Source organism: Schistosoma haematobium, chromosome 7, assembly GCF_000699445.3.
Source record: "Schistosoma haematobium chromosome 7, whole genome shotgun sequence".
Lineage (NCBI taxonomy): Eukaryota > Metazoa > Platyhelminthes > Trematoda > Strigeidida > Schistosomatidae > Schistosoma > Schistosoma haematobium.
This window is the reverse complement of record NC_067202.1, coordinates 17612973-17757151: the sequence shown is the minus strand read 5'-3', so window position 1 is coordinate 17757151 and position 144179 is coordinate 17612973. Positions and strand designations below refer to the sequence as shown.

The following is a 144179-nucleotide window of genomic DNA, read 5'->3' as shown; positions in this document are numbered from 1 at the left end:
AGAGAGTGGATGCACCTGCGCCATTGCAAACGATTTTGAGCCATGTCATTCAGGGTCTCTAACCATCGGTTGCTATCATCTCGCGGTCCCCAATCAGGTAGTCTACACCTACCAACATGACTCAGGCCACTTGTTAGTGACTTCATGGACTTGTGCCATGTTTTGGTCTGGCCGACCCTACCTTTCTTCCAACCTACTCCTATACCACTGAACATAGCACGTCGAGGAAGTCGGTCGTTGGGCATACGTAACACGTGTCCCAGCCATCTCAACTGATGAAGTTTCACTATTTCATCAATTGATTTGCCATCCTTACCTAGTACCTGTTTCAAAAGATATTGCTAAACGGCATCATACTGGACATATCTATAACAGACAATGGTGAATAGTTTCAGCAATGAACATGATTAACAGAGTAGAATAAATCAGATCAAATATTTTATATAATACAAACAATTCTAATCATTTCATTAAGGTTAAATATAATTAAATTTAAAACAGGTTTAAGTGTATTTGTATGAGTGTGAATCAATGTAGTTAATTTAATTTATACGTATTTTTGATTTAATGTTGAAAAGGTCAAATGCATTTTGTTTTCGGATATCCATATATCCATATCCAAATAATTGAATTTATGCATCAATTGAAGTTAGATCATCATGGAAAACTTAGAAGCATTAGACGGCCCTTTGTACACACCATCCGTCGGTACTACTGATTGAATGGTTTAGTGAAGTCGTTGGATTGGTGTAGTTGTAGTGACTTTGCCGCTCGACTAATGTTGAGAAGATGACCTAATTTGACTATTTAGAAGAAGTAAAAGTCGTAACAACGTTTTCGTAGGTGAACCTGAGGGAAGGATCATTATCATGACCCAAAAATACATAATGAAGCATGCACCTGGCTTCGTGCTGGACTGCATGTACTCTAATTTAGTGGTATTTACCCTAGGCTTCAGTAGTTAGTGGTCTAGTGGTTAAGCGCTCGCGCGTGGAACTGATAGATCCTGGGTTCGTATCTCGCGAAACGAGATCGTGAATGCGCACTACTGAGGAGTCCTATAGTAGAATGAAACGGCCGTCCAGTGCTTCCATGTTTTTCATAGTGGTCTAGCTCCTAACGACTCATGAATTCAACTATTAAATTATTATAATATCCAAAAAAACCTTCTCTGATTATATCCAAATAATTCAAAAACGACTCTTCAACTTTAAACGAAACGATTGATTCAAACAATCTTTATATTTTTAATTTTATTTGTAATGGTTTAGACTCTCAAGTTGTTGATACTTTTAACTGAAATGTGATCGGTCTTGTTTTGCATATGCATATCATGTATAGATTGTCTTGATATATGATTAATATGACATAAGTTTACATAAAATAGATTAAATGTGTCCAGCAGCGGAATCCACAACGCGTATTTCTCCCTATTTCGGACTCTGTGAATGGACTTAACTGCGGGATGTAAGTACACCCAGTTAAAGACGAGCCCCAAATAAAACGAAACTCCTATTCTGGATTATACTGCTACCCACATTTCATCTATTCCATAACCTTGAAAAGAAGTTTTGACTATCCAATCAACTAATTTGGATAATCTATTCAAATGAGTCAAATTGATGCTACAAAATATTCGAATAAACCGGGAAAAAAAAAGCTTGGTCAACTTCAATGTCTACAAAGCATAGTTGGAATGATAAGTTCAATGCTAATCTCCATTACATTTAAGTGTTTTATAAGTCCTGATCTTAATTTTAAGAGGGAAAGTAATTTTAAACATCATAAATTCCCTTCCACTGTATTACACCAATAATAAAAGTAGTTTTGTTTAAAAATGGATAAAAATACTGTGAAGTTGATTAAAAAAAATAAAACAAAATCCAAATGATTTTCGCGTTGTTGATATATTCAACTAAAAGATGATTAGACTTAGTTGATATATGTGCATCTAGTGCAGATTGCCTCAATATATAGTCAGTATGACAAGTTCACATAAAATAGATGAACTGTATAAAGCAATGGAATCCAGTATGTGTATTTCGAACTACATGGGACTCATCAGTTGCGTTCACCTACATCTCATAGTTGATGTTCACACTTATTTGAGCAACAGATGTTAGATTCAATTCAATTGGGAATTGTTCGAATCCTCTCGTTGTTGCAGTTACATCCAACTGATGAGTCCCAAATGAAGTAAAACGTGCGTCTTGGATCCAAATACTATTCACATTTCACCCCCTCCATACAAATTTGAGGAATACTAAACATCAGATGCAGATGAGAGCAATTGAAACCACGATTTGAAATAGAAAAGATGAACCATTGTACTCATGTTAAATTTCATCGATAACCTAACGCAAAATAACTAATATATGTGTCAGTTCAATAATTTCCAACGTCTCTAACCACTGATCATCGTTAGCTGATGCACCACAACCAAGTAGTCTGCACCTAACTGCATGGCTCACACTTACAGTCAATGGATTCATGGATTGATACGCTGTCTTGGTTTGGAAGTCCCTAAATTTCTTTCAACCTACTTCTACACAATCCAACATTGCACATAAAGGTAAGTGGCAATTGAACATAGATGTTACATGTCCTAATCAATGTAGCCAATGGCGACTCACAACCTCACCAACCAAATTTGCCACCATTGGTCAGTACTATATATCTAATGTGAATACTGCACATTCAGTAGTTCCATGAAACACAGGAAAGGCTTCAGAGAAATCTATGACTAGAAATCTGCAGCCTATTTATGTCTTCTGCTTTAAAAGACTAGTTTTCACAGCCACTAAGTAATACAGAGTGGACTGTTACGCAGTATACAAAAGCCCTTTATTTGGGAAATAGGCAACTCGAAAACCACAACAGATAGCCTGATTTGACAATCACTAATCAGACTTTCTTAAACCAACCCATGATTTCGTCAGACATCAACCCATCAGAGCTGAAGGGACTGCAAATATAAAATCGAGAAACAATAATAAGGATTTTTGCTTGACAACAGTGAAAAGTGTGACATAAATAAGATAAAAACGAAGAAATAAGCTATTGAGTGAGAAGAAAAAGCAGAGAGTAAATTCATAATTTTGATAATGCCTGGCAGTGTTATGTAACAATTAGTAGTGAAGTAATAAACGGTTAGATTCTAACTGAACTATTGAAATCTTGTTTATTCGACTCAGTACCTTCTCTTAGTCAATATTCGTCGGACAATTTACTTCGCTCGACTGGTCTCCAAATTAAAGCACAGCTTGAAAAGGAAAGTAATTCTATTCTAAGGAAAAAAACACTATGTTGGCTACATTGCCGTTACAGTAAAAAAAAAATGTTAGTGTATCCACAACTTTTAGATGGGTAGATTAAAAAGTCTATTTCATTAAACAGCTGGCACTGATTGGCCAAAAATGGGCGAATCAGCGTCCCCCAACGTAATTCTGTCTGGAACATGCTTTAATCTAATCTTGACAGTATGAACCATACATGCTTATTGTTGAATGATCCTTATTCATCTACGATTAAATTCGCATAATTTTAGCGTGTGAATACTGTATTTGTTTGCCAATCCCATTTTCTATTTCAGTGCACTGCTTCCTCATTCGTCTAACTTAAATAAAAAAAATAGAAACAAGTCTAGGCTTCATGTTTATTCTTATGGGATTTTGATAACTTGTCTTATGATGATGATGTTTTTAACCTCGACAAATAATTTGTATCATGGACTGGTATTACTTAAACAATTATTCAAAAACAAGGAAGCACTTGATAGCTGTTCCATTCTAGTATGGAACTCTTTAGGAGTGCACATCCGTGACTACACCGAGAAACCGAAAGCATAACATTCAGATTTCGATGCGTGACACTAACCTTCATACCATTAAGATGACATCTAATGGTTTAAATTTCTAATTTCAATCAATTCACAATATTGGGCAACTATCCTCCAATGTTATTAATCGATAATTGCCTTATACCAGACATCATTAAGTTATGTAAACTGTTGGGATGATCCAGAAAACTTCTCGTAAAAGACAAGAAAGGCTAAGGAAATACTAAGAGGTATTCTATCCAACCAGCGTTCACTTGAAGTATAGCCAGAAACATCAAGAAAGTGAGAAGTCACATGTAGAGTTTCTGATAGGCTGATTACTATACCGCTGCTATGTTTAGTAGCATTCCAGAATTTTCGGGAAACCGAAGGACATCTAAAACACTATAAAAACCCTATATTTTCTGTACTAAAACGAACCTTTGGAGTAGAGTGCTTCTTGGATATTTTTCGTCTTTTTTCTCGTGTTCGGGTCGTTGTGTAGTTCTAGCTTGGGGGTTACGAGAATAGTTTAGGAACCGAGTGTAGCGTTCGATTAGCAAGACTTATCATAAACCATGCAAATCAACAATCTCCGCAAAACTTCCTATCGTACAAATAGCCTAAAAAAGATTTCATGAAATTTTAATCATAATCGCTAGGACATTTTGTAATTTGTTACAGCAAAAGGATCTTTCTACACACTCGTTTTATCGCTTTTGTTTAATATCATTTCATAATTAACCTCGTTTACATCAACCAATTTTCCGTATTATGCGGAATTCCTTTTGTTTTTGGTAAATTTCCTAAAATGATGAAGAGATGTCATGATTGATTACTGATCGAATATTACGTTAATTGGTTTTATGATAAAAATGTCAAGTCCCCGAGACTATAATTTATGGACGAACCAATCAGGTATAAGATAACAGGTCTCGGATTTTGGCACTAAATTAATTCATCCAATTGGCTAAATAGAGTTTTGATATTATAGCTAATGTCAGTTCGTGATGAAAACCTAACCTTAACCATCAACTGTAAATCAGAATCGTAATTCCTAACATAGGTTTATAATCCTCATTTGATCCTAGTTATTAGGTGGGTACTCTCAAGATCAGTTTAGCGTCGCTGAAAGGTCGTCCACAAATTATAGTCTCACCATCAAGTCTTTTGTAATCTTTGTGATATGAACAGAGAAATAAAGAAGCTATGACAAACACAATAGAAGCTATTTTTGTAAACGTTATTTTACTTAATTAAAAGCTTGTAAAACACTAGTTTATTCTAAAATCCATAAGCTTTCATTTGATGTATGATTCACTGTCATACCCTTTTCCGTTCCAAATCTATTGTAGTTTAAACGTAGTCTTTGCTACTCTATTTTCCTAACCTAATCCCCAGTTTTTGACATAATTGTATTTTCTTAATTCTTTATGTGTTGTGATCATGTTAGTCATCTACATTATTCATGTATCTTTTCGTACTAATCTGAATCGGAACTGAAATGGAGTGTGAACGGGGATTGAGAATAAATCGAGTAATGTTTCAAATGAGTCGTCTTCTCTCTCAATCGCGTACTTATCAACCAATCAGGTGATAAGATAGTTTTCATCTCTTTACTAAAGGCAGTTAGTTCCTTTCGGACTAACACGTTTTTAGCTTCAAGGTTAATCAGTCAACCGATCACGTCAAGGTCTTAATCTGGATCAAGATAAGTTCTCTTCTGTATATCATTGGGTAGATAAATCAAGGATGTAACACTTTGAAATGCACTCGTTTTTTTTTGTCAAATTCACGTGAATTAAATAACAATTTATATTCTGAAGTTACATGTATGGAGTGTTTTGATCCTGAATATCACAGGATGTACTCTTACAATAAGTCAATTGGTCATCAGCATGTAGAGCCTGAGCATAAAAAATATATATCAGCTCAAATTCCAATACTAAATTACTATAAAGAGATGAAATTAACAAGATGAACAGTAGAGGAATAGAAGTAATATAGTAGAACTAAAAGTAAGGACTAAATCAGTTAGTCAATCGTGAAAGAATATTATAATTCAAGATCTAGCAGGAAAGCAAGAAGTGAATATATCTATCCCAGTACAACTGATTCTGTTCTATAACATCCAAAATCACAGGCCACTACTGATCGCAGTTATCGAGTGAACTTCATTCAAGTAGTCTGTATCTACCTACATGACTCAATCTAATAGACAATAACTTCACATATTGATTCTGTCTTTGTTTGAATGCTCCTAGTTTTCTATCAAATAACTCATATAAAAGCGAACATCACCTGTCGATGTCATAATATGAAACTATGAATAAATGATTTACAAAGGAAATAAAATAGGTAAACGTTAAGCAATACCAATTTGCAGTTAAAAAACCAGCAGTATCAAGAAAGCTCATATTTATTTAAAAGTTGCATTTTACTAGAGTACTAGAGAAAAGTACAATATCAACGCCACTGGATCCTATTGTCAGCCACGTCTTTTAATGATTCAAGTTAATAAGTTATATATCTTTTAAGATCAAATCTGAGACGTGATGATCTGCCATAGAATGTTAATCCATCATGCTTATCTTTCGTTTCACAATGCCAAACTATATTCAATCCCAGAGTTTCTATATATTGTATGCAATGGAAATCACTAGGATATCCATGTATGAAGCATGAACTAAGTCATCGAAATAGATAAATCATCATCTCTAACACTATATATTAACCTGCATAGACGTATATGGGAACCTCACGATAACTGAAACAATATTATTGACGAATGTGAGTATAATTTTTTGGATATAACGATGATCAAATACAGAGAATTGACAGATATACTCAATCTATAGAGTTCATATTTCATTAGCATGAAACAAATTTATTCGTAATGATTCGATGTACACAGCCGACGTTTTACAGCTAGTATGATATTGTAAAGACAACAAAACATAATCACATTATCCATTTATGGATGAGTAAAATGACTGAACTTGCAGATAAAGGCGGAATTCTCTTGTAGTGTAAACAATTATGGACAAATTTGACCCAGAATAAAGAAAATAAAATCAATAAGCGAACAGAGAAGTTAACATTGAAATCAATAATTATGCAGAGCAATACAAGTAAGGCTAGAAGGTTGGTCGGAAAAACGATAATTTAAACATCAGTTAGCGCGGAAATAATTTTGTACTTTATCCTTTTAGTATAATATCGTCCTAGAGGATTTTATTTTGGTGGGCAACCATGGAGATTAATGTAGTTAGGTTTTGATTAATGGGTATTAGTGACTGAAAAAAGCATGCATCTTACAGTTCATAAAATGTCAAACGAATGACAGGTTTGTTTTTACTATTTTGTAAATAACCATACTATTTTACAAGAAGGAAAAACAATTTCTTATAGGTTGTATTCATTACACAATGATATCAGTTGGTGTAACATTGGAAACCAGGAATTATCGAATAGCTGTTTCGTCCTGGTATGGGACTTCAAAACGATACAAATTCATGACCCAGCCGGGAATGGAATTTAGAACCTTCAAGTCTTACTAGAAACGCTTAATCTTGGTATTGGGTTCGACCATCGATGGGGTCGTATGTGCATATGGCTGAGGAGTCCCATATCAGGAAGAGATATCCGTCCAGTGCTCCTTGATTTTCAGTGATATCAGAGACGAATACGACCTAAAAATTGAAACAATCTACACGAAAGCCCTTTAACTAAATCCTTTTTTTCTGGTCAATTATTATCAGTCAGTCAATCTCAAGGAACGTTCAATATGGAATATATGTGCATCATTTCAATTGCCGTATAACATCAGTCCAATGAGACTAAATTAACAAGATGAATGCCAAAGTAGAAGCGTGTGTTGTAGTAGGAGACTCAGTGATAATATCAGAAGAAAATTGAAACAGCGAATATGGTTCGAGTGGAAAAAAATGAAGTTATCGAACAAAAAGTATGAAATAACTTTAAAACTCCAGGATCTAAGGGTTCTACAAAGAATGAATTGCATCTACGCTACAGCTACTAATTTTGAGCCATATATCATCCAAAGTACTTAGTTATTCAATATGATTATTATACACCTGTTTCTGTCACTTGATACTCGTTCATTTTGTGGAAGGTGAGGACTTACAATAATAATTCGGTTTCAGCAAACTGTTACTGCATATTATCTCTATGTCTCATATCGTAAAAATTCACAAAATTATCCTAGTCCATAACATATTTCAAGGAGTAAACATGTGTAGGGTTAACCCCCGTTTTTTTTTCAATTTTCAGTAAACGTAAAATATCTAGCATTTGATATTCACTTAGAGGATAAGAGCACTGTTATCACTAAGGTTTTTATTTCAGTTATCTAAGCCATCTATATAGATCTTCTATGAATAAGCCGATATAGCGCATACTAACGTGTCGGATGAAAAAAAATGAAAATGAAATGAAATCCTCAGTAAAAATGTTCTTACATGAAGTAATCATCAAGAAAAAAGGACGAAAAAAACTACCCGAAAACACTTGGTACCGCATATACATATATTGAACACTAAAAAGCGAATACACTACAAATTCACAAACGCCCCCGAATGCCCTGGTACGGTCAACACTGGGAGAGTTCGCTTTCCCTCTCGAAATGCTCTCACATAGCCACGTGTATATAGCCTCTGCCAGGGAAGTCCTACTCATTGCCTTTTCTCACACTACGGGTGTTGTTTACGAAATTGAGAGGACAAAAAGCGAATGTCCGGTGCTTTAACTGGATTCCAAACCAATGGTGCACATGGACTCCAGTATCTTGAAGGAACAAATGGTGTATGAACCAATTGTTGGTCACCGGCTTCCATGGGACTGCATCTCCTTACCATGCTCCACTGCCTTGTGGATTAGACCTTCAGGTCAAAGGCTCTAGGTGTGCCCCCCTAAGAAAACCACCTGCTTCAGTTTGGGCACCCAAGCAGTATCACAGCTCACACACATATCGAATGAGATCTCTGTGGCGCATATGTATTTGGTGCCGCCTTGTACCAATATCTATGTGTCCGAATAAATAAATCAAATAAAAATTCACAAACATCTATCCTACTTCGTGAATATATAGAACAAAGATAGTTTGTTTGTAATGATCGTATATCTTTAATCTTTATCATTCTTATTATTATCAAGGGTATGGATACGGATATGGATACAGCATATTATTATAAGTACTATATAAAAGGGTGATGAGTCATTTTTTTTTGTTTAAAAATTGAAGTATACTACTAACTTTTGTCTATTTATATCAACAACAAAAATATTAATCAATCACATATTGTATGTCTAGAGTGAAATAGAAAATCAAAGGAGAGAGAGAGAGAGAGAGAGAGACAATACAATGTAGTATCTACCTACTCCTTACCTACCTACTTACATACATATCCATTGATTTCCTTCATCAATTGGACAGATATGATTAACCGGATACCTGGATATACAACCAATCACAATAGTAAATGTATATATCTATATATATATGCAAAATTTAAAGGACAAAAATAATCACGATTATATTAAGAAGTTTAGCCATTGATAATTGTTCAATCGAATTAATCAATAATCGGTTATGAAATGATTGAGATATGATCATGTTTATGCTGTTGAAATCGATAGAATAAGAGTACTGAGTTTGATTTTGAGCTCAAGTTAACCTGAATCATACAGCGAACTGTTCTCAAACTTCTAGGTTGTTATTTATTTTTTCAAACAAACATTTATTATTGTGAATCCTCATGTTATCAGGAGGGGTTTGTGGAGATTTTTTAGAAATTTTCACAGATTGAAATCATGAGTCAGTTGAAGCTAGACCACCACGGAAAACCTGGAAGCACTGGACGGCCGTTTCGTCCTAGTATGGGACTCCAGTGCTTCCAGGTTTTCAATGGTGGTCTAGCCTCAAATGACTCATGATTTCAATCTGTGAAAATTCTCATGTTATGAACTTATTTTAATGAACAAATCTTGCGAGGTGAGGTCGTGGACGCGCACTGCTGAGGAGTCCCATACTGGGAAGAAATGGCCGTTCAGTGCTTCCAGGTTTTCTATGGTGGTCTAGCTTCAATTGACTCATGATCTCAACTATTGAAATTACTACAATCTCTACAAAACCCCTTCTGTTATGTTTAGGTACTGAATTTAATCAAACCATTTCATAACGTTCTAACAGCTTTTCATGAGTTTAATTACTGATAAACTCAAGAGTTACCATCATCATGGTTCGTATATTCTCCTTTTCATCTATCGTTTACGGAAACAACAGGGGGAAAGACTGATGATCGGAAACAAATACGGATGAATATGAATAGTAACTAATCAACGTTTAATCAATTTCTACACATATTTTCTTTTAATATTCACAAGTAAAGACGGAAAATTTTTTGTTAAAGCTCATAACATGTGCTGAGAAATGTTCACTGTAATCAAACATATGGTAGTGAATGAAGCGATCATAATTATCATTATTATTATCCCGGGTCTGATGTTCACCATTAAGGCTAAAAACTAAGCACATCATCCACTAGACTACTGAGTTATGGGTCATGACATCTACACAATTTGTTCGAGTATGATATTCTCTATTGTTCGCAAAGGTTTATATCTTCTCGTAGTTGACAGTCATGACTTATTTTCTTTATTTATTTAAACACACTGGTACAAGGAGGCACCAAATACATATACTCCACACAAAAATAATGAGTTTCTGAAGAGATAGACAATGTAAGTTGCGTATAATAAAAAGAACAACAATGTACAGAAATAATAATAATGTGAGAAACAGTTCAGTTAGCAAAAGTACAACCAGAAAGAATTCTTCCAGTTAAGGAATGTACATTCACTTTTATGAAGAAAGTAAAAGAAAGTTACAACAGGATAGCCACTGGCTTCTATTCTGAGCCATATCTGATAACGTCTCTAACCACTTTTCGATGGGATGGTAGCTAGCCGTGAACCTAGCCCGGTTCGACATTTAGTTGCAACAGAAGCTGTAACCAATTCGTTGACATCGATCCGTTCGGAATGATGAATTTGTTGACTACTGAGACGTAAGGTAAGATTAGCGCAAACAAGGGCATTGTCAGAGTCCAGATAGGTACTCCAAGAGGGGCGGCAGTCTTGTACACAACCATGACAGCGGTAGCTGATCACTACGTGATCAATCTGAGTCCATATTTGAGATGCAGAGAGAGGATACGAGGTGGCGCATCCTCGATGACTGTATCAGTGGTAAGTACTAGCCAGAAACAGGTTGTAGTCTGCGCACAGTTGCAGTAAACGGTCTCCGTTATCTGACCTGCGACCAGTCATATGTTTCTTCTGAGTATCGTAACTATTATATTTATTTATTTAAACACATAAACAATGGTACAAAGAGGCACAAAATAGATATGCGCCACATAAATCATTCGATTTATGTGAGGGCTGGGACAATGCCCGGGCGCTCGGACTGAAGCAGGATCGTAACTATTAGTTACATAAGTTGTGAAGTATAATTTTTAGGTGTACGAGAATCCATTTCGTCACTTTCCTCATCCAGTTTTGCCATATCACTTAGTCTGTGGTAATATAAATACTGGAATTGATTTTACTGTGTCACGTCATGACTAGGGGTTTCATTGGTTTTCATGAGTTCACTTCACACGGTGTGTTTGGTCATTGATTAATGTCTTCTTTCATTTATTTATTTACTTACTTATTTATTTATTTATCCAAGCATAAATACTGGTACAGAGGGATACCAAAATATATATGCGTCACACAAAGTAGTCATTATCCAATTTGTTTGTGGGTTGCGATACTACCCAGGTGCCCGAACTGAAGTAGGTAGTTTCCTTGAGGAGCCACACCCGGAGTCTTTGACTCAAAGGTCTAATCTACAAGGCAGTGGAGCGACGTTAGGAGATGCAGTCCTATTGTATTCGGTGACCAACAATAAGTTCATACCTCATTTATTGCCTCAGGATCATAGAGCCCATGTGTACCATTGATCTTGAGTCAGGGTTTTCCAGCTCCCCTTATTGGGTGCTCCGTACCCATCGGTCCGGTTTAAGTGCCCACCGGACATTGAATTTTTGTCCTGTCAATTTCGTAAACAACACCCCTCTTGAGAGAAAGCAGTGAGTAGGACTTCCCTTGGAGTGGCCGTATGCGCGTGGCCATGTGAGAGCCTTTCGACAGGGAAAGCGGACTCTCCTCACACTCATCCCCACCAGGGCATTTGGGGGTAAAGTGTCCACAGGAAGAGGCCTCGCCGAGACTATGCTAGATCAGTCACTACTTTTATATACATCAGAACTATGATCAAAGATATTTCATGGAAAAAGCATATTTCTAACACTAGTCAACTTTCTGAATTACTGGAGCTTGGTAAACCCCTTTTCATATCGACCAGTTTCCTTGATGTATTGGCTATGGAACTTTAAAATATGGTTCAGAGATTGCTACTGAGAATGATGCTGTCACAATTGTGTTAACACATACAAACAACCGGATCGCTGGATACTCTATTGTTAACAATATCAGAATATGAAAATAGGGATGGGAGTATCTGAACGAATCTATCATTTGACTAATGAACGGAGTATCATCAGTTTTACCGAGCTTGGGCAGTTCACAAAATTTCAGTATACGTACCAAAATATTAATGAACGTTTACTAAGTTACACCACCTGTGGAGCAGGTGAATGATCTATCCGTCTATCAAATGACGAGTATACTGTATGGCACCTAAGAATATAATGTATAATTCATAAGTACTGGATTATAGATATCTCTTCAAGGCCCTACTAATGTACACATAGAAGAATCATCAAATGAATAATGCTGATATTAGGTGTAGAGAACTAAAGGAAAGTGGTTAACACACTTATTAGAGTGTAAACGTCTCATGAGATAGTTGGGATGTGTTACACATGCCTAGTTACTCGTCATCTCTTGACAAACTTAATTAATTCGTTGATATCATTTAAAAACATTCGTTTTTTTTTCAAAAACAAATAACACAATTTAAATAGTTAAAGTACATGTTCTGTGCCAATTGTTTGTATAGTCATGAGGTTAGTATCCAACTACCATATAAACATTACAATGTCATTATATTAAAAATAACTTCGGTGTAATTTATAATAAAACAGTGATATATTTGTGATAACCCAATGAGTAAGAATAGGAAGTTCTGACGTTTCAGAACTTAATGTACGTCATTTCTTCAGAGTAAATGAATGAAAAACTGACCCTAACCAGGGGGGGCGGATCATGAAGCACCGACAAGTGCCATTGATCTGTCAACGACCTAATGTTTTATTATTTATCAAAAGAGCTTAAAGTTAACTAAAATGGACAAAATATACAGAAAATATTATGTAAATTTGTCCACTGACTATTGGAATCTTGACAGTGTAACACAGAAACCCTATGAGTTTATTTAGTGGCCACAAAATCCTTTCCAATTTGAAAAACAACAAAAGAAACCCATTGAGTCATTAAACAAAATGAAGATATTTCATTGATGGAGAACTTTCTTCCTGAAGGTGTTATTTACTAGAACTGTATATCTGTATCTGCAAAAGAAATAATTGTACAGTTCTAGTAAGTGACATAGTAAAGAAAAGGAAATTTCCATCGCTAAAACATCTTCATTTTATTCAATACCTTGAAATATCTCTTTAATCTGAAACTTCTCAAAAAATAATTCAAGCAACTTGATGAAATTTCACCAACAAATCCCAATACATAGTAAATACTATCTGTTAGAATAGAGAGAATATCAGTCAGTCAGGCAGTAACAACGTAGAACATCGTACGTACGTACATCAGTTCGAGTTGCCATACCACATTAGCACAGAGATGCAGTGGTCGATTCAAATCCCGTATTGGTAGAGGTAATAAGAGTATAAGCAGTAATCAGGAAAATTAGTGTTTGGAGATGTTATAATACAGTGAAATAAATTTGGGAAGAAAAAAGAAGAGACAAGGAGGAATAAGGAGATCAAAATTTGGGAGAACACAAAGAGTGTATGCACCTGCGCCATTGCAAACGATTTTGAGCCATGTGATTCAACATCTCTAACCATCGGTTGCTATCATCTCGCGGTCCCCAACCAGGTAGTCTACACCTACCAACATGACTCAGTTCACTTGTCAGTGACTTCATGGACTTGTGCCATGTTTTGGTCTGGCCGTCCCTAGCTTTCTTCCAACCTACTCCTATACCACTGAACATAGCACGTCGAGGCAGTCGGTCGTTGGGCATACGTAACACGTGTCCCAGCCATCTCAACTGATGAAGTTTCACCACTTCATCAATCGATTTGCCATCCTTACCTAGTACCCGTTTCCTAACAACTGCGTTACCTACTCGATGGTTTCGGGATATACGAGCAATTTTTCGAAGACACCTATGATTGAATACTAGTAACCTACGAACATCCTCTACTCTTACCGGCCATGTTTCACTGCCATAAAGTAGGACGGAACGAACTGCTGCTCAGTAAACACGTCCTTCGGTTGATAGACGGATATCTCGCCTATTCCATAAATATCAGAATGAGTTTTGTGGAGATTTTAGTAAATTTCACAGGTTGAAATCATGAGTCAGTTGAAGCTAGACCACCATTGAAAACCTGGAAGCACTGGACGGCCGTTTCGTCCTAGTACGGGACTCCTCAGCAGTGCGCATACATGATACCGCACCACGCGGGGCTCGAATCCAGGATCTACTGGCTTCACGCGCGAGCACTTAACCATTAGACCACTGAGCCGGCATCCAACGGTATTAATGTCTAACTTCAACCAATCCACGAAGTTGCGCCACCATATATCATTGTCTTCAGTGAGCTGATATCTCACAACAGACCTGGTTGAACTCCACTGGTGACGGCTTCTCACTAGAACTCCAGGAGATTCTCCTAAAGTCAGTCACTAGTGAGCAGTCCAGTGCTTCCAGGTTTTCAATGGTGGTCTAGCTTCAACTGACTCATGATTTCAACCTGTGAAATATTCCATAAATGACGCAAGTTGGCAGAAGCTAGTCGAGCCTTCTGTATCAGTATAGGGGTTGTGGAGATTACTAAGTTTTTGATTGAGATCATGAACCAATTGATGTTAGCCCATCATTGAAAACCTGGAAGCACTGGACTAGAGAGAACAGTTGAAAATGAGAATATTTGGAAACCATTCTTCAGTCAATTAAGACACATATTTCTCATGTGAATTTATTTCTTCTATATCCGAATGTCTTAAAATTGACCAATTACACGTTTGACCAGTATCGTTATCCTTGAATCAATCCAAGAAGATCTCCTACTAATAGTACGCTATCGGTAAACTCTTCTCTATCTCCTACCTTGAGTCCAAACACAAGTCAGAAACCAGACTTCATTATCCTTATACTTCAAACATACATGGGTTCATTAAAAAACAAACATATTGAACCAAATCGCAACATATAATGAAAAACTACGGTTATGCATAAACAATCCAAGAGTGATTGTGAATAATCGATTGGTGACTGTCTTAAGGTAAACGCAATAAATAGACATAATAATTCAGTTACCCATTAGCTATACAATAAGAATATTTATAATAATAATAATAATCCACATATGTCAAAAAGAGACTAACCAACTGTAGTCCTAAATAACAATGGGAAGATACAAGTAAAAAAAACAACATCAAGTGAATACAATCCATTGTTGTTGTCAAATTTTATCCTGTTCATCAATTATTGCTAATTAGTTATAAATCTATTCTCAGATATTGTACCAACAACAACAACAAAAAAGATGATCATTATGTGGATAGTGGGATTTACATGTACAAAACAGTCATTTGAGTTTCAAGTTTAATAATAATAATAATAAGAAGAAGAATATAGAATAGTACAAGGAATTTGCCTGATCATCCCAAAGTTTAGAATGGCGGTGTATCTATTATACAACGACGAATCAACAGTGATGTCAAAATCATATTTTGATGTTGAAACTGATTTCTTAACTAATTCATAGTCTATACAAATCAAAAATATTTCACTGTATAAGTATTAGCAGAATCTAGAGATTGGATTAAAGAGTATTCCACACAGAATTACATGGATACACTCTGATTCGCCCATTTTTAGCCAATCAGAATCAGTGGATTAATGAAGCAGATTCAGAAATCTTCCTGAGTAAAAATTACGGACATATTAATACCAGTGTAGTTAACATGCTGTGTTTTTTTTTCTTGGAATAGAATCACTTTCCTTTTCAAACTGTGCTTTGATTTGAAGACCAGTTGATTAGAGGAAATTGTACGACGAATATTGAGTAAGAGAAGGCACTGAGTCGAATAGAAAAAACCAGCAACAGTATGATGCTTTTAAGAAACATTAGTTTTTTCAAGGTTTCTTATTGTTACATAACTTCATCTTTCAAAGTGTCGACATATTTATGCTAAAACGTTCTATACAAAATCTATAATCGCTTATAAAATGCTAAAAGTTAATGAGATTAAGTTATACGACAACGACTTGGAGACGTATTACTTCTCCATCTGATCTATCATTCGATAAACCACTGATAAAATCATTTCTTTTCCAGAATTTACAATGAACGATATAGGATAAAAGGGTAAAAGTATAAGAAACAAATGATCTTGGCCGACTTATCAGCCAATCAGGAAACGATGACTAGTTATAAATCAATTAACAATACAAAGTAATAACAGTGGAATGACAGCTTTGATCGTTGTAATTAACCTTTACAAGTCAGATCATACCTTGTAGTAAAGGAAAAAGGGCAAGTTTACATACATATTAGGAGTACGGCTTGTGTTTTGTGTTAGGGTTCTCACTCTATAGAGTTGTCACCACAAACTTATAGTGTAAAAAGGTTAGGGTTAGGTAGAAAGGGTTAAACTAGAGTTTTGAGTTTGGTTTACAAATTAGGATCAGTGTTTCCAATACTAACTAACATCAATTATAATACAATGCCTTTTCACCTTCCTGTTTACAAACTTTAGAAATTTAGGGTTAAGATTTAGAAAGTAAAGGGAGAACATTATCTAGCTTTACTAAATACTTTTGATTACACAATAAAAGACATCAATTACTTCAATAGACAATCCGTTTTAGGGGCAGATGAGGTCCGTAAATTGGCTTGAATATCATCTAAAATTCACTTTTTGTTTAGATAATTGATATTTTCATTGATTTCAAAAATTTAAAGAACCAAATACTGACAATTTTCACCTGGTTAATCATAATATACACGCTATATATAGATGAACTCTAAACTCCACACGAATACCTGAGGTGCTACCTTAATTCTAACTGGCTAACTCAAGGTCGTCAGTATATTATACTATTTCCCGATAAGTCATTCATTTTTGGATTTCGTAGAAAAACGGAAGCCATTTTCTCGAGTTTGTTTGGGTCGGCTCCATAATATAGATACATAGTTTGGTGTTATAGCCTAAAGCCGCCAATCAGAAGCAGCGAATTATCAATCGGACTAAGGACGTGTAAAACACATGCGAGCAGCCTAGAGTCCTGATTGGTCCAGCTTTCCACCTAGCCCAGCCAGTTAAGTCCAGAACACCAGTCTCAGCCTCTGCGATATGAATCATTTATTCCAAACATACTGAGTTTATATGCCAATCAAACAGACCACAACGTAGCATAAAATAGAAAATAACATTTGTACAAAATTTGGCCAAATGTGACTGGGAATGTGGGAGGCAGTGACTAATAGACAGGGCATAATTCAAGAATGGTAAAACGTATAATAATAGTTCATAGGTCAAAATAAAGTTTATAATAAGAGGGACATGAATATGTATAGTTTAGTTATTTAACAATTATACGATAAAAATATACACATAGTATTGGTCCATAAATAGATCCCAAAAGTTACTATTGATTATTCTTGTCGGGATATAACATTAGGAGAGTTGGTGAGGATAGTGTGAGGATTATCGAACGCTTAATTTATAAATTACCTGCGTTTTCGAGTTCACAGTTGATGGGTATAATAAGTGGTAGAGTATAATTTCATAATATTTTCTATTTTATCCTAATGAATCTAAAATAGTAACGTAACTCACCATGTACAAATGATTCAACACAATTTTTAGCTATACTTTAGGTTAAGAATGTTATCCAGTTGACTAAATTGAAATGTTACGAGGTTCGAACCTGAATTCCAGTGATTAACAGTTGGATACTTTAACCGTAACCACAAACTCAGAGCTTTACATAATAACAATCAAAAACACTAAAAATCCACATATTAGAATTCAGAATTTTAAATGACTATCATGAATCTATATTTCAATTAGCCACTAAACTAACCATCCAAGTCAGCAAACAAAACACCTGAGTGAAAAATCTTCCCTACCATCTGAAAATAATTTGACTGCTAGTTTCAATCCGAAAGATTATTAAATACAGTTAGCTTTCATACATATTTCACAGATTGAAATCATGAGTCAGTTGAAGCTAGACCACCATTGAAAACTTGGAAGCACTGGACGGCCGTTTCGTCCTAGTATGGGACTCCTCAGCAGTGCGCATCCACGATCCCGCACCACGCGGGGCTCGAACCCAGGACCTCCACAAAACCCATTCTGATAATAATAATCAACTGCTCACTAGTGACTGACTTCAGGAGAATCTCCTGGAGTTCTAGTGAGAAGCCGTCACCAGTGGAGTTCAACCAGGTCTGTTGTGAGATATCAGCTCACTGAAGACAATGGTGTACGGTGGCGCAACTTCGTGGATTGGTTGAAGTTAGACATTAACACCGTTGGATGCCGGCTCAGTGGTCTAATGGTTAAGTGCTTGCGCGCGAAGCCAGTAGGTCCTGGGTTCGAGCCCCGCGTGGTGCGAGATCGTGGATGCGCACTGCTGAGGAGTCCCATACTAGGACGAAACGGCCGTCCAGTGCTTCCAGGTTTTCAATGGTGGTCTAGCTTCAACTGACTCATGATTTCAATCTGTGAAATTTCTAAAATCTCCACAAAACCCATTCTGATTTCATACATATGTTTATCTTTTTACCAACCAAACTCTGGAAGATGTAGAATCCTTCACATACTTGGAAAGCATCATCGATGAACAAGGAGGCTCAGATGCAGACGTAAAGGCAAGGATTGGCAAAGCAAGGGTCGCATTCCTACAATTGAAGAACATATGCAACTCAAAACAACTATCAACGAATATCGAAGTCAGAATCTTCAATACCAACGTCAAGGCAGTTCTGCTGTATGGAGCTGAAACTTGGAGAACTACAACAACAACCATCAAGAAGGTACAATTATTTATAAATAGCTGTCTTCGCAAGTTACTCAATATCCATTGGCCAGATACCATCAGCAACAGTATACTGTGGGAGAGAACAAATCAGTTTCCAGCTGAAGAAGAAATTAGGAAAAGACGATGGAAATGGATAGGACATACATTGAGGAAATCATCAAACTGCATCACGAGGCAAACCCCAACTTGGAATCGTGAAGGGAAGCGGAAAAAAGGAAGGCCAAAGAACACATTACGTCGGGAAATAGAAGCAGATATGAAAAGGATCAATAGGAACTGGAAAGAGCTGGAAAGGATTGTTGAGGACAGGGTTGGATGGAGAATGCTGGTGAGCGACCTATGCTCCTTCACGAGGAGTAACAGGCGTAAATAAGTATCCTCATTAAAACAGTATAAAGTTGTGTACAATTAGGTTGAACAGAGGAAAACAATATGAAGGTGGTGAGTCGACTGGTTTCAAACCAGTTAACTGATATTTAGGTGTCTATTGGTAAAACATGCACTATATTACATCATAATTCAGAATACTTCAATAAGACATACAATAGTCGAGGTACACTTTCATTCACTGTGGGCTCTCCAAGGTGAAGACATTGAGCAACTTCGTGTTCAGGAAAATTTGTTTCTGAAGGATTGTTACTATTAGATACCAAAACTACCTAATAAATCCACTTATTTTGACGAATTTAAATCACTAAGTTTTGATTATTTGACCATATTTCATGTATGTGGGTTCCAGAAGATTGCAGAAATTAATAGAACACCATCATTGCAGAACAGGATGGTAACATAAATGAAAGCAGTCTGACAAAAGATTAAAAATAAACGAACCAGTCATCCTGCAATTGTCATTCAATAGTCTACATTTTAACAGTTGGAAGGTTAAATGCTCGTGACTATCTATGCCTAAAAGTTGAAATCTTCAAGGAAAGTTATTATGAATGCCCAGTGACATGAAATCCCACACGAGGATGAAGCAACTATCTAGTGTTTCTCAGTTTTTAACAATAATCTAACTACATTCACTTTGTGATGTAAAATTAGAAAATTTAACAATCCCCTCACCAAACTATGCTTTAAAACAAAAACAAAAAAAGTAAGATCCCAGTACTAAACCATTATTACTAGATTAACAAATTGAATATTATTACACGTGCTTTGAGTTGTAACTTCATATGACCTCGTCCATTACCATAAAACATATATCATTTACATAAAATACACATGTATTGATGATAGAATCAGTCAGATTATACATTCTAGACACACAAACAAACGTACCAGTACACATACATGCTATCCACAGTGTAACAACAACAAATGATCACTATCATTCAAACATGTACTTACAACTCCGGTGGTTAATTAATGTTTGGATGAAACCATAATCTGAGTTCACATAAATTACATCATTCACAATCAATTGTCTATATGAACATGTATTTGATATATATATAAATGGTTATTCACTAACCAACTATAAATAGACTGTCATATTTCATGTAATTAACTAATATTAATAGGGTGTAAAACAAATCGACCCAGGTTTATACAGTAAACATGTATTCTACACTTTAATTGATTTTTAACAATGACGACAACAACAACAAAAAACAGACACCTATATCATTTACTGGAACTGTCTATTGTGTAACAATAAATATAGGTGAATGTAAGTCAATCAAATATATTTTGTATAATTCAAAGGTAATTTTTACATTACTAAATGGATATCACAATTGAGAAACTATTCATAATGAATAGAATGATACAATGGACAATTGGTTACATATTCTAGTATAGTCAATACTAATCACTCTTAATTGGTCTAGTATAAATGGGCATCAGTCTAAATTGTTATATTATGCATTATCAAGATAAGTAACAGAAAATTTGAAATACCTATAGTATCTGTAATAGTGAGGAGGATTACGATAAGTCTTGCAAATTGAACGCTATATTCATTTCCTAAGTTATTTTCTGTAACCCCCAAGCTAGAACTATACAGTGACTTGAACAACGAGAGAGTACTTTACTCCAAGGTTCATTTCAATACAGAAAATATAGGGTTTTTATAATATTTTAAATGTCCTCGGGTTGCTAGAAGATTCTGGAATGCTATTAAACATAGTAGCAGTGTAGCCATCAGCCAATCAGAACCTCTGCAAGTGAAGTTTCGCCCCCTTGATATTTCTGGCTAAAACTTTAAGTGAATGCTGATTGGAGGAAACGCATCTTAGTGTTTCCTGATCCTTGCTTGACCTTTGCGAGAAATTTTCTGGGTCACCCCAACAGATTAAATATGAAATAATATAATTCGAAAACGGAGGAATTGAAGGAATAGAAAAGAACAAAGTATTATTGAAGATAAGTAGTGAATGGGTCTGTATTGTGATCGATTCTAAACCATATCATACAACATCTTCAACGACCATTAGAGACTATTGCACAAAACTCAATCGGTTAACCTCAGTCTACAAATATCCTTCAGACCTACGACAGATGTCACGTCTTGTTTCAGTCATAATTAACTTTCCTTTAGCCTATCTCTGTACCAACTAGCATGATGCACTGTAGCCGGTGACGGTTGGTCATACATGTCCAACCAGTTCAGTCGATAAACATTCGAAACCTCATCAACAGATTTGTCATTTTTACTGAGTACCCTATGCCTAAACATATGGTTCAGTGGGCTGTATTATATACATCTAAACCACTAACTCGGTGGTATCCAAAACATTACATTTCCAAATCCAGTCAGTTTGTAGTGTAACGCGATTACCATTTAATACTGTCAGAAGTTACTGATGTACTTCCGACTTGGTAAATTATACAGGTTCACAGTTGCTTTCTATCAGAATGTTGAGAAAACATGGTCTTTGAAACAAAAGGACATCTATAGATGTTACCAGTATTTAATTTTAGACATCACAGAAACGGTGGTACCAGGATTCAGACCTGTGAACTGATGGGTGATAACTAAATGCTTAAAATACCAAGTCTTTCTATTTGTTATGAATTTCCTCTGATTATGCTTCACTAAATAAGGGTCCACTAACTGAGCAACATTATGCAATGAGTGATCGCTTGCATACACAGAATTTCTTATTCGAATACTTCCTATCATATTATTAGACCTAAAATAGATTATTGTAATATACACTCAAGACAAATTTACAATGCACCATAAATAATAAATCCCAATGTCCACATAAATAGCACAATTTAAGTACAATATCTGAATAATAACTTTATAACTAACTAACGATAATTTATGAACGGAAAAAGGCATAACAATTATTAGTAGGTTAAATGAAAGCTTGGGATAAGATAAAAAAAACCTCCATAAATCAAATATCTAATAAACATACACTTAAAGTATGCAATGAGATCACAAATCGACCTAATTTAAACAGCCATTTAAAACCAATTTAAGAGGTTGTCACGGGATCTGAGAGTCTTGTATTTTATTCCCAACGTGGTCATGGGTGTGAACTGTTGAGAAGTCTCATGCTAAGACAAAATGATTATCTATTGCTTCCTGATTTTCAGTGGTTGTTAAAATTCAGTTGACTCATGTTTATGATAACATTCAACAGTCTTCACAAACCTCTTATACTAACAAAATATATACGCTAATTTACAGGTGAATAACTTTCAAAGTCGTTTATTTTCATTTACTTACCTCAGTCAGTCAGTCAGTAACAACGTACAACTTCGTACGTACGTACATCAGTTCGAGTTGCCATACCACATTAGCACAAAGATGCAGTGGTCGATTCAAATCCCGTAGTGGTAGAGGTAATAAGAGTATAAGCAGTTATCGGGAAGATTAGTGTTTGGAGATGTTACTTAAAGAGTATAATACAGTGAAATAAATTTGAGAGGAGAAAAAAAGAGACAAGGAGGAATAAGGAGATCAAAATTTGGGAGAACACAAAGAATGTATGCACCTGCGCCATTGCAAACGATTTTGAGCCATGTCACTCAGGGTCTCTAACCATCGGTTGCTATCATCTCGCGGTCATTTACTTACCTACTCAAACTAGTATTTAATATGTAAGAATGTTAGTTAAATAGAGCAAAAACTACATTCCAATGAACAGTCATTGTCTTTTACTGTCCGTTCATTGGGGGGATTTGTTTTAATAATTCGATTTCTGGAGGACATATCAGTCAGGTACATCGTGTCATTGTGTATTATCCATTAGAAAGTATTCCTATTCATCATTTTAGCACCCAAAAATGTATTCATCATCACGAATCCTCCATAATATGAAAACATCTATTTTACCTACAAAACTCATATTAATCGTTTATTGAAAAATTAGCTTAAGAAAAGAATATATACTTCTTACATAATCCGATGGACATCATATGTACACTGTCATAAACAGAACTATTCGAACTGCAGCTTATGTCATGATAGAATCAATCAAAGGATGGTAATGAACTTTTCTTGGAATTTCATGATAAAATGAATATCTTAAATACACTAACGACTTTAATAATATCCTAGACGAATGAAAGTGGAAGAAATTTATCTACAGAGTCAGTCAGCTACAATGAAGGACCAGGCACATACATTCGTCGGTCCAAGTTGCCACACTTGATTAGCACAACAAGATGAACACCAGATTCATAGAACTAGTTAATTCAATGGTGATAGTAATATATAAAAGAAAGATTGCAATAAGGATATAGTACAGGAAGAAAGAATTAGTTCATAGAAAGAAAGATATGAAGCGATTTTAATCTCTTAGTTTAAAGGAAGACAGAGAGTGTATACACCGACGCCATTGTGATCGATTCTGAACCATGTCACCCACAGTCTCAAACCATTGGTTACGAAAGTCACGCGGAACCCAACCAAGTAGTCTGCATCTACCAACATGGTTAGGGCTAGAAGTTAGTGACTTTTTGGACTGATGCCACGTTTTGGTTTGGCCACCCCTAACTTTCTTCCAACCATCTCCAACACCCATTAGCATTGAACGTCGTGGTAATCGGTGTTCAAGCATACGTAACACGTGACCCAAGCATCTCAGTCGATGAAGATTCACAACCTCATCAACTGATCTACCACCATTATTCCCTAATACCCTGCATCTAACCTCACTATTACTTACCCGGTGATCCCAGCAGATGCCAGCAATATTTCTAAGGCATCTGTGGTCAAATACTAGCAGCTTATGAGTATCTTCTACTCTTAATGGCCACGTTTCGCTGCCGTAAATTAAAACACAACGGACTGTCGTGCAGTATACCTCTAACAGCACTCACGACCGCTGTATTATCTACAGAGAGATTAACTTTGACGATTTCAATGACTAAATTTGCAACTAAACAATTTTTAATCATTGAGTTATAGAGTTTGATGGGACTGAATCGAGAACACAATATTCCGGGGTATAAACATATCAATGACATACCGTACCCTTATTTTCAAAACACTTTAGAGATACAAACCACTAATAATAAAGCAGAATAAATCTGACTACAAATTCGCAAATGCAATAAATGGAAGCATACATGATAACTTTGAACTAATACAAGATTTTTTTCTCGATTATCGTCATGAAGTTGGTAATCACTATGAAATCTTATCATTCGATTAACAATAACAATAATTGGTAGCTGTATTGGTTATTTGAATTTTCTCATCGATGTTATGGAGTGTAATTGGTTAGTCCCTTTTGACATATGTAGATTGCATCGATATTGACAAGTCACAACCACTGAAATCCATAACATCAACGGGAATATTTAAACAACCAAAATGAATGAATTAAAATTCACCACGTTACAACAGTCAGTGTCTATTCAATATCAGATTCAAATTACAGTGGAAATACCCAACTGACGAGTTCTAGATAAGATAAAATGCGTGTTTTCGATTCCATTGATAGTCACTATCCAGATATACTTGAAATAAAACTGAAATTAAATAGTTCCAACATTCTACCCGGTAAATTAGCGTAGCCTTATTCTTACTATTATGAAACGATCTCAAAGTCTTGATGAAAATTTACATTGAATAATAATGAAATTATTTAATAGTTGAATTCATAAGTCAATTGAAGCTAGATCACCATGGAAAACCTGGAAGTAATAGACAACCGTTTCATCCTAGTACAGGACTCCTCAACAGTGTGCATCCACGATCCCGCCCCGCAAGATTCGAACACAGGACCTATCAGTAGCGTTCAATGTTTCCAGGTTTTCCATAATGGTCTAGCTTCAATGGACTCATGAATTCAATTATTACATTACTACAATTTTCATTAAAACCCCCTACAAGATGTACAGAAATTCAATTCGATCCAATTTGTTGTTGTTGTTGTTGTTCTTCTTCTTCTTATAGATTTCATTACTGTCAATAGACATGTTAATTCAGTTTGTACATTTACAAGAATTCTTTTTTTTGTTCTTCTTCTTCTTCTTCTTCTTCTTCTTATAATCGACTTCAATTCAATTTCTAATTAAGCCTCGTCAATAAACTATCCACAAGGTCAAAATTCCTGTACCCAAATATATATACAGATAGATAAGAGAGAGAGACAAGTAGTAAGGGAATGAAAGAAATTGGAAGTTATCGATCGATTCATTTATTGATTGATAATCCATATGAACAAAAATAAATGACTTGACCAGACCAAAAACAAATAGATACAAGTTTAAAGAGAAATAATTTTAATCAGCCCTGACTGCTGACTGACTATTCCTTCATCCACTAACTAGATATCTATCTATCTATCTATCTCACTATCTCACATAACAACAACAATAATAATAATACACAGTTGATATACCTATATATAGAACGAGAGAGAGGGAGAGGGAAGGAGGGAGGGAGGGAGAGAGGGAGAGAAAGAGAAATGTATGTAGACAGACAAAAGAAATGAACCTTATATTCTAATACACTAGTTAAATAAAAACAACAAGAATAAAGGAAAATTAAAAGAAGAATACTCACCTGTGAAGAAGAAGAAGAGGAGGAAAAAGTTCTTATTGCAAGAGGGTTTGAAAAAAAATTAACTGAAATTAAACAAATATCTATGGTTAACAAAACTAAATGGGAAATGATTCATCATTCACCCATCTATCTAACAGGTAAACATATTCATAGTTCCAATGTTGTGTCATATATTAACAATGGATCAATTTAGTTTAAAGGAATTTTCTTTTTAATCACATGTACATCATTTATAGGGAAACAATGGGGGTTGAATATGTGTAAAGTTTACATTTAAAGTTACATTTAAAAATCAAATCAGATTTGAACTATAAATCTTTATTGGGTTCAAATGATAAATACTTTAATTTTAATAGTTGAGATCATGAATCAATCACTATGGAAAATTTGGAAATATTGAACGGTTGTTTCAGCCTATTGTAGGACTCCTCCTCAGTAGTGTGTATTCACGATTCAACCTCGTGAGATTTGAACATAAGACCTAACAGTCTTGCACTCGACCACTTAACCATTAGACCACTGAGATGGTATCTAACGGTGTTAATGTCTAGATTCAACTAATCTATGAAATTGAGTGACACATCCACTATTGTCTCAACTATTAAAATTACTATAATATCCACAAAACACCTGATAAAAATACTTTAATTACTTATTAAGCCATCGTTTTATTGACTGATAATATGTTAAATATTAATATGTACATTTACATCGATATATAAGGATTCAAAGATACATACATTAAAATGTCCACATACTTTAGAACTTTATTCATAACATCAGAAATCTTGATAACGTGCTAATTTTAGTATCAGAAATAGATTTGTGGAGATTGTAGTAATTTCAAGTTTTATTCCCCCGCCCTCAAATGCCCTGGTAGGAACGAGAGTGGAAAGAGTCACATTTCCCTCTCCAAATGCTCTCACAAAGACACTGTTAGGATGTTCGGAAAAATATACCAATAATTATCGTGTTAAGTCTAATGGTGTCCTTGGACGTTAAATGGACATTCCCTATTGGTCGATATTTATCCCACTTGTTAAATATTGTACAAATGTTGTTTTCTATTTTATGGTACGATGTGGTCTGGTTGATTGGTATATGAATAGAGTATGTCTGAAATATAATGATTCATATCTCAGAGGCTAAGACTTGCGTTCTGGACTCAACTGACTGGGCTAGACAGGGAAGCGGGACCAATCGAGACTCTAGGTCGTTCGTATGTGTTTACGTGTCACCGAATCGATCGATAAATACGCTGCTCTCTAATCTTTCAGTCAAGGACACAACAGTTGGCACGGGGTAAAAATCGATCCAAGTTTAAAGTCACAACAGACACGCGTATACAGCCACTAACAGGGAAGTTCAACTCACTGCCTTTTCTCACACTACGGGTGTTGTTTACGAAACTAAGAGGACGAAAAGCGAATGTCCTGCGCTCTAACCGGGTTGGTGGATATGGAGGGTCCACTTAGGAGAGTTGGAAAACCCTTACTCAGGGCCAATGGTGCAAATGGGCTCCATAATCCCATGTGAATAAATGGCGTATGAACCGGCTACCATGGGATTGCATGTCCTTACGATGCTACACTGCCGTGTAGATTAGACTTCTGAGTCAAGGGCTCGGGGTGTGACTACCTGAGAACATCATCTGCTTCAGTTTGGGCAACCGGGTAGTATCATAACCCACACATAAATCAAGTGACTTGTATGACGCATATGTATTTGGTGCTCCTTTTTACCAATATTTATGTGTTCAAATAAATAAATAGGAGCTGTTCAATCTTTAGAACTCTGTCCAGAGAGTTGTGACGAGTCAAGGAATCTCAATTCAATAAATCATCCCTCGTTCCAAGATACTATGTTCCAAATTGAATGATTGTACTTTTTCCACTGTTACAGTTTTAGGAAATAATGTCCCATACAAAAACAGCTAAACGACAGTTGTAAAACGTATCCAACTCACCGAACTCGCTATTTTAAGGTAATAACATCTATTAAATTACCAGCAATACACTGAAAAATACGTTCGTAGGCCTCATTAATGCTGCCATCAAGCGTCAATTCATTTGGGGACAACAACAATCGATTACTGTCTTCAGGCATATCTACCTTAGAGAAGTCACATTAAATGAGTGTATAGTGAAATCCTAATTAAAGAAAAATGATATACTTGGCTTTGCGCAAAAAGACCACCACTGAGACCGTGCGGAAGATGAACAAGGTAGACAGGAAATTCTTCGACCTTCTTTAGGCACATGTCTAACGGTTTACTGATTGAGAAAAACTATCGTTTGGACTGAGTACTTCAACTGGCACCCTCATAACTGTCAATCTCCTACATTATCATTTAGTCTGACCACAGATATACTACTAGAGGTAACTTCTCTATTCACCTAAACTTTCGGCGATCGCGAACTGTAAATGGTATCTCAACGTGGTGATGACATTTGCACGTTATTAAGACTTAACTAAGCTCTACTGGTTGTGGCAATTGTCTTTTAAACGATGACAAAAAGGTGTTTTCAAGGGATGGTCAGCACCTTAATTTATACTACTTTTACACAGAAATTAGCAAAATCCATTCTGAAAAATTGTACATCTGCCATTGCTTCACACATTTCTGGACCCAATGAATGAAATTGAAGTATGGAGCTAGTGATATAAACATAACTCCCTCTGTAAAAAGTTCTAGATGAACTGTCTTACCTTTGAATCTACAGTTATGATTCCAAGTCATTGAAACCCCCAATACCAATCCAGTCTTTCCTCAAGTTTACCAAGAATATGAATGCAGGATACGGCTAACTAGGAAGTGTTAGTATGTTTTAGCATTAGATTTCTGTCCTATCGTTGTTATAAACCCTTTATTTTTGGCCTCATCTCCTCCATTCGTAACCAGTGCAAACGAAGCTTAAGAAATACTATCACCTAAAACTACATTGAGAGTGTTAGACTGGACAGAGACATATATAGCCCAAACATGATTATTGATTTTACCTAACCGATATGAGGGCGGTCAGAATAGACATTTCTTTACGAGTTTGTGACCTTTAGTGATATATGTATAGCATTTATTTTGAAAATAAAACTGGTATTTCTGAGACAAATTCAAAGCGAAGGGTACCCCTGCTGTATGATTATGTTGAACAATAAAAACTCGGAAGAAAAGAGATACAAGTTGGTGGCTTATCGTATAACCCTTTAAAGCTTCCATCGACTACAACCTGAATGTAGTAAATAACTCCGAAAAAAAGGTTTCTTGATTTCCTTTAGAGAGCTGTCACTGATTGTAGTAGGTACTTTAAACGCCTAGGTAGACAGGGTACGTCAAATTGGAAAAAAATGGAAGGTCATAAATCTGTAGCCAAGAGGAGAGATAACGGTGACAATTAAATGTAGCTGCATCTAGGCAACTATTACCTTTTTTAACAAGCACAAACTAATAATTAAGGTTCAAGTATACTGTGTAACAGTTTGATCTGTATTGCTGTAAGGCTGTGAAAAACAGCTTCAAAAATTATACATGCATAGGCTGTAAAAACTTTATCATCTTCGAAGCATTCTTTGCATATGATGGAACTATGGAATAAGGAATATTAAGGTTAAGCATTGGGTAAAAGTAACAACTTGGTCGATGAGGCTATGCAACCTTAATCGATTAACACGGATGAGAAATGTCATGAACCTCTAGGTGATGTGGTCTTAGAACTCCACCCCCCAAAAAATCTAATACACTATCTTGAATAAGAATTTTTGACAAGTGATACAATGAAATCCTGATCCAATAAATAGGAATAAATAAAAGAACTTAATGATGTAGCTATGAACCCTCCGTACACTAAGTATTTCACAAGAATTAGAATTTACTCATTATAACCAATGAATAAGGAATTCGGCTCAGTTTCAGACATTCTAGCTGTGTATGAATAAGTATGAAGTGTTATATCCAGATGAAGAGTAGATGAATGGTAACTGATAGGATTATACTCGTTGAATAGCATCTCCAAACCCTAATGTTTCCGACTACTGCTTATACTTTTACTACCTCTACCACTACGGGATTCGAATCGGCAACTACATTTCTGTGCTAGTGTAGTATGGCAACTCGAACTGATGTACGTACGTACGAAGTTCTACGTTGTTACTGGCTGACCTGCTTATGGACTATTATTACATATATTCCTATTGGATAATTATCAAGTAACTAAGTTATATGTATATTCATATTCCTTTTATTATAAGCTTCCGTTTGACCTATTGACCACTATTATACGATTTACTATTCCTGACTTATTCCCAATTTATTAGCTACAATCCCCCACACCCACAACCACTTTTTGGACTAATTTTGTGTAATTATTATTTTATATTTTATGGTATGATGAGGTCTGGTTTGTTTGTATATAAACACAGTATGTCCGAAATATATGATTCATATAACGGAGGCTGATATGTACGTTCTGGACTGAACCGACTGACTTCTGCAAAAAGCTGCTATGTCAAAGGACCAATAAGAACTCTAGGCTGCTCGTACAGATTTATGCGTCATTAGTCTGGTCGTATAAGTCGGTGCCTCCAAATGGCAATATTATCTTGTAATATATTAACAGATCACAAGCCATAACATGAGGAAAATCATTATTCTGTGAAATAAATGGTGACACCATAATTTATGGACGACCTTTGAGACTGACCTTGAGTGTCTACTTAACAACCAGAACCAAATGAGCTTTATAAACTTGTGTGAGGAATTAGAAGTATGATTTACAGTTGATAGTTAGGGTTAGGAATTACATTTGGGGTTTTCATCACGAACTGACTTCAGCTATGATGTCATAAATCTATTTAGTCAAATAGATGAGTGAATTTCGCGCCAAAATCCAAGACCTGTTATCTTACACCGGATTGATTCGTTCATAAATTATAGTTTCGCCAATAAGGGTAATACAGTTCATCTATACCATGAACATCTAACCATCAACTTGGCACAATATGATACGACATGTCGGTGACAATGTTAATCATTCAAATGTTCTTTAAAAGGTTAACCTTAGTTATTGTTGGAAATACTTGACGATAATTGGGCTAACTTTGACACATGGATGGAATACATGATAAACAATCAATTAAGAAAACATTAACACTATATAAGTAGTGTGAATTAATAAGATAATACAATAAACCTACCAGCATTTACTTTGATGGATTCATTTAAACAAGAAATAAAATCAGTACTAATCCATTCATTTGATGATGAACTAGTTAATAGAGATACACTAGTCAGAAGTATGAAACCAAATGTTATAATAAATAGATAATATATCCTAGAATTCAATACATTATATGATTTACTACTCCATTCCCATAAAAATGATTTGGTGAAAGTAAAATTTAATAGGAACATTAAATCCGATTCACTACCAGATTGTTGAATATAAATATGTAATGAAGTGATTGTGCCATTTACATATACATTACTCAAGTTGAATTTTTATACTTTAATATATCATTTATAGTTCTGATTACAAAGAATAATATGAATAATCCACTTTAAATAATAATTATATCCCACAGTTTTATTAAAGATACTCCATGATAGATCATTTGTGAATGTATGATATAAAACATGGTGAATTTTATCGAACCATGAGCATTGTGCCCTATCACAATTCCTGAAGGTAAATTACTATTGTGAGTCTTAACCTTTATCCATAGAATGAGATGATTGGTTGATTAAAAATAACCAATCATCATTTTCGTTTAATAAATGGATCATCCAATCAGATAACAGTTATTGTCTTATTTTCTAATTGATGATTTGCATATTTGGTATGACCTTGATAGACAGAAACAACTGGTTATGGTGTAATTCAGACATTAAAGTGATATCTAAACTGATTTTATTCACATGGCTTTGATAGTGGACTGTTTCATGCATTTGTCTACTTATGAGTCTTTTATCTAGAGGACTATATAGTTGTGAGATGGTGGAGAAGATTTGTAGTTCAAGTGGATGATTTTGATGGAGTTTTGTTCTCTGAGCTGGATGTTTTGGTTGTGGAGCTTTCATCGTTCTTTTGAAACTTCAGATAGAAGTTTGTGCTGATGATGTCGTTCAGATGAACAATGAAAGCTCCACGACCAAACAATTAAGCTCAGAGAACTAAACTCCATCAACATCTATATAATTGTGCTTGCTTTTAAGCTGTCATAATGAACAAATAGACGACTTTGTTTATTAAACGACTAATATATGAACGAAGAATATTCTCTTCAGATTCTGTAATTCATATATCCAAATTAATAATCGAAAAATGACCAGGTTAAGGGCAAAGTATATCGTTTAAAGTTAAAGCATGAGAATTTAGGTATGTCATAAATGGACCAATGTTTGACCGCCATTGAAAACCTAGAAGCACTAGACGGCCATTTCGTCCTAGTATGGGACTCCTCAGAAGTGCACATCCACAATCCTACATGAAGGATTCGAACCAAGGACTTCAGTTCTCGCGCTCGAACGCTTCACCTGTAGACCAATGGACCGGCATCCAACGGTGTTAATGTCTAAGTTTAATCAATCCACGATATTATGCGACCGTCCGTCTTTATCTTCACTAAGTAACTGCTACATCATAGACATGTTGATATGACTTATATGGAATGTTAACTTGAATCAGCTTATATGTTAAGTTGAATTTTAAGATACATGATTCTGATAAATATGGGTGAGATTAGGGTGAGAGATATAATAGTGCAATTACAATTCGATCATATGTTTAATGGAAGACTATATTGTGTAAGAAATTATTGGTAAGACATAATAAGGTGGGATGAATCGGGTATTGGAGAGATTCATAACGATGTTTAAACAATAGTGATAATATAAAGTATTAGTTAGTAAAGACAACAGAGACAATTAAATTTGACTACAGAAGGTCGGAAGTACAATGGTCAAATTAGGTCATTCAAAAGCTAAGATTACTATGGTTTAGTTGGCCTTGAAGTTGGCCAGAGGAAAAGAAGCGGTTGAAGATATCTCTTTTGTACATATGGCTCAGGTTCCTTCATCCGGATGGCTACTGTTTCAGCCGTTTGAAGGACTTTAAGCCTAACAAGTTTTGGTAAAAATTTACTGACCCGATGAATAACTGAAAAAGGATTGGTTTATACTGGCACTATGACCAGTTTGCACTAAATAGGCCAATATCAAACTGTTCATTTTCCTTACCAAACCTTTGCTTAGCCACTCTGGGAGGTGTTTGCGAGCACGAAAATATAAATTCCTAGAACTCCTACCGATATAACTTGCTCCACAGGAGCAGTCGAACTGATAAATACAATATGACACGGTCATTTTAGGTAAGTCATTTTCTAACCTTGGTGTCACCATTGGGCACGTAGAAAATACAAATCATAGTTCTCCGGCGTTTAAAAATTTATGGGTTGTTCGCTAGCCACATCCCTTCTGAATTGTAGGCTCAGGAGTAGGGATTTCTTATTCACCCTTTGTATTTCTCCAGTTCTCACCTTCGTGATCATATATTTAATTATAAACTTCCTAGGGTAACCGTTCTCCCTAAGAATATTATGCAAGGTGTTTAGCTTATCTTCAAATATATCCGTAGAACATATAGTGCGTATCCGGTAACTAAGAGTTTTGATCAGGTTTCGTTTGTATTAAGTTTATGTTAATTTGACAAGCCTTCCCTATTCAGGAATGCTGATTGTTTAACCAAACATTTACGTCAGAGTTTGAAAATGACTTCAATTCATTTCGTTACCTCCGTGATTTTAGTTAACTTCAACTTGGCAAATCAGTTAACATTTCGTCTAACTAGGATTTAAACTCTTCTTTCTTAATTCAATTGAGCAGCATAACAAAATTGAGGTTTAACCTAAAACTTCTTCAGGTTATAGTTAGTCATGCGTACACACTAGTGATTTTGTCTCACTTTTACATTAGGAAGGACAGAAGGCTAAGAGGTCTGAGTGACTCCTGGCAGTTATGTGTTCTGATTTGAGTGAACCTTCTTTTAAATATATTCACTGAAGGAAAAGTAAGTATGTGTTGAAGCATAAATTTACTTTCCTTAATGATTACTCAATGTTAATGTCAGTGGTTAGTAGATTTCCTGTTGCTGAAGGAAAGAAAGAAAAGAGGATATATCAAATACAAGCTTATCATTACGCAATTATATGCTGATCAAATCATATTAGGTCTATTCCCTATTTATTCGGAAGATAGAGATTCAGATAATTCACGTACTCGTTTCAGACAGCGACTAGATATTGGTTTATAATAATAGCGGTGTAACCGAATAAAAACCGTATACCAATTCATAAGTACATTTGTATCTAAGTTACTGAACGCTCAACATATTTTTCAGACGATTCTAAAACATATAGTAGATATTGTACAGCGATGTTCAATGGTTTTCAGGTCATTGTGAAGTAAGGTACCAATGGTTAAAACGTTTGAATTTGAGTCACTTAGTTGGAGTTTCAAATTCATCTGCAACTGGGGAAACTGGACAGTATCACCACACTTGAAGTGTAGTTCAAAGTTAACTAAGCCAATCAAAAACTTATGCATAAAGATGTAGATTTTGAGAAGTAGGTTCCTTCCAAGGTGACAAAATGGAATTTTTGTCATGGAATGATAATGTACTGAAAATCAAAACAAACATAATCTTTAAATTCACATGGTATTGTTTACTTGAATTTTTCCATTAATGTTTAGGACTGCAATTGATCAGTCTCTTATTGGTATATGTACATGTTGAGGCCCACTAATGCAGAGGCTACTGCTACACTGTTTGTTTTTTACCTGCATTTGTGCGGTGTGTATGGGATAGAAGGGCCAGGTCATCTGCGAAGTCCAAATCATCTAGTTGCATCCAACTTGTCCATTGTATTCCGTTGTTTATTGTGAATTGATTAAATTTATAACTATTCACAGTATTGTACATTGGATTGAATTGCTTTGTGAAGAATTAAAAAATTCCGAATATAATTGTATTTGGGATGAAGAAAGTGTACACTGTTTTAGATGTATAATACTACTAGGACAAAACAGTTGATATCAGTATATGGTTGTGAAGATTGTTAAATTTTGTTGATATAACGATTTGAGCAAAGTTTCACAGACATTGTAAACCTATCATTTGACGAACTTAGTTCGGTTCGCAATCTTAATAAGACTATTATTGTTTGATTGTTGTAATCAATCGGCAGGAAACCATACTTGACTTATGATTCTTATCACTTAGTACTCATCATCAAGTCGTAACTGACAACTTGAAGTATCCGATGGAGTCTGGGATATTACTTTATCGGTATAATTCAGTTAGTACCAAATACTAAACAAAATTGACAATCAATGATTAGTCAGTGTAAATTAAATAATAAGTCATTGGTGTATTGTATCCATTAGTTTTCTAAATAATATCAGTTCATGATCTAAATTGAGTTCAAGAGATTAAGTTGATTTCTTTTTATAACAAAAATAATTCCAATTTCAACTTTTCATTAAGCGGTCCAAAGATTCAATCAATAACAGATAGAAACATATCAAATTAGAACCTGATATAAATCTATATTGATCCATGCTATCACACTAAACTAAAAGTGCTACTCAGTGTTTAAGTACAATTTAGCGCATTTAACTTTAGGCTAAATTTCCTTTTTGTTTGAAAGCGTGGATCGGCAAAGCAAGAGCAGTATATTTACAATCGGATAAAATCTAAAACTCAAAACAACTGTCTGTCAACCAACACCAAAGTCAGAATTTTCAATACAAATGTCAAGACAGTTCTGCTGTATGGGGTGGAAACCTGGAGAACTGCGAAAGCCATCATCCAGAAGACACAAGTGTTTATTAACAGTTGTCTACAAAAAATACTTCGGATCCGTTGGCCAGATACTGTCAGCAACAACCTACTGTGGGACAAAACAAACCATATTTTAGCGGAGGAAGAAATCAGGAAGAAGCACTGGAAGTGGGTAGGACACACACTGAGGAAAGCACCCAACTGCATTACAGGGAAAGCCCTCACATAGAATCTTCAAAGCCAAATAAGAAGAGGAAGACCAAAGAACAGATTAGGCCGAGAAATGGAGACAGACATGAGAAAAATGAACAAAAATTGGACGGAACTGGAAAGGAAGGCCGAGGACAGAGTGGATTGTGGAATGCTGGCCTGCGGCCTATGCTCCATTAGGAGTAACAGGCGTAAGTAAGTAAGTAAGTAAGTACACTTTCTCTTTGTTTTGAAACCACTAATGCTGTCTAGATCAAGTGGGTAATGTGTGTGGGGTTTCGAACCTATGATCCACTCATTAAAAATTGACTATGTTGATTACTGAGCTGCCATCGTAAATAATATTGTATAATTTACTCATTATAGTACAGATGATTTCCAATTAGTTTACGTGTACACTCATCAAAATTGAAGTAAATATTTTGAAAAAAAGATTGAACTATAAGTATATAGAAGAGACTATCAATGAAAATTATATGTGATCAGTCTCATAGGTTGAAATGTACACAATTCTAATGTCTCGTCAGTCTATCTAGTTAGAGTTTCTTCAGGGAAATAATTAAAAACAAATGATCACCGACAAATCTAATCTTTGTGTTCTTATCTGTATCGTCCAAAACAAAGAATTAAACAATGACAAATTTAACGTCAATAAGAACCAATCAACATCGAGGTGCACAGAACAAACTGTGAAACATGTATGGAGAAATCCGAACACTTCACTTCTATCTGAAGTTTGTGCTGATGATGTCGTTCAGAAGAACGATGAAAGCTCCCCGACCAAACCATCTAGTTCAGAGAACATAACTCCACCGAAATCATCCACCTGAGCTACAAATCTTCTCCACGATCCAGTTAAGTATTTCCCGGGCATTAAAATGGTCATTTAGTTAGATGTGGTGTTAAACATTAAGAATAAGTAGAGATAAAGCCAGACTTCAATTTTTGACTGAATAATTAAGCGTCAATATTTTTGTCGGGATTCGGTTACTGATGATATATAGGGATAGGATAGATAATAAGGTTCAGTCATTTGTCAGTTCCCAGTTTCCATAAAGTGGCTAATTGTATCGCATCTTTTCTGCCTAAACTATTCTGATTAGCTCATATATACAGTCCATGAGCTGGTAATTAACTCATTCAAGTCCCGAGACCTTTTCGAAATATTTTGGTTTTCTTCAAAGTTTTTATTATGTTTCATTCTTAATGAGTGTAGTGCTATTATACATCTATTCTAAAACATCTTGAAGTTTACCGAGGATTGAGGATGCAACTCTGCTTAGAAAGTGCTAATTTTTAATGATATTATTCAGTCTTCTTACAATTAAATAATCGAGAAACACTAGTTTTTCAACTGTGAGATAGTAACTCACTGAAGACAATGATGGATGTGTCGTTCAATTTCGTGGATTAGTTGGAGTTAGACATTAACACCGTTGGATGCCGGTCCAGTAGTCAAATGGTTAAGCGTTCAAGCACACGACCAATAGGTCCTCGGTTCGACTCTCTCTTCTGAGAAGTCCCACAATAGGACGAAACGGCAATCCAGTGTTTCCAGATTTGCCATGATGGTCTAGCTTCAATTGACTCATAATCTCAACTATTAAAATTTAATATTATCCTATAGTTTATTTACCTGTTCAAATGTTTCTTCTAATCCATCTCATCTGATAACAACATCAACCAGTTATTGATTTTTTTTTGGAAAAAGGTTAACTTAACACTTTGTAGACCTGCATTAAATAAAGTTTAATGACCTATAATTGTTTTTAAAGCACAATCATATGTATCTACTAAGCTTCATACAATACGTGATATTGTTATGTAATAAATGTATTAAAATTAGTAGATGATAAGATTTGTGTTAATTTAGTGTTATTTTAATGATCAAACTTACGGCAAATGGATTGTTTCTGTATCTTCCAGATATTCAAGACTGAAAAGACTAATCACTATGAACATATAAGCTAATATTAGGCAACCTGGTTAAATGTTTAGATCCGTAACATTTGAAATCTTACTTTATTGACTTTCAACCTAGATTATCAGATTGTATTTGTATTATACTAGACCCATAAATATTTGGTGTCGACTGTTTTCATAACTAAATATGAGTGTACCAATTGATATCCTCATTGAATTAATGGTTTATTTAATTTCTAGTTCTTCTATCTTTTAGATATTCACAAATATACTACTGTACATAACTACACCCCATATGTACATACCTTTAAGGTAGATACAAACATACAAAAGACTGAATGTTACGCGTCCATCTATTTAAAAACAGAGTGATTATTGAGATGGATTTATCTACATCAGATTACTTCTAACCACGTAACTATACACGTAGACTGCAAAATTTTATCATCTTTTTGCAAAAGTGGCCATTTATTATCATTGTGCCGAAGAATGTTGCATCAGGTTCTCCTATCCATGTTGTCAAACGCCTTCTCATAGTCAAGGCAGTTGATGCATAGTGACGAGTTTCATTCGATTTATTGTTCAACGATGATCCGTAGTGTCACAATTTGGTCTGTTCACGACCGATCCGTACGGAAGTTGTGCGTTTGCTGAGTTTTTCATCCAGTTCAGCAGCACGATGTCGTAAACTTTTCCTGGTACCGATAGTAATGTGATGCCTCTGTAGTTCTCACATTTGCTCAGATCTCCTTTCTTTGGTATCTTGATGAGATATCCTTCTTTCCAGTTTGATGATACTTATTCTTCTCAAATCTTTCCGATGAGAATGTGAGGCACCTCTGTAGTTGCTTATATGTCTGAATGCAGTACTTCAGCCAGTATGTTATTTGGTTCTGCTGTTTACCACTCTTGATTGGTCTGGTGGCCATGGTGATTTCTTCGATTATTGATGAGATAACATCTGTGGGTAGGTATGAGTGTGCTGCTTCGATGTCCGATAGGTTTAGTGGATATGAACCTTTCGAGAGTTCTACAAAGTGTTCTACATACCTACTCCGCAGTTCTTGAATTTCAGTTGTTGTCTTGCCCTCTTTGTCCTTGATTGGTCGCTGTGATTTACTATATTTTCCCGGTAGATTTTTTGTTGCTTTACATTGTTGTCTCCTATTTTCTTCTCTCGAAGTCCTCTCTGTCGTCATCGATAGATCTTTTAGATATTTTTGCTTGTCAGCTCTCATGCTTTTTACCACTAGTTTGTTTAGGTTTGTGTACGTACCCAGTAATGACTTTTTTCACTCATTTTCAGCTGTTGTTAACTGGTGTTTTCTTGCTATTTTTTCTTGAATCATGGATATGGTATCGATACAGATCTATTCTTTTTGATGGTTCATCATGAGACCCAGCACCTCCTGGCACATTGAAGTCAATGCTTCTTTAATTGCTTTTCATTTGTGCCCCGTGACAGTTTCCTCTTGAGTAGATGTTATAAGGCTTGTAACGCGTTGCTGAGAGCTATCTTGAATTCGTTGAGTTTTTCAGTATCTCGAAGATTGGGTGTATCAAACTCATATATTACTGTTTTTCCGACTGTTCAGTGCTTTTCTGCTATGAAGCCATACCAGCTCTCCTATCTGTTCTTACGTCTTCCACTGACCTTCTGAATCGTTAATTGATGCAAATATGATCGATCTAGTTCTCTTTAGCGTGATCCGGTGGAACTCAAAAAGATAAGATAATCCAGGCGATGTTAAAACTACCAAACTTGGGGTTCGACCAAATACTGTCAACTGGAAACTTCAACATACCGTTTCTAAATTTCAGGAAGCAGAATACAACCGCTACACGGTCGTTCCACAAGTAAACTATCAAAGCCATTAGAAGTTCAGGACTGACTGGTTGGTGCAACTACTTGGGATCAGAACAGAAAACACTCAAACGTGGATTAGTTGATGACAGATGATCAGCTTCTAGTTGAGGATGTCCTTACCCACGTACGGCTAAGAAATAGAGACGGTGGCACAGTCATGTCTAATGTAGCCACGAACGAGGCACTTCTGAGAGATGAGAATGTTCCCCATCTCAGATACACTAAACCAGGTTACACAACGATGAGGCAGCATCTTCAATACGCTCCATAGCCACAAAAGCGGTAGAGACTAACAATGGTTGACCACTGGGAGATAATAAGAGACATTATTCAGGATGACATCTCACATAATATACCTCAATAAGAGCACACATCTGGAAGAAGGTCCTAAGTTGAACCAGGCAAAGAACGCTTGCCACAGGGAAAATGAAGAGCCTGGGACAAGTGGAGAATCCCCCTCAATAATTTTGATGGTAGCGATCGTTTTGCATTGGGAAGAAGATGCAACATCGGATTCCGCAGTGATTGGAGATATTTTCAAGCCAAGTTAGCAGCCAAAATACAATCTAACTAAAGCGACATCCAAATGTTTGTGAACAAACGTAGACCTCCAAACCAGGAGATATGTTCTCTGAAAGAGTCTAAAGATAAGGATCTTACTAACACAGTGATGGCGAAAATCCTTAGTGCCAACTTCAATGATCAAATAAACCAGGAACATGTAAATGCCAGCTGAGGGTCTAAGAAATTTCCAACTATTATTAAGGAAACTAAAATCCTATCACCTGGATTTGATAACATACGACCCATGATCCTGGAACAGTGTACAGAAACCACCAGTGAACTGGTATGTGACATGTTTAAGCACTCGGTAGAGTCATACCGATTAATAAGGGTATGGAGATAGACTACCTTCTCCCCAACCTTCGAAGGAGATAGGGAAGGTGCAACCTATTACAGACCAATCGCATCACTCCTGATACTGTCGAAGTTAGTGGAAGGAATGATCAATGAACTAATGAGTGAATACATAGATAAAAATAACTTCCTCCATGAAGCTCAACATAGGTTTAGGAAAGACAGATCCTATGAGCCCGATCTCCTAATAACGTGAGACAGCCGGACAACCTACTTGAACCCAAATATGCCGAGCCATGAATTATTCTTCGACTTCTTAAAAGCTTTTAACATAACACTTCATGTACTTCCATAGCAAAGGTTAGAAACATGGATTTCACCGACCCACATCTATATTGGCTTGAAAACTACCTAGGGCCCTAGGTTCATTTAATCTGCGAACGACAAACAAGACTCGGTGATCAAAAACCAAGAAGCTAAATATTGATGCGCCTCAGCCCCGCTAACTAGAGAGAGAACTTCAAGCTTGGAATGAGAAGTATATTCTACAAAACAGCCAGAATCGAGCGATAACAACAAACACAATTCAAAAAGTATATATACAGTAAAAAAAAAGTTCTTGGGGAGAGTTACCAAATAACATACTAAAAGACGCAACGGACCACTAGCATTTAAGATATTTCCCAGTGGGAAATACGACATGAAGGTGAGAAGAGTGCCTTTGGCGCGAAAACAAAGAAGTTCAAATTTTCTAAACAAAATTATAAATTAAGTCCTTTCTCAAGTGAGTTCTGGAGATCTAACGTCCCCAACAGTAGAAAACCAGGAGCTGAAACTCAACCAGTTGAAATATCGTGTCATGAACATTCTGCCTCATTCGACGCAAAGAAATGACGTTGTCCACAGAAACGTGCCACCGATTGTCTCCTCGTAGCGTTGTCGCTATCTAGTGACTGCAGATAATCTAGATACCAGCTTCAATTACGTAAAGGATGCAACCAAGGCAAATTTAGTCCTCCAAATTTTGCGAAAACAACCTGTTGCAATAAACCTAAAGGTGTTCCTCATTCTCTTTGAAAGTACACACGGCCTCACCTTGAGGTCAACAATGTTGCCACACCACCTCTCATCAAAAGAGACATAAATCTCCTACACCAAGTACAGAGACAGGTGTAGCGATAAGTAAATCCTCAAAATAAAGAGCTCTGGAATCCCTCCACATTAATGCTGACTTCATAAGTCTTGCTGAACAAATCAACCACACATCCTCACCATATCACGAGTGGGTACTCCGTGCTACGCATCTCTTACAACCGTCGACCAACTTATATTAAATGCTTCTTGATATATCGATAGCTTTTCAGATATATCTTCGAACCTCCCTACTTCTGACTTCCGATTTGACTGGGTTGGCATACTTCGATTATAAAGGCGCTACGTGCAAAGACACTGTCAAACTTCAAATACCTGAAGCAACTTCACGAGCAGCTGATTGTGTGATAGGGCTGAAGAGTAAATCTTACGAAGACAGACTTCAACTACTGGATTTATTCTCACTGAGTTTTCGGGGAATAAGAGTTGAAGTTGTAGTGACTCACATTTATCACGAGAACACGACTGGTTTAATAGAAACAATTATTATTATAACCAACTGTACCAGTGCTTGTTTTAATGTGCTTTTGTTTGACTGTGCTAATGACGGCTTTATTTTGCTTCCATTCTTTTACTTACACTTTGATTCTAACTTCGCGCGAATTCGGTTACGTTCTGTAACCAAGCTTGTATCCTGGCACGATCTCGGTATCCTTTCGATACCACGAGATCGCCAGCAAATATATATCTCGATTTGGTCCATTAATTGCCTTCTGGTATTTGGCTTCTCGGTGATTTTAAGGATTTATTTGGTTACGTCCAACCTTCGCCTTCTGATTAACTTGGCACGTGTTTCTTTGTAGCGGTGTTCATAGTCAACCGCGACTCGACGCCACGCTACAAAGTATACAAAACAATTAGTTCTTTTAGAAGCACTAACACCAAGATATTACCAGAACATCACGATTACTCTCCTCAATGTAATTAACGAAACATTGCAAACCAAAGTGCGAAAATTCAGATACGCTTGCACTTTTCCTCATTAACAGTTTACGGAACTTTAAATTCTATCCTAGCGAAAGTAACCAAAGCCCATTCAGTGGATAGTTTCAAGGGTAGACTTGACGAACACGTAATCACTCGAGGATTACCATCTTCCGCCTTGACCGGTTGTGCCTGACCCATGTCTCGTAATTTACCACTGCTATCTTTACCGCATATCAGTAACTACTTTCTATGTCACTTGTTATCATTCTCGCTTCCTTTTTCATCCCTACACTTCTCTCTTTTACACTGTCTACATTATCGATTGACTGACTAACTTGTTTATTATTTCTCAAAACAATTATCTTCTGTTAGCACTCGAATTTCCACTTTGTTATACTTTACATCGAAACCACTCTACCTCCTGCATGGCAATGTGACAGCCACTGGTGTCCAGAGACTCTGCTATCCTCAGATAAACGTATTCACTCAAATTAAGAAATGTGCAGATCCATATATCTGTTTCAGTTTGGAAAGAACAGGAGGCTTGATGGTCTGTGTTAGTCCTGCCTGATAAGTCTCATCGATTGAACGCTATATTAGTTTCTTATGCTATTCTGGTACCTCGAAAGCTAGAACTGCACAGCGACTTGAACACCAGAGAGAAGACGCAAGTATGAGGGATAATACTTTACTCCGAGGCTCCTTTTGTTACAGAAAATATAGGATTTTATAATATATCTAAATGTCCTTGGGTCGCCAGAATATTCTGGAACGCTAATAAACATAGTAGCACTGTAGTAGCCAACCAATCAGAGCTTCCGCATGTGACGTTTCGCTACCTTGATATTTCTGGCCAAGACTCCAAATGAACGCTGATTGAAAGAAACACTTCTCAGTGTTTCTTTATGCTTGCTTGTCTTTTGCAAGTGGTTTCTGGATCACCCCAACACTGCCAATGATGATCTCTTAGTTGATCTAACTACGTGCTGAGATAATGAATTCCACCTGTTGATGGTTCGATGTGAAAGTCGATAGTCAACTGACAAGTAATTTGTTCTGGGCTCGTGAACTTTCATGGAGTGTCCTCGTAAATTCTCTGTTTTGGAAGGCAAGAAAAATTAGGGCATATCATGTGCAAATTGAACAGTAAGCCATCTTAAAATTGTAGTCAAGTCGTCTTTAGTTCGTTGATAAGACAGCGGGAATAGGTTCAGCTTGGCCAGTTGAGCACCATACGGGAGCTTCACTATTCTGGGAACCAGCTTAGTTGCTGTTCTCTGAACCTTCTCCAAAGTCTCTTTGTCCTTTTTTAAGCAGGAGCTAGCCGCTTGTATGCAATACTCAAGTTTAGGACGTACAAACACTGTATACAAAGTCAAAAACGTCTTAGCGTCGACATGACTAAAAGCCCTACGTATTGACCACAACGTTCTAAAACCTTTGGCGGCTATTGCACGGCAGTGTGCAGTAGTCTTTAAGTCTTGGCTAACGATGACTCCTAAGTCATTATATGTCTGGACGACAGGTAGCTCAGTGTTATTCGTCGTGTATGTATCTGTACCTTGATGACCGATATGCATCACAATACACTTGGAAGTATTTATCGGCAACTGTCAGGTTTGAGACCATTCAGATAATTTATCCAGGTAATTTTGGAGTTCTAAGCTATCACCCTTACTTCGTATCGCTCTCCATATCTTGACATCGTCAGTATATAGCAAGACCAATGATGATAATAGATGAGGAAGGTCATTTACATACAGGAAGGATAACACTGACCCCAAAACTGTTTCCTGGGGAACTCCACTAGGTACTTTGTGTTTTTCATGCCTTTACTTAACCCTCGTGCTATTGATGAAAGAAACCAGACAAGTAATGAATAGGTTTTTATTTAGAATTTCGCTCAGTTACAGTGAAGCGTGGAATTATTTGTTTAGACACACAAAGCCTCTCAACATTCAATATAAGATAATAGGAAACATAACGCCTATACAAAATAAGGAAGTGAATGAATACTTGGACTATACTGTTTTGACATATGATTAGTTGTTTGAGGTGAACTCTTAACCAACCAACCTAAGCTGTTACAAGTTCACCCATACTCTTTGTTGGCGCCCAACTAGGAAGTCTTTTATCCACATCAATAGATTGCCTTAACTTATAAAACGGTCGGTTATACAGAACTTTGTCAAAAGCTTTGCTGAAGCTAATGAAGGCTACGTCTACAGGTAACTTTTGGTCCTTAAGAGTGCACCAGTTTTCAAGAGCCTACAATAAGTTATTGAGACAGGAAAACCTATTCTAAAACCATGCTTCTCCGAAAGGATCCGGTGTTCATCGAGATACTAAGACAACTCCTTCCGAATAATTTTTTCCAAGATTTTAACAACCACACTAGTTAAGCTAACAGGTCGGTAATTTTCAGGTTTATATTTCGTACCTGTTTTGAAGACAGGACTTACTATGGCGTTCTTCCAGTCTTTTGGTAAACGACCCTGGGTTACGGATACATTAAAGCGTATAGTTATAGTGTCCGCTGCAAAGTTGGCTAGTTCCTCCAATGACCTAGGGTGCAGTTCATTGGGCCCCGTGAATTTGTCTGTGTCAAGGTTATTTAGCAGACCACGCTGTCCAACGTGTGTATGGGAGATTTGTATGGACTGACGTGAAGAGCTTTTCTATGGTATATGCATCGCTAAAGTAGTTTGAGAATACTTGAGCTTTACCAGAGTCGTCCTTCACTAACGATGAAGCATTACTGTCACCCCATAGTACTGGAACATTTCCTTTCCTTTTTGTCTTTTGGTTTATATACGAATACAAGCGTTTAGGACATTCTATGGATCTCTTGACAATTTTCTCTCCGTATGGCCCTCTAGACCTACGGAGGGTTGAAGCACGGGTATTACGAGCTTTTTGATACTGAGATTTTGCCTCATCAGTTCCCAGTAACCTGAATCTATCCCACATTCTTCTCTTACGGAGAAGGGTACAAACCTAACTACTGAACCGTAGTGGAGGGGTTCTCGGCCCTCTTGGTATAGTTCAGTAACGTTTGAGTATAAATTTCGAAATACGTCCTAAGTCCTTTAAATTGGGAACTTTGGTTCTATTGTCCAATCTACTAACGATGCTGAGTGTATAATATCTTGTATATTTGCTTTCCAGACGTTAGGTTTGGATTGATCCGACGCGTGCTTGTGATTGACAATTATATGGAGGCCAAAGGTGAGAACCGCATGATCACTTTTACCTAGACGTGGCATGTAATGGAGGTTCGTAATGGGTCAATATAATATCTAATGAGGATGATTCAGAGTCCGGGTCGTACCTAATCGCTTCTTTCATATGCTGCACCAGGGCACATGTGATAACCGCATCAGATGGTTCCTACTTAAAGAAATTATCTGACAACTCAGTTCTCAGATTTCTCCAGTCTACAATGGGTACGTTAAAGTCTCCTAGGATTAGACATCTACCACTTTGTGACCAAGTATTCAGACTGTTTAGCAAGACCCCATTTACCTCAGAGCTTGGACTGCGGTAGACCAAACCAATCAGAAGCTTTTGTCCATTGCATTTCAAGCGGCAACTAACTAATTCATACGTCCCGCTCTCATGGGATACACTGTCGATAACGACACATGGAATAGCATTCTTAATGAATGACTGCAATTAGTGCAGTCGAGTGGCTAGATACCTCTTGTTAAGCAAAACCAAACGTCTTAACTGCACCATGATAACAAGGAAATAGCTTAAAGAAATCGATCGGTATGTGCGATTTCATGACAAAGATATTAACTCCTGTTATATATTGGGGATTGAACTTTAAGGCAAAAGCGCCTAGATATCGTTGGCGTTACATTAAGGTGGGTGTGACTAACCGTCCTAGTGCGTCCTATTGCCTGTAAATGGTAACCCTTTTTTACAGATGTTCATGCACATCGCCGTTTATCATTTTTAATTCCAAACATTTATAAGTACTCCAGTAGTTTTCAAGTCTACTGACTGACTGACTGACCTTGTTTTAAGGCTGTGTAAAATGGCACTCGTGTTTAGTACTATATAAAGTTTACACTAGTTAGGAGATCTACGAAATATTGTTTGGATTTAACCAATCTGTCTACACGTCTTAATCTGTCAAGTAATCTTTAAATTCAGCCATCTGTGCAAGTGGTTGTTTCTAGGTAATATTTGCTGATTAGGGTTAAAATTACTTTTCGAGCTCACTTTTCCGGTCTGAACTTTAGGTGGAGTCTCGTCTAACAGGAGCGTACTCTTGCTTAAAGGGAAATTACGTGCTCTGTCTTTCATTTTCCTCTTGTTAATTTTCATTTTCTAGATAAAGTGTTGGCGAAACTAATTTATGGACGAACCAATCAGATTTAAAACAACAGGTCTTGTATTTTTGTGCGTAATTCTATCATCCATGTGGCCAAATAGCGTTTCGTCATTTTAGCTAGTATCAATTCGTGATTAAAACTATCTAATTTCTAACCCTAACCATCAATTGTAAATCATAATCCTTATTTTTCATACTGTAAACTCTCCCTACAGGTTTATAACTCATTTTCAAGGCCACTTTAACACCGCTCAAAAGCCGTCCATAAAACATAGCCTCACCAAGATATTTATTCAAATTATAGTAAATTGTGCAAATAATATGCATTCTATCATATTGCAGTTCGAAGTGTATTTACCGTAACGGCAAAGTGAAATAGTCTACTGTTTAACATTAATTAACTTGTGAGTAAGTACGAGGTTTAACAGTGAGTGGTTATGTGGGCATAGCGGAAGCTGTTGCACGAAAGCATATAATATGTTAGGATAAAAGTCGCTACTGTGTTGTTCTTCTGGACTACATTTTTTCAATACTATAATTTATAGACGAACCAATGTAATTTGAGATATCGAGTCTTGGATTTCGGCTCAAGGTTCAATAATCTATATTGTTAAATAGTATTTTGTCATTATAACCGATGTCAGTTCGTAATGAAAACCCTAACTAATTACTGACCCCATTTGATCTAATTGAATCCTAGTCCTGTTTCCTTACAATGGTACGTAGCCCTTTTTGACCTCTGTAGGTAGCAGATTATCCTCAGGGTCACTCAAGCATTTCTCAAAAGTCGTCCATAAATTATATTCTGTTTTCAACAGGATTGGTCCACTATATTGCTTCAATTCACGTTTTTCTTCTTTCAAAAGGTTTTCAGTCCTGTTTGAGAGATCCTTATCTCTTCTTGTACAATGTCAGAGTCTTTACCAAATGTTGAAGATTTGCACAAATTGAAGGTATAAATGCAGTTTGTGTAAACTTATTCCAATTAATAATTTAGTTAAGCGACCTGAAAAAAATATGTAAAGAAAACAAACTTCCATCTACAGGAACAAAAGTCGAACTCATCTCACGTATTACGGAAATGCACGGTAAATTTATCATATTCATTTCTTATGTGTGTATATTTAGTTCATATTCTGTGTCTTCATACAACCTCAGTTGTCACAGATTTTTTACTTGATGTCGTGTATCTATAGTAGTTTTGATATCCTGGCAGGATATCTGCAGGCAAACTCAAATGACTTATTTTCGCCATCTCACTTTGCGTCCAATGCTGCATCGTATGTAGATTGATCTAGAAAAATTCGAGAATTGTTCTAGCAAGACGTGTCATTTGTAGTAGTACAAACCTATGGAATAAGTTGGTATGAAAACGAGGTGAACAAACTCATTCACTAGGTGCCTGGTTATGAGCTACAGTACAGGTGTGCGGGCTAATGATATTACTTAATTGCTCAGCCCCCAAATGTTCTGGTATGGCCGAGAGTCTGAAGAGTCCGCTCTCCCTCTCGAAATGCTCTTACATGGCCACGCGTATATAGCCTCTGCCAGGGAAGTCCTACTCACTGCCTTCTCGTGGCAGGGGTGTTTACGAAATTGAGAGGACAAAAAGAGAATGTCCGGCGCTTTAACCAGGTTGGTGGACACGGAGAGTCCACCTAGGGGAGTTGGAAAACCCTCATTTCAAACCAATGGTGCACATGGGCTCGGGGATCCCGAAGGAACAAATGGCATATGAACCAATCGTTGGTCACCGGCTACCACGGGACTACATCTCACGTTGCTCCACTACCTTGTGGATCAGACATTTAGGTCGAAGGCTCCAGGTGTGGCCCTTTAAGGCAACCACCTGATTCGGTTTGGGCACCCGGGCAATATCACAGTCCTCAGACAGATCAAATGAGATCTGTGTGGCGCATATGTATTTGGTACCTCCTTGTACCAATATCTATGTGTTAAAATAAATAAATAATAATTGCTCAAATCGAAGTAGGTAAAGTGGAGTTCGAAATTGGCACTTAGTGATCGACTACAAAGACTTAATCCAATCGATACTAGTTCTTCTGATTAATTGGTGACTAATAGCGCACAAGGAGACGTACATTCACAGTTACTGACTCTAGAATGGTTAAAGTTTCTACAATTTAAGATCAGCGTTAGCGGAATATATATTGGATTAAATCGCGTTCCGTGCAGGATTGTGTTGGTGCACGTTGTTCGGCTAGTTCTTATCTAACCAGCGCTAGTGGACACTTGGAATAGACTCTAGAATCTCATATAAAAACTATGAATGTACTAACGTTTTTCTTATCGTGCTTCCTACTTCCATCTACCCTTGTTATTCGGAATATAAATTTCGCTCCTGCTCAACCGTGTTCTGGTTTGGGGGCTTGTCAAGTGAATTAGTGCCCAAGAATACTAAGCAATAGGAATAGCTGGGTCGTAATAAGAGAAATTATAACAGTCAGAAATACGGAAGAGGTATTTACCGAAGTGAGGAACGAAAAATGAAAGGTCCTACTAATTAGGACGGATAACTAACGATAAAAATAAAAACGTAACTTAAAAAGAATAAATTACACCAGTATAAAATAAAACTATGCTCAATATTTGGAATAAGATATAGAGTGGTTTAATGTTCGTCATATGAGGTAGATGGGACATGTATTATGCATATTCAACCACTTTCTACCTCAACAAGAGATGTTTGATGTATGAAAGGATTAAAGGAAACGCAAGGGTAACCAATGCAATGCGTAACATTAGTCCATGAGGTCATTGACTATTGAGCTCGGCTGTGTAGGTAGGTACAGACCCGTTAGTCGAAGTCCACGTGATTGCTGTGACAAATGATTGGAAATGTTTGACGTAGTTTAAAAGCGTTCGCAATAACGAAAATGCACTCATTCTTACTCTCTCGTTAGATCCTAAGTTTCCACATCATTCCCAAGGACTTTTCCTTCCACCTATCCATAATTTTTCTGTCGAATCATATCTTCTGTGTCTAATGTTTCCTAATACTTCTGATTTTGTTACTACATACATCTCTCTGCGATGTGATGTAGAGACTTAAACCCATCCATATATGTTCCAGATTTTATATTGCGTGTGACCAACTGGCTGACTACACCTACACAACTGAGACCAGTTTCATATCATACCAGTAAATCTCTCTAGTCAGCGGTTAGAATAATCCTCCAGATTTCAATCACTAAGTCTACACCCGCCTCTTCATCGCTTAAACCACTGGTCATTGCCTTTATAAACTCGTGCTTTTTATTTGGACGTCCTTAGCTTCCTGTCAACCTACTCCTAGGTCAGTTATCATCTTTAATCCAATGATTTTCACTTAAGAGGGATTCTGTAAAAAAAGGCAATTTAAAATAATTGTTTTTCCAACGCTCTTAATCTGTTTTTTCTAGCTGTTGTTGAGGTTAATGTCCTCAATATCTGACTCCAAATAATAATATCCCGTAACTGAGTATTTTAGGTAGGCTTAATCTCCTAGTAGAATTGCGAATTTACTCGAGATTATTAAAAAGCCTGAACACCAGTTATAGAGATAGTTTATTGTTAATGAATAATAATAATCCACAAGCGTACGGTGAGCAAGCACACGATGAAACAGAGAGAGTGTGTGAGTCTGTTAAAAATCCATATATATTTGAGAGTTAATCGGGTATGGATAGATTATCGATTATCTGCACATTGAAACCAATAGGAAAATAGCTTAAGAGTTAATGTACAGACATTCATTCGATCATACACACCGAAATTAACATAGTGGATTGAGTCTGAGTTACAATGACTAGATAAATGATACAATAGTGAAATGGGCTTGCCACACTGTATGTTCTAAGCCTAATCTTGGCATGTACAATAATTGCCAAATATTCAGCTAAATATTTTTATACTATCCTACGTAAGCTGTATTTTAACGCACTAGCACTATACAATCTGTATGGGGGTTGTGGAGATTGTTAAGTTTTTTTTTTGGTTGGATGCGCACTGCTGAGGAGTCCCATACTAGGACGAAACGGCCGTCCAGTGCTTCCAGGTTTCCAACGGTGGTCTAACATCAATTGATTCATGACCTCAACCAAAAAAACTATATAATCTATTTATTTCTGCTTTCCCGATTAAAGTTACCTTGAAAATTTGTCCATTATTGTATATAACACGTATTCAAGTATACTTAACATAACACACACCTACGTTGTCATATACTTCTGTGATTTTCTAAGTAACAGGTTTTCCTAAATACGCTACAGATAAGTCACGGATTCAAAACTCTACACCTACTTCAGTTCAGTAGTGTAGCATCACAAGCCATCTAAACAAAAATGTATGGCTCCAAGTTCAATACCTTAATACTATAATTAGTAACTAACTTAATTGACTAACATGAGTACACATATATTTTGGTGGAGTTTTGTTCTCTGAGCTGGATGGTTTGGTCGTGGAGCTTTCGTCGTTCTTCCGAACGACACCATCAGCACAAACTTCAGATAGAAGTGAAATGTTCGAATTTCTCCATATGTGTTTCACAGCTTGTTCTGTGCACCTCGATGTTGATTGGTTCTTATTGACGTTAAATTTGTCATTGTTTACTTCTTTGTTTTGGTTGTGTCTCCCATTGGTTTGATTTTTGTTCCTATATTTGTGCATGATTTTCCTGATTGGTTGGTAAATTGGATTGATTTCAATATGCTTGTTGATTGCTGATTGACCTGAGTGCCAGGCTTCTAAAAATTCTCTGGTGTTTTTGGAGTTTCCTCTGTCTAAGATTTCCACATTTTTCCAATCGAATGAGTGTCCGCAGTTATCCACGTGTATTGATATAAGTGAGGAGATATCATGGCGTTTGACTGCTAATTGATGTTCATGTAGGCGAAGGTGAAGGGGGCGTCTTTGTCCGATCTAGTGTTTTTCGCAGTTGACACAATTTATTTTGTAGATGATGTTTGATTTGTTTTCCTTTGTTATTTCATCCTTTGGTTTGCATAGGATTGATTGTAGTGATTTTGTCGGTTTGTGTGCCACACATTATCCCGAAGGTTTTCAGCAGTCTCGTTGCGGTTTCTGATATTCCTTGTATGTATGGTAGGGTGATCCTTTTGTTGATTTCTCTGCTTGACTTGGGTTCGGGTGCTGCGTGCGGTTGGTATTTTTTGATGAAGTTGATTGGGTAACCGTTCTTTTGAAATACGTTCTTCAGGTATTTCTCTTCATTTTTTCGTGCTGCTAGTGTGCTGCAGTGTGTCCTCGCCCTCTTGAACAAAGTGTGTACGCAGTTGATTTTGTGAGCTCGTGGGTTGTTGCTGTTGTAGTTGAGGATTTGATCTGTATGAGTCGGTTTCCTATATACTTGAGTTTCCAGTTTTCCTGCGTCGGTTCTAGTGATCAATATATCCAAGAATGATAGTTTGTTGTTCGACTCCTGTTCCATCGTGAACTTGATGTAATCGAAAACGTTGTTGATCAGTTTGTAAGTGTTTTCCAGCTCATTCTTTTTGACGATGACGAAAGTGTCGTCTACATAGCAAATCCAAATTTTTGGCTTGATCACTGGTAGTATCGCGGCTTCTAGTCTTTGCATCACTGCCTCTGCGATCAGTTCTGATATTGGTGATCCCATTGGTGTCCCTTTCGTTTGTTCGTAGATTTTGTTGTTGAGTTGAAAATATGTTTTTAGGCATAAATCGATGAGTTCCAGTAGACTTTGAATTTGAAGCTTCGTGTATTTAGTGAGATTTGTGTCGTTGTTGAGCAGCGGGGATATAGTTTCTTTTGCTAATTTTGGTTCAATTGAGGTGAATAGTGATGTTAGGTCGAAGGTTATCATCAGTTCGTCGTTGTTGATTTGAATGTCCTTAATTTGGTCCAGGAATTGTGTGGGGGATTTGATGGAATGGTTGGCTGAATCTACTAAACGTCTCAGTATTCGTGAAATTTCTTTTGACAGATTGTACGTTGGCGTTCCGGGGAGTGCTACAATTGGACGTAGTGGGATGTTTGGTTTGTGTATTTTGGGTCTGCCGTAGAATCGAGGGAGTACTGGTCCATTGCATTTCATTCTCCATTGGTCTTGTTTTGTTATTTCTCCTGCTTTGACTAGCTTGTTTAAAGTCTTTGAGATCTGGTTGTCTAATTTTTTGACGGGATTTGTATCCATCAGTTTGTATGTGCTCTTATCTTCAAGTAGTTCTTCGGCTTTTTTTGACGTATTCTTCTTTGTCCATGACTACTGTGGTGCGTCCTTTTTCCGCTGATATTATGACAATATCCTTTCTATTTCTGAGTTCCTTCAAAGCCTTTTGTTCTTGTGGAGTCAGTTGGTTGTTTTCCTTCACCTGTTGAGTTAGCGGTCCTATAGTTTGTCTTATTTCCTGTTGTGTTTCTTCACTGATTCCGGAAGTTTTGAGTGATGACTCTAGTGCTGCAAAGAATTCCAGCTTCAAGGCGTCGCTTGTATTGCAGTTTAATCCTTTTTGAAGTAGGTGTTCTTCCGTATTTGTTAGTGGTTGTTTTGACAAATTGATCACGCAGTTGTTTGTGTTTTCTTCCATGGGTGGTTTTGAGATCTCGATTAGTTTTTTCTTTAAGGTGTTTCTTCTTTGTTCTCTGTGTCGTTTGCATGATATCTCGATGGCTGTTGTCAAGATTTCCAAATGTTCTGACGTGAGTGTCCTTTGTAGCTTCATCTTTTGGTCCTCTATGACGTGTTGGTATTTGCGGATCCTGTAGTGTGCATTCGTTATCACTAGATGTACCATTTTTCTTCCACTTTGCTCAGCTATTTTCCATCCTAATGGGCGGTTGATTGGAGGTCTATATTTTACACTTGTTGGTAGAACATGCTGGCGAAGACACTCATAGAGAAATCGTTCGGAAGAATGACGAAAGCTCCACGACCAAACTATCCAGCTCAGAGAACAAAACTTCACCGAAATCATCCACCTGCACTACTCATCTTCTCCACCGTACACATTTATTATTGGGTGTCAGACTATATTGTTTACGATTGACTGAAACATGAACACTTGGTGTGTTTTTTATCAAGTGTTTTTTGGAATAGTTGTAAGTACTCTATCTGTTTTTTTTTTCAGGAAATAAATTTGTACTGTTACAACCTGGCGATGAAGCAGAACTGCTTGGAGATGATGAAGATGGTGATTCTAACCATGTGAATATATCACTCTCTACGACAACAGCAATGGATTGTAGCAATAGTAATGAATCTCCAAATGGCCTTAACTTCCCAGCTGTAACTGCAAATAAAACTGTCGGACGTAAACGTCCAGCCAGTGAACTGACACCTGAAAAAGATTCAATGACTGGTGGTGAGAAAGTTCTGAAAATTGCACATACAACTGATGATTCACATGATAATGCTAAAGAAGAAATAAAAAATTTATCGGATTCTGAGGTAAAATTTTAACCGATTTAGTGATACACATATATCATGTATATAAGTTTATGCGCATGATCTCAAGCTATATTCATTATGGTAAGGATTAGTTTTACTAATACTATGATACTCGGTTGACCAAACCGTAGTAGGCAAAGCGATCTGCTACTTGAAAGTCCAGTGTTTCAACCATCATACTCCCACTCCATTGAACTTTATCAGTATGATATTGTTCTTTCCACACAAAATCACTTTCATTACTGCATATTTTAATACTAACTGTGATACACAATACGTACACTGAGATGGAGATATCTTAAAGATAGAGAATGTTTTGACATTCATTGGTTAAACTTGGATTAATTGACAGGAACTCTTATTCGAGCTAAGTTTCGTGTTAGTATTAACATTCATTAACCAACAAGGTATATCTTCAATTTTTCAAGAATTGACCCTCCAAATGTTACAGTCGAAGCCGGTTACTACTGAACTATGTTTGGACCTTGATTGACCTTCTGTAGAACTGCGACATTCCACTGATTAATCACTTCAGTAATAATAATCATTTTCTTGTTTGTTTATACAGCAGTTGTTGTATTTCGACCGCTTCACTTATCTTGGAAGTCTCATGAGCCCTTGTGGTCTGGTCTGTGACGAAATCTCAGCACGGATACAGAAGGCTCGACTAGCTTTTACCAACTTGCGTCATTTATGGCGTAGGCGAGATATCCGTCTATCAACCAAAGGACGTGTTTACTGAGCAGCAGTTCGTTCCGTCCTACTTTATGGCAGTGAAACATGGCTGGTAAGAGTAAAGGATGTTCGTAGGTTACTAGTATTCAATCATAGGTGTCTTCGAAACATTGCTCGTATATCCCGAAACCATCGAGTAGGTAACGCAGTTGTTAGGAAACGGGTACTAGGTAAGGATGGCAAATCCATTGATGAAGTGGTGAAACTTCATCAGTTGAGATGGCTGAGACACGTGTTACGTATGCCCAACCACTGACTGCCTCGACTTACGATGCTTTATGGTGTAGGAGTAGGTTGGAAGAAAGGTAGGGTCGGCCAGACCAAAACATGGCACAAATCCATGAAGTCATTGACAAGTAGACTGAAACATATTGGTAGGTGTAGACTACCTGATTGGGGTCCGCGAGATGATAGCAACCGATGGTTAGAGACCTTGAATGACATAGCTCAAAATCGTTTGCAATGGCGCAGGTGCATTCACTCTTTGTGTTCTCCCAAATTCTAATCTTCTGAATTCTTCATGTCCATTGATTTTCTTCTCTTTCCAAATTTATTTCACTGGATTATACTCTTTGAATAACACCTTCAAACCCTAATCTTTCCGATTACTGCTTATGTTTTTATTACCTCTACCACTATGTGGTTTGAATCGACAACTGCATCTCTGTGCTAATGTGGTGTGGCAACTCGAACTAATGTACGTATGTACGAAGTTGTACGTTCTGACTGACTGCTGTGTGGATTGCCTCGATATAGCTGTCCCATCATGAGTTTTTTTTATAGAATTTGTGTTTTAATTTTTTTTAAACTGACTTGATGTTGTGCATAATTATTATTTCCAATGAAAATTTATATCACTTTCTATTCTCTAAGAAAATTTGTTTATTGTGTATTTCACTGATTGAAATCATGAGTCGAAACGGGCGAAACAGCCGTCCAGTACTTCCAGGTTTTCCATGGTGGTCTAGCTTCAATTGACTCATTTGATTTCAATTAGTGAAATTTCTAAAAATCTCCACAAAACCCCCTTCTGATAATTATTTTATATTGATTGTCTATTTTTTTTGTTGCTTTGTTTGTTTTTACAGCGTCTAATATCTCGTACTAAACGTTTTATGTCCGATGATGAAAAAACAATTGCTCGTGCTAAACGATTCGGTTTACCAATTAGTAATACTGTAAATACTGTATGTTCAAATGATGCTTTAAAATTGGATGAATTAGAAAAATTAAAAAAACGTGCTGAACGATTTGGTGTTACTACTAGTAAAACATTAGAAAAGGTTAGTGTATTAATGAATCTATTCTATTGATAAGTTTTGCAAATTGAACTCTATATTCGGTTCTTAAGCTGTTTTCGTAACCCCCAAGCTAGAACTATACAGCGACTTGAACACGAGAGAGAGAGAGAGAGAGAAGGCGCAAAATACGCGAGAAGCACTTTACTCCAAGGTTCATTTCAATACAGGAAATATAGGGTTTTTATAATATTTTAAATGTCCTCGGGTTGCTAGAAGATTCTGAAATGCTACTAAACATATTCGCAGTATAGCAATCAGCCAATCAGAACCTCCACATGTGACGTTTCACTTCCTTGATATTTCTGGCTAAAACTTTAAGTGAACGCTGATTGAATGAAACGCTTCTTAGTGTTTCCTGATCCTTGCTTGTCTTTTGACAGAAATTTTCTGGATCACTCCAACATCTATAATATATGTATTATAATATTAAAAATGAATTGATTCTATTGAATTTTATGTCAATGATAGATTCGTCTATTGAATTATTACTTCATGATTCCAACTTCAATATCGATTAATTACTTCCTCTTTCTCCTTATTCACTTATTACAATGTGAAGTTAAGTTTATATAGTAGTAGGGGAATTCATTCATTTATCTATTGATTAGGTGATTATTAACTAAAATTTTTTACCAAACTAAATAATTGTCACTGAACAGAAAATCATAATGAATAATTACCCTTGTACGGTCAAGAGTGAGAAGAGTTAGCTTTCCCTCTCGAAATGCTGTCACATGGCCACGCGTATACAGTCACTCCAAGGGAATTCCTACTCATTGCCTTCTCTCACCACATGTGTTGTTTACGAAGTTGACAGGGCGAAAAGCGAATGTGCAGCGCTCTCACTGGGGTGGTGGATATTTTCGGGATTCACCTAAGGGAGTTAAAAAACCTGGATTTCAAACCAATGGTGCACATGGTTTATGAACCTATTGTTGGTAACCGGCTACCATGAGACTGCATCTCCTTACGATGCTCCACTGCCTTGTTGATCAGACTTTTAGGTCAAAGGCTCCGTCTGTGATTGATCGGCTATATATCTAAAACAATTATATGTCTACGTTTACTACAAGGATTTATTCTAACTACAAAATCATTGGTGTAGAGTATTGTGGTTGAAAGGAAAGCAAATTTTATTTATTGAATATTAGGAATTATCACCTCCTTGGCTTATTGCTAAAAACTTTTAAAATAGGCTGGATATTCCTTCTACACTGAGTGGACAATAGTGAGGTTAGACCCGGGTCATTAGGTAGAAATGGCAAATCGTTTAATGCGGGAGTGAGCTTTCATCGACTAAGATGTCTGGAACATGTGTTATGCATGCCCAACCACTATCTCGACACAGTGTTTGGTGAAGTTGCAGTAGGTTGGAAAAATTTTAAAGGCGGACAAATTAAGACATGGGATCAATCATTGAAGTCATTGATTGTTATTTTGACCCATGTTAGATCCAGATTGCCTGGCTGTGGGTGTTATGTGACACGGCTCAGAGTCGGTCTCATTAGGTTATATGCATTTACTCTTTGCCTTCTTCTAGAACACTTCTAATACTCTGGCATTTGTTCTAGTAATTAGACTGACTTGCACATTGTCAATGTAAACAGAGACACTCATGTGTCAGATTCTACGTCGCTTATGACTAACTGACTGATTCCTATAAATTAACCAGTCAACACTGAATGCGCTGTTCAAGTCACATACTCGTTTCTCTCTGTTCGATTTCTTTTTCTGCTTGGATCGTTGAATTTCTCGTGGAAATCATGAAATTCCAAGTTAATTTTCATCACTTATTTATCAACTGAAGGATGAATTGAAAAACAGCGAGTATAGTTTCGAAACTTTCAAAAATGATTACTCGCAATCAAGTATTATTTCCAAACTAACTGATACCAATCCATAATATTGGTCACAAGTGCATAAACAGTTGAGATTTTTACATCATGATTAGTAAGGGTCTGAATAATCCTGTTGTTGATATTTAGGACTGCATTTTTAATCAGTCTTTGTTGCATATATGCATCCCGTACAGATTGCTTCACTCCGGCTAGATTATACAAATTTTATAGAGTTGAGGCAGTTCGTACAGGATCCACTTATACCACCTGGGACTAGTCAGAAATCCAGCCTTAAATTTTAGCAACGGAATGATTAAAACCCTTACTAATAGTGATATAAACACCATATCTGTCGGACATGTTAGTGGCCATATGGTCTCAGTAGCCCAGTGGATATCGCGTTGGCATTCGGAATAAAAAGTGCTAGGTCCGAGTTTTAATGTAAACATTAAAAAAAGTGTGCATGTACCACACTTAACTGGCTAGTCCCAAATAAGACAAAAAGAAGTTAGTCACACTTAAAGTAGTGACTCTTAATTTGAATTGCGTAGGTTTATAGTGATTGGAAGAGTCTGATGTCATTTAATTTGATGAACCACCCGATTGTTATAATGTTACCAACACAGAAATTTGAAGTTTTTTTGTTGTCAAACTTTGTAGTTAACCGATTTGGAGCGTAAAGCTAAACGTTTGGAGAAATTCGGTAAACCTCTGTCATCAGTGAATACACAGATTAATGATGAATTAGCAAAGTCTATTCGTGCACAAAAATTTGGTCTAGTTTTATCCAGTAACAACAGTATGTCAGATGCTGAAAAATTATCTAAACGTCAAGCACGATTTGGTTTAGTTGATAATAAAATTTAACACTGCATGAATTAGTTTGTAAAGTTTTTATATTTTTTTTCCAAATATGATTTATCATTATACACATATTTTTGTATAGTTATTCTTTATTCATTACAAGATTGATAATTACGTTGCACATTTATTAGTAATTAATCAGTATGGAATCCGTACAACAACTTATAATTCAATAATTCAGTAATGTGCAATCATAGAACTGAACGATGAGATTGATTTAGATGTATTAAAGACCTATATGAACAACGATTTACAAACATCGGGTTTCGAGGTGTCTGTACTTTGTTTACACCAAAAACAAAGTGATTTCAATGTTAGACCTTCAAAAGTAGATCAACTTTTTAAAAATAGAAATTATTTACGCCTGTTACCCCTAACGGAGCATAGGACGTTGAACAGCATTGTCCAACCCACTCCTCTGTGCCTTCCTTTCTAGTTCAATCAAATTGTTCTATCCATTACTTGGCGTGATGTGTGCTTTGGTCTTCCTCTTCTTATTTGGCCTTGAAGATTCTATGTGAGGGCTTTCCTTGTGATGGAGTTAGGTGCTTTCCTCAATCTGTTTCCTATCCACTAACAGCGCTTCTTCCTGATTTATTCCTCCACTGGGATCTGGTTTATTCTATCCCACAGTAGGTTGTCGCTGATAGTGTCCTGCCAACGGATCCGGAGTGTTTTGTGTAAATAACTGTTAATAAACACTTGTATCTTCTGGATGATGGCTTTCGTATTTCTCCAGGTTTCCGCCCCATACAGTAGAAGTGTCTTGACATTTGTATTGAAAATTCTGACTTTGGTGTTGGTTGACAGACAGTTGTTTTGAGTTCCAGATGTTCTTCAGTTGTAGATGTGCTGCTCTTGCTTTGCCGATTCGTGCCTTCACATGTGCATTAGATCCACCGTGTTCATCAATGATGCTGCCCAAATATGTAAAGGTTTTTACATCTTCCAAATCTCTGTCAAGTGTGATCCGATTGGTGCGTGCTGTGCTGTATCAGAAAATCTTGCTTTTCCCTTTGTGTATGTTGGAACCTGCTGTTGTTACACTGTTAGTCTCTTGCATTTGTTGTTACGTGTGCGTTGGAAGAGCCAGATCATTTGTGAGGTTTGAATCGTTCAGCTGCGTCCTAGCTGCTACCTGTCGCGCTTCTCCCCAGGTGTTGAGGTCTTCATGATCCAATCGATCACCAGAAAGTGAAAAGGTGAGAAAATAGAACTAGAAGTACAAATTTGGTTCATCCTGATAGGGGTGTGCACTCGCCATCATAGGGCTTTAAATATGTATGGCACAGCACGCAAGAATGACTCGTATTGTGATAGTAAAGATTTAAATTGAAAAAGAGATCCAACTGGTAGTGTTCCTAATCTCATAATGATAAGGTTGCTTCTTTTCATCTAATCTGTGGTTTCGCAGTTCTGCTTTAGTAGTGCGGGTTACACCAATCGCCGAATGACGCCCAGTGGATTGTTACGTGCACCACTATGGGGTCACCATCAAAGTCAGCGGACGATAGGCCATTATAAGCTCTAGTTTCTACGTCGTGGGAATAGACATATTCCCGGATTCGGATCACAAGTATGCGATAACTAGCAGTACCCGCTTATATACTTAGTTCCTGTCTAATTTGGGTTGCATTCGTTTATTCGGAATGACCCTCGATTTCGAGAAAACTTGAATACATTTAAGTTCAACTATGTGAAAAACTAGGTATCGATAGTGGGAAGTGTGTTGACAGCAACAGTGTAGGCGCGAATGAATTATCCAGTCAATAGACGTACTCTACACTGACTTCAGCAAAGCTTTTGATAAGGTTCCTCACAACTGGCTGTAATATAAGTCAAGTAATATTGGGATTGGAGGTAATTTACTAATGTCGATAAAAAAATTCCTAGTTGGGCGCCAACAAAGAGTACGTTTGAACTCAACTATGTTTAACTAGGAAATTATGCTTATCGAAGTGCCTCAGGGTACAGTTTTGGGACTAGTGTTATTCCGTTTGTATGTATATGACCATACTAGTCTGACATCACAGGTTTTGCTATATGGTGACGACGTCAAGATATGGAAGGCGACAAAAAAATGAGGGTGGCAATTTAGAGCTTCAGAATAATCTGCAGAAATTATCTGGCTGGTTTAAAATTTTTCAATCGACGATGAATACTCCCAAGTGTACTGTAATGCATATTGGTCATCAAGGTACAGATACATACACGTTGAACAATAGCAAGCTACCTTTTGTCCAGACATACGATGACTTGGAGGTCATCGTTAGCTGAAACTTCAAACTACTGCACATTGTCGTGCGACAGCCGCTAAAGATTTTAGAACTCTGTAATAAATAGGTAGGGTCTTTAGCCATGTCTATGCCGAAACTTGTTTACTCTGTATACTGTATTTGTTCGACCTAAACCCGAGTACTGCATACAAGCGACTAGCCCCTGTGTAAGAAGAGACAGTGAACTGTTGGAAAAGCTTCAGAGAACCGCGACTAAGCTGTTTCGCAGAATAGGACAGCTCCGGTGTGATGCTCGACTGACTAACCAAATCTATTTCCATGGTCATGTGGAAGAATCAGAGGAGACTTGATCACAGTACCGGAATTACTTAATGAATAACTCGCCTCTTATACGTCTTTTTTATTATCTTCCAAAACAGAGAATTTGCTAGGACACTAAAAATGTTCACATGCCCAGAACAAAACACTCGTCATCTGACTGTCAACTTTCCTACTGGATAATCAACGAATGGAATTCACAACCTCATCAAGCGACTGAAGCTCCATCTGTCGACGCTCTCATGAGAAAGTTGGATCAACTGAAAGACCACCATTGCCAGGACCAACCCACACCACCTGACAACCTGTCTTTTACAAACTGAACCTATGTTTAACTAAAATCAAAGTTACGGAATGGTTCAGTATATGATTATCAACATTTAACTATCTGGTGGTAAAAGCTACCATAGTTCTTGTAAACAGTTATCTGACCCAATCATGTAGGAAATATTTTTATTGGCTCTCAGGTATCAAACTCTATTAACTATTACTTTTACTGTTCAACACGTTACATTTTTCTAGAGAAAAATTTGAATGTATAGCCCAAACTATATCGTTCAAGGTATCTTGGGCTCTTGATATAATTTGCTTTCTTTCTCAAGTTAGAATCATTGAAGTTGAAAACAGAGTTTTTACTTCGATATAATTAAATTCAAGTCACTCTCTATGCTATACAAAAGAACGTGGTCTGGTCTAATCGAATAAACTAGGTTCTTCAGTTCAGGTTCTTCAGACCGAATATTGATATTATGGTCGTCACATCACCAGTAGCACAGCTTATTAGGCATGTACAACAAACAGAAGATAATTATCTTGCATGCTCATAGATCTTTAAAACCAACAACTCAATGCTCCAACTAGATTTATATGACATCTTGGACCTCTGTGATGCAGAAATACCTAGATATCTATACGGGTCTATGTTAGGTCGGGACTGCACGTGGTTCCGATAAGTTTGATCAGTGATAAAATATTGTAGCAGTATAATTAATAAGATAGAATCACAGATCACCTTTGAAAAGTACCTCATCGTTTACTACCATTATGCTCAATTAATCAAATACAGGCTCGACCAACACGTGATTACAGCGTTCGCGACCCAAACTCATACAACAAAAAAATTACAGAATGATACCAATACCCTATTGTCTGTTAGCACTAAGGAGCAGTGGGTGGGTTTTGGGAAGAGGAATGGCAACATCATGACCCTCGAAACTTTAAAAATGGGAGGCAAAGAACTTTCACAAAACTTCCTGACTATAATAACTGTTCCAGCTTACCAGAAAGTAGGCCAACCTGTAATGAAGAACAATGGGACAAATGCCGTGATATTCTCGGAAAGGATACCACTTCAGGAAAGTATGCCACCTGTATTAAGGTCGAAAGTCAGAAAAGAGTAAATCCGCTCCATTAAGGGAAACGGAAAATCCAGCACACTTCGCAGAAAAATCAACGGCTTTCCAGGGACCGTAGATTAAACGAGTTACGCACTACTAAAATATCGGCAAACACAATCCGACTAGTATGGTGTCCCACCACATATCTGAGCTGATTGGTGGTAGTCAGGACGAGGCTTACGTGAGCAATACCCGGAGTCGTCGTTGATTATCCGTTGCCTAGTTCTTCACACAACTATGGCAATTAGCATGTCGAAGCTACTTGGCCCATTACATCTAACAACCACTAAGTCGCTGCATCTGATGGCTGTAAACTTCAGAAACCCAGTGAAATTAACAGAGACACAGTCCAAAAACTGACCTTTCCAATCATATCTGATGTTGTCAGAACCAACCTAGATCGGTAGGGTTGAGAACAGCATATAAACAAAACAAAACACGATGGATACATTCACCACACAGTCGTTCCATAAGCAACTTGCCACGGCCATTAGAAGTTCGTGACTTGGTGAACATGTGTATGATGCAACAAGTTGGTATAATGACGGAAAATCCCCATACTTGGATTATTTGGTCATAAGAGATAATCTTCTTTTTGAATAAGCATATGTCTACATACCAGTAGGAAGTAGTGACCATAGTACAGTGAAGTTAGGCGTGTTTACAAACGAGATACATAGTTTGAAAAAGGACGCTCCCTACTTTAGGAACATTAGGACAGACTAGACGATAATGAGGCAGTATCTTCAAGTCGCCTCATATTCACGAGAGCGGTGGAGGCTAACAATGGATAACCACTGGGAGATAGTAGTGGACATTATTCCGGATTATATCTCAGACGATGTTCTTCAGGCAAAGCGCATATCTGAAAAGAGAAGATCCCGGGTTGCCTCGAACACAGTGCTCGTATTGCGGGCAAAAAAGAAGAGCCTGGGATAAGCGGAAATTCTCCCTGAAGGATTCTGTCTCTATTACTAATCAATTAACCCATTTGTTATTCTTGAAGCAATAACCTTCTCTAATTTCCACCCTTATCACTTTTTTACATTGAAACTAACCAGCCTTCTGAGTCGTAATATGGTAGCCACTATTATTCAGAAACCCTACTGTCATGAGATAAACTTACTCAATCTACAAAATGTGCAAATCCATATATAACTGTCAAGTTGGCTAGAACTAGTGCAATCGAATAGCTAGATACCACTTATTGAGCACAAAAGAAAGTATGAACTGCAACATAATTAAAACGAAAGAGCTCAAAGAAATCGATAGGTTTGTGCATGCCCCTGTCAAACATTGGGTACTGCAAACGAACTTGTGTGTTTCAAATCATGACCTTGAGAGTTAACAGTTGAGGCAGTCTGTTAACTGTCGAACACTTAATACTGCGACAGCAAGTAGTTAGACACTAAAAAAATGTTTAATTGATGTGCATTGTTAAGATGTCGTTTAATGATATTCATAATAATAGTGTTATTAATAATAACGGTAATTAAATTGATAGTTCATCGAAAAATGTAAATACATGTATAAATCGTGTAAACAGTTAGTGATAAACTAAACGAGTCCAACGAAGTTGAATATCGTTACACAAATAATAATAGTAAACACCACATGAAACGCATACACATGTCGAGAAAAAAAACATAATGAATTTATCAATATCAGTAGTACACACGAAATGTGTTTTTTTAAGAAAAAATTGCTTGCAAAAAAATGTTATTAGTAATTCTGCTAATATAGATATTTAGTCACATTATAGAAAATGGCAGAATAAAGATTAAGTAATGAATTCAACATAATGTTTGGGAAAATGTACGTGTCTTCCTGAACGAGTTGTTTTTGTAGAAGGTAAAATAGCGGAACTAGGAGCTAAATTTGTGGGGGCTGTAACTTTAGAATCGTCTGTTTTACGAAGTATTGATTTCGTAGAAGTAGGTGAAGAATTATTTGAAAACACTGAAAGCTACGTTGTGCGACTGCTGCTGTCTTTAGTCAGCTTTCGGCTGTCATGTGTTTCGGTCTCTACAAAAGCAGGTTTTATCCTGTCAGTTGAAACTATTTCTTTCTTCTCTTTCTTTTTTATTGTAATCTTCCGATGTGCCGCGGAGCGTTGGGTCGAGTTTTCACTATAATCTTTTTTCGTCATCTTGGAAAGTGTAGGTAATATGCTGGCGAATATATCATTTACTCGGGTGTCAACTTTAATACTATGTATGTGATGGTCCGACTGAGTTCCCTTTACTTGAAGCTTCGTGCAGGAATCGACAAGTTTTCTTCTTTTAACGTCAACTATTAAGTTGTAGAAGCTTAGAAAATCTGCACCTAATATAGAGTGGCGGACATTAGCAATAATGAACACCCAAGTTTGATGTCATGAGTTGTTCGCCAAATGTCCTTATTTTGGTTTTATTAACTGCCTGTAGAGTAAATTTTTCACTCTTATCAATGGGTTTTTTGGCTAAGGTAAGTGGGACGACACTGACTTGAGCTCCGTTCCTTTCAAAAGAAACAATCTTTACCACGATAATGCCTAATTTATTGTTTAAGGGTGAAAACCTTAGGAATTGGCATGTCATATTATAGAAACAGGGGTAACAGTTCTACCGTCTAGTCAAATATCCATTCTCACTGGCGTATCTAAACCTTGCTACGAGAATCGTGATGGTGGGGTAAATTGTGTGACGCCATGCAATAACTGACTTTATTTATCTCAACAAACTGCATACAACCCACGTGAACTTTTGCATACGTCTGCCTGTTGGTTTTTTAGCATTGTATGCTACCTTGCTTAGTCGTTACATAATTTAAAAATTATTATGTTACTATAAAGTTTAGGAATCTATTATGAAATACTGTAAGGCTTACTAGTTTAAACGTTATGGAAAAAGAACATCTGAGGTTTCATGAGTCCCTTGTTTAGTTGGGGGATTGCGTGATCTCTCATCTGTCGAAGCCAATTAAAATATATCATCTATGGGTAGTGCTATTAAGGACCTTGAACAGATCTTATACAGACTGTATAAAAGATTGACTTCTTAAACTCAACGGATAAACCTCTTCAACTCAAACTTAAATATAGTTCGTAAGAGTTGTATTTAGTGTAATACCAGATTTGTCTTACTAAAAAACAGTTAAGATCACGCTGTCCATATGTATATTTCAAATTGATTTCCATTACGACAGTCTGTCTGTTCAAATTCCGTCGGGGATATATCTTACAAGATTAAATAGCATGGGTGTAGCTCTAAATATTTGCTAACATCAACGAACTATGTAAGCCATGAAATTCGTCCTCTTATTTGTGGTAAAATATCACCGTAAATTATGCATTGGGTTCACAATGTGTAATTCAGTAACAATAAAAAGTTTTAAACTTCTTGAATACTACTGCATTAAGGAATAATATTCAGAAGTACTTTTGTGTAACTAAACACCACCTTTGATTCATTACGTCATATGTGGGATGACTCATCTCATTTCACCTCAATATGGGTAAGATACCTTTAGCGACCAAAGCCAATTCTAGCACACATTCAATCTGCTAGTGGCTACAACCGTTCATGTCAAGTCTCTTTATAGTACACAAAAAACGCATCAGATTATACCCTTCAATGTCTAACGTGGCACTTATTCATATTCTATGAATCACGAAATAGAGCAGTGTGCTAGTAATTAAACTAATCAAAATTTAATCACTGAGTTGCCTATTTGATCTTTATTTCCCTGACTCTGATTTATCACTGTGACTTGTATCACCAGCTCATCACCAAAATTATAGGTTATGGTCGGAACTAAATACTTTTAGTTGGTTACATTTCTAACTCATTAGATTAAGTCAGTGGAGTAGAAGTCAGTGCTCGTGAAGATTATGTAGAATGCATTGAAATCAACCATGTTAATCTTATTATGTTCACCTCATATACTTTTACAAAATGTCAACACTAACATTTTATATATTTCGAAGAGTTTTGGATTTCCAGATTTTAGACCAGATGAAGAAAGTAGGCAAAAATGAATCAAAGCCAAAGGTTTCAGAATTTTTGCCAAGATGTGGTGTTACTGTTGATTTATATTATCCAGAGCAAATGTCAATAGATCAACTACTAGAAATATTTGAACGTCGAGGTTTCAAATCTCTAGTGAGTTAATTGCTGTGTAATCTGGCTTTATATACTATTAGTTCGAAATTTCCGTGTTTGGATTCTAAGCACTCATTCACAACTACCATAGAATATTCAAGCTTCCATTAGGTTGCATAAACCTAATATAGAGGACGACTGAAACCTGCGACAAAGTACTTAAAAGCTTGGTGCTTATTATCAGTATATCACAGAGAAAGTGTCAAAGGCAAATGAATCCCATGTATTTGGATGGGTAGCTCGTGAATGTTTTCAAAACTAATCCACCCTATACAAATCTGAGTACTTTTCTTCAAGTCACGTTAATTGTGAAGGCTGGTGTTGCTACCCTGTCCTGTAAACTGATGGAGATAGAGCGGTGTTCGGATCTCCAACTTAGTGGCTGAAAGTCGAACATCACTGCTCATGAATTAGAGCCGGATAAACTCCTTGTCTAACTTTTGCTATCGCTGCCCGTCAGTTTAAGTAGTGATTATTATCGCATATGCCCAAATTTACGATCGCTAAGAATTAATATTAATGAAGCCAACTATTTTGTTTCCTGATATCAAAATAAGTGTTATATGATACCCATTTTATGACTAAAGTCTTAAATTTAAGAAGTGTGAAAAATCAAATATGTTCAAAATCATTTCAAAAATATTGGGATCCTAGTCTCTTAGGATTATCTTTTACACATTGAGTGCCTCCGGTTTCACACGTTAATGGTAAGTTTTTGATTAGTCTACAATGTAGTTCTATATAAATTGTGAGGCGTTATTTCCTAGAAGACAATTATCACTATCGGGTTACTCGTTAACAATCTCGAAAGCTTTATAAAACTGCATTAGTTTATATAATGCTCTTTTAGTAATTATTTGTCATTTTCTTCAAATCTTTACAAAGAATTTAGGTATTTAGGATCTATAACTGGTTTATAGCATTGTAATTTTACTTACATTATTTTTATTTATTTATTTATTCGAACACATAGGGCACCAAATACATATGTGCCACACAAATCTCATTTGATTTGTGTGGGGTCTGTGATAGTGCTCGGGTGCCCAAACCGAATCAGGTGATTTTTTGGGGGGCCACACCCGGAGGCTTCGACCCAAAGGTCTGATGCATGAGGCAGTGGAGCAACGTTAGGAGGTGCAGTCCCATGGAAGCCGGTGACCAACGATTGGTTCATATATTTGTTCTCTCAGGGTACTGGAGCCCATTTGCACCATTGGTTTGGAATGAAGGTTTTCCAACTCCCTTAGGTGAACTCTCCATGTCCACCAACCCTGTTAAAGCACCGGACATTTGCTTTTTGTCCTCTCAATTTCGTAAACAACACCCGTGGTGCGAGAAGGCAGTGAGTAGTCCTTCCCTTGGAGTGGCTGTATACGCCCGGCTATGTGAGAGCATTTCGAGAGGGAGAGCTGACTGTCCCCACTCTCGGCCGTACTTACATTATACATTATAGTCTTATAGATGAAGTAATTGATGCTTTTGAACTCTTGCACATATAATCCCTATGGTTTTCTTAAACTTCAACTAAGTTCTAAATGACTATGATTGGAATTTTTCTAAATTATAATGAAACCAGAACTCATTATTTAACTTCTGATTATTTGATATGAATTATCTAACTTATTCTGTCTTTTATTTTGATGACTCTATATGGTATATAACCTAGAATTGTAACAATATGAACTTTATCCGATCGTCACTCAGTTTGGAAGAAAAAAACCCGGTGTGTGTGTGTGCATGTTATATCCAGTCCTTATTACTTATCAATAACATTGTACTTTGTTTGATTAGTAATTCCAAATTTCGCTATTTAACTAATTCCTTTTTTTCTTTATTTGAAAAAGTAGGTATCCAATGTAAATACATTAGAACATATTGTAAATCTTTATTATGATCATCTTATGCCAAAATGTCATCGAAACGAATGGATTGATGAATTCATTGAATCTACAACTATCCATCCTTCTATTGATGATGATGACGGTGATGATAATAATAATAATAAGAGTAATTTATCAAAAGAAAAAATGAACTTCAATGATAAAATCACTAAACCTAAACGAAATATAGATCATCATTTAGATCATTTAATTATTACTTATGATGAAAAACGATTTACTCCTCCTTGTTCTATTCAAACTTTATCATCAAAAGAACATCATCAATCCATGTGTAAAACGTCGAATAGTTTACATCAAGATAATGATCATCATAGTATACTATCATCTTCTCATTCAATAATCAATGAGAACTCTTCAAATAATTCTAAATTCAATGATCATTCATTGAAATCAATGAAAAAAAGACCTAAAATTAATCGTAATTTTGAAACCCTTACAAATAATCTTTAACTATTTGTATATGTAAATGATGTTGTACTATCTTATCCTATTAAATTTATTCTATCTTTTACAATGAATAGATTGTTTTGTTTTAAAAGAAAAGAAACTGAAAAGAAAGAGTAACACATATGTTTGCTGAAGATACTGATAAAATTCAGAGTCTTTTGGTAGCACTAAGCAACAATGCCAGAATGTTTGGAATGCGCTTCTCTTCCTCTAAATGCAAGTTGTTGTTTTAGGAGTGGTCTGCGTCAACACCCTGAACTAAGGATAGGAAGTGAAATAGTCGAACGCGTTGACAACTTCACTTATCTTAGAAGTCTGACCAGCCCTAATATGTTGGTGTCTGACGAAATCTAAGCACGGATTTGGAAAGCTCGTTTTATTATTGCCAACTTACGTCATCTATGGCGAAGGCGAGATATCCATCTTTCAATTAAGGGACGAGTATACTGTGAGGCAGTTCGCTTTATTCTACTTTACGGCTGCGAAACTTGGCCATTGAGAGTAGAAGATACTCGTAAGCTCCTAGTATTTGATCACATGTCTTAGAAATATTTCTCGCATCTGCTGGGATCAATGAGTAAGTAGTAGTGAGGTTAGACACAGGGTATTAGGGAGTAATGGTGGAAAATCAGTTGATGAGGTTGTGAATCTTCATCGACTGAGATGGTTGGGTCACGTGTTACGTATGCCTGAACACCGATTACCACGACGTGTAATTTCGACTAGTGTTATGAATGGTCGGAACATAGTTAGGGGCGGCCGAACCAAAACGTGGCATCATTGCTCGAAGTCACTAACTTCTAGCCTTAGCCATTTTGGTAGATGCAGAGTACTTTGATGGGGTCCGCAAGACTATCGTAACCAATGGTTGTAGGCTCTAGGTGACATGGCTCAGAACCGATCACAATGGTGTAGGTGGTGTATACACTCTTTGTCTTCCCTTAAACTATGAGATTGAAATCGCTTCATACCTTTCTTTCTACGTACTAATTCTTTCTTCCTGTACTATATCCTTATATGCAATCTTTTATATATTATCACTATTGAATTAACTACTCTTACGAATCCGGTGTTCATCTTGTTGTGTTAATGAGATATGGCAACTTGGACTGATGAATATATGTGCCTGGTCGTACGTTGTAGCTGACTGAACACATATGTAAATATATACTTGACGAATTGTTCCTGTGGCTCTTCTACAATTAGTACCGGTTTCAAATTTGGGTAAACCGGGAGGGTTGGATATGGGAGGGGGGGGGTTAGCGACCTCATCTCGTAGAAAACTAACTCGTTAAAAAAACAAAACGCTAACCAAGAAAGTAATACTTGAAGTGTAGTGAACAAGAACACTAGTGGGGATAATCGAATGTATTTGAGCATCTTAATAATATCTGAGATCCATATAGTAAATAGTTATATACTGCCGTCATATACTACCACAGAAGGATAAAGGAAATTGAATATATAAAAGTTACTTACAATTATATCTGAGTAAATAGTGACCGAACAATTTGTCTTGGTTACTTCTAAATACAGTGAATAACTGAGGGTTAGTTTAGAAGTTGCAACATTTAAATTTCAAACATTACATCACAGGTTCGAACTTCACCTTATTTGTAATAATTTACAGAGTTGGTTAGTATCACTAGTCTTCAAACGACAGAAAAAAAAGACTGTTGCTTAAAGCTGCTTATGTAATTCGTGAGTTACATTAGCGAATTGATCATTATGTAGAAATCCTGATTGTTTCAGCGATCATATTGAATGATTCATCTGAATATCGTAACAAGGTTTAAAGGGTTAATTTCTTAATACCTTTAATATTCTGGTTCGGAACTGTAATAATAGAATGATCTAGTGTTGCTGTTATTTTCTGAAAGCGTATACCTTAGTGATTTTGAAATAAAACTGTCTACATTCTTCTGCATAATGTTTTAAGGGGATTATTCTACACTTTATTAGTAGTAGTATATGTACAGTGTTGAAGTGATCTTTTGAAACCAGTGTTTACGGATATTTTAACCAGAACCATCGAGTAAGCAATGCTTAAGTTAGGAATGAGATGGTAGATCTTCATTAGCTGAGGTGGTTGGGATATGTGTTACATATGCTCAACCACCTGTTACCTTATTGGGGGCGATGTCGACTAGTGTACGGTTTGGTTGGAAGGATGATAGGGGTGGCCAAAACGAAATATAGGATCAATCCTTCAGGTCAATAACACATGGACTTAGCCATTTTAACAGGTGTAGACTACCTGGTTGAGGTCTGTATGATCATCATAACTAATGGTTTGTGGCAAGCCCATTTTGGTCACTGTATCATTTGTCTACTCATTGTAACTCAGACACTTAATTCATCATGTTAATTTCTGTGTGCATTTCAGACTCTTAATTCACTATGTTAATTTCGGTGTGTATGATCGAATGCATCGCTGTACATTAACCCTTAAGCTATCCTCCTATTGGTTGCAATGTGCAGATAATCGATAATTTATCCACACTCGATTAACCCTAAAAAATATATATGGATTTTTAACACACAGACTTACACTCACTCACTTTGTTTCATCGTGCGCTTGCTCGTTGTACGCTTGTGGATTTTTATTAATCATTAACAATAAATTATCTCTATAACTGGTGTTCAGGCTTCTCAATAATCTCGAGTAAATCCGTAATTCTACTAGGAGATTAAGCCTACGTTAAATACTCAGTTAACGGGATATTATTTATTGGAGTCAGATATTGAGGACATTAGCCTCAACAGGTTAGAGACTTTGAATGATATGTCAAAATCGTTTAAAATTGCACCGGTGCAAGTTTCTGAATTGCTCATAATTATGTTTTAATTTACGGATTTGTATTTTTTTCGAATCATATATTCGATGCCTAATCTTTTATATTACCACTAAAACTGCTACTACCGTAGTGGCTTTGCTTCGTTAATCGATAAACGTTATATTAAATATCTCAACGGTGTTTAAAATCAGAAGGCAATATGAAGAGGCAACTAAAGTTTGATAACGGATAGCGCAGATCACAAAGCTATAAGCAAATAGAGCACATTTGGAGGGGACAGGCGAATAAGTATATGAGAGAAATTACATAGGCAAATTTATAGTTAAATTGCATAAGGGCGCAGTTAGATAAAGGCTAATAATAAGATTTGAGATCTCATATACATGAGGAAGAGAGTAGATCATGAAGTGATATTTAAGGATTCAACATTTTAGCTAGAATCTGTCATGTGATCATAACGGTACAAAGACATATGTGAATTGTTACTATTCAAATGACATTGTCTCTTAAGTAAGTTAATAAAAGGTCTTAATCAAAATTAGCCATAATCGAAATTGGTTGTAGGATAGTTGCTATACTACTACTTCCACTATTGTAGGGTTTTATCCAACAATTTTATATCTCAATGCTGATAGTGTATAACATTATGAACGGACGTGTATACGTACCAGGTTGAACGTTACGTTTGATTGACTGATTAACTGAAGAGAAATTGAAATAAATCTGTAATCGCCAGGATATACATATCGTTTGGATAATATTCATGCTATTCTTGTTAGTGGAACAGTGATTAATTAAACCAATCAATTCAATTTAGTTTCAGGTCCAATACACATTTCGATAAGTGTACCTTAATATTACCAGGGGGATTTAATACCAGTTATGTATAGGTGCTTAATCGATAAGTAAAACAGTTATGTAGGAAAATGTTGGGAGAAAGCTGGAGGCGACCAGACCAAAACATGGCACAAGTCCATAAGTTCATTGACAAGTAGACTAGGCCATATTGGTAGGTGCAGACTACCTGGTTGGGGACTGCGAGATTATAGCAACCGATGGTTAGAGACCTTGGATAACATTGGCTCAAAATCGTTTGCAATGGCGCAGGTGCACCAACCTTTTGTGTTCTACCAAATTCTAATCTTTTGAATTCTTCATGTCCCTTTCTTTTTTCTCTTTCCAAATTTATTTCACTAGATTATACTCCTTGAATAACAACTTTAAACCATAATCTTTTCGACCACTGCTTATGCTTTTATTACTTCGACCACTATTTGGTTTGAATCGACAACTGCATCGTTGTGCTAATGTGGTATGACAACTCGAACTGATGTATGTACGTACGAACTTGTACGTTGTTACCAACTGACTGACTGACAAAGGATGAATACTGCAAAATAGAATACTACTCTACAAATCATTGAACCTGATAGTGATTACATAGAGCTATCTCTTCTCAAATGTATTATAAGCATCAACAATTGAACTCGTATAAATAAAAAGTCTATCGCTGTGGTTTTATGCTATATAAGAGGTCAATTACACTGAAAAGTACATGTAAGTACTAAATCGCAAATGGAGATTGAATTATCATTTTGAACAAGTAAAACTGAATTTGAATAGTGTCTATATTAAAACACAATATTCCATTACACTGTAGTGACTCACATTTATCACGAGAACACGACTGGTTTAATAAAAACGCTTATTATTATAACCAAGTGTACCAGTGACTGTTTTAATGTGCTTTTGTTTGACTGTGCTAATGACAGCTATTTTGTGCTTCCATTCTTTTACTTACACTTCGATTGTAACTTCGCGCGAATTCGGTTACCTTCTGTAACCAAGGTTGTATCCTGGCACGATCTCGGTGCCACGAGATCGCCAACAAATATAACTCGACTTGGTCCATTACTTGCCTTCTGGTATTTGGCTTCTCGGAGATTTTATGGATTTATTTGGTTACGTTCAACCTACGCCTTCTGATCTACTTGGCACGTGTTTCTCTGTAGCGGTGTTCATAGGTAACCTCAACTCGACACCACGCTACAACACTATCATTCACTTGGTATTGTTGTTGATGTTTAGCACTGCAATTGATTAGTCTCTTATAGACATACTGAGTACTAAGTGGATAATGCGATGCTTGAAGCAAACATTACTGCGTTCAAGTTCTACAGTGAACATTAACTCTGAGATGCAGGCACATCCAACTGACGAGTCCAAAATAGGACAAAACTCGCTTCAAACTGGATTTCACTGCTAACCACTATCCATCTTTGCTTAAAACAATGTATTATTCTAGTGTACAGGTATATTGGTTGCTATAACGATTATAGTACATTTGTTTTATTCTACTTTGTGAACAAATATTGAACTTCCACAAATTATGTGTAGGGAAATGTATGTAAGTGTTATTATACACACGAATGGATGAATTAAATATTTAGATTTATACTTATATTTGTTTAGGGTTAGTTCCTTCGGATATATGTACTACTAATGATTAACATATATAACCTGGATGTATGAGAAACTAAGAAGTAACAGTGTCGGACGAAAGATTCTCTTTACTGAGCTGTGTCAATATTCCGTTGACTACTATCTCTGGATAGATCAATTATTCTAGTCAGTAAAATTACTACCGATGTCGAAAGCTATTATTTGTAGCTTCGTTGCATACATCCCTGAATACGTCTTTAAATGTTTGAGAATTATACATTCTCGGTATTTGTTTGCATACTTCTTCTTATTGTTTTACCTTTCGTGATGTATTTAGATTTTGACTGTCCTTTGACATCCAATTAGCATAAACATATTCAATAACCAATTATTTATTTAAACACATGAATATTAAGACAAGAAGGCACTGAATATATATACGCTATATTTCATCATCCGATTTGTGTGTGGGTTGTGATACTGCTCGGATACCAAGAACGAAACTGGTGGTTTTCTTAGGGGACCACTCTTCAAGCCTTTAACCTAGAAGCCTAATCTACAAGGCAGTGGAGCAACGTCGGGAGATGCAGTCCTATGGTATTTGGTGACGAACAATAGGTTCGTCCACCATTTGCTTCTTCAGTATCCTGGAGCCCACGTGATTTGGAATCAGGGTTTCCCACCTCCTCTAGGTGGATCCTTCATATCCACCAACCTGGTTGATGCGCGGGACATTTGCTTTTTCTCCTCTCAATATCGTAAACAACACCCACTTCGAAAGGAGGAATTGAGTAGGACTTTCAACAACTTCCTTATTTGGTATTTTTATATTGTTTCGTCAGCTGTTGTTGGGTTAGTAGTAAGGATACTGACATATATATATATATATATGTTTAGTTGGAAAGCGTGGTGCCAGTTGGGAGTCATATTCACGATACTCATTTATTTCATTGGATCATACTCCTTGAATAACATCTTCAAACCATAATCTTTCCGATTACTGCTTATACTCTTACTACTTCTACCACTACGGGATTTGAGTCGACAATTGTATCTCTGTGCTAATGTGATATGGTAACTCGAACTGATGTACGTATGTACGAAGTTCTACGTTACTGCTGACTCACCGACATTTATCCATTCTCACTAAAGAGTACTGAAAAGCCTTAAAAGTAACTAATAAATGTATCAGACGAGGTTTTGTGGATATTGTAGTAATTTCAATGGTTGAGATCATAAGTCAATTGAAGCTAGACCACTATGGAAAACTTGGAAGCACTGAACGGCCATTTCGTCCTATTGTGGGACTCCTCAGCAGTGCGCATCCACGAACCAAGTACCTATCAGTCTCGCGCTTAACCACTAGACCACTGAACTAATTGGCATCCAACTGTGTTAATGTCTAACTTCAACCAATCCAAAAAATTGAGCGACAAATCCACCACTGTCTTCAGTAAGTTACTATCTCACAACAAACCTGGTTGAACTCCACTGGTCACTGTTTCTCACTAGAACTTCAAGAAATACCTCTCTTGAAGCCAGTCACTAGTGAGCATATGTTAATTCATATCAAAAGAGGTTTTGTACAGGGTGTAGTAATTTCAACGATTAAGATAAATGTATGTTTGCTCAATAACGAATGATGATGATCATCATCATCATCACCATTATGTCATTACTACAAATTGACAAAAACTATACCATATTTTGAATAGTTCATGGAAGAAAACTGATGTGTTTTTTGTTTTAAATCAACTATCTATTCTACTATGTGTACATTATAGAAAAGTTAGATGTTTGATTCGAGGAAATTTCAAATGCCATAACTTGATATTGTTTATATACCAGAAAGATTGAATATTGAAAGGAGAACAAAAAGGAAGGAAAGAAAGAAATGTACAAGTAGTTAAGACGATCATTCATGAATGAACCAATCAGATTTAAGATCACAGATCTTAGATATTGGGCACCAGTAAATTGACTTAATTACATTTTGACATCTTAATTAATGTCAGTTTATCATGTGAATTCTATATCTAATTCATAATCTTCATTTGATCCTGATTACTAGCTGGAAACTCTCTCTCTCTCTCTCAAGATCAGTTAAGCGTCACTCAAAGATTGTCTCTATAAATTATAATCTCATCGGTTAACATTAAGATGATGTTCAATTTGTACAAATCTCATCATCATTTGTGTGTTATGATTATCATCTTGAGAAATAAGCTTTGGCAGAGTCCCATTCTGAAATATTAAAACGTTGCTCAAAATTGAATCGTTCATCTGAAATAGAATAGAAAAACAAAACAAAACAAAACATACAATTGTATTTAACTAATATTGGATTAGTGGTCAAGGGTGAAGATAGTCTGTTCACTTCATTAAATGTTCTCATAAGATCACGTGTGTACAGCCACTGTCAGGGAAGTCCTATTGACACATACCTTCAGGCGGTTCAGATTAACAGTCAGTGACTTTATAGACTGGAGGAGTTATGTATTGTTTTAACCATCTCTATCCTGCTTCAAACCTATTCTTATCCATTGTAGATAAAGGTAAGTGATAGGGTATTAGTAACGCATATGTCGATCACATTAGCTGACGAACATACATACGTAAAGAGATTGAAGGAGTAAATGAAGAATTACCTATATTGTATCGAGTTGGACCCTATATATATAAAGTACATTGGCTAAAATCGTCAAATAATGACCAGGTTACGTATCCAAATTGCACCTTTTCGATTTTTGACCAAAATTCTTTCATCCATATGGCTACAAATCGTTCTTGTAGCATAGCTAAAATCAGTTCGGGATAAAAACCCTACGTGTAGTTCCCTAGTCTATTTCATCATTGGGAAACGATATGTTTGTTTTGATGTAGGCGCTGTGAATGTGAAACGATTTTTACGTTTATCATCAGCTCGCATTTATGGTTCAGCTTTACGATTGTATGTATATATCTGGCTTTCAAGTGACGATTTTTGGCAATATGTAATAACTGTCGAAAATAGATGTAGATAGTGGAAGCATGGAGTGATATTCAATCCTGGTACTCAATGGTTGGGATTACTGTCACCAGTAAACTACCGATCAGTTATATATCATGCTTATTTACTTACACCTGTTACCCCTTGTGGAGCATAGACCGCTGACCAGGATTGCTTCAGCCCATTTCGCTATGAGGCCTCATTTCCAACTATCCTCATATGTTATTCATTTTTTCGATATCCGATTCCTGATCCAATGTATTATTTGGTCAACCTCGTTCCCTTTGCCTCAAAGATTTCAAGTTAGAGCTTGCCTCGTGATGCAGTTTGGTGATTTCCTCAATGTATGTCCTATCCACCTCCACAGTGTTTTTCTGATTTCCTCTTCATCCGGAAGCTGGTTTGTCTTCTCCCACAGTAGGTCATCGTTGATAGTATCCGGCCAACGGACATTGAGTATCATATATAGACAACTATTTATAAATACATGTACCTTTTTGATGATGACTGTGGTAGTTCTCCAAGTCTCAGCTCCGTATAGTAGGACTGTCTTGACGTTCATATTAAAGATTGTGACATTGATATTGGTTGACAGTTGTTATTTATTTATTTAATTTTAACACATAGATATTGGTACAAGGCACCAAATACATATGCTCCACAAAAATCTCATTCGATATGCGTGAGGGCTGTGATACTGTCCGGGTGCCCAAACCGAAGCAGGTGGTTTCCTTAGGGGGCCACACCCCGAGCCTTCGATCTGAAGGTCTGATCCACAAGGCAGTGGAGCATCGTGAGGAGATGCAGTCCCATGGAAGCCGGTGACCAACAATTGGTTCATACGCCATTTGTTCCCTCAGGATACTGGAGCCCATGTGCACCATTCGTTTGAAATCCGGTTAAAGCGCCGGACATTCGCTTTTCGTCCTCTCAATTTCGTAAACAACACCCCCGCCACGAGGAGGCAGTGAGGAGGACTTCCCTTGCAGAGGCTATATACGCGTGGCCATGTGAGAGCATTTCGAGAGGGAGAGCGGACAGTTATGTGCTCAATATATTCTTTAACTGTAGGAATGCTGTTCATTCTCTTACGTCTGCATCAGATTCTCATTGTTTATCAGTGGTGTTACCCAGGTACGTAACAATTTTCACTTCATCCAGAGCTTCTCTATCAATTATCATTTGATTGGTGCTTACTGTGTTGTATTTTAGTATCTTGCTTTTTTCCTTTATGTATGTTAAGGCTTACTGCTACAGAGACTGCTGATACATTGGTTCCCTTCATCTGCTTTGTTGCTGTATGTATGGAGTAGAAGACATAAGTCATCTGTGATGTTGAAAACTTGAACAAATAGAATAAATACAGAATGCATATGTTCAAGACAAATACTAACCTAGAAATTCATTGTTATTAGATTTCTTCTCAATTTTCCTGAATGAATTCACCTTCTTCTCAAGTAAGCGTTCCTAAGAAAAGAAACAAGATAACTATACTAATTGAAGTTTATTGATAAATTTCAAAACTATAATGAACATATTAGTTCATATAAATGAAACAACTGATAATGATACAAAATATAATCGAGAATATAAGTTAACAGAAAAAAAAAAGAGACTATAGTTAGTCATGCATCATGTAGAACCTGGTAACTATGTATATGTGTATGTATCCGAGCAATTGGGACTGATTCTGTATTATAACCATTAGTTATAATAATCATACGGGTCTCGATCTGGTAATCTACACCTATCTACCTATATAGACTGATAACATGTCTTGATTTTCGTCATCTCGTAGATATCTTCCAACCTAACACTACATTACCTGACTTGCACGTCGAGGTAAAGAGTAGTTGGTCATAAGTAATACATATCTCAAGAACTTCAGTACATTAAGATGCAAATGTTAGAACTGAGTTGCTTTTTTTACTTCTCATTGGCTCATGTTGCTATGGTGTATGCTCCATATGTCGACAGACATAAGAAGTATGTATGAGTGGCTGGGAGCAGAAGGCTAAGAAGATCGAATTGAAGAAGACAGAAAAGAACTGTGAATTAGGAAGAATCAGACAGAATGTAAAGGATAATTGATGGCATATTTGCACATGAAGCATCTAATGTATCATTCTCATATTTTACCAAGACTTTCTGTAATTTTGTATAAGATACTAGATTGATCTTCTCCATTTGAATTCTTGTTCGTTACACTTCTATCTATTTAAGCGCGCAACCAAAATGTTCAAAGCAGAACTGTTTGATTCTGATCACATGCAACATTATTGTGAGTACTGTCTTAGTCTATTATCTCTATCTATATATTTTAGATCTTATCACTGACACTAGAAAGCCATTAGACAAAGTGAAGGGGCAATCTTTTCCAATTCCTCTCCATCATATAATTATAAATATTGGTTATATATGGGAAACATCTTACTGCTTTCACATACTTTAGTACAGTCGACAGTATTACTTGGAGTTCTGTATAGTAGGATCTAAATCAAACAGTGTTAACATGATTGAATAACTTATTTAACATTACAGTTAACTAGAGAACTATAATCGATCATTTAATTGAAGTGAATATGATTGTTTACTACGGTGAGACTATCCTTAATGAATGAATGATCTTTGAACGATATTAAAGTGACCTTGAGAATAATAATAATAATAATAAATAAGAACTATCATCTAAATTTGAACGAATAATTTCACAATATTTAGGCGCCAAGTTCATGTAACACATTGAAGAGGAAGAATGTATTTGTGCAAATCTCAGCAAATGAATTTAAAGTAAATCCAACGTTTCGCCTAGCAATCTGGTCTAAGCTTTCTCTTCCTCTTTAATGACCTTGAGAATGTCTACCTACTACTTACCTTACAGCTAAATAAAGATTATAAAGCAGTTTGAAGAATAAGGATTAGGAATCCAATCTAAAGTTTTCATCATAAATTAATATCAGTTTCAATGCCAAATCGCTATTTAACCAAATGGATGGATGGATGAATAAAAGTTCACGCCAAAATCCATGACTTATTATCTTAAATCTGATTGATTCGTCTATAAATTATGATTTCGCCTTAAACCGTGAATCGATCGGCTTATCAACTAGATAATCAGTGTGTCACACTTCTTCTTCTTCTTCTCGAACTAATTTCATTCAACTTCGTCATTAATAAGAGATCAGAATATGACTTATAAGATGTGTAGTTTTTAAAAGATGATAATGTTATATCCCGATGAATGGTAACTTTTCGGATGATGCACTTATGAACAAATACGATATGTATATTTTTATTGTATAATTGTTAAGTAACTAAACTACTCATATTCATGTTCCTCTTTTTATAAGCTTTATTTTGACTTATGAACTATTATCATACGATTTACCGTTCCTGAGTTATGACCAGCCTATTGATTACAGTCTCACACATTAACAGCCACTCTTGGCTAAATCTTATGCAAATATTATTTCCTATTTTATGATACGATGTAGTCTGTCTGGTTGGTATGTAAACCCAGTATATTTGAAATAGATGATTTATATCGTGGAGGCTGAGGAGATTAGTGTTCTGAACTCAACAGGTAGGGGTTAGGTGGGAAGCAGGATCGATAAAGACTTTAGACTGTTCATACAAGTTTTATACGTCATTGGTCCGATCGATTATTCACTATTTTCTAATCGACGGTATCATTACGCCATACATACATATTGATAGGGAACACAGGGTACAAGTGATAACAGATAGATAATAAGGAATGAAATAGATAACACCATCATCATCAACAACAACAACAACAATAACAAAACATAAACCACAATATAAGTGATATAACTTACTTCAATATAATTTGCTAATATAGATGGACTTAATTCAGATTCTAATACACTTGTATTCAATGAATGTTTATAACAACAAGCAATTAATGTTGGATATAAAATATCTGTTAATGGACAATAACTAAAATATTCAAAAGGTAATGATAATAAACGTTGAAGTAGATTTGGTGATGAACCACATTGTAAACTAGTTTGATTATCCGAATTTAATACACATAAATAACCAATACATAAGATAACTTCATGTAAAATATGATTGATGATTTCACACATAGAAGATGATTTTGTAAACCTTTTATAAGAAAAAGAAAAAGAAAACATACACGATCATTATGTAAGATCAGTGGGGGGTGAGGTAAATGTTCAGTCAGTAACGACGTAGAACTATTTATCATACCTGAAAACCATTCACAATGATACAAGAGTGTACTCACACTTTAGCTTGTTATTAGAGCCTGAAACCCATAATCTCCTTATACCTTTTTATTTGTCATGAAATAATTTTATCACATTGTACTGTGCTATGGATAACTTGAAATGGCGCACATCGTGCATGACTAACTGATTACTGGTTAAAACTCGGTTCTGATCACACTCCACTTAATTTCAATTTAGGCATCTCAGTAGTAGTATTGTAATGTATGTTACTTATGCTGACAGATGTAAGTAGTATGTATGTAAGTTATGATTACAAAATTTATAACCGTGGTAAACAGTTGTATTCACTGATTATCATACTCTAATGAGATAATAGGATAGGGAGTAAAGTAGTCGAACGCGTTGACAACTTCACTTATCTTGGAAATCTGATCAGCCCTAATATGTTGGTGTCTGACGAAATCTCTGCACGGATTCAAAAAGCTCGCTTGACTTTTGCCAACTTACGTCACCTATGGCTGAGGCGAGATATCCATCTTTCAATTAAAGGACGAGTATACTGTGAGGCAGTTCGCTTTATTCTACTTTACGGCTGCGAAACATGGCTATTAAAAGTAGAATATACTCGTGAGATAGTATTTGACCACATGTCTTAGAAATATTGTTCGTATCTCCTGGGATCACCGGGTAAGTAATAGTGAGGTTAGACACAGGGTATTAGGGAATCATGATGGTAAATTAGTTGATGAGGTTGTAAATCTTCATCGACTGAGATGGTTGGGTCACGTGTTACATATGCCTGAAAACCGATTACCACGACGTGCAACGCTAACCGGTGTTGGAGATGGTCGGAAGAAAGTTAGGGGTGGCCAAACCAAAACGTGGTATCAGTGCTTGAAGTCACCAACTTCTGGTGTGAGCCATGTTGGTAGATGCAGACTACTTGGTTGGGTTCCGCGTGACAATCGTAACCAATGGTTGGAGACTCTTGGTGACATGACTCAGAATCGATCACAATGGTGTAGGTGTATACACTCTCTGTCTTCCTTCAAACTAAGCTATGAGGTTAAAGTCGCTTCAAATCTTTCTTTCGACGAACTAATTCTTTCTTCCTGTACTATATCCTTATATATATTATCACAACTAAATTAATGAGGTATGGCAACTTGGACTGATGCATACATGTGCCTGGTCCTACGTTGTACCTGATTGAATAACTGAATGAGATAATATAAAGAAGTAATTACGTCAGAGAGATAGAAAGAGGGAAAGTTGAAATTTGAAAATTCTTTTCAAAGCTAAAGTTATCAATCAGTATAGAATTACTAATAAACTTAAGAGAATTTGTTGAGATTGTTTGTTATCACTTCATGACATTAACTAACTATGAAATAGATAATCTTTTAACACTATGATGACCTATTCACTTCAACCCGTTGTAATTGATGTAGTAACTTAATCATTAAAGAAGTAGTAACCAATCAAATGAAGAGTAATTATGCTTTTGTTTCGTTTTAAAAGAGAGTTAATTCCAGAGTACACATCAATTGTTTATGTTTGGATAATTTTCAGAAAGCGCATACAAGCATCCAGAAGCTCAAAACTAAGCCAAAAAGATTCCATTTAATCAGAACCAACTGGTATATCAACATGATATACTATGATTGGACAATTCTGTAACTTCCATACTTCAGGATTAGCTGAATTGTAATGATGTTATGGCCAATTCTAAAAAACTATAAATACCCATGTTCTGATTTTTACCCAATAATTACTTTCCCCTGCTTCTTTCGTCTTTTGATTTGCAAATGTAGGGGTTCTACACGTTCGAGTGCCTTTATTTATGTACTTTATTCTGCCGTAATCAAGTAGAAGACGTTACAACTTACATCTTAAACTTTACACAATTCAAAGATATATCTCAATAATTATCCAATTCGATTATTGATTTTGAGTGCAGGATCGTGGATGCGTATTGCTGAGGAGTCCCATAATAGGACGAAATAACCGTCCAATACTTCACCCGAGAGTGAAATCGCTTCATATCTTTCTTTCTATGAACTAATTCCTTCTTCCTGTACTATATCCTTATTGCAATCTTTCTTTTATATATTACCACCTCTGAATTAACTACTTTTATGAATCCGGTGTCCATCTTGTTGTGTTAATGAGGTATGGCAACTTGGACTGATGAATATATGTGCCTGGTCCTACGTTGTAGCTAACTAACTAACTAAAACCAATAATTCAGGATTTCAATGATGGTGTAACTTAGATGGGCTCGTAAATTCAACTGTTAAAATGATCTTCGTTTCCAAAATGTTTGCATTTCATTACCGCTTATGAATATCAATGAAAATTCAAGAATCAAGTGATAATAAAAAGTGCATAACTACTGATTAATTGATTGATACGATTGTCAAAATTAGTTCTATTTCCAAGAGAATTTTCTACAAATCCTTTTTCCCAAAAGGCGAAAGATTTATCCGCAAATGAGGAGGCACCTGGTCGATGGTGGTGAGTCAGCTCTCCCTCTAAAAAATACTCTCACATGGCCACGCGTATACATCCACTCCAAGGGAAGTCCTACGAAATTAAGAGGACGAAAAAAGAATTCCCTGAGCTTTAACCGGGTTTGTGGACACGGAAGGTCCACCAAGAGGAGTTGGGAAACCCTCATTCCAAACCAATCGTGTATATAGGCTCCAGGATCCTGAGGGAACAAATGGCGTGAGAACCAATCGTTAATTAATGCCTACCATAAGACTGCGTCTCCTGGCGTTGCTCCACTGCCTTATGGATCCGACCTTCAAGTTGAAGGCTCCGGTTACGGCCCTCTAAGAAAACTAAATGCTTCGGTCGGGGAACTCAGGCAGTATCACAGTCCACACACAAATCGAATGATTTATATGGCGCATATCTGTTTCATGCCTCTTTATACCAATGTTTATGTGTTCAAATAAATGAAAATTTTTTCCCAAAACAACATAACCTACTTGTTATCAATTGTTTGAGTATCACCATTATGTGAACTAGTCAACTTTGTTGTAGATTTAGTTGAATTTTTACATTTAACAATCTGAGTATGTTCATTATTTATCGATTTCAATGATTGTGAATATTTTGGTTTGACAATAATTTTTCGTGCACCACTTGGTAAAAGAAGAAGATCCGTCGCATCATCATCATCATCAACATCATGATCATTATTTAATTGATATAGACGATTATTAATAATACTACTGTGATTAAATGTTTTCGATCTACATTCTGTTTGATAATGTTTTTGATGTTGTCGAGGAGTAGAAGGATGATGTATTGAAGTTTTATCCGAATTGTTTTGTTGTAGAGAACAAGTATTCGATTGTGGAATACAACGTGTCAGAAGATTTAACAATATATGTCTCATTAATAGACAAATAAGTTCACCGCCAAGAATTGACTGAAATATAATAAAATATATGATATATTTGTCAATTTGTAGCGTATTTATCTTTCATGGTTTAATCTTTCTTTCTACGAACTAATTCTTTCTTCTTGTACTTTATCCTTATATTCAATCTTACCACTATTGACATAACTACTCCTATGAATCCGATATTCATCTTACTGTGCTAATGCGATCTGGTCCTTTATTTAAAACTGTCAAGTTCAACCTTGCAAACTATTGTATATTAATTAACAGTATATTGTTAGTCAGTTGGTCACAAAGTAAAACTTCGTACGTTCGTACATCAGTTCGAGTTACTATACCACATTAGCACAGAGATTTAGTTATCGATTCGAATCCCGTAGTGCTAGAGGTAGTTAAAGTATAAGCAGTAATCGGAAAGACTATGGTTTGAAGTTGTTATTCAAGGAGTATAATCTAGTGAAATAAATTTGGAAAGAGAAAAAAAGAAAAGAACATGAAGAATTCAGAAGATTAGAATTTGGGAGAACACAAAGAGTGGATGCACCTGCGGCACTGAAAACGATTTTGAGCCAATTTTATTCAAGGTCTCTAACCATCGGTTGCTATCATCTCGCGGATCCCTACCAGGTAGTCTACACCTACTAATATGGCTCAGTCTACTTGTCAGTGACTTCATGGATTTGTGCCATGTTTTGGTCTGGTCGCCCCTAACTTTCTTCCAACCTACTCCTACACCATAAAGCATCGCACATCGAGGCAGTCAGTGGTTGGTTATACGTAACACGTGTCTCAGATATCTCAACTGATAAAGTTTCACAATTTCATCAATTGATTAGCCATCCTTACCTAGTACTCGTATCCTAACAACCACATTACTTACTCGGTGGTGCCAGGATATATGAGCAATGCTTCGAAAACACCTATGATCGAATACTAGTAACATACGAATATTCTCTACTCTTACTGACCATGTTTCATAGTCATCGAGTTATCATATCATTTGTAATTTCATTTTTATAAAGTTGTTTGTAAGGCATTGTGGCAAGCCCATTTTGGTCACTGTATCATTTGTCTACTCATTGTAACTCAGACACTTAATTCATCATGTTAATTTCTGTGTGCATTTCAGACTCTTAATTCACTATGTTAATTTCGGTGTGTATGATCGAATGCATCGCTGTACATTAACCCTTAAGCTATCCTCCTATTGGTTGCAATGTGCAGATAATCGATAATTTATCCACACTCGATTAACCCTAAAAAATATATATGGATTTTTAACACACAGACTTACACTCACTCACTTTGTTTCCTCGTGCGCTTGCTCGTTGTACGCTTGTGGATTTTTATTAATCATTAACAATAAATTATCTCTATAACTGGTGTTCAGGCTTCTCAATAATCTCGAGTAAATCCGTAATTCAACTAGGAGATTAAGCCTACGTTAAATACTCAGTTAACGGGATATTATTTATTGGAGTCAGATATAGAGGACATTAGCCTCAACAACATACATCCTTATTGACTGTGACTTTGAAGTGTTATTAACGTTATGGATATCGCATAATTTGAAGTTCGTAAAATTTATTGTATCGCGTTTAGGAGTACTGCTTTTCAAATGAATTCTGGTCTTTCATAATGATATTTTATGTCATCTGCTCGTCAGACTAGTTATCTTTGGAAGAATTTCCTGAATCGACCTAGTCACATTATCCAAGAACCTAAACTGTATTAGACAGAGAAGTAGTTTGAACATACAACCTAATTGAGTGAAAGTTGAATGCTTTTAACTACAGTATCACTGAGAAAAATGATTCGAATATAAGTTTTCATCATGAAATTATATTTTCGAAAATCTATTGACAATCAAAGAGCATTAAATCAACCAATCCATCTTATGTTATGAGACCTTTTAGCAATATACTATCATGATGCCATACAGAATGAAACCAAGAACATTTGAACTGCTTCAACAAAATAGTCGAAACTATTTAAACGTTTATTTCAATTTGGAATGGATCGGATTATTCTTATGTTAATATTGTTGAATAAAATGTGAACACCATTAAACACATCTCACCTATTTATTGTGTACGAACTGGTGTTACAAGTGCTCTATAGAGACAATCATCATCGAGGTTACCCATGTATGTACCAATCAAGACTGATCAAATTTTAGTCAATAATATTAACAAAGGGATAATCCAAACAATTTCAAATTGAATTGAATCACATGCCGGTTCTATAAGTGAATGCTTATCTGGACACAGTAGCTTTTAAGTGGATTATACGATTTCGTTTGAAGCAAACGATACTGGGTTCGAATCTAAATGTGAATATCAACTATGGAATGTTGAAAGTATATTCAAATAACCTGAGTCCTGGATCCAACCACTAGTTACATTCCATCTACTTGATATGAACTATTTAGACAGTCAGTTTAGAAAGAATAAAATTTTTACATGGAAAGATAAATAAGAAAAACAATTTTTTTTTCTTACCTGCATAGTATTTTTATGAATTGAAGCTAACGAGTTAATTAACTTTAATGTATTTAAAGTAATCTGTGCTATAATTTCACTACTAAAAGGTAATGAATCATGACAGTTGGAATTACACACTGCAGATGATGATGATTTTGAATTGATTGAAGATTTTTTTGTTTGTGTCGACTTTTGACGATGATCTACGAGTTTGATGTGACAGAAAAATGAACAAAGAATACAGCGGTAGAAAAAGAAAAGAAAATTCATACAAATTGTACACACTACAAGTGAATATCATATATATATCACTTATGCACATTAAAGTTTCACACTAACTACACTCTATATTAGTACTTTATTTGTAATATTAATATCAAGGGTGATGAGATTTCGCTCTCCTTCTCCAAATGCACTTTTACATGGCCACGCGTATACAGCCGTTGTCAGGGAAGTACTGTCCACTGCCTTCTTGCGGCATGAGTGTTCTTTACAACACTGAGAGGACGAAAAGAGAATGTCCAGTAAGGGTTTAAACAGGGTTGGTGGGTACAGAGGATCCAATTAAGGGAGTTAGAAAACCTTGATTCCAAAGCAATAGTTCACATGGTCTCCAGAATCCTGAGTGAACAAATGATGTGTAAGGTGTGATCGATAAACGAACTCACCAATGATAAAGTGAAACGCCCACCACCATATTAACTTTCTGTGACCTTGTATGACTATGTCTTGTTTATTCACCAATTACAATTTTATGTTCATTATAAAACAATATTTGCCTTGTTGACTTATTTTTCCTATGCTCTAGTTACTGTTCGGTGTGTTATTTATGTCTCTGTTTTTCCCTGTGGTGACAGACTATATTGTTTATTTTGTATACTAACGGTGTTAATTTATGTTTTATAAACAGATAAAGTTTATCAAGCCAAATAGCTTACTTGTTCTGACTTTGGCTAAACCAAGACTGTGGCCGACGGTCTAAAGAATAGCTTGGAGTTACACCTATAGGAAATTGCTTCCTACATGGTGTATGAACCTACTGTTTGTCACCGACTACCATAGAACTGAATCTCCTAACGTCGCTCCACTTCCTAGTGGATTAGATCTCTAGGTTAAAGACTCGAGAAGTGGCGCCCTAAGAAAACCACTTGCTTCGATTTGACCGCTTACGGCAGTATTCAAGCCCTCACACAAATCAAATGACGAAATGTGGCGCATATCAATTTGGTGCCTACCAATTTTTATGTGTTTAAATAAATAAATAAATAAATAAATAAATAAATAAATAAACAAACTCCGCTTGGAGTCCCTCCGGGGGCTACTGCCGGTCCCAAGCCCGGATAAAGGAGGAGGGTTGGGCATGGGGTTAGTGTCCCCACCCCGTAGAAAACTAACTCGCTAAAAAAACGCTAACCAGAAAAAATTATTCAAATCTTTTAAACTCTGCCCTGGGAGTCAGAAGGTCTTCATTTAGAAGGATTATGACGCCTCATGATGAAAGCCGAATTCCTTCGGAAGTTACGAGGCCGATGCCCCTTCTGACAACCAGAGCGACCATTTATTTAGGTACATGGAATGTTCGTACAATGTGGGACACCGGAAGAGCCTTCCAAATTGCTGCAGAAATGAGAAGATACAACCTAGAGGTACTTGGGATCAGTGAAACACATTGGACACAAGTTGGACAACAACGAATAACTACAGGAGAGCTCCTGTTATACTCCGGCCATGAAGAAGAAAATGCACCACATACACAAGGAGTTGCATTGATGCTGTCCAAACAAGTGCAAAATGCACTTATAGGATGGGAATCTCATGGACCAAGGATCATCAAAGCGTCGTTTAAAACAAAGAAAGAGGGCATTTCAATGAACATCATCCAATGCTATGCGCCTACCAACGACTACAATGAAGACGCTAAAGATCAATTCTACAATAGGCTGCAGTCAATCGTCGAGAAGTGCCCAAAAAAAGACCTGACCATTCTGATGGGAGATTTCAACGCCAAGGTTGGAACGGACAACACTGGATATGAAGATACCATGGGACGACACGGACTGGGAGAAAGAAACGAAAATGGTGAGAGATTTGCAAATCTATGTGCCTTCAATAAGCTGGTCATAGGCGGCACCATATTCCCACATAAACGCATACACAAAACCACATGGACTTCACCGGATCACTCTACACAAAACCAAATCGACCATATTTGCATCAACAAAACGTTCAGGAGGACTATAGAGGACGTGAGAACCAAGAGAGGAGCTGATATAGCATCAGATCATCACTTACTGTTCGCTAAGATGAAATTGAAACTCAAGAAGCACTGGACAACGGGGCGGACAGTATCACAAAAGTTCAATACGGCCTTTCTCCAGGATACTAGCAAACTCAACAAATTCAAGATAGTCCCCAGCAACAAGTTCCAGGCCTTTCATGATCTACTCAATGGAGAAGGAACTACTGTGGAGAGCAACTGGAAGGGGATCAAAGAGGCAATCACTTCAACATGTCATGAGGTCCTGGGTCACAAGAAGCACCATCACAAAGAATGGATCACTGTTGATACACTGGATAAGATTCAAGAAAGAAGGAACAAGAAGGCAGCGATCAATACCAGCCGAACAAGAGCAGAAAAAGCCAAGGCACAAGCTGAATACACGGAAATAAACAAACAAGTGAAGAGGAGCATCAGAACCGACAAACGTAAATATGTGGAAGATTTAGCAACGACGGCGGAAAAGGCTGCAAGAGAAGGAAACATGAGACAATTGTATGACACGACAAAGAAACTGTCTGGAAATCGCCGCAAACCAGAACGACCAGTAAAAAGCAAGGAAGGCAAGGTAATCACCAACATTGAAGAGCAACAAAACAGGTGGGTAGAACACTTCAAAGAACTCTTGAATCGACCAGCTCCACTGAACCCACCCAACATCGAAGCAGCACCCACGGACCTCCCAATCAATGTTGGCCCACCAACAATTGAAGAAATCAGCATGGCCATCAGACAAATCAAGAGTGGCAAAGCAGCAGGACCAGACAACATCCCAGCAGAGGCACTAAAAGCAGACGTAGCGGCAACTGCAAGGATACTCCACATTCCCTTCAGCAAAATTTGGGATGAGGAAGAAGTACCAACAGACTGGAAAGAAGGACTTCTGGTCAAAATACCGAAGAAAGGCGATCTCAGCAAGTGTGATAACTACAGGGGCATCACTCTTCTCTCAATACCGGGAAAAGTCTTCAACAGGGTATTGTTAAACAGGATGAAGGACTTCGTAGACGCCCAACTTCGGGACCAACAGGCAGGATTCCGTAAGGATAGATCGTGTACAGACCAAATCGCAACTCTACGGATCATTGTGGAACAATCAATTGAATGGAATTCATCACTCTACATCAACTTCATTGACTACGAAAAGGCATTTGATAGCGTGGACAGAACAACACTATGGAAACTTCTTCGACACTACGGCGTGCCTCAGAAGATAGTCAATATCATACAGAACTCATATGATGGATTACACTGCAAAATCGTGCATGGAGGACAGTTGACAAGGTCGTTCGAAGTGAAGACCGGTGTTAGGCAAGGTTGCTTACTCTCACCCTTTCTCTTTCTTCTGGTGATCGACTGGATCATGAAGACGTCAACGTCTGAAGGGAAGCGCGGGATACAATGGACATCTAAGATGCAGTTGGATGATCTAGACTTCGCAGACGATCTGGCCCTTCTATCCCAAACGCAACAACAGATGCAGGAGAAGACGAACAGTGTGGCAGCAGCCTCAGCAGCAATAGGTCTCAATATACACAAAGGGAAAAGCAGGATTCTCCGATACAACACAGAATGCACCAATCCAATCACAATTGACGGAGAAGATTTGGAAGATGTAAAAACCTTTACATATTTGGGCAGCATCATTGATGAACAGGGTGGATCTGATGCAGATGTGAAGGCGCGGATCGGCAAAGCAAGAGCAGCATATTTACAACTGAGGAACATCTGGAACTCAAAGCAACTGTCAACCAACACCAAGGTCAGGATTTTCAATACAAATGTCAAGACAGTTCTACTGTATGGGGCAGAAACCTGGAGAACTACAAAAGCCATCATCCAGAAAATACAGGTGTTTATCAACAATTGTCTACGCAAAATACTTCAGATCCATTGGCCGGACACTATTAGCAACAACCAACTGTGGGAGAGAACAAACCAGATCCCAGCGGAGGAAGAAATCAGGAAGAAGCGCTGGAAGTGGATAGGACACACATTGAGGAAAGCACCCAACTGCGTTACAAGACAAGCCCTCACATGGAATCCTGAAGGTCAAAGGAAAAGAGGAAGACCAAAGAACACATTACGCCGAGAAATGGAAATAGACATGAGAAAAATGAACAAGAATTGGAGGGAACTAGAAAAGAAGGCCCAGGACAGAGTGGGTTGGAGAATGCTGGTCAGCGGCCTATGCTCCATTGGGAGTAACAGGCGTAAGTAAGTAAGTAAATAAATAAATTGATAGATAAGCACATGCTTCCTTCAAATTTGTCAGGACTTGATCTAATTAATGAAGGAGTTGAGTTATAAGCGAAGTAGAATGTGAAATAAATATGCATCAACCTGCATCGTCATCAAATAATAACAGTAAAATGAGATAAAACTAGCAGTTAGTCAGTCATATATAATGTAGAACCTGGCAACTATATGTATCGGTCCAATTCGTCAGACTACGTCAGGAAACAGGAATGAAAATCAAAACAGCAGAAGTATTATTATCAGTAATAATCCAGCAGATATCATGATAAACAACCAACTAACAGAACTAACAGAAGTATGAGTAACAGTAAAAGTGATTACATATATAAATAGACATGGTGTGTTTTATTAATTCATTGACTAAGATGGTTGAAATATATGTTACATACGTTTAAACACTACCTACTTCGATGTGATATTAGCTGATGTAGGGATGATTTAGAAGAAAGCTACATACAGCCAAACTAAGACTTGTCATCAATTCATTAAGTAAGTCACTAACTGTTGATCTAGGCTTTGTTATTAAGTGAAGACCGCCGCCTGGTTGGGGTCTACGCAGTAACCACGACTAGTGATTGGATGTCATAGTCCAGCATTATTTACAACAGTATAGATCACATGTATCTCATTCTCTCTCTCTCTTGTCAGCCTTAATTTGCATACCAAGAAAATACAACCGTTTTATTAATCAACATACCTATATTATCAGAATATTCTGATGTTGGTATAATGCAATTCGTTGTTGTCTGATGTGAATCACTATTCACATTAACTCCTAATGTTGTCATTGTATCAACTGATCGACTATTTTTTGGATCCAATAAAAGACAATATAATAATGGCACCAAACCAAACACTTCAGTACTACTAATAGTTTCTAACAATTGTGTTGGATCTTTGAATTTTTTCTTTGAATCCAATTTATCAGATGAGTTCACTTTGACAGATGTGTTGGTAATTGTTGTTGGATCATGAGATGAGTTAATATTTTTACTATAAAACAAACAAAAAAAAAACATTACAACTATTAAAAGCAAAGATGACAATAAGAAACTGATCAATTACAGTCCTAGACGTCAATGGAAAGACTAGACAAACCAATACAAAAATGTATTAAACTTCATCCCATTGCACAAGCTAAAGGCTATCTAGACACAGTAGCTAGGTGAGTAACGCGATGATGTTTGAAGCTAATGGTACTGAGTTCGAGTCCCGGAGTTAAAATCACCTCCGGAATGTTACAGGTACATCCAGTCGACAAATCCCGAATTAGACGAAATGCGCGTCCTGGATTCCACTGCTAGCCACCATCCATTCATCACTGCTTATAATATGCTTGTGACTTAAGGCAATATCGTGCAATCCACACAAGGGTGTATGTATGCCAATAAGAGACTGATTAATTGCAGTCCTAAACATCAATGGAAAGATTCAAGCAACCAATACAAAAATGAATAAGACATTACAATAATAGAAATTCGATTAAAAAGTAATTATGGACGTCTACTGAATTGAATCTATTGTAATTTCGAAAAAAAACTCCACTAAAAAGTAATAACATTCAGACATCAGTTAAGTGTATGACAGTGACCTTCAGATCAAAGGATCCGGGTGTGGCTCCCTAAGAAAATCACCTACTTCAGTTTGGGCGTCTGGGCAGTATGTCGGTTCTCACAAAAAGTGAATGATTTATGTGGCGCATATCTCCTTGGTGCCCTCTTGTACGAATGTTTGTGTTTGAATAAATAAACAAATAAATATCCTTGAATTCTAACCATAAATCATTAGTTCTGAAAAAAACACTAACCTGGTGAGATGATACTTTATGAAATTTATTTATTATTTATTTGAACACATAAATATTGGTACAAGAGGGCACCAAATATATATGCGCCACACAAAACAATGAGAATTCGAAGAGAAAGAAAAAAAGGTAAGGAGCATGAAAAAAAAGGAGAACAATAACGAAGAGGTTGGTGTAAGGTAGTGTAGTAATAATAATAGTCATAATGAGGGAACGGAAAGGTACAATCAGAAGAATTCTTTCAGTTAAGGAAGACACAAACACTTTTTATGAAGAAAGTAAAAGAAGGTTACAGCAGGATCGCCACTGGCTTCTATTCTGAGCCATATCTGATAACGTCTCTAGCCACTATGTAGCACCATCTCTCAGACCCCAACCAGGGAGTCGTGAAGGACCAACACAGGCCAGTCCTTTGCAGCTTTCTTTCATGCCACGACACCATGTCATGCACTGACCACCTCTCCGCTTCTTCCAACCAGTCCCAGAGTCGGCAAATAATGCACGACGTGGAATCCTCTGGGACGACATTCGGAGAACATGTCCAAGCCACCGAAGTCGGTGTTTCAAGATGGTGACACCAATTGAATTATCATCTCTGTGCCCGAACACACGATGCCGAACCTCTGCATTACTGACATGGTGTTGCCACTGAATGTCAGCAATCCTTCGGAGACAGCGATGATCGAACACAGAGAGTCGTCTAACGTCCTCAACTCGGAGAGGCCAGGTTTCACAAGCATAGAGCAAAACTGCTCTCACCGACGCGTTGTAGATCCGATCTTTTACAGCCAGACTAACATCACGAAGGCGCCAAAGATGGCCCAGATTGGCATAAGCCGCTCTGGCTTTCACTATACGTGCATTGATCTCATCACTCACACCCCCACCAGCACTTATGCAGCTACCCAGATACACGAACTTCTCGACTACGTCTATCTGCTCACCATCCAGGGTGAGTACAGGATTGGAATCCTGCCAGTCTTGTAGAAGTACTTTGCACTTCGAAGGTGCAAAGCACATACCATACCTACGGACACTGATTGCCAACTGATTAAGTGCGGATTGCATGGCTTGGGCATTATTACACAGTAAGACGATATCATCCGCATACTCAAGGTCGAGAAGTCTTTCTCCAGGCAACAGATCCACACCCCCATTACTTACATCTATCAAAGCTGTTTCCAGAATGTCATCGATGGCAAAGTTGAAGAGGAATGGTGAGATTGGGCAACTCTGTCTAATCCCACTGCTTGAATGGAACTTTATGAAATGAACTAATCAGATAGCACCTTTTGTGTTGTTGAATAAAATATACCTGGACCTCAGTGTTGATGTTCGTACAGAGGCTAGAACCTAGAGTTTATCGTTTCACACATCAACGCGATATCTGTTTATTAGATACACATTAGTGTATATGGCTTCCAATCATACACTAAGTGTGAAAGCTAATGATAATGTCTGATTGCCTACAACAAAATAGTTGAAGTAAAGGGGATGAACCTGCGATTAAATAATTGAAAATCAAAAGCGTCAAACACTAAACCACTGCTTAATCTTGATGCAGGATGATGAATGAGCAGAAGGTTTAGAGGTTCTTACCGATCCAGTCTAACCACTTTAAATTATAGATAATACTTTAAATTCCAATCATCTCATAACAATGAACTCACCATTTTACAGTTAACACATTTACACAACTTTCTGAATCATTTTCTTCGTCAATTTCTGTTACTTGATCCTTTCCTACTGAATCAACAACAATTAATGACTTTGAAATTGAAGAACAACTAGATGTAGTAACAGTTGAATTGGAAGTTTGTTGATGATGATGATGATGTTGTTCAACATTCAATTGATCATCATTACTTTGTTTAATTGATAAAACACCAAGTAAACGTGTAAGGCTTGTTAAAAATGCAATACTACTTAATACAAATTGTTGACAATATTCTGCATATTGTTTAGGTATTGAAGTCGAATGTCCAACATCAGTATTATTATTATTATTTATTGATGATAACCAATTAGCTTGTTTTGGATTTGACAATCTGATCGATATTAAATCAACTAAACCGCTACTTACAATGTAGCTAAGTAAATCCTAAATATTAAGAGATATGAAAGAACCATATTGAAATTATTCACTTGGTTTATGTAAAACAAAAGATGAATACAATGAAGTTCTCACCGTCAAAGATTGATATTGGTCAGTTTCTTTAGTGGCATATAGTATATCCTGAGCGGATTGCTTAGGTATTCCCATTTTTAGTTATAGATTTCGTAGTGGTTAGCAATGCGATTCAATATGCGTGTTTCGTCTCAATTGAGACTCATCAGTTGGATATATATTTATATCTTAGTGCGATTCGAATATCAAGTGCCTATTGTTTTAACGTAGTATCTATTAAGCTAATGCATTTAAATTTATTGAATACTGAAACAAATTGGTCTGAAATTTTGTATGAAATATGACTAATTTATAACAAATAATAAAGTTTATAATGATAATTCACCAGGTATTTGGCTATGAACCACATTCTACGTGTGAAGATTAGTGAAACTCTATGATAGGTCAAAAGTGAAATAGGAAGGGTTGGGTTCAAAATCTAGTAACTACAAATCGAACGCTTTAACTACTAAGCCATCAAGTTTAAGTTTATGTACATATTACCCATGAGTAATTAATTAATTATTTATTTTAACACATAGATATTGGTACAAGGAGGCACCAAATACATATTAACCACACAAATCTCATTCGATATGTGTAATGGCTGTAATACTGCCCGGGTGACCAAACCGAAGCAGGTCGTTTTCTTACGAGACCACACTCGGAGACTTCTACCTGAAGGTCTGATCCACAAGGCAGTGGAGCATCGTAAGGAGATGCATTCCCATGGTAGTCGGTGACCAACAATTGGTTCATACGCCATTTGTTCCCGCAGGATACTGGAGCACATGTGCACCATTGGTTTGGAATCACGGTTTTCCAACTCCCCTAGGTGGATTCTCCGTGTCTACCAACCCAGTTAAAGTACCGGTCATTCGCTTTTAGTCCTCTCAATTTCGTAAACAACAATATTGCTGCGAGAAGGTAGTGAGTAGGACTTCCCTTGCAGAGGCTATATACGCGTGGCCATGTGAGAGCATTTCGAGAGGGAGAGTGGACTCTCCCCACTCTCGGTCGTACCAGGGCATTTGGGGGCTACAATGGTTGTCTAAGTAAAGATATTCTGTGATGTAAATAACAAATTGAAAGCTTTTCACAACTCCCTTATACTAACAATAATCATGTGCTCATTTAGTGACCAACACTACTTGGTAGTTTTCAGATATCCAATGAGAAGTCATGATCAATGGGGTTCAACCGTGTTGAATGTGAAAAAGATCAAAGTAATTCTTATATGGTTTCACGATCACGCAATATTAGTTATTGAATTAAGTTAGTAATGCGAAACATTAGTTGTCAACTTCATGGTTTGATAATTCTAGGTTCAATTCCTGATTTCAACTTAGTTGCCTATTGTTTAAGGAGTCTTGTACTGTAAATGAAACAATTGGTTTCTAATGATATCCTAACTTAGATCAATCAATGACGAATGCCCTCATTTTACAAAATAAAATAAATTCCACAAAATCACTTCATTTTCATAGTGTAGAAAAATGATATATTGAATTACATTGGGACAAAGATTCATTAACAGGCGATAACAATTAAGCAGACTTTACTTCAACTCATAATGTTTAAGTATATTTGAGTCAGTCACCTACAACGTAGGATCAAAAACCTATACGCATCAGTTCAAGTTGTCACACCTCATTAGCAAAACATGATGATCATCAAATTCATAGAAGTAGTCACTTCAATGGTAGTAATCTGTAAAAGAAAGATTGCATATAAGGACATAGTACAGGAAGAAAGAATTAGTTAGTACACACAAAGGTATAAATTTATTTAAAGCACACGGTTTAAGGGAAGACAGAGAGTGTGTACATGTTGAGTCGGGTTTCTGAGAACTGCAACGGAGCCTCCAGATGTCCTAAAGGAGTCGAAGAGTCATGTCCAATCAGAACATGATGGGGCTTTCTAGAATATCAACGTGGCGTGCTACTAATGGTCAGTAGCATAATATGTCTTCTAGCGGATTGGCCAAAATATGATGTTGATTTAACAAATGTCAACATCTATAAATACACGTGTTTTTCTGTACAAAAATGAACCTTTGGACTAAAGTGGTTTTCGTTTATTTTGTGCCTTTTCTCTCGAGTTCAGGTCACTGCGTAGTTCTAGCTTGTGGGCTACCAGAATAGCTTAGGAACCGAATAAAGCGTTCAAATTGACAAGACTTATCAGTACACCTACACCGTTGTGATCGATTCTGAGTCATATCACTCAGAGTATCTAACCAATGGTTTGAGGTAATTTTTAATTACTTTAAATAAATCAGAAATTATAAGCAAAGATAGATAGAGGCTAGCAGTGGGATCCAGTTTGACGCACGTTTCTTCCTGTTTGGCACTAACCAGTTGGGTCTATCTACCACGTCCCAGAGTTGATATTCTTTCTGGGACTCGAACCCAGTACCGTTCGTTTCAAATACCATTGCATTATCCACACAGCTACTGAGTCCTGACAGCCACCTGCTTGTGCAATGAAGTTATATTCACTTGGTATTATTTACTTGTATCTTCCCAACAAAAGACTGATCAATTTCAGTCCTAAATAACAATGGGAAGATACAAGTAAACAACACCAAGTGAATCAGGAATTAGTTGTTTTTAAATAACTACTCGGTTTACTGATGTTGACCTATTTAACAAAGGTGAATTAGTGATTTTAAAATAAACTATAGTTTCATTTATTCACAGTGATTCATTCATAATTACGGTAAATTTTACGCAAAATTTCGCAGCTATTAAAAAGTTATGCGTGTTTGTAGACTTCAGTTGATGGCTTATTTGTTATAAAATATTTTGTTTACAATTTGTTTATATTAAGGTAGAGCATAGGTTCGATTCCCTCTTCATCTACATTAATTTTCAGTTCTGAGGTCTCTTGAACTTAGAGAAGCAGTGTTACTCATGGCCCCCAAATGCCCTGGTACGACCGAGAGTGGGGAGAGTTCACTCTCCCTCTCGAAATGCTCTCACATGGCCACGCGTATATAGCCTCTGCAAGGGAAGTCCCACTCATTGCCTTCTCGCAGCAATAGTGTTGTTTACGAAATTGAGAGGACTAAAAGCGAATGACCGGTACTTTAACTGGGTTGGTAGACACGGAGAATCCACCTAGGGGAGTTGGAAAACCGTGATTCCAAACCAATGGTGCACATGTGCTCCAGTATCCTGCGGGAACAAATGGCGTATGAACCAATTGTTGGTCACCGACTACCATGGGAATGCATCTCCTTACGATGCTCCACTGCCTTGTGGATCAGACCTTCTGGTCGAAGGCTCGGGGTGTGGCCCCCTAAGAAAATCACCTGCTTCGGTTTGGTCACCCGGGCAGTATTACAGCCATTACACATATCAAATGAGATTTGTGTGGTTAATATGTATTTGGTGCCTCCTTGTGCCAATATCTATGTGTTAAAATAATAAAAATCAACACATGGTCAATCATGAGAAAGATATCACAGTAAGGTTAATCAAGATGATAAAAGCATAATATCATGGAATATTAATTACATTTTCATACATCACTAACTACACTTCAATTTAATATTAATATTAAAAAACTGAAATATTACTTGAAGTCGTTGTGAATCAATTCTAACATGTTGTTGTTCATGGCAATCATTATCGAATAAAGGTTTTGCTGTTATCATTGAGGTTAATGATGTTGTCGATGATGAAGGTGTTGGTGTTGTTGTTGTCATCGTGGCAAATCCATTTATTCCTCCAGATATACTACTACTACGACTACTTATACTATGATTATTATTATTATTATTATTATTAGTAGTAGTATTGAATTCAGTAGAATAATAGTTCAATTTATAGAAACCATTTAATAGATTAGTTAAACAATTTAATAAATCCAAAGTAAAAGAATGATTAGATAAACAATTAAAAACTAATGAATCTTGATTGAATTGTTCATAGAATGTCGAAGATGACGATTTCTGATCTGTTGTGCTTGATAGTGGTGTTATTGTTGATGAACATGAATTACAGTGAATAATATGTCGATTATTTGGAATAGATGTCTATAAATAAGAATGAAAAGAAATCTCTGCATAATGTTAGCTAATTTGTTTGAAAAGCTTTAAGAAAGCAACAATAATCATAGTAATATGAACAAGTAAGAACGTAGTATGTTGTGCTAAACAGTGAGATACTACCTGGACAGTTATAATGAGAAGCGGGTAGTTAGCTTAAAGGAACTAACCATTGAGTCCTTGACCTATAGGTTAAATCTATAAGGTAGTGGGAAACGTCAGGAGATTCACTTACAACATGTTCAATTACCAAAATGAGTTCGGATGACCATTATTTACTACAAGATTTTAAAGCTCATATAAACTATTTAGTTCAAAATCAGGGTTTTGCGACTTTTTAAAACAATCCATAACCATTAACCAGGTTAAAGTGAGGCAAATTGGATTTACGTCCTCACATTTTGGAAAAACATATTACCAGTTACATGAAAGCAGAGAGTAACAGTTTCATGATAGAGGTTATAAACGACCGTCATTTGAGAGATTTAGTGAACTCTTCCATCCATATTTGCTGCTGTGCACACAGAACCTTAAGGATGGTGAAAGAGCTAAAAAGATCAATTTTAGACCAAGTATTTGATGTCAACAAAATTTTAGTTGTACATATGGAACATGGAAGTAATATTTTTCCCTCTCCAAATAATCCCATTATTCAATATAATGCAAAGAACGTCTGAGTTCAAAGATATATTAATTGAACGGATACATGCAGTATAGATTTTATCTGAGGTCTAATTGCTATTTGTCCGATAAGAAAATACAAAGCTTTGATTAAAATAGGTCTGAGTGATGTTAGTTATAAGCAGGAGTTCATCGGTCGGTATTATCTAAATATGAGAAATAAAAGTCTGTTTTCCTTATACTTGGCTACAACAGTTATAAAATAATTAGAAAGTTTGATTTTAAGTTAAATGATATAGAGTATAGAACTTATCCCACAGTCAAGTTATTTGCTTTATATTAAACAAATAACTCATTGAAATAGAGTCAAAAGTGAATAAATTACTAACATATACTACTTACAATCGCTTACGTTTGCATATGTACGTCAAAGAATAGAAAATTAAAAAAATGAAAGGTATCAGTATCAGAGAGGGTTTTGTGGAGATTGTAGTAGTTTCAATAGTTGAGATCATGAGTCAATTGAAGCTAGACCACCACGGAAAACCCGGAAACACTGGACGGAGGTTTCGTCCTATTGTGGGACTCCTCAGTAGTGCACGTCCACGACCCCGCTTCGAGGGATTCGACCCCAGGACCTATTAGTCTCGTACCAGGAGCTTAACCACTAGACCACTGAGCCGGCATGCAAGTTAGACATTACCACAGTTGGATGCCCACTGGTTCAGTGGTCTAGTGGTTAGGCGGTCGTGTGCGAGACTGATAGGTGCTGGGTTCGAATCTCGCGAGGCGGGAACATGAATGCGCACTCCCATGGAGGAGTCCCACAATAGGACGAAACGGCTGTCCAGTGCTTCCAGGTTTTCCATGGTAGTCTAGTTCCAATTCACTCATGATCTCAACTCTTGAAAGGTATCAGTATTATTCACATTCCCAAAAACATTCTACTGAAATTGAGACGGCTTATTTCCCATGATAATTCAAATTAATCAAAATCAACGTATATTGATAGATCTTTTCTGAAACCATCAGGATTTAAACCACATTTACATTTTCTAAACGACATTGTATTCAGTTAAATGTGATCATTGGAAATATCTCTAGGAATGAAATCAATGTCTTTCTGTTACAGTCATCAATAACTTGTATAAATACTCGAATATTATTTATAATCCTGTTCAGATTACATTGATTCTAAGAAAAATACGTGATCTACGATATGCGTTTTGTTTTATTTGGATTTCATCAAGTGCATGAAATTGTTGTGATAACGGTTATGCAGTCCCATGGTAGCCGGTGACCAATAATCGATTCATACACCATTTGTTCCCCCTGGATTATGGAGCCGATATGTACCATTGGTTTGGAATGAGGGTTTTTTAACTTCCGTAGATGGATCCTTCATATCCATCAACCCGGTTGTAGCGTCGAACATCCGATTTTCGTCCTCTCAATTTCGTAAACAACTGTCTGGTCGCTTAAGTAGGACTTTCCTGGTAGTGGTTGTATGTACTTGGTTATGTGAGAGCATTTCGAGAGGGAGAGCTGACTCTTCTCACTCTTGGCCGTACCAGGGCATTTGGCGGCTGAGATAACGGTACTTTATCAAAGTTAAATATAACGTTGATCTACTCAATTTGAGGATAGATAATACTATACGACTAACTAATTAACTTCTCAAACTGAAATATACAAAGTGTAGTTTCGAACTTATTTACTTACTTACACCTGTTACCTCTCGTAGAGGTGCATAGACCGCTCCCATCAGAAGTTTCCATCGAACTCTATCTTAGGCTAATAATCTCAAACAGATATCGATTATTCAAAACTTAATTGATTTAACTAGTAATCCAGCAATTTCTCATAAGATTGATAAGATAACGATTTAAGTAACTGTAGCAAACATATTCGTACATTGTTTACGAAACATAATCCTTTTTCAACATTATCATAACAATGTGATACAACATATCAAATGATAAGGAAAAAAACACGAGATACACACAGGTAAACATCAAGAAACCTCTCATTAGGAGAAGGAACCATACCAATAAATATAGATAATTCACATTAAGTAACAGTACAATTAACATGTCACATTAATTATTTCATTTACAAAACAAACAATTAAGATATTAGTACACATTGATCAATTGATTTTTCATCATGACTCTACACTCCAGAGGCTAAGTTTTCGAGCGCGAGACCGAAAATCCTGAATTCGAATCCCATATACGGGATCGTGAATGTGTACTACTGAGGAATCCCATACTAAAACGAAATGGCTGTCCATTGCTTACAAGTTTTCAATAGTGGTCTAGCTTAGACTGACTCGTGAATTCAACTGTGAAAACACAACAATCTTCACAAATCCTCATACTGATAACACATACACATAGTTATGATTTACAACGATGAAATAATACTCATTGAGTAGGCAAGTTACGTAAATGATCTTGAGTAATAGGAAGAGGACTATGTTGCATAATATATGAAAAGAACTAACAAAATGCTTTGAACGCGTTATATAAATTGCTCCACAGGAGCAGCTAAATTAGCAAATATACATGGATGTGGCAAATTCAGATAGTCTACCTTCACTAATCGTTCTAGTTATAGGTCAGTTGTAAAACACGGTATTCAGTCTGGTTTCATTAAAGGTTTTCCGTACTATCTTTCTTAACCTTTGAGTCAGATCACCACTGAAAACCTTGTGTTGGGGACGTTAGATCCCCAGAACTCACTTGGGAAAGGACTTAATTTTGTAATTTATTTAGAAAGTTTGAATTTCTTTGTTTTCGCGCCAAAGGCGCTATTCTCACCTTCATGTCGTATTTCCCACTGGGAAATATCTTAAATGCTATTGGTCCATCGCGTCTTTTAGTATGCTATTTGGTAACTCCCCCCAAGGACGGTTTCGCACTGTATATATATATATACGTTCTGAATTGTGCTTGTTGTTATCGCTCGTTTCTGGCTGTTTGCAGAATATACTTCGCCATTCCAAGCTTGGACTTCTCCCTCTAGTTAGCGGAGCTGGGACGCATCAATAGCTAGCTTACTGGTCTTTGGTCATCGAGTCTTATTCTCGTTCGCCGAGTAAGCGAACTCGTGATAGCTTCAAACCTAGCAAACTGGAAGAACTGAACGACCATTTTATCCTAGTATAGGACTCCTTAATAGTGGCTCACTCATGTTCTCGTATACAGGACCTGAATCCAGGATCTTCGTTCTCGTATGTGAAAAGCATATTTCATCGATCAATCAGTACATATATATATGTGTTAATGAAAACAAAAACAAACAAAGTATTTAATATAATCTTACGGTAAATTGTATCACTAAACAATCAACAAGTATTGAAACATTATTTGATAATAACATATAAATAGAAGCAGCAATATTTGAAGTGCACATTGTATGAAGTAGACAACATGCTATTCTATATGTTCTATTTGAATAGAAAATGTAAAAAAAGAAAAGAAAAGTGAAGTAAAGCAAATAGACGAAATGATGATAAAATGAAAAAGATATGAACTTGATACAAATGAACATACATCGTCATTATATTTCAATTCACTTGGTAATGTTTATTTGAATCTTCCCATTGTTGTTAAGGGCACCAATTGATCAATCTCTTATTGGGATATGTGCATACTGTACGCATTGCTTCGATATTGCATTAATTCATAAGCATTATAAGCAAATATGGATAATAGATAGCAGTGGAAACCAGTTTGATGCACATTTCATCCTATTGGGGACTCAGTAGCTAAGAGGATAATGCAATAGCGTTTGAAGCGAACGATATTGTGTTGGAGTCCCAGAGTGAACAGCAATTCTGAGATGCAGGTACATCTAGCTAATGAGTCCTAAACAGGATGAATTAAGGCAATACGCACAGTATGCACATATGCCAATAAGAGACTGATCAATTACAGTCCTAAACATCAATAGGAAGATTCAAGTAAACAATACGAAGTGAATTTTATAGGAACTATTTATGGACTATTATTACATATATTCCCATATCTAATTTCAAAATTGTTCACTCAATTGTTTTACAATATTCGGGTAATGTTTCGAAGACACCTATGATCAGAATCTCGCAGCCTATCCGGATGCCTTTAGAATTCAAAGACTATGATTTCACAGTCCGCCCTCCATCTCCAAATGCTGTCACAAGGCCACGCGTATATAGTCACTGACACGGAAATCCTACTCACCGCAGGAGTGTTCTTCACGAAATTGAAAGGACGAAAACTCAATGCCTGGTTTGGGCTTAAACCCGGTCAATGGCTACGGAGCATCCACCTAGGGGAGTTGGAAAACCCTGAGTCCGAACCAATGGTACATATGGGCTCCAGTATCCTGAAGGAATAAATGGTGTATGAACCTATTGTTGGTCACCGGCTACCATGGAACTGCATCTCCTAACGTTGCTCCACTGCCTCGTGGATTAGAGTGTGTGGCTACCTAAGAAAACCACCTACTCCGGTTTGGGAACTCGGGGCAGTATTTCAGCCCTCACACCAAATGATGAAGTGTGGCGCATACCTATTTGAAACCTCCTTACACCAATGTTTGTGTTCACATAAATAAATATCTTAAAGCTGGAAATATAAACCCATACACGATAAACGAGTTATATACATTTATTCACCTAATTATACCAGTGGAGATAACGACTTACTTCTCCGGGACTAACTGTTTTGAACTAGGCTTCTGTTCTCGAATTAAACCAATGAAATTCACCAGAATTGATAACAAACCATTAGCGAGACAAATTTGTCGATCTGCTAAATTAACTGACTGACTTTGATTTTCATTATCTGGTAAAATGGAATGAGTCTGTGAAAAAAAATAAAATGAGTACATATGGTTAGGTGCACTGTGTAACAGCCACACCTAATAAGCAATGTAGAACCTGAAAAACATGTACATCAGTTCAAATCGACATACTATATCAGTACAGCAAGATTCAGAGATTCAAACAAACTATGAGCAACTATCTAACATCTTAGCAAAATGTATAATGATTTAGATTAGTGAGTATATTGGCCCCCAAATGCCCTGGTACGGCCGAGAGTGGGGAGAGTCCGCTCTACCTCTCGAAATGCTCTCACATGGCCACGCGTATATAGCCTCTGCAGGGGAAGTCCTACTCACTGCCTTCTCGTGGCAGGGGTGTTGTTTACGAAAATGAGAGGACGAAAAGCGAATGTCCGGCGCCTTAACTGGATTCCAAACCAATGGTGCGCATGGGCTCCAGTATCCTGAGGGAACAAATGACGTATGAACCAATTGTTGGCCACCGACTACCATGGGACTGCATCTTCTTACGATGCTCCACTGCCTTGTGGATCAGACCTTCAGGTCGAAGGCTCGGGGTGAGGACACTAAGAAAACCACCTGCTTCGGTTTAATCACCCGGGCAGTATCACAGCCTTCACACATATCGAATGAGATTTGTGCGGCGCATATGTATTTGGTGCCTCTTTGTACCAATATCTATGCGTTGAAATAAAATAAATAATAAATAAATAATATTGAAACTTTATCGATAGAATTTGGTCGATATAGTAAGTTAGAAAAATATTACTGCTCATTGGTTAATCAACATAAATCTCTCAATTCGACAGGAGATCAGTTGTGATTAGTAAGGTCTGAGATCGTGAAAATAAATAACCTGCAGTCAAACTCAACAGGGAATTCACAAGGTACCCCCTATCAACTATCTTCAATTATTTAATATCAATTACAAATTGTATATTTGAGAATATAGAAAATTAAGAAGAAAAAAAAACGTTTTATTAGAATTGAACAAAGTTATGAATAATGAGAAGAGTCGATGAATAAACTCACTTTTGATTGATCATTAGAAATACATCGTAATAAACTATTTAAACATTTTTCCATAGCTTGAACTCGTGTAATTACCCATGGACCAGAATCAGGAAGATTGAGAAAACGACGAGCATTTTTGATTAATTTAATTAAACTAAATAGTGTAAATGTATAGAATTAATGAATATAATAGAAGGAGTTATTTTTATTTGATTTAAAAACATAAAAATCTGTACAAGAAGGCATCAAATAGATATGCGCCATATAAATATTCGATTTGTGTGAGGGCTAAGATACTGCTCGGGTGCCCAAACCAAAGCAGGTGGTTTTCTTAGGGGACCACACTCAGAGCCTTTGATCTAAAGGTTTAATCTACAAGGCAATGGAGCAACGTTAGGAGATGCAGTTCCATGATAGCCGATGACCAACAATAGGTTCATACACCATTTGTTCCTTCAGGATCATGGAGCCCATATGCACCATTGGTTTAGAATGAGGGTTTTCCAACTCCCCTAGGTGGACTCTCCGTGTCTACCAAGCCAGTTAAAGTACCGGTCATTCACTTTTAGTCCTCTCAATTTCGTAAACAACAATATTGCCGCGAGAAGGCAGTGAGTAGGACTGCCCTGGCAATGCTTTCATGCACGTGGCCATGTGAGAACATTTCGAGAGGGAGAACGGACTCTCCCAACTCTTGGCCGTACCAGGGCATTTGGGGGCTATAACATTCTCTTCATAACAATAAAGTGATAAAAATTTGATTCAGATTGAGATGATAACTCTCATGATGTATGAGCAGGTTACTCAAACTATGGAACAATATTTCGGCGAGATTATAATTCTTGGACAAACTAATCAAATATTAAGATAATAAGTCTTGGTTGTTGGCACGAAGTTCATTTATTTATACGGCTAAATAGCATTTTGGCATAATAGATTATGTCAGTTCGTGATGATAACATTAACTCCAAATTCCTAATCATAACGTCTAACTTTAAATCCTAATCCCTCACAGTAATCTATAACCCTCTTTTGATTTTAGTATGTAGGTGAGGTTTCCCAAAGTCACTTTAGAGTCACTTAAAGATCATCCACAAATGATAGTCTCACTGTTTGAGGTCGATCAAAGACGACCTTCTCGGGAGTAAGCTTTGACCTAATAGTTATACACGTTTCGTTGGGTCAATTAAATTGTGATATTTTTTTTTCATTGTTAACCTTTTCAACATATTTATTGATGTCAGTTATCCATGAGAAATACTCTACAATTGTCACACTCCAATATAATCAACTTTTAGTTTAAATGTTTTCTACCCAGTAAGCTTAGAATAAAAGAACCTTCAAGGACCTTTCTAAGTCCTCATGGTAATGAAACACGAAGATTGTATGAAAGTAATAGCTACAAATGCAACAAACATACATATATATGCTCATTTCTATTCTCACAAACTTTCTGTATATAATTGACAAGAACTCTTTGAGCTGAAAAAAATCCTTCCTGAATGGAGTTTCCCTTAACTAAACTGCTTCTATCACTATTTGTTTACACTCTCGTTTTTTTTTTTACATTATACTCACCTTTCTTCCTTTATCTTTTCCCAATCTTATTTTTCTTACCGTATAACGTACATGGATTTTGGTAACCTTTTGGTATCAATATTCTTATGTTTAAATATAGTAAGCTGCATTAACAATAAGAATGCAGAAATTGACAGCAGTTCGTTCTGTTTTACTTTACAGCTGCGAAATGTGGCCATTAAGAGTAGAAGATATTCGTAAGCTACTAGTATTTGAACACAGATATCTTAGAAATATTGCTCACATCTGCTGGGATCACCGGGTAAGTAATAGTGAGGTTAGACATAGGGTATTAGGGAATAATAGTGGTAAATCAGTTGATGAGGTTGTGAATCTTCATCGACTAAGATGGTTGGGCCATGTGTTACATATGCCTGAACACCGATTACCACGACGCGCAATACTGACTAGTGTTATGGATGATTGGAATAAAGTTAGGGGTGGCCGGACCAAAAATGTGACATCAGTCATTGAAGTCACTAACTTCTAGTCTTAGCCATTTTGGTAGATGCAGATTACTTGGTTGGGTTCCGCGTGACAATCGTAATCAATGGTTGGAGACTGTGGGTGACATGGCTCACAATCGATCACAATGGCTTAGATATATACACTCACTGTCTTCCTCTAAACTATGAAATTAAAATCGCTTCATATGTTTCTACCAACTCGTTCTTTCTTCCTGCACTATATCCTTATATACAATCTTCCTTTTATATATTACTGCCATAGAAGTAACTACTTCTATGAATTCGGTGTTCATCTTGTTGTACTAATGAGGTATGGCAACTTGGACCAATGCATATATGTTCCTGGTCTTACCTTGTAACTGACTGACTTATTTGGATAATGCGATGAGAAGGCATCCAAAAAATGGGTCTATATTACCTTACCATACAGGGTTGACTCAAATAGTCTCATGTTAAAACAAAGACTTAGATTAGCTATCAATAGAATAATTTATACAGTCCAACTCCTCATCATCAAGAAGTCAAGGTTTATGTCACATTATATCTCATTACATCAATCAATTTATATATAAGTGCGAGAATATGTACAAAGAGAGGAGTAATCAGGATTTTCAAGTAGGGACTAGCTCAACATGTTATGACTTTATGTCCGGCTTTTTATCACGTGATTTATCCACCAATCAAAATACGACTTATACAATTCCAGCACTGTGTCAAACCAATTACGTTCGAGCGGCATGAGCAGCCTAGCGTCCTTCTTCGTCCTATGTCCGCCTAATCCATCCACTTCAGTCCAGAACACCAATACCAGCTTCTGATATGCGAATCGAGTCATTTATTTCAGACATACTTGGTTTATATATCAACCAAACAGACCGCAACGCACCATAAAATAAGAAATAACATTTGTACACAATAAAGCCAAAAAGTGGCTGTGAACGTGGGAGGCAGTAGTCAATAAACTGGGAATAACTTAAGAACCGTAAATCGTACAATAATAAATTATAGGTCAAAATAAAGCATATAACAAGGGAAATATAGATATACATAATCTAGTTACCGAATATTTATACCATGAGAATATATAAATAATAATAGTCCATTAATAAGTCTCAGACGTTACTCGTAATGTAATCTTCACTAGGATATAACACAACACATACTTAAATAGCTGAAAAAACAAATGAATTCTTATAGTCAAAGAAGATGAGATGATAGACAAATATCTTCCTTTATTGTGAAATATTTAGTTGAGATTGGTCATACTGTTGATATTCAGTCAGACTTTGTAGTGTGTTATACAAATATGCTGGGCTGTATACTAAAGTTTATTGAACCTTTGAGTTCACCCTTTTATTAATAATATTAATGGTAGAATTCACAATGTTTGTTTGAAGTAGTCATATTAATGTAAATTCATCAATTTACACATCAACAAGCCAAATAGAAAGAATACGGTAAGCCATTGACTAGAGACCATCAACAATAAACTACTATGGCATAGAACAAACCAGTTTTCAGTTGAAGAAGAAATTAAGAAACGATTATAGAGATAGATAGGATAATACACTACGGAAATGATCAAATTGCATTACGAGGCAAGACCTAACTTGAAATTCTTACGACAAAAGAAAAAAAAGGTGAGCCAAAGAACATATTGGGTTGAGAATCGGAATACAACTTGAGAATGATTAGAAAGCAAAGAGCTGAATAGATATGATTGAAGATTGATGATTTGAGGCATATGCCCAACCAGGGGTAACACAGGATTAAGTAAATAATATACGGTGAAAATCGACTTGTAAAATAATTACTCACTGTGACTTGTTGGATGAATCCAGAATTGGTGTCTTGTTGCTTTCCAGTTCTTTCAAAAACTGCAAACCTCTTTATTAAAAAAAATTGAAAGTATGAAATAAGTACAGAGTCTAATTCAATAAATTTAGATTATTAAAAAAGTGACTTTTGCATTAACAGAAATTAGTGTTTTACATTTACGTTCAGATTTTCTTATTCACTACCGTCAACCTCCATCTTATATCTTAACATAATGTACGAGATGTAGATACACTTAGACTAGTGACCACATTGCAGCTTGACTGGACAAGATTCAATCGGCACTAAGGACTAACAAAACATTATATTGATTACTACACGTTAAGCAATCAACACGAATATCTGTTTTGTAGGGGGTTAGTTATAGTTTGAATAGCTCTGTGGCGACATCTCTGGTCGTGAAGCTGGTCAACACGACATCAAATCTGCTAGGGAGAATTACTGGTACACTATGTTGACAAATATCCAGTAGCACGAAACCTGGATCCAGGGTTCCCAGTCGACTATCTTCAACGACCATCTTACTAGTACTGATCTGTCATCAACACTAATCTTTCATCGACTAACATATATACAAATATAGGGATATGATTGAAGAATATGAATTCATTTGTGTTGGTTGCTTGAATTTTTCCGTTGATGTTTATGACAGCAATTGATCTCTTTCAGCAATATGTGCATTCTCAGAGGATTGCCTAGACTTAATATAATCATTGTATTTATGTGTGGGTCGGAATACTATTCGGTAGACCAAATTGAGGTAGGTTGTTTTCACAGGGAAATAATCCCTCAATCTTCGAATCAGATGTCTAATCTGCAAGGTAAGGAAGCAATGTCAAAAGATATGATCCCATAGTAACCGGTGACTGAAATGGGTTAATACACCAGGCATTCCATCAAAATCTTGGAACACATTCACACTATTAGTTTGCAGTTACAGTCTATCACCTCCTTTATAGGAAGAATCTGTATATCTACCAACAAGATTAGTACCGAATATTCGGTCTTATAGAAACTCTCTTGAAATACATCAGAATTGTAACAGAGCCTAAAAACATGTAGTCACATAAAAGTATTTTCAATGGGGAGAGTACACTCTCAATTGTATCAGGAGATTTAAGGACGAAGATTAACCGTAGACACACAACAACATAATGCCAGTCCATCAGGTCAGTGACAAATAACCTGAGCTTGGTCGGCCAGTACAGACGCGCCTAGTTAGAATCTGGGAGATAACAGTAATTGGTGATTGAAAACATTAAATGATATAACTATATATATATATATATATAGGTTCTGAAGTAAATCGTTTCAGATTAGACATATGTTATTCAATGTCAAGTACTACATAGTAGCTCTTAATTGCTTTATAAACGTTGGAATAAAAGAAAGGAATCAGAATCACTCTAATTCTCCAAATAGCTAACATTTCTTGTTCATATGAATAGAAATATTAATCAAACTAACCTTTGATTCATTCGTTGTCTTAATTTTCTCGCTCGTTTTCTACGTAATTTTAAACGTTCCTGTTGTATATCATATTGAGAGTGTGGTAATTCATTTGGTGCATCAACAAGATGTGATAAATTGAACGCTTCCTAAGGGAAATTTAAAAGATAGAAAAAGTTATGAGTTAATTAAGTCAATAGCCTTTTTAGACAAGATCATTACGGAAATGACTAAAAGCATTTTCTAGTAATAGTAAAATTCAATTGAATGATGCTAACACTTGTAATGTTAATTTCTGGAAATTTCTTTTGATTTACCACCAAGTCATATATGTACAAATATATATAGAGGGGGCGGTGTGCTCCAATGGCTTTTGACCAAGAGGTCCAATCTAAAAAAAAACTATGAGGAGATGAAGTCTCATGGTTGTCAGTCAGTCAGTTAGGTACAACGTAGGACCAGGCACATATATGCATCGGTCCAAGTTGCCATACCTCATTAGCACAACAAGATGGACACCGGATTCATTAAAGTAGTTAATTCACAAGTTGTTGCCACCCCCGACCTTTGTTGCTACCTTGACGTGGTGGTCAGGCTTGCCTATCGTGATGAAGCAACCGAGCTATATTGGCTGGAACAATCGTTCTACAAGGTCTTACCATGCCAGACAGGTCGGTTGAAGAGTGGTAAGAATAAAAGCAGCAAACCCAAGCCGACTGTACAGCAATGCTGGCTTCCCACAAGGAGGGTTGGGGGTAGAAAAGGTTGACCTTAAAAATGCACACGTTGCCTTATCTCACGAATGTTCGCCTCCGGCAGTAAGGTCTCAACAAGTACGGAGCTAACACAAAAATTACCCATAAAAAGATCGTGTGTGACCGACCTCAAGCAGTTGTCCCTTGGGCACTGAGGTCACGTTCTTAGGTCACTAAGACCACCTCTAATCCGATTTCCTTTTCAGGTACCTCCAGAAGTACCCTTCCACGGTGTGAGCAACCGGGAAGTGATAATCGCCCTCATACCTCTAACAGCACTCAAGACCACTGTATTCAGTCTCATGGTAACTAGTGACCAAAACAGGTTTATACTTCATTCGTTATGTCAGGATCGTACGGCCTATATTCTCCATTGACTGGGAATGGGAGTAAACGGATTCCTTTGGTGAGCTTCCAGTATCCAACAAGGTGATCTAAGTGTCAAACATCAAATTTTCATGGTTTTAATTGCGTATAAACACTTAAGTGGGGAGGAATTTTCTGATAGAGGTTAAAAGAAAGTGACCATATGAGAGTATTTCGAGAAGGAGAGTAAACTGTCACTTTCCTCGGCTGTATCCGAACCTTTTAGAGTATAGCATTATCGCTGAATTATGGTTGCTGGAACATATTGCTTTAAAACAATAAGCTAATATTATATATACATGTATATAAGACTTACTAATTCAGATCTACCAACAGGACGATTTTGTGCAGCTTCCATAATTGCATTCTGATGACGTTTACCGTGTAAATGACTTTTCAATTGAACTTCAGACATAATCTATTATACAAGCAGAAAATAGTCATAATAAAGAAGTACTTTACTAATCGACAATACAAAAGTGAAACAATGAATTTAACGATTAAATTAAATGATATTCAATAATTGAGGTTTACAGGTTTGTAGCCCAGGGTTCTAACCTTAAGGCAAGAACAGCATACAGCCATGAAAGTGAGATAAGATATGATTGTTATGATCGCATCTCAGGAGTAATGATACACTGTTATAAATTAAATACACCTTTTATTCATTTCTTGTTTTTACAAAATAACACACAACAATGAATTACTTGAGATGGTAATTAAAAAAATGATCAAATCATTAAAGCTGAGATTTCAGGATGTTAGTCCGTTTAGAACGACCGTTTTTGCTGTGCCTGGAAAGGCGCTGAATGATCTTGGGAATACTTACATGCCATTCTTAGGAGACAGTGATGGTCGAAAGCAGAAACCCCGGATACTTTCAGTTAGTAGTGTTGTAACGGCCTTCAAAAAAGCGCGTCGAAGCCTCCAAAGGCTCTAAATAAGCCCAAGAGATTCAATCCAGTTGCAACCTGACAGAACCCCCTAAAATATCAGAATGCCTTACTATCATTGTACGATTGTATAACTTCCCTATTTGCGAATTGGCTGAATTATAATTATGCAATAGCCAATACTAATAACCATAAATACCCCTGTTTTTCTGTACATTATTGACACTTACTCAATAACTGCTTCTCCTGCTTTCTTGCGTCTTTCGATATGCAATTATGAATTTCTTTGCGTTCGACTGCCGATAGACGTACACTGTATAAGCCATAATCAAGTGGAGGACTTAATATGTAGAAGTCGGGTTTCTCAACTATTAGCCAAAGACGACATAGTTGTATATAATCTGGTTTAGATCTCACTATCCATAGACTGATCTCATCAGGCACATAGTTATCATATCAGCATTCACAGTCATTGAGATATACAGACTTTTTAATTGTTTACAGTGGCTTATCCCAAATGATAATTATGGATCCTATTATTTAACAAGTATGCAAAATCAGATGGTATGAAGATATTTATTTCTTTTGCTTGTTATTGGATGTTTAAAGTTGAACTGGTCAGTTTTTAAATATCCTATTTTATGGTAACGATTTCAATATTAAAAATGAAGTTACTTTCAGGTATCTGGAATTAGTTAGTGGGAAGCTCTGAACTTTAGTTCCGTGTTAGTTGGGATTTGTTAACAAGATGTACCTACAATCCTGTTCTTTTTGAGATTCGAACTCTCGTCACCAAGTTCCACAATCTGATATTGATAGGATTCAATAACAACAAACAACTATATGAACATAATACCGCTCACTATTCCACAATTGATCGATTAGTTGTAAATATGGTTAATGTTTAAGCAATTCAGTAACCCAGTGTATACTTTCCAAAAAAAATCACATTTTGAGTATTATATTGTAATGAAAATTAAAAATACAACCTGACTGTTTACATGGAATCATATGAACAGAGAAGTCAGTCAGTTATAAGCAAAATGGAATCTGACAACCATGTGTACAGATACAAGTTGTAACATGATATTAACATATCATGATAAAATGGACATGAAGAACACAAGAGTAGTAGAAGTATTCACAGTACCAGTGGTAGTAGAAAAGGTTTATGAATAGATAATATGACATCAGAAGAAAGAATGAATTCATGGAGTAAAACCTCTAAGATAATTTTAAAATTCGAGATCTAAAAGAATAGAAAGAATGAGTTCATCGGTTTTATTGAGATCAACACTAAAACATTTAATCCAATGTCTCTAACTATTGATTAAGACAATCTACAGGAACTTAAACTGGTAGTGGCCAACTGTCAGAACTGATCAGTCAATAACTTCATGAACTGATACCACAATTATGGTATGAAGGTATAGAGAGGACCAAACTTATGATTGAATGATTATAATAATATAACGAAGGGTTGCTTAGACAAGAACAAAAGGTGTATCAAATCATTATTAGCGACTGTTCAGGGAAACTAACGACTGATGAAAAAAATTATTGAGGAACCTAGAAATAACAACAATAAAGAAAACTGTTCAACTGATTAATACACACATGATAGTATACATGGTGTCTGGTAGCTAATTAAGAAGTAATGTCATCGCCCTCCAAATCAATTATAAAATCATCCCTTGTTATCCATGATCGATCCAGTGTGTATGAAATATCAACGTGCACAGAGTATTCAGAACAATCAATCGTGTTGTTAGGTTCAACAGTAACCAACTCACCATTTTTCAAACATATACACTACATTTGTATTTATTGACTTATTTACCAAGTGTGTAAACTTGCATACTTGGTTTCGAGACAATATTCTACGTAGGATATCAAATGATTTTATCCGGTTGCCGAAATCGAACTAGGTGTAGAAGGGTTTGAACCTGCTACTTATTGATTGAAAGTCAGACATAATAACGACTAACCTACCGCTTCATCAAGGGACTAATCATGGCAAATTTAATAATACAAAATCAATGAGGAATATAACGTGATAAACTTACCATTACTTGACATGCTTTACACCATTTTTGTACTGGATAAGGTTCAATGCCAGGAACAGTCAGTGAATCATCACCAGTATGAGTTAGTATTGACATTTCAAAAGCTTTTCTACTTATTTCTCTAAGTGACTCTTGATGACGTCTTTCAGATTCTTCTTGCTATGTAAAGTAGACATGATGATAGAGAAGATTTGTAGCTCAAGTGGATGATTTTGATGGAGTCTTGTTCTCTGAGATGGAGTCTTAAAAATCGTTCTTCTGAACGATATCATCAGTACAAACTTCAGAGGAGAAGTGAAGTGTTCGAATTTCTCCACATATGGCTCACGATCAAACCATCCAGCTCAGAGAACAAAACTCCATCAAAAGTAGACATGAGTTTAATTTAACAATTAAAAATCGAAAAAATATATAATGTTACATGTTTTAAATAGACCTAAGAATAGTTTCATAGATTGAAAGCTTTCCAATAATTGATTATTGTTTTTACATTACAAATTGACTTTGCCTAGACCATCACGTATAATCGTAGCATAGAACATCAACCATCTGACTGAGGATCAACGTTACAGTTGTCCAATAAACTTACTTCTTTCTTAATGGCGCTCATAGTTAAAGTCAATTCATGATGTAAACTAAAACAAGCTGAATAGTAGGGAAGTCTAAAAAAATGTAGTAATGATAATGAAAAAGACCAAATATTGAGAATATAGATTGTAAATATAGAATGACTGTGACCTATTATTTAGAGAAGAAAAAAGAGTGAATGCACTTGTGCTATTGTGACTGATTCTGACTAATATCACCCAATATCTTCTTTAATTAATGATTACGGTTACCATATGGATTTCAACCAGATAGACTGTATTGACCAATATGGATGACTTCAAAATAACCGAAACTTGATAACCAAGATAAGTTTATATACTCAGTTTACAATAATGGTGTTTGTACTGAAATCGATTAGATTGTCTTCAAGCTTATCACGTATTATTATTATTATTATTATTATTATTATTATTATTTAAAATATAAAAAAATATCTACGAGAATATTCCAATATCAATCGATTAAAGACATGTTTTCTCGGAGCTCTTTCATTGAACTAAACGATATGATAATAAATAGTCTTGATATGATGCATACACACACACACACACACAAATAATCGAAACAAGTTAAACAAATAACTTCGGTAGAAACCAAGTAAATCGAATTAATACTCTTTAAGTCAGGTATAATCAACATGGAACAGGATAGAAATATGTGCCAGCCGAGGTTTCTATGTCATATACCATAGAAATGTGATAACATATGTAGCAAGGTAGGTGAAATAACATTAGTATCATTAAAAGTGAAAACGCAATATCTGGGGAGGGGGCTAATAAAGAAAGGGTGGATTTTAACCACTAAAACTAATTCTGGACAACATTATCTAACATTTCCAATCACTGATTGTAGTTATTACGCTACATCTTAAACAGATAGACCGCGTCTATTGAAATGATTGAGTTTAACAGAAAATAATTTAATAGACTACTATCTCGGTCATCATTGAGGATCGAAACTAATGGTACACGTATATGTACAACAAATATTTAACCAACTTTAGTCGGTAAAGATTTGGTCATATCAACCAATGATCATCTAGTATCATTTTTTAGTATCCTACGTTTAATAACAATACGCGTATACAGCCACTGCCAAGGAAGGCTTAATCACTGTCTTCTCGCGGCAATATTGTTGTTTATGAAATTGAAAAAACGAAAAGCGAATGTCCGGCACTTTGACCGCGTTGGTGGATACGGAGGGTCCACCTAGGGGAATTGGAAAACAATCATTCCAACCCAATGGTGTACATGGGCTCCATGATCCTGAAGGAACAAATGGCGTATGAACTAATTGTTGGTCACCCCCTACCAAGGGATTACATTTGCTCAAGTTGCTCCACTGTCTTGTGGATTAGACCTTTAAGTCGAAGGCTTTGAGTGTGACCCCTTAAGAAAACCATATGCTTCGGTTTGGGCACCCGAGTAGTATCACAGCCCACACACAGATCAAGTGGCTTGTGTGGCGCATATGTATTCGATTTCCCTTTGTACCAATATTTATGTATTCAAATAAATAAATACCAATAGTTTATTTCTTCATATAAACACGCAAGCATTCATACAAGGAGGCACAACATGTATATGTGCCACACTTCGTCATTCAATTTGTGTGAGGACTGGGATACTGTCCGGGCATCCAAAATCGAGGCCGGTGGTTCTCTTTGGAGGCCACTTCTCAAGTCTTTCACCTAAAGGTCTAATCCACTAGACACTGGAACAACGTTAGGAGATTCAGTCCTATGGTAGCCGGTGACGAACAATGAGTTCATACACCATTTGTTCCCTCAGGATCCTGAAGCCCATGTGAATCATTGGTTTGGAATAGAATTTCTTACTCTATTAATCCAACACAGGCGAGCGATACTTTAAAAGCATACATGATTAAATGTTTTCGAATTTTGCATGTCATCCACTTTCAAAGTTATAGTGTAATACAAGATATTCCAAAAGGATTGGTAGGATTTATTACATAAGTAGACTCGAATTCATAAAATGTAAACAAATGAATTATGGGAAATTGTACAAAAATATATAACAGAAAATTTACTTTACGTTGAATCTTGCAACGTAACTGTTCAATATGTGTACGTTGTTGTTCTTCTAAGGTAGCCATTTTAATTTCACGTGATTGTTTTTTAGCACGAGCTGCAGCTCGACGTGAATGTTCCAATAATTTAGCACGTGATGCTAATTGTTGTGCACGAATTTTCCATCTAGCTTGTAATGCATCTAATCTAGCTAAACGTGATGCTTCTAAAGCTCTTCGACGAATCTATAGACCAAAAACAAAAGGAAAACGAGGATGAAAAAAGAGTGGAGAGAAAACACTGTTAGTGTTATGTCACAGATCCAAGCCCCGCAGTGAATATTATTTCTTCTGAAATCGTGAAGAGATTTTCTTATTGAATAAGAAATATGCAAAAGATAAAGCTGTGTTTGGTGAAAAGGCTGATAGAATGCAAAGTGTATTGATCGTATTGAGGAACAATGTAAGTTCGACTGGGTTTTAACAAACTTGCGTTACTTGTGGCATACGTGAGAACATACGTCTGCCAACCAAAACAAACAAAACAAATATATTGCACAACAATTCGTTGTTATGAAACATGGTCTTTAAAAGCATAGAATATTCATAGGTCACTAGTATTTGATGACTTAAGAGTATTGTTCGCGTATAGTTGAGACCGTCGAGTGAGTAATGCTGAGATTAAACGCAAGTTACCGAATAAGTCGGTTACTGAATCTCAATGGATTGAGGTAGTTGAAACATGTGTTAAATGTGTCCAACCACCGTCGACTTCCACACACATTTACATCTCATTGTGTTGAAATGTTGTAGTAACTTGAACTGATGTATATATATATGCTAGATTCTAAGTTGTTTATGAATGATTCTTTCGACATTACATGCATTGGTGACCTAACGTAAACAAAGGTTTGAGATTGAATTGCTTAAAATAAAATATATTTCGTAAGATAAGAATATTATAATGAACTCATGCTTCTATTTGAAAATCATAAGTCTGTAAAGCAGTTAGAAGTGATCGCCAAAAAGTGCAGAGTTAGAAGACACTAGGATCATTAACTTTCATGTATGAAGCAAAATTTTGGATAATTACTATTACAATTTCGCAGACGTTATATGCTCACTAGTAACTAGATTTGAGAAATTTCTGGATTTTTAGTCAGAAGCTGTGACAAGTGGAGTTAAACCATATCGGATATGATAAAGATATCTGCCGAAAAAAATGGAAGATGGTTGTGTAACATCGCGAATTGATTGAAATTAGACTACTGGATCCCGGTTTAGTGGTATAGAGTCAAAAAGTTAGCGCGCGAGACCGAAGATCCTGGATTCCATCTACAGTAAGATGGAGTCATAGATGTGCACACATGAGGAGTTTCATATTTGAACAAAACGGGCGTCCATTGTCTCCAGATTTTCAATGGTTGTGAGTTCAATAATACTTAAACCATCCACATTGATTAGAGGAAGGACAAATTTTTGAAAAACAAAAGAAATACAACTGGTCCACTTACTTTAGCTGCTTCTTCTCGGCATAATTTCTCTTCAGTACGTCGTTGACGTTCAATTGCCAGTTCATTTAATCTTGCGCGACTCTCTTCATGTTTCGTTAAAATACTATGTTGTTTTTGTTCCGCTTCAAGTGTCTAAATCCAACATACATACATAAAGATACTACTTAATTTACACATAGGGTTATACATATTTAGAAATATGAACGTTTAATCAAAAATTGTAGTTTATATTATGATGTTTAGACAGAATTATTTAATTATTATCAAAAGGGGTTTTGTGGAGATTTTAGCAATTTTATGGTTGAATTCATGAGTCAATTGAAGCTAAACAACCACAGAAAATCAGGAAGCACTAGACGGCCGTTTCATCTTAGTATGGGACTCCTCATCAGTGTTACTGGAACAACAAACAAAAATAAAACGATCACTGAAGATTATTTCGGTTACTGATAAGCAACTATTTCTTGGAGGATAACCAATTTCGTTAGAACATTGTTTTAGACATTATAACATTAATCTTCTTGTTTATATATGCATACTACACATGGCCAATGATCGTCTACCTTAATGCATGATGTTTATTAGTGTAGAAGTATGTTGGAGGAAAATTTATTGGATGTTGGAGTGCGGTGTGTTGGTAGGCTCAGATTGGAGTCTGTGTGACTATCGTAACCAATAGTTAAAGATGTTAGGTGACATGGTTCAGAATCGATTGAAATAGCGCAGATGAATTCACTCTTTGTCTTCCTTTCTTATATCTTGAGTTTCAAAATTATCTTATGGTTTTAATTACGCTAGTTCATTCTTTCACTCTAAATTATATTGTCTACGCTTAGACTTTTATACTACCACTGACACTGTAACCACCTCTACTGCTCTGATATTTGTCTTGATAGTTTCATATTGTTTTACTGTTACAGTATGACAAAATGAACCGACGAGTATACTTTTTAGGTCCTGTGTTATCAATGACCAAATGATTGACTTATAAGCATATTCAAACACTTTCTATCATGGTATGATTAAAGTATATAAGTGGGTTAAAAGATAGATAATAGTGGCTAGACCATAAAATGGCAGTAGTTTATTGAGTATTTAGTCGGAACTTGCAGTCTACCCAGAGTTGGCATCTACGAGGCAACTGTACAACATATGGTTGGAGATATCAGAGTACATAGTTCGGAACTGATTGTAATGGGGATAGATGTATTCATTCCATTACCATTCTTTATGTATTTTTTTTTCAGAACGTAACAAAACTGTATCCAATCCTATGTCATTTTGATGTTAATCGACTGGAAATAGTCGAAAGGAAACCATACAACTAGGTTACGTGCTGGATGGCACTCATCAGTAAGGCACACTTGAAATCTTTAGGGGACTGATATTCTTTGTAGGATTCGAATCAACATCATATAACTTCTCAGCTTGAGATGTTACCACTAAACCATTAGGTGTGTGATGGACTGACGAATTGTTAACCGTACAGATCAACCGATAGGCACACAATCAAGATGCATAAATGTGTGTAAAGAAAAATCACAATATTCCATGTTTTGCTGAGTTGTTATAGTATGTTATTCGAAGACTTACATGGTTATCATCAATGATAATTGTAAATAGCTAATCTGAAACTGTTAGGTAACAAGATAATGACGATGTAAAGTTTACTAGAAAAAATAGTATTCATCGTCTCTGAAATAAGTAGAATTAAAAATCAAATTGATCAATGGTTGGATAATATACTACTTAAATAGATAAAACGACAGGCTGGAAAAGAGAAAGATTTTTACTTGTATAAATGCAATTTCTTTTCCTTTAGTCTCTTCATCATGTGCTTTAAGAACTCGACGTGTTAATTCAGCTTGACGTTTACGTTCAGCTGCATGCAAACGTCGTTCTAAGCATGAACGACGTTGATGTAATAAAATACGTTTTTGTAAATGTACTTCATCAACCTAGAAGAAAACAGTAATATATGACATATACATACAAAAATAAACAAATTCAAAATTATACAATTTTACCATGTAGGAACTCTGTTGGGTTTAAACAGTTCATCATTTGTGTGTGGGCTGTGATACTGCCCGGGTGGCCAGACCGAAGTAGGTGGTTATCTTAGCGGGTCACAGCCCGAGCCTTTGACCTAAAGGTCTAATCCACAAGGCAGTGGAGCATCGTAAGAAGATGCAGTCCCATGGTAGGCGGTGACCAACGATTGGTTTATACGCGATTCGTTCCCTCAGGATAGTGGAGCTCATCGGTTCGGGATCCAGTTAAAGCACCGGAAATTCGCTTTTCGTCCTCTCATTTTCGTAAACAACACCCAAGCCACGAGAAGGCAGTGAGTAGGACTTTCCTGGCAGAGGCTGTATACGCGTGGCCGTGTGAGAGCATTTCGAGAGGGAGGGCGGGCCCACCCCACTCTCGGCCATACCAGGGCATTTAGGTTTAGACATTTAACTAGGTATGTTTAATAATCTTCAACAATTCACATGTTAAGAGGGAGTTGAGTTGTAGCAATAAATAGTTCCCGAGAAAAGAAATCTATGGATATCCTTATTTTTAATGAAGTTTACTAGCTAATGATATACATTGAATTATGCACGTTAATTTAGGTAACTCAATGTTGCTGTGAAGAATCCTTTTACTGTCTATATATCTTAAGGTTCTAGGTTTATCGCCGGCTGAGCCAAGAACTCACAATTGTAGTGTCCCATGGATATAAATGGTAACCTATCTAAAATCAATTCTTGATGTTAAACAGAAAATTTAAGAGTCTCTGTAAACCCCTTTGTACTAAACAAGTCATGAGCTCAAGAGCAAATAACTTGCAGAAGTAATTCAAGGAGTTCTTGTGAAAAGTTATAAAAAGTGAAGTCTAGGACGGTCGTCTCAGAAACATTGCCATTTGCAATAGGTGATGATCGCGCGACATCATGAGTTAACTAAAGTCAATAATGTAAACCATTCGATATTAACTAAGTAATTTGGAGGTTAATAGCTTACCAGATGTTGTGCTCAATCTGTGGAAAAATCATAGATACATATTGTTGAAGAGTAGCATACTAGAACAAAGCTTCCCTGTTGTTTCTGGTTTTCAACCCGTGATGTAAGACTAAGAATTTAATAAACTATTAATTTTAAGTTGGATAATGGGTAACATTAGAACCTATGATGTGTGTTTCGTCCTATGTAGAACTTATCAACTAAGTGTCCTAGTGTGAATATCGAGCCTGAAATTGTAGGAACATCCAGAGGATGATTCTTAAATAGGACGAAATGCCCATTCTAGATTCCACTACAAGACACTATCTAACTTTGTTTAAAATGATTGTGACTTAATGACAATACAATCCATAACATCAACGGGAAAATTTAAAACAATCAAAATGAATGGATTAATAAATTTAAGATTATTTATACGCTTTAAAGTATCATATACCATAGGTCAGTTATATCTTCACTAAAAATTCCAAACTCATATAAGATTTTCGTGAGTTTACTAAAAGTAACAATAAAATAGGGCTATTATTATTAAGACCAAAGAATACATTAAGCCGAGAAATGGAGACAGACATGAGAAAAATGAGCAAACATGGAATAGAACTAGGAAGGAAAGTCCAGGAGAGATTGGGTTGGAGAATGCTAGTCGGTGGCCTATGCTCCACCATTGGGAGTAACAGGCGTAAGTAAGTAAGTAATTATTATTATTATTATTAACAATCATATTACCTTTTTGCTTAATTCATGTACACGTTCTGTTCGTTCCAAAAGATGTTGCTGACGTAATACTCTAGCACGAGCTTGTTTCTCTTCAATTTCTTGGATAGAATTAGCTGACCTATACAAGTTTATTTTTTTCGAATAAAATCAGCATTTTTAAAAAGTCACAATTTTACCAAAATGAAAGAAAATCCCTTCATTTTCATTAAAAAGAAGGATCAATGAAAGCATAGTATAGTATAGTACAGTACAGTATAGTGTAGAGCGGAAGTAATTAAAGTAAAAATGATACTATTAAGTGTATAATTCTTTCTCTGTTACCCAACCCTACTCTTTTATTCGAACTTCAAAATGATAGTAATTCTAGAAAGGCTCTAAGCGAAGTTGTATATAGGACAAGCAAATCAACAGCATTATTGTAGTGTTTGAATGAACTAATGATTCCTTTGTACTAGTTGAATGCTTGATTTCGAATTGCAAATAAAGTACATTCCTTCGTGCTTATTTAGTACTTCTTGATCCAATTGCGTTATTTCTGAGATTCTTAGTTCGTACTATAATTCAAATACTCCTAATCATCATAATTATCCACAAATTCGAACCCTAAACCCTTCTTATTGAAACGAACCATAATCTATCGGCATTATAGTTTCTTTATTCATATGTTTATTTGAACACAAATATTAGTACAAAAGAACACCGAATTCATATACGTCACACAAGTCACTTGATTTGTGTGGGCTGTGATACTACCCAGGTGCCCAAACCGAATCAAGTGGTTTTCTTAGGAGACCACACCTGGAGCCTTCGACATAAAGGTTTGATCCACAAGGTAGTGGAACAACGTTAGGAGATGCAATCCCAAGGAAGCCAGTGACCAACAATTGGTTCATACACCATTTGTTCCTTCAGGATCCCTGAGCCCATGTGCACCATTTGTTTGGAATTAATGTTCTCCAAATCCCCTAGGTGGACTCTCCATGTCCACCAACCCGTTTAAAGCGCCGGACATTCGCTTTCCGTCCTCTCAATTTCGTAAACAACAATATTGCCACGAGAAGGCAGTGAGTGGGACTTCCCTGGCAGAGGCTATATACGCGTGGCCATATGAGAGCATTTCGAGGAGAGCGGACTCTCCCCACCCTCGGCCGTACCAGGGCAGTGATGAAGATACATTCACCAGATCTTGGGTTCCAGTATTCTTTCATACATACCCTTTAATCTGATCTTCTTGAACTATATTTTTAATGTTTAATCTACCTCACTACAATTGGTACCACAATTATTCCGACCTGTTTGTTATTTATCTTGTCATGATAAAGTGATAGATAAAATTGAACTAATGTAAACTTGTTTCAACCTCTACGTTGATTATGACTGATTGATGAAATAACAGATTCAATCCCATAAATACATGAACTGAATTCATTAATTGATTATTCAAAGTATGCCAATATGATTACCCCTTCAAAAAAATACATTTATTTTTAACATATTAAAAGTTCTAAAGACTATGCTAACAAAAAACAACAAACAATAAATAGTTACCGTTTTTTTGAACGAGCTGAAAGTTTTTCATGCATATGTACACCATGACCTGGTATACGTGATTTCACCTCTGTTTTAGGAATAAACGATAAGCCTTGTGGACAAATATTAACATCTGAAGTGATTAATGGTAATAATGAACAAAGAATACCTTGAGTAGCTGCTGCTGAAGTGGATAAAGACAACATAGTTTCATTTGAGTCCATATGTTTTGACGATTTCTCCAACATTACAGTATTTTTTGATAATGATGATGATAATGATAAATTCGATTGAATTTGACTCACTTGAACAGGGACCTCTGAAATATCATCATTGTGTTTTGTTTCTAATGGTCTTGATAATGAATCCACAAAGTTATCACAGTGTTTAAATGTACCATCTTCAGAAGTTGGTTGTTCTATAATATATTTTTTTAAAGAAAATTCTAAGATATAAAGAATAAATGAATGCCCAATTTATAAATAAAATCAAATTGAAGATCATTTTAGTTAGTCAGTCAGCTACAACGTAGGACCAGAAACATATATGAATTGGTCCAAGTTACCATACCACATTAGCACAACAAGATGAACACCGAATTCATAGAAGTAGTTACTTCTATGGTAGTAATATATAAAAGGAAGATTGTATATAAGGATATAGTGCAGGAAGAAAGAACGAGTTGGTAGAAACATATGAAGCGATTTTAATTTCATAGTTTAGAGGAAGACAGTGAGTGTATATATCTAAGCCATTGTGATCGATCCTGAGCCATGTCACCAAGAGTCTCCAACCATTGATTACGATAGTCACGCGGAACCCAACCAAGTAGTCTGCATCTACCAACATGGCTCAGACTAGGAGTTGGTGACTTCAATGACTGATGTCACATTTTTGGTTTGGCCATCCGTAATTTTCTTACAACCATCCCCTACACCGGTTAGCATTGCACGTCGTGGTAATCGGTGTTCAGGCATATGTAACACATGGCCCAACCATCTTAGTCGATGAAGATTCACAACCTCATCAACTGATTTACCACTATTATTCCCTAATACCCTATGTCTAACGTCACTATTACTTACCCGGTGATCCCAGCAGATGGGAGCAATATTTCTAAGGCATCTGTGGTCAAATGCTAGTAGCTTACAAATATCTTCAACTCTTAATGGCCACATTCCGCAGCCGTGAAGTAAAACAAAACGAACTGCCGCAAAGTATACTCGTCACTTAATTGAAAGATAGATATCTCGCCTCACCCATGGGTGATCTAAGTTGACAAAAACCAAACGAGCTTTTCGAATCCGTGCTGAGGTTTCGTCAGACACCAGCATATTAGGGCTGATCAGACTTCTAAGATAATTGAAGTTGTCAATGCGTTCGACTACTTCACTCCCTATCATTAGTTCATGTTATAATTCTCTCTTACGGTTATAAACCAGTTATTCCTATTGCTTAGTATTCTTGGACACCAATTCACTCGACAAGTCCCCAATCAGAACACGGCTGAACAGGAAAGAGAATATATTCTAAATAACAAGGTTAGATGGAAGTAAGAAGCACAATAGGAAAAACGTTAGCATATTTATAGTTTTTACATGAGATTTCTAGAGTATTCTCCAAGTATCAACTGGCGCTAATTTGGTAAGAATTAGCCAATCAGCGCGCGCCGACGCAAGCGTGCATTAAGCATGATATAATCCAATCTATGTGTCGCTAACAGTTCAGGTGTTGACGCAGGCCAGTCCTGGAGTAAAAATTTGCATTTAGAGGGAGAGAAGCGCATCCCAAACATTCTGGCATTTTATCAGCGTCTTCACCAAACAGGACTATGTCATCTGCGAATTCTAAGTCGATAAGTGGACCTCCTGGTAGGAGATCAATGCCCAAAAATTCAGTCAACGAGAGCGTTATTTCCATCAGTAGGTCTATTATGAAGTTAAGCAAAATGGAGAAAGTGGACAGCCTTGATGGACACCATCTGAGGTGACAGCTCACCGTAAGCTCTGACACGACTAGTAGTGTTTGAGTAAAGAGCCTTCACAAGGTTTATGTACTTCTGAGGTACACCTTTCAATGACAGACACTGCCACAGAACCTCTCGGTTTACAGAGTCAAATGCTGCTTTTAATTCAAGAAAGGGACTTTTTATTACAAACAAACAAACAACTCTAACACTCAAATTGTAAGTAAACTTGAAAAACTATTCTTATAAAAAAGTTAGCCAACTGCAGTATGGAAATGTTGAATATATTTAACAACTAGAAAGTTCATTACATTGAACCAATCATGTAAACCAATCGATACGTTTTGAATAAGTGATGAATAAATCATAACTCTGATTCTTTAGATAGTGAACAGAGATATAATTAACAGTTGAATTCACCAGTTAATATAAGCTGGACCACCACTGAAAAGCTGGTACAACTGGACGGCCGTTCCTTCCTAGTATGGAACTCCTCGATAGTGTGTATCCACCATCCCATACGTAGAACTAGAACCCAGAACCTTCGGTTTCGCATGCTAACGCTTAACCTCTATACCACTACGCCGGCACCCAACGATGTTAATGTCTAACGTCAATCGATTCATGATCTTTCACAATCCTTCATTCATTATCTGAGGTGGATAACTGTCTCCACCCGACATCGATTGAACTCCACCGGTCGTCCAATGCCTCTAGGTTTCCAATGGTGGGCTAGATTAGATTGACTCATTAATTCGACGATCTCCACAAATCCCCATAGGGATATAATTCCCTATTCGCCTAGTAACCATGGGGAGACTATAAATTATGGACGAATCAATGAAATTAAGGAAAGCAAATTTAGGATTTTGGCGCGAAAAACATTCATTCATACAGCTGAATAGCATTTCGACATTATAACCCTTACCTGAATTCCTACCCTTAAATTCTAACTCTAAATCCTAATTCTTAACATAAATTCATAACATTATTTTGACCCTAGTAAGTAGGTGAGTTGTATCATGGTCAATAGCGTCGACCAAAAGTCATCTATAAATTATAGTCCCACAGTAACCAAAACGACCATAAAATGTAAATACATAATACTCTGAAGACTTATTGAAAAGATCGAAAGACGACTGAACTAATGCAAAGACCCATTGTACTTAGATATATCAGGAACATTTTTGAAAATTACCATGATAAATTAGTAGCCGATCATATGCAGAGGGGAAATGTCTTTAGACGTAGTAAAAATGAAAGATGCCTTGACAACAGACTAGCGAATGGAGCGATATCTCAGTGAATAAGGCGGGTAGAAGATTCAAAACCCGAAACTTCTACTTTGGTTTAGATAACCAGGTGGCATAACTAGCTTTCACAATTTGAGTGCGGTTCGAAATCATGTACACGAAGTTTTACCTGGTAAGTGGATTGAGATAAGCTTAGTGAATGTCACGTCGGGATATGAAGTGGTAGTTATTGTGTTCAATTTTCAGCGTGAAAATTAACACTATGATGCAGTTACGTTCAGCTAACGAGTCCCAAAATTGAACGAACCACACGTTTTAGAATCTACTGCTAGCCACAATTGGAAAATAATATCAGAGTATTGACCTATATAAAAAGTTTAAACTTTTCATGTACATTAACAACAAGGAGCATGGTATGAATAAGTAATTGTTTCAAAAACGATCATTCTTCACATAAACAGGAGATAAACAGATAGGAGATTGACAAGACAGAAGATAAAGAAGTCAAAATAGTGATTATCTCAACGGTGATAATAAGTTAATCACACTACACATATCTAGAAAAAAGAATACAACCTCACCGAAACCTAAAATGATACCGCTGAATAAGGAAAATATTCATTTCCTAGGAAGTGGATTGGGAAACCAATGGCAACATCCTTATAATTGGAGAACATCTGGAACTCAAAACAACTGTTTGTCAGCCAACACCTAAGTCAGAACTTTCAATACAAACATCGAGACAGTCCCATTGTATGGAGATGAGACTTGAAGAACTGCAATCAGAATCAAAGATATACGGACATTTATAAACAGTGGTCTACACAAGATACTTCAGATCCGTTGGCCAGACATGATCAGTAACAACCTATTATGGCACAGAACAAACCAGCTTCCAGTTGAAGAGGAAATCAAGAAACGACACTGAAGGTGGATAAGACACACATAGTGTAAATCATCAAATTGCACCACGATGCAAGCCCTTAATTGAAATCTTTAAGGCAAAGGGAACGAGGTAGACTAAAGAAAACATTGGGCCAGAAATTGGAGGTAGATATCGAAAGAATGAATAATACATGGGAACAGTTGGAAATGAGGCCCCAGGACAAAGTAAGTTGAAGAATCCTAGTCAGCGGTCTATGCTCCACGAGGGAGTAATAAAAGTACGTAATTAACGTGACATATAGAATAAAGCCAAAGAGATCGAAAAACATTTTACATTGACACAATAAACGAAAAGTAAATGTGGAAAGGGCTATTGTGAATAATTTAATCATATGTTTAGCCAAAATAACCGCCAACATTTTCCTTTGTGCTTGTTTGCCAAATCATAAATATGAATGACTATAACCGATTGTTATCATTACTCATCTTTCGGTAACAAACTTTCTCATAAAGAAGTCATAATCTTTCACTATATAGCTTGTTAGTCAAAGCGTTAAGAATATTATAGAGGTTGAACTAGATCACTTGATTTCAGCCAGTGAGTAACAACACAGAGCTTCGTAAGTACGTACATCAGTTTCAGTTATCATACCAATTAACACAGAGATACAATTGTCAATTCAAATCCTGTAGTGGTAGAGGTAGTAAGAGTATAAGCAGTAATCGGAAACATTAGGGTTTGAAGATGTAATCCAAGGAGTATAATACAGTGAAATAAATTTGGAAAGAGAAAAAAAAGAAAGGAACATGAAGAATTCAGAAGATTAGAATTTGGGAGAACACAAAGAGTGAATGCACCTGCGCCATTGCAAACGATATTGAGCCATGTCATTCAAGGTCTCTAACCATCGTTTGCTATCATCTCGCGGTCCCCAACCAGGTAGTCTACACCTACAGACATGACTCAGACCACTTGTCAGTGACTTCATGGACTTGTGCCATGTTTTGGTCTGCCCGCCCCTAGCTTTCTTCCAACCTACTCCTATACCACTGAACATAGCACGTCGAGGTAGTCGGTCGTTGGGCATACGTAACACATGTCCCAGCCATCTCAACTGATGAAGTTTAACTACTTCATCAATTGATTTGCCATCCTTACCTAGTACCCGTTTCCTAACAACTGCGTTACTTACTCGGTGGTCACAGGATATACGAGCAATGTTTCAAAGACACCTATGATTGAATACTAGTAACCTACGAATATCCTCTACTCCCACCGGCCATGTTTCACTGCCATAAAGTAGGACGGAACTAACTGCTGCGCAGTAAATACGTCCTTTGGTTGGTAGACTGATATCTCACCTACGCCATAAATGACGCAAGTTGGTAAAAGTTAGTCGAGCCTTCTGTATCCGTGCTGAGATTTCGTCACACACCAGACTACAAAGGTTCATGAGACTACCGAGATAAATGAAGCGGTCGCCACGCTAAATTACTTCAATCCTTATCATTAGTTCGGGTGTCGATGCAACCCAATCCTGAAGCAACATTTTGCATTTCGAGGGGAAGAATCGCATCGCGAACATGCTTGCATTGTTGCTTATAGAGGTCAGAAGACCCTGCATTTTGTCAGTGCCTTCACCAAACAGAACTATGTTATGAGTATATTCGAAGTCAATAAATGAATCTCCTGGTAGAAGTTCAACCCCTGGAAATTTAGATGAGTAAGGTGTTATCTCTAAAAGCACGTCTACGGTATAGTTAAACAAGAATGTAGAGAGTGCACAGCCCTGACGAACACCACTTCAGGTAATCAATTCTGATTTAATAATAACACAATCAAAATTACAAAAGTGAAGAATAAGTAATATGTTCAGAATTTAAAGGAAGGTAAACAATGAATAGATTTGTACCAATATACAATTGATTTTAATTCATGTAACTTGAAATTTCCAACTACTGATTCCAAATATCTAAAGAGTTTTGACCACTAAGTTTGCATCTATTAAAACATTCAATAAGCCTTACAAATAACAAATTGACAGTTAGGTTACAAGTCAAATTGTCAATGTTTAATATAAGTATTAGAGGATTTGTGTTTATTGTTGAATTTTATGATGGACATCACGGACTGATCTTGATCAGATAAACAGTGAAAACTAGGAAGCATTGGACAAGTGTTTTATCCTACTGTGAGATTCCTCAATAGTAGTGTGTGCATGTATGACTCCACCAGAAGTCGAACCCAGGATCCTTGGACCATGGAGTCAGCATCTAATGGTTTCCATGTCTAGCTCGTTGCAACGACTGAAAGCACTAGGCTCCATCCGTGAATGCACAACACTGCTGAGTAGTCCTATACTAGGACGAGACAGCTATTATCCAAAGCTTCCTCATTTCTCGTGGTTGTCTAACCGAGTGATGTAAACTATAAAACACTATATTACCTGGTTGTTTATGATCATAATATTGATCTACATTTGTTTCCACTGGATATTTGGTTTGGCAATTATTTCCAGTTTTTTCTAATAATACTGAATCAGAAGAACGTTGCGGGTGAGTATTTTGAGCTCGTTCAAAATTCTTCGATGGACTATCGATCTCATAACATTGAAAGTTAGTTGAAGAAGACGACTGATTAAATGCATAATTAGGTCCATGACAATGACAACTGCAACAATGGCAATGTTGCACGCTAGAATTATCTATGACTTTCCTATTTGATTCAATTCTATTCGAATTATCATTTAAACGATACTCCGAAAAGCAATGGATAGAATTCAACGGTGAATGAACTACCTTCATTCGTTGTTCGTTACTATTTTTTGCAATTTTTCTTGTGTCACGAATTAATTTCTCACAACTATCAATATCATCTAATATAATACTATCCATATCAAGTAAATCGACATCTGTGTCGATTTCCACTTCGTCAGTTGTCGTCGTAGTAGTAGTAGTCGTAGCAGTACCACAAACATCAATCTCTTCGGTATTTTGACAATTTGTATGCATAGGATTCTTTAATCGAGAATTATACCAAAATTTATTATAACCACTAGTTGAACGTATAAAAGCGGCTTTCTCTTCTTTAATTAAACGTCTACGTAAAGAAGCTTCAGCAAGTTGTGCTTTGTCTAACTGATGCGTTAATACAAGTTCAGCTGTGGTAACATTTTCAATAGCCTATTTTTATGTTTTTTTTTTAATAAATATAAAGAAAAATTAAATGAAATTATGTATATATCGAATATTTATAGAAAGAGCACATCATAAACAATGTTTTATTTAATTTGAAAAACAAGTTGATAAGTGCGACTAGTCAATCAGTCGAAGATAATGCAGGTGATCCCACAAAGGTGTTCCGTCCACAATAGACTAGGTGAACTCGTAATCGCTTTAAACATAGCAGAAGGTAGCCCATCTCACTTATATTAGCATAGTAGGATAGAATATTAACAAAGTGAGAGTCAGAGAAGAGTGAATAATCAAGTCCACAACGGTGAAATGTTTAACATGAGAAATAGAGTCCAAGAGAAATGCACATATATAAATGAGAAAAATGAAATGATGTTAAGCTGAAAATTTTTTAAAAGAGAAGTAAGAAATTAATCCAATTATGATACATCAATCGATTTTAAACGATGTCCCCAAACATCTGAAACCACCCAATACGATTATTGAGGAGGGGATATAACCAGGAAGTCAACATCTACCCTCCAAGTAGTTAATAACTTTATAGACTGATGTCATGTAAGATGGTCAGTTACCTACCTGCCTCAACTGACAAGTCATCAACTTCTGAATACAAACAGTTTAAGAAATGTTTATTTATTTAAACAAATAAATATTGATAAAGTTAGGTACTAAAATAAATATGCACCACATAATAAGAAAATAAGATTATAAAGAGATAACGTAATAAAGAGAAGCATAATTAAATAAATAAATGAATAGAAATGAGTGAATGAAAATAGATTATAATGAAGGACAATTAGCTGGTACGGCCGAGAGTGGAGAGAGTCAGTTTTCCCTCTCCAAATGCTCTCACATGGTCACATGCGTACAACCACTTCCAGAGAAGCCCTACTCACCACCTCGTAGCTAGACAGTTGTTTACAAAATTGAGAGGTCAAAAGGCGGATGTCTGGCGCTTTAACCGGGTTGGTGGATATAGAGGGTCCACCTAAAGGAGTAGGAAAATCCCTGATTGCAAACCAATGGTGCACATAGGCTCCAGGATCGTGAAGTAACAAATGGTGTATAAACCCGTTGTTGGTCACCGGCTACCATGGGACTGCATCTACTGATGTCGCTCCATTACCTTGTGGATTAGACCTTTGGGTCAACGGCTCTAGGTGTGGCCCCCTAAGAATACCACCTATTTAGTTTTGAGCGCTCGGGCAGTATTCTAGCCCTCACATAAATCGAATGACAAAGTGCGACACATATTATATTTGGTGCCTCCTTGTACCAATGTTTAGCCAGGAAGAATTCTCTCCATAAAAGAAGCTCTTCTTACATATAACATAAATGTAAAACTAAACTATACCACTATCACCAGTGATTTCTATTGTGAGCCATATCTGATGCTGTCTCAAGCCACTAGACTACATCACCACTCAGACGACAATTCGGAAATCATGGTGGGTCGACAGATGCCAGTTTTATGCAACGGTGCCATGTCATAAACTGAACACCTCTCAACTTTTTTCCAATCGGTCCCCGAGTTAGCAAATAATCACAAACTTAAAAGTCAACGGGATGACTTTCGTAAAAAATGAGCAAGCCACCGGAACCGGTGTTTCAAGATTTTCATACCAAACGGACTATCGTCACTGCTCCAGAACATACATATAGGCTACACGAACCATATATATGATGTATAGGTTTAGTGCCAAACACTTTGGTTTTTATCTTGTCTATTCATTTTCATATTATTTATTTACTGTTTCTTGCGTGGTATTATTTTATTATTCATTTATTTAGACACATAAATATTGGTACAAGGAGGCACCAAGTAGATGTGCGCCATATAAATCATTCGATTTGTGTAAGGGCTGTGATACTGCCCGGGTGCCCAAGCCGAAGCGTAGTCTAGTCACTGATTCATTGTTGCATGACTACTCATTAACTGATGAATCGTATATAAATATAACTTTAACAAAACGCGAAACACAGCACCTGAACAAAATGGCTTCTCAGGGATTCCTAAGAAGTTTAGGATAACGATGAGTATTGCAGGTAGGGATACGATAGATAAACGCCAACATTTTGTGAAAAGGAAAGTTTTCAAAACCTCTATTTGCATTTTTTAAAACCCAACTACACAGTAATGCAAAATGCAGGAATTCAGACTTACTTTATCTAATTTTGCCAAATCATGAGATAATGTATTATCCTCCCCCTCCTCCTCCTCTCGGTCAACGTAATCAGCATCATCATCAACCAAATATGTGAAGTTAGACATTTGTCGTCTTTTGTGATGACGATGACGATGATGTTCTACACTTTCGTCATCATCATAAATTTCAACTTCATCATCATCTTCGTCATTTGCATCAGATGGTTCGTTGTCAAGATTACACAAATTCGGTACCATCACTGAATTATTGGATGGTCGAGTACATGATTCATCATGATGATGGTGTTTATTATCATTAATTGCTATATTTAATTTGAGTTTGTTCAATGAATGGTTCCGATTAGCAGATTTAGCACAACCAATATCAGAATCACTATCTGCAACCTCTATGACACTACTATCCGATTTCATGCTTAATGGGGTGGAAAGATAAGATTGTTGCGCAGATGTAACAACACCTGTTGAAGCTAATACTTGACACATAATTGGTTTTCCTGGCAGAATAGTACGTTCATCCCATGCAAGAGAGTTTGGTCTAAATGCAGAATAAAACTGGAATGAAATAAACTGGGAGAGAAGTTTACATAATAAAATAATTTAAAAAAGATTCGATAAACAACATTTCCTACTATGTATCAAGCAATAGCTTAATGTTTAAAACACTAGGTTTTCAACTAATAGGTCTCATATTAAAACCCTGCTTCATATACTTTAGTTTGGACAGTTAGCTGGATAGTATCAAACCATGTAACTCAGAGTTGGATATACGCTAAACCTGTGCTTGGTAAATGATTTACAAGTGTGCAGCAAAAACCGTTTGCAGTGAATTTATTTCAATAATTCAATTTTGATGAGATGAACTGAATAGGATATTTGTAACGGTTTCATGTAGGAATGTCAAAAGAATGAGATAATTCTAAAGAAATATATTACATACAACAGTTTCCGGTAGTAACTCACAGCATGTTCAAGGGAAGAAGGTCAGAAAAGGCTAAGCCTAAAATTGTCACATCTTTTCTCGTTTCACGGGTTTCCATAACCGATAGCATAGTCTAAAAACCAGAGTCAAATCACCACAAACTATTCACAAAGAAGCCAAAAGTGACCGGCCTCAACCAAATGTCCCTTTGTTTCAATGATCACGCTACAAGGTCGTCAAGATCAAAACTTAACCGTTTCCTTATTTAGATCTTGCAAGAACAAGGATCATTTCTCAATATGGACAACCAGGAAGTGATAACCACACTCATAACTCTATTAGCACTAAACATCACCAACATGTTCGAACACCACCAATAGTTGAATCATACCTACTAAAAGAATGAAGATACATTTGTCAAAAATTACTCTTCAGTCAGTGCATGCAGTCAGAAGACTTCTTAGTCGGAAAAGTGTTTCAACCGACTTTCTGCTAAATGAAAGAGTTCTAAATGTAATGTCGCAACGTTCTAACTGTAGTATCGATTGTAACAGGCATAGTCAAATCTAGTATTACACTTTCCACAAGCATTTCTGTGGTTAAAAATACCATTAACGGGTAATTCTTAAAATAGAATAATACTTTGTCTGCTTTAAAATAACCTACACATGGTCAATTGAGAAATTAATGACCAGTTAAGCACTTACCTATTATGTGCATCAGCCTGTTCATAATCACGTAATAAGTTCATTTTTTCTATCAATGAAAAGAAGTCTTGCTTACTGTGTTCCAATATCATGATAACCTCCTAAATAAATTGATAATTGAGTAGTTTGTAATATGAATTGAAGTGAGAGAACTTATCTTTTTGATTGATAATACAAACATTATAAGGATAATAGGATGCAAAACATAGTGTTCCACTCGAAATGGAATGATATCATAAACTAATGGAGGGATCATATAATCAGTAAATACATGGATGAGGATAAAACTAGAACAAGACATCACAATTGAAAATACGAATGAGATAGATTTCATTTAGCTAGACGGGTTCGTCACGTGTTGAAGAACATAGTAGAGAACTACAGTGAAATCGCTAGTAACTTTTATGAAGGGCGTTGTCTGATAACGTTCCTCTGGAACAGCACGAAATGAGTTGTAAAAGGTCAACACGTGGTAGTTCTATACAGATTTCTCTCATAACACAGCAGTAAGACTACCATGCCATCTTTTCCAATCAGTCCCAATGCTAGTAAATAGTATTAAGTGTGGATGCCACTCGGACGATATTTGTAGAACACGTTCGAGCTACTGAATCTAATGTTTCAAGGTTGTAACACCAAATGATTTATCACCGCCGGGTCTAAACACACATTAGCGGAGTTTAAGATTACTAGTGGGGTGCTAACACATGATGAAAGCAATCCTTCGGAAGCAACCATGGCCGAACACATGAATTCGCCAAACAACTTCAGCTCAGAAAAGATAGGTTACAAGAGTAGTACTTCAAAGAAGTGTCATTACCAAAACCCGATTTTATAAAGCCGAATTAGTATCACAACGACATCACAGATGGTCCAAATCGGTATAAACCACTATGGTTTTCGCGATATGTGGGTTGGTCTGATCTGCCAAGCTACTACCGGGACTTATATGGCTGCCGAGATGCATAACCATTTTAGTTATTTTACAACGGCTCACCATAAAGTGACAGTTTTGAAGAAAGGCTTTGCCTTGATTATATTACTGCTTGAAGTCATGGAAAATTCGTACGAAATATTACTGAGAATACCGAAATCATGTAGTTTAGAAGCTCACCTTACACTCCACTTCATTCTCATCTGTTTCACATGCTGAATATATTTCATCGATAGTTCGTCTTAAGGTATCCAACATTTGACCCCAATAACGTGCCTTATACTCGCTTTCAGTTAGAGGTCTTCCACGATTAATACGCCTATAGGGAACTGTTGATACTGAGTCAAAATGACGATGTAGTTGTGAGCAAACGGTTCTTGAATTTGTCGATATCAGACTACCGGAACGTGTATTGGAAGCAGTTCGTTCTTTGCAAAAGTTGTTTGTGCTCAAACTACTACTTTCATGTGAGTTATTACAACTATTAACTTCAGAATATAGAGAGTTCTTGATGGTACTGTCACCATTCGCAATTTTGATTTTGTTTTTTCCCGAGTTCGTTATATCTTGCTCAAGTGTCGAGGAAGGCAGAGTGAAGTCGCATTTTGCAACATAACGTCTGGCTGTAAATGAAGTAAATGACAAGTTTAAGAATTCTGTCATACATAAACTGGATGAATTTGCTAATGTGGATGAATTTGCTAATGTGGATTCAGAAACCAGCAAAATTTACTTAGACTTTCACTAAAATTTTATTAACAGAACAAAAATTATAAGGGACGAATAGAACTTTGAGTAACACCTCAATACCTATTAAGCAACTTTGATATTTTAATTCATTTATCCAACAGTTTAGTGCTCTAATCAAACATACATAACGAAATTACTGAAGGAATAACTGAAATTGCCTACCAAGTTACTTTTAATGTTAATATTGTGACAAATATTTTACTCTGAAACTTTTTATTCCCTCTTTATTGTTGGTGGTAGTGACCTTAAATTTGTTCTTCCCCATTATATTCCAGTTGGTCTAACATTCATACTACAATGGAAGTGCATAGACTGTCATAAAATTAGTTTAAACAAGACCATTCAGTAATTAAGCCTTTAACTCTGACCTACATATCTTTGTGTTTAAGTGGCGATCCATGGTACTCTGAATGACAGAAGTAGGTGAAGAGTGTTCAAACTCATAATCCGAAGGTTAAAAGTTGATTACTTCGCCCATTAAACCACTGCTTTCACTTCAATCAACCATAACTTTTTTCGATTTGAATATCTCTACGTCGAAAATCAGTGTATCAACTAGGTTACGAAAGAAAACTAGAATCTCTGTAAACATAAGCTGAAATGGCATTTTGAACATCCTAAAAGACGTCTGCATACAACTTACGAGAACTGGGATTATCGATGGGCACGCTATACTTGATTATATTTCGTGCTTGCACACCTTCATCTTCAATTTTATTCTTTATCCATGAGGAGACATTCCAACACTATAAATAAATATTTACAAAGGTCTACAAATATTAGCACACTAACCTTTGTTTTCTGACTAACAGCACCGAGACATCGCCCTTCTGACATTGACTATATGTAGTCGGAAACTTTTCCCGAAGACGTTACGTAGAGGTTGTAAAATTAGAAACCAGACAATTTTAGGGTTACACGGTTCTGACCTGAAATATATTTGGTGAAAAGAAAACAAACAACATTTAAGATCATCGGCATAAGTAACCTGTAAAAATATAAAACATACAGCCATAAAGACCAAATATATAGTTTTTATTAGGTTCAAGGGAAATACGATGCCAATTTACAGGGCACTTATCCAGGTACCATGGCGTTTGGAACATTATGCCAAGCAATTTTTCATTTAAGGTCAGAAAAGTTTTTTAATGGACTATTTCCATTTTTAGGTTGTTTGGCCATTTTTCTGGATTATAGAACCTAACGACTAAAACTGAAAGTTCAAAGCTTCACTTAAGGTCAATCAGACTTCAATTACAACATTTGAGACATATTGTCAACTGCTTACTAAAACTGCGCAAGGAAAACAGAGTACCGGCTGATTCATGATAAGGTTTTAGCTTTTAATTACCAACCAAATAATTGAATATTATCTTCAGAAAACGTACTCTGTATACCAATCTACCAACTTTAGGGAAATACTCTAAATGTATTTTTTAAACTTTGCGACAGGTCCTGAAAAAAAACTCGAAAAAAAGGCAACCAATTACAAGTTCTCTCACTTTCATGCAGCGTCTGACTTATCCAAGCATTTTATTAATAAATAACACTCAAAGTTTGGATCTAAGTAAATTTAGTGAAATACCAATGTGCCAACTTAAGGTGCCAGATTTCCCAATTTTGGGAAAATTTTTACCCGTTTTAAGAAATTTTGGAGAAGCTTCTATAGAAAATTTTGTGGAAATGGCACCAGAATTGGGAGATCATTTGAATTTGGAGACTTTTTTGTGGAAAAACCAGTCCTGAGAAAGCTTCTGATAAATTTATCTCTGAAGAAAGACTATAAGACAAAATATACGTGGAAAGGCTGGAACTAATTTCCCCCACAACAAGGAGATTGGGTTCACTACGGAAATTGACATCATGTGGAAATTGACAAAGTGAATTGTTATAAACCACTCTACAATATACCTGGCTGTCAGTGTACGTTATTCAACTCCATTGGTCCGTTGACTATGTGATCTTGTTGTGAGCAACAACAAACCAAAAATACAAACTGAAGGAGACTTATAGTCAGCCGTAGCCAACGCAAACAAATCTCACTTCAAGGGCGCGACCACAAAGTCACACATGAAACTCTATACAATATCCAATGTCTTCATGACTAGCTATTATAAACCTGCTGGTTTTTTTACGATTCCTCCTTGACGTTACTGCATAGCTTTGTATCTTTGGTATCAACTAATAAGAGTAGTCAACAGACGCAATTCACCTACTGGGTTTTACATTCAATACCAAACATATTGGTCACGAACATGTATGAACTGTTTGGCTTATTTGATCTCTCTTCGTGCAGGATCGGTATGGTTCCAAGTATTTGCTCATGTTCAATGGGTGGTAGTCTAACTACCCGACTTCACTAATTCTTGTCGGAGTTGTGGTTATTTGTGAATTTGAATATTGTTGTAATTGAGTGACAGATCAAATGATGCAAACGTCATGAACAAAACAAAATTGGAACTGATTGTCCCATTCATGAACTGTCGGAAATAAGCATAAAACGTGAACGGAACGGGGTCTACAAACTCGATAAACCTTGTGTAGGTTGGTTGCTCCTCCTTTCACATAATTCTCATTCAGGCGAACAAGACAAGGATGTTGACGCGTTTCAAATCGAAAGCAATGACTATTTATATGTGAATGCTGCGGATTTGCCGAGTAACGTGGACTGATTGTGTGAACCATTGAACGTTAATATTGCACATCATACAGGAATATCTGAAACTTGGTTATCTCAAGTTACGGACCAGATGCTGATAATACCCGCCATTCGTTCGTTCCACAACGACCAAAAAAAGGAACGGAGGTTGAGCAGCCCTGTACCGAGGATCTTAGTTGTTAGCACATGATGATGTCACAGGAATGAAACGTCTATAGAAACTTACGAGGCCGTTGAACGTGCGTAATTGCTTGACGGTGGTCGGTTCTGGGTAATCCAGAATGGCCGCCACTTTGGTCCTAAGAGGTCGAATGCCTTGAGCATCGATAGTGTGTCCTAGGAAGTCTAACGAGTCGGTTCCGAATTGGCATTTCTGAACGTTTACAGTAATGCCATGTTTTTGTAGTCGTTCGAAAACAAGGTCCAGATGCTTGAGATGTGTTTCTCTGTCCGGACTTGCGACTAGACAGTCGTCAACATACGCATGTACGAAGTTGAGACCTCGGAAGACGTCGTTTATGAATCTTTGGAATGTTTGAGCAGCATTTCGTAGACCGAAAGGCATTCGCAAAAATTCATAGAGTCCGAAGGGAGTTATGATAGCTGTTTTCGGTATGTCGTCAGTAGCCATAGGGATTTGGTTATACGCTTTAACCAAGTCGATTTTCGAAAAGACAGTGGTACCTTTCAAGGTAGCTGTCAAATCGTGAATGTGAGGCAACGGGTAACCATCGGGAATGGTTTTCGCGTTCAATCGCCGATAGTCACCAGTCGGACGCCAATCGTTGCTGTCCTTTTTAGGGACCATGTGCAACGGAGATGCATATGGGCTACTCGACGGCCGTATGATTCCTAAATCTATCATGTGATCGAATTCGTTTTTCGCTAACCTTAGCTTTTCAGGAGCTAGTCGTCGTGCTTTAGAGAATACAGGTGGTCCTGTAGTCGTGATGTGATGTGTAACGTTGCTGGTTACACACGGTAGTTTCGGTTGAGTTTGTTGTATCCCAGGGCACTTATCGAGTAGTGGCTGATAAAGTGGGTCGATCATATGCTTAACTGTGACTGGGGATAATCTGCAACCAGTAAAAGAAGTTACGCAAACGGATAAATTAGTGTTTCCGTCTACTAGCCTCCGTTTGCGCGTGTCGATGATCAGATTGTGGTGTTGTAGAAGGTCCATACCAATGATTGGCATAGAAACATCTGCAATAACGAAAATCCAGTGGATGGGTTTGCGTAAACCCACGTTAAGGTAAACGTACCTTTTGCCATACGTAGCGATAGGTTTTCTGTTTGCCGCCTGTAAGTTTAGAGCCGATTCCTGAAGCTGGTCGTTAGGATTTGCTGGGAGAACGCTAACTTCTGCGCCAGTGTCGACGAGGTAGCGAACTCTCGTTGTCACATCTGTGACGTATAACAGACGGCTATGTTCGCCGGCTACGGTTGCCGTTAACGCGTGCCGGTTACTGGTTATGATACCAGCACCAGTCGGGGTTATCTGTCTCTCGTGGTCTAGAGACAGATCGCTTACGTGACATACATCCACGTGGGAAGCGCGATCTCTTACGGTCGGTACGAAAACTAAGATAACGCGTGTGTGACATAACTCGGTTATATCATTCTGAGTCGTTTGAGGTTTGTCGTTGTCTGAAAATACCTCGGTAGTAGAAGGTTTCGTAATTTCTAAAATGCGGTCGGCAGATGCAGCTAGCTCGTCTAAGGCGTTGTTCTGGAACGAGACCAGAACTGCTTGCACCTGTTGGGGAAGTTTTGACAAGAAGAGTTGTTTGAATAGACCTTCGTCGAAAGGTCTTGGGCCTATCACCTCTCTCATCCGTTGCAACATGTCCGTCGCAGAACCGTGTTGCAGGTCGATGTTATTGAAGAGTTGATCTAACCTTTGTCGATCGGTTAGATCTCCTCGTTTAAGAATCGAGCGTTTTAAGATTTCGTAAGGATCGGAAACATCACTAGTAAACATACTAGGTGTTACGTACCTGTTGAATTCGCGCGGTAGTGCCTTGACTACTGCGAGGAATTGTGCACGTGTGTCGATCACGCCGTGCTCGGAGAAGTCAGCTTCTGCGAAGCAAAACCAAGCTTCGATGTTGTCGGGCCAGAAAGGCATCAGTTGAAACGAAGGTGGAGACAAGGTCTTAAGCTTGAGTACTTTAGGTGTCTGTTCAGTCATGATGAAATATGAAGTACGATAATGAACGAGGGGAAATATATATATATATCCAAGAAAAAATACGAAAAAAATCACAATGTTTAAAAAAAAATAAAAAAAAAGGCAATGATATATAATAATCCCAAAAAGGAACAGACTCACAGTTGCAAATAGGTGTACCAGATCACGTCGGTCTCACCAATGATGATGTCACAGGTATTCAGTGTTTGACAACGCTTTTACCAGTGACACCTTCTAATATATTTCGTTCCCACCCAGAGAAACCAAAAGACCGAGTCGAGGAGATCGGAAGAGTATATTTGGCGATGACTAATATATCGGAATTCTCTGAACTAATCTGGCTAGCGATTGCGGTTGATGTTGAGCACAGCGTTACCACACGTGATCTCGTGCGGATGCATGACCGAGCGCCTTCAGCTAGATGAGTCCACTAAAACATATGGTCAGCATCCAATGTCGAAAACTTAGAGCTATTTATTTTGGGGATTTATTTACCGCTACACACATCTAG

General features: G+C 36.6%; 3 protein-coding genes across 5 annotated transcripts; 2 read left to right on the top strand and 1 right to left on the bottom strand.

Moving 5' to 3' along the window:
* Window positions 1-46725: 46725 nt before the first annotated feature.
* Window positions 46726-59482, top strand: MS3_00009741 (uncharacterized protein). The gene is made up of 6 exons (XM_012939832.3): window positions 46726-47409; window positions 47455-48192; window positions 48237-48327; window positions 54349-54668; window positions 56492-56686; window positions 59203-59482. The coding sequence occupies exons 2-6, from the start codon at window positions 48148-48150 to the stop codon at window positions 59407-59409; spliced, it is 858 nt and encodes a 285-aa protein (XP_012795286.1). The 5' UTR covers window positions 46726-47409; window positions 47455-48147; the 3' UTR covers window positions 59410-59482.
* A 5180-nt stretch (window positions 59483-64662) lies between these two features.
* Window positions 64663-69919, top strand: MS3_00009740 (uncharacterized protein). 2 transcript variants are annotated; one of them, XM_012939831.3, is made up of 3 exons: window positions 64663-64755; window positions 67326-67500; window positions 69348-69919. In XM_012939831.3, exons 2-3 carry the CDS (start codon window positions 67354-67356, stop codon window positions 69849-69851), a joined length of 651 nt encoding a protein of 216 aa, XP_012795285.3. In that variant the 5' UTR covers window positions 64663-64755; window positions 67326-67353; the 3' UTR covers window positions 69852-69919. The 2 variants fall into 2 exon arrangements, with proteins under 2 accessions (XP_012795285.3, XP_051064580.1); XM_051218143.1 differs by having other exon boundaries at window positions 64663-67500; window positions 69345-69919.
* A 5179-nt stretch (window positions 69920-75098) lies between these two features.
* On the bottom strand, window positions 75099-140879 carry MS3_00009737 (uncharacterized protein). 2 transcript variants are annotated; one of them, XM_051218138.1, is made up of 28 exons: window positions 140727-140879; window positions 139608-139744; window positions 139459-139561; window positions 138246-138688; window positions 137132-137232; window positions 135503-136040; window positions 132591-133326; window positions 126209-126457; window positions 126058-126172; window positions 124519-124627; window positions 122577-122741; window positions 120784-120915; window positions 119291-119515; window positions 116633-116791; window positions 113990-114091; window positions 112571-112701; window positions 111086-111154; window positions 107241-107376; window positions 106069-106226; window positions 104703-104826; window positions 100284-100742; window positions 96204-96634; window positions 93427-93722; window positions 88211-88395; window positions 85291-85736; window positions 81917-82208; window positions 79472-79544; window positions 75099-77371 (listed from the first exon to the last, which is right to left on the bottom strand). In XM_051218138.1, exons 2-28 carry the CDS (start codon window positions 139650-139652, stop codon window positions 77298-77300), a joined length of 6096 nt encoding a protein of 2031 aa, XP_051064578.1. In that variant the 5' UTR covers window positions 139653-139744; window positions 140727-140879; the 3' UTR covers window positions 75099-77297. The 2 variants fall into 2 exon arrangements, with proteins under 2 accessions (XP_051064578.1, XP_051064579.1); XM_051218139.1 differs by lacking the exons at window positions 75099-77371; window positions 79472-79544; window positions 81917-82208; ... (18 more) ...; window positions 132591-133326; window positions 140727-140879 and having other exon boundaries at window positions 135083-137232; window positions 138246-138684; window positions 139608-139834.
* Window positions 140880-144179: the final 3300 nt, after the last annotated feature.

What these genes read in the sequence shown, in the direction of transcription:
- MS3_00009741 (XM_012939832.3), top strand. Translation starts at nt 48,148, where the DNA reads ATGTCAGAGTCTTTACCAAATGTTGAAGATTTGCACAAATTGAAG. An exon ending in AAAATTTATCGGATTCTGAG is followed by an intron (nt 54,669 to 56,491) that starts GTAAAATTTTAA and finishes TTGTTTTTACAG; the next exon opens with CGTCTAATATCTCGTACTAA. An exon ending in CTAGTAAAACATTAGAAAAG is followed by an intron (nt 56,687 to 59,202) that starts GTTAGTGTATTA and finishes CAAACTTTGTAG; the next exon opens with TTAACCGATTTGGAGCGTAA.
- MS3_00009740 (XM_012939831.3), top strand. Translation starts at nt 67,354, where the DNA reads ATGAAGAAAGTAGGCAAAAATGAATCAAAGCCAAAGGTTTCAGAATTT. An exon ending in GTCGAGGTTTCAAATCTCTA is followed by an intron (nt 67,501 to 69,347) that starts GTGAGTTAATTG and finishes TTGAAAAAGTAG; the next exon opens with GTATCCAATGTAAATACATT.
- MS3_00009737 (XM_051218138.1), bottom strand. Translation starts at nt 139,652, where the DNA reads ATGTCAGAAGGGCGATGTCTCGGTGCTGTTAGTCAGAAAACAAAG. An exon ending in AGAATATTCTGATAATATAG is followed by an intron (nt 88,396 to 93,426) that starts GTATGTTGATTA and finishes TCAAACTCGTAG; the next exon opens with ATCATCGTCAAAAGTCGACA. An exon ending in TATTAGCAAATTATATTGAA is followed by an intron (nt 79,545 to 81,916) that starts GTAAGTTATATC and finishes TTCTTTTCTTAG; the next exon opens with GAACGCTTACTTGAGAAGAA.